The 144,179-nt window shown below is 38.9% G+C and overlaps 1 protein-coding gene across 4 annotated transcripts; it reads left to right on the forward strand.

Annotated features, from left to right (window-relative positions):
• Positions 1–13,711: 13,711 nt before the first annotated feature.
• PTPRC (protein tyrosine phosphatase receptor type C) lies at positions 13,712–70,760 on the forward strand. Of its 4 annotated transcripts, XM_058808325.1 has the most exons (31): positions 13,737–13,751; positions 13,837–13,952; positions 45,709–45,741; positions 46,188–46,313; positions 47,089–47,187; positions 48,529–48,561; positions 48,797–49,021; positions 49,556–49,684; positions 50,505–50,648; positions 51,283–51,417; positions 51,955–52,113; positions 54,148–54,344; positions 56,034–56,094; positions 56,758–56,866; positions 57,691–57,722; positions 58,883–58,998; positions 59,533–59,623; positions 59,721–59,797; positions 60,027–60,063; positions 60,462–60,559; positions 61,497–61,622; positions 63,054–63,211; positions 63,592–63,727; positions 64,273–64,422; positions 64,864–64,954; positions 65,299–65,432; positions 66,272–66,406; positions 66,720–66,842; positions 67,264–67,442; positions 68,104–68,239; positions 68,996–70,760. In XM_058808325.1, the coding sequence occupies exons 2-31, from the start codon at positions 13,886–13,888 to the stop codon at positions 69,266–69,268; spliced, it is 3,609 nt and encodes a 1,202-aa protein (XP_058664308.1). In that variant the 5' UTR covers positions 13,737–13,751; positions 13,837–13,885; the 3' UTR covers positions 69,269–70,760. The 4 variants fall into 4 exon arrangements, with proteins under 4 accessions (XP_058664310.1, XP_058664308.1, XP_058664309.1 ...); XM_058808327.1 differs by lacking the exons at positions 46,188–46,313; positions 47,089–47,187 and having other exon boundaries at positions 13,712–13,751; positions 68,996–70,758; XM_058808326.1 differs by lacking the exons at positions 13,737–13,751; positions 46,188–46,313 and having other exon boundaries at positions 13,774–13,952.
• The last annotated feature ends 73,419 nt before the right edge of the window (positions 70,761–144,179 follow it).

Below are 144,179 nucleotides of genomic sequence, written 5' to 3' on the forward strand. Positions count from 1 at the left end.
GCATTAATATCCATGTTGGGAAATGGAGAGGCCTTAGAGGCTCTATTTCTTCCTCTGTAATCACCCAGAGCTCAGTTAAATGTTTTCAGGCTCGTGGTTTTCAGTCATGTTACTGAATCACAGGCTCTGCACAGCAACCATACAGCAGCAGGCTTTAAAAGTCCAGCAGAGGAAAGTCCAAGTACTGGGGAATGGCTTGAAGATTTCATTGCATTTACTGCAGTGATTACACAGACTCTCAAAGTTCAGTTTTAGTAGTAGGTGAGGTGGCAGTAGGCTCTGTGTTCGGAGGAAACCCTCATATTAAAGAGAATGTTTCACAGCAGAAGTGTTTCAGACTCCCATATAAATAGGAAATAGGATCCAGAGTGGCATAAATGAAAATAGATTCCCTGTTACTAAAGGAGGTGAATGGAAATGAATTTAGATATTGTGTAGTCTTATCTAACGTCTTGGGTGTTCTTACCCAGGATGTTAGATAAGACTAAACAATATCTAAAATGTTATTACATGGGCAAGCATTGCCAGATTAAAATATATTATTGTGTGTAGGTTGAATGATACTGCAGTGTTTAGTGGGAAGAGATTTCTTTGATGAAGTCTAGAGAGCTCCCATACAAAAACATGGGACCCTCATTCTGCCATGTTTTGCAGTGTGGAATCTTTTTTCAGTGTGTACTGGGCAGTTATGGATCAGGGAATAATCCTCATTGGATGTGTGGTGGTGGGGTGTGCATGTGCTCATGCATCATGTCCACAGCAATGTTGATGAAAAGCTACCAGTGCTACTCTGTTGCAAAAATAATTTTCAATCTCTAGCCCTCTCTCTGAAACATCTTCAGGATGATTCCACAGATAAGGAGAAACACAAAGGTAGGATTCAGAAGGCAAAAGTTGTTCATAAACTAGAAGGGGAAAAATCTTTTTAAAATAAATAAAAATCCCCCAACAAAATAAATGCATTGATCACTTTGAACTACCCAGCTAGACCTGCTGCTTCTGTCTTCTGGCTGTTCTACTCCTCTCTTCCTGAAATATCATTTTAGTAAGTTCACAAACTGATTTAAAACATAAGACACCACGGAGTCCTATTACAGGGAAGCATTAGCTGATGATAGCAAAGAGTGTGTTTGTTTCAAATGTATTCTAACTAAAACTAAGAAGGATGGGACATGCTTTTCATCTGGATAGCTCTGTGTGGAATGGTGCATGAATATACAAGCATATATATGTGTCTAAATAGACATAGGAATAGTCATATAAATGTCAGAAAAAGCTGCTCAAATACATGGCAATTGGTCTTTAGTGTTTATTTGGTGCATTATAAATACAATTTTTCTTTCATATAGACTGTATTTTCAAGTTCCTTTTCTTTCTGTCCTTCACCTCACTGGAGTATTTCCACCTAAGACCAGCAGGAAGTCTGTAAAATTGCTTTTTTTTTAGTAAGAACTATAGAATTTGTTCTATAGTTTTGGTGTAGATGAAAGAAATAATGGATTTCTTTGAAAAAAAACCAAGGAAAATCATTTTGTTCAATACTACACCACTGTTTTCAGTAATTGCCTTGTACAGTTTGCAAGTCTTTCCACTTTATGTAAATACATTTACTTCTGAAAATCCCTTCTAGCTGTGAGGTGGGGCCTTTTGAAGGAGGTGTTCTTTTGAAGGTTTGAGGGTCTCTTAAACACACATTTTCTTTCTTCAAAGGAAATCTTGTAGACTCCCTGTCACAAATCCTTCTTGTTAGGAATTCTGCTTGAAGAACTGTTTGAATTTCAATATCAAATATTTCAAACAAATACATCTAATGCCTCAATACATTTTTCTTAGGGTCAGTAAGTGGCCCTAAATAAGAAAGGGAACCTCTGATAATTTGAATTCTACTCCCAGAAACTCTTTGAAGAAAAGAATAAAATAAAATCTGAGCTTTTTTTTATAGTTAATCCTGGAAACCAGGAAAGGGGAAGTGACTGTAAACTTCCAATTTTTGAAGCTGCTTTCTCTGCTTCTTTATTTTGTGCTCCCATTCCCTTTATTTTTGTAAGATGAGTGAGTGGTGAAAAACTGTAACAGAAAAGAATGCAATAACTTAAAGGTAGGTTTTGGTCTTGACTCCTAAACAGAAGGAATAATTAAGTATAAGATTAAGGGTTATTATCCGTGTAAGCTGTCAAGTGAATAACAGTTATATTTGAGTTTTCTGTAGTGAAATCCTGTTCTAGAAAATTTTAATGATAGCAGGACAAATAGTTTGTTTACACATCATGGAAAAAGTGAGTCCATAACACTGTAAGCATTTACCTCTGAATTTTTATTGAAACTAAGAATGGATATTTTTCTTGATATAAATTTGAAAATTTACAAATGTTATGATGCAAAGATTGTGTAGGCTACAAATCAAGAAAGAGAAAAGGTACTTTTAAAATTTGGATATGGAGAAAAAGAATATAATACTCTCAAGAAATGTGCATAATAAAAGCTAGAATTGTGCTCAGTGTCCCTGCATCTGTGGATGTGAGGAACTACATAGCTCATCTTGGTTTTAAAGCCTTTAGCTATGAGACAATTAAGGAAGAACATAGATTTCTTAAAAGATTGTCTGGTTTTTGTTACAAGATATACAGCTCAAGGACACCTTGTTAAGAAAACCAGAAGCATACTTTCTTCTTTAAGTCCAGCCTCATTTTTATAGTCAGGGTCTCCAGGAAATAAAATCATAAATCTGGAATGTTATAAAACGCTTTCCCATAATTCAAGGTCAGGTTATAAATCTAAGTTGCCATGTCTCCTGCTAGATATGTATTTGCTCTGGTTCTTAGAGCTAAAAGGTTGCAAGAAGAGACCCTTTAAATGCTATTGACATTAATTTTAGCAGCAAATTTGAACATGACCCTTGCTGAGCTGGGCAGTATGAGCTGCTTAAAACAAGTATATGCTCAGAGGTTCTTGTGCAGCATGGAACACAAAACATTTAAAGGATCATCTTTACCTGATAACGCTTCCATTGAGAAATGGCAACTAGTCTGCAACTTCATGCATCTTTACATAGTCATATACATGTTCCTATATGTACCTACAGATACACTGAGAATCCTGTGGATCATTGCTCTTTTGAACACTTCTTGGGACTTCACAAATGCATGTAGAGCTGAGGGTAGGGCCCAGCAGCGTGACGTCTGGGTGGAGCTGGGTGTAGTAAAAGCACATTGCATTGTACTGGTGTCCTGTGCTTTCTCTGCTGAGATTTTTACAGCATCCTGCCTGCATATGTACAGCTCTCAGTGACCACTACTTCTTGGTCCATGATCTGCTTTTCTCCTCTGCTCTCCTCTTCCCTCTCCTCTCCTTCCCTCCCACTCACAATTGCATTGCTTGACCAGAACACGAGTGTGCTGCACAGAGCTGGCGGCCGAAGGGTGCCTTTCCCTGAGCACTGCTCTGTCCAGGCACAGCTGGGGAGAAAAGAAAGCCTCTGTCAGTGCTTGTCCCCAGCTTAGGAGAGGGACAGCACAAATCTCTGCACTAGCAGTGTATGTCATCCAATGATGAAAGCGTTCAAATTATTCCACATAATCCTGCAGAAACAGCCATAAAGTGACAGCGATATCTTTTTAAACATAGAAAACTTGACCTCACACTTCAGCAGGAAAGGGGAGGAAGAGATACTGGTAACTGTGTATACCACAGGTAGATTAAAATATGTGATTGAAGTACAAGCCAAGACACGCTGAGAGATAAAATGCACCCCCATCAAAGGTGCTGCCCCAAAGTGGTTTTGGGAGAGCTGTGTAATGGATCATTTTGCTCCATACAAAAGTCCTGTCCTGTCAAAAGGGAGGTATTGACAAGCTGAAAGAGCAGCCAGGGGCCAGGAAGAGCGAGAGATGTGCTCTCAGCACTTGGACTGGACAGAACTTCAAATGTCTGCACACTTCTGCAACATCTCCCCTACCCCAGAGCAGGGTTTGTAGGTCCTGCAGCACCTGGGATTCAGTGTCAGGTGTGCTTTAGTTCAGTGCAAGCTTCAAATCACCCAATGTATTGTGGCAAGGGCTAAGAAAGCAGCTTATCATTTGAGGAAAACCTGAGGCATCTGTCTTTAAAAGTTTTGCCAAATCTGTAATATAGTCTTTAGATGAGAATATGCATGGTATTTATCTGTCTCTGTACTTTTCTGCTTTCAGTAAGAAAGTGCTGGCACCTGTGGCAGGGAGATTGGTGAAAAGGAACTTGGTACCTCTGATGTACAGAATGAAAGCTGAGATATCAGATAGGTTGTTCCCAAAGGATCAATCTTTAAATCCAAACAATCCAAAGGTAAGAAGGCATGGACTCACCTCAAGTGTTTCAGTGTGTTAAATTGAGGTTGGGGATTGAGGGCCAGGATATCAACACTGCTGTTTTCAGCTCCCAGAGTATTCCTTACTTCAGGGACCCACAGAGGGCTGCATCAAAATGCCTTAGCTGATCTCCAGAAAGTCCATCTGCAAAGAGAGCTACCAGAGACAACATAAATGAAATTGTGGCTTCACTGATGTAGCTGGAATTTCACTTAGCTGGAAAAGAAGGTTATATTCAGTTCCTCAGTTATGACTTTTGCAGCTCCGCACCATTTCTGGGCCTTGGTAATTATCATACAGGAACCACAGAGTGAAACCAGCTTGGAAAGCTGAGAGCAGCAGCGATTTATGGGCCAAGCTGAGGCAAGAGCAAGAAGCAGCAGTCAGAAATTTTTATTGTTTTTCAGTTATAGCTTTATTTGGTCTAATAGTCTTAATCTGGCAATCTTGAAAAACGCTGCTGGTGACCTTTCACAACAGTAAAGGTATTAAATATATCTGATGTTGCAGTTAAACAAAACTTGCTTCAGCTACATACATTTTTTACAAGTACAGCATAAGAAGTACTGTCAGTAGTTTAAGTGCGTATCTGCTGGGATTCAAGATAAATCATCTATTTGACAGGATTTTGGGGTTTTGTTTTTCCTTTTGAGCCCTTACTTGTTCAATAAATGGTTGTAGGTGGTTTGGATTATTGGTAGATAATTTATAAAACTGGTTTCACATAATTTAACTATTGTAGATCATGAAAACCAAACTATTTTGCTCCTTAATTAGTCTGAATGTTAATGAAAGGATAGAACTATTTAAAATAGGTAAATAAGAATAGATGCATGATCTTCAGAGAGATCCCATGGTTGTATGGTTATACAAAGAATATGTACATTTTCAGCTGCTCAACTTTCTGACATGAGCTAGGCCATGTATACAACCCAGTCTTTCTCAAAACTACTTTTTCTACTTCCTGTTACCTCTTGGAGTAGAGCAGAGGCCATTGTGGAAGCAGCAGAGAAAAGCTCTTCCCACCTTGTTTTTGAACTTCTCTTTTCTCACCCTGCTTGTGTTCCTCATGCAGAAATATGCACGGAGCTTATTTTCCTCAGGACTGGTGTTTTGGTGCCCAAAAATTGTAGCAGTATGTGAAAGGTATTTCCAGCTACAATACAGTGTCTGTAAGTCTGACCTTACAGATTCATGATTCAAGGTGAACTGTCCGTGAAGAGTAGTGAGATAGTTTAGGATTTTTTTCAGACTGATGTGGGAAGTTTGGAAAAGGGAAGGTTCTGAGAGCAAGGAGTAGCACCAAGGATTCTTTGATCAGGGGCAGTGGGTGGCAGGCAGGTCATGTTTTGTTTGCTATCATCTGTCTTTAATTTGTTCCTGTTTACAGTAGAAGAAGGAAAGGAAAATGAACAGGTTATTTGCTTTTCCTAGACAAATTTATTTGTGAATCTGTATTTTTCCATGGTCTCCTCCACCTAAAATGACAATGTGCTGATGGAGTGGGTAAAGTCTCTCAGAAAATTCACCCCTCCAGAAAGTGTCTCTATTGATCAGTGTGGAGCAACTTTCTGAGCCTCAGCAAACTGAAAATTAGGCTGGGCTATGAAACTAAAATGAGGTTCAGATTGCTCAGCATAGCTTTGTCTGAAAGAGAAGCCTTACATTTTGTTTACCAGGTTGTAGGTTTGACAGACTGACTTTGTTCTAGGAACTGGCTCTTTATTTTTGGTTTGCATCAAAATAATTTTTAAATAATGCCTCTGTATTTTTAACAGAGAATCTCATAAACTCTAAAGAGGATCTTCTTATGAGAAGAAGACAAAAACAGACAGAGACTCTTGCTAAATAATTGTTGCATGAAGTTTCATCTTCTGTGATATTTCCTAACCTACTAAGTGTGGGAAGTAACACTTGCTGTAAGGCAGAAAGAGGATGTGCAAATATTTTATGGTGATCTGGGAAGTGAAGCACATTACCAAATTAGTATATCAGCCTGAGCTTGGTATGGGAAAAATGAGCTATTCTTGATAATAATTTATATTGCCAGCATTTTATCACTTTTTAGAATAAAACTTAAGAAACAATAGTGATACTATGTTTTTTGCCTTTTTTTTTTGATAGAGACTAGAATTTTGGCAGTGTACACATGAGCACATGTTATAAAACAGTTGTGAAATTGTGGTGTTTCTTAGGGTCCTGTTTTATGAGAAACTTGGAAAGGGTTTTTTTTCTTAAAACAAATGACTCTGATACTGTTTTGCTTCTCTTGTGATTCAGTGGTTTACACTGAGAATTCCAGGTGTTTGGGGAATATCACAGCATGGGATTACCAACCTCCCCTCCTCCCCTTCCACCATCCTTTTCTGGTTATTTTTGGCTCTTCCATTGCACTGTATGCACAGATTGCATGTATTTATAAGGCCTCAGGAATATGTTTCTTGAGCTTTGTGACCCAGTTAAAATAGCCAATTTGTGCAAAATGTCTTTGAGTGCTTATTTCACAATAATTAGCGAAATTAGTGAAATTAGCTATAAAATCCAAATATCAAAAAAAATCTATTTATTTCAGTGCTTGTCTTCCCAATGCACTCTTTTCTCTTACCTGTTGTAAGTCACTCAAATATTTGCTTGACTCTGCCAAAATTTGTCGTGCACATGTCTACTGTTTACATGATTGTTATTTTAAAAGTAAATATCCAATATTTTTGCACCTCTGCTGGCTGACTCTAATTATGCCCATTAACAGGAAGTGATTAAGAAATATTTTCAATTACATGAATGACTTTTGCATTACTCTTTTACTTTAAAGTTTAGAATTTATCGTCTTTGCTAAATATTCTGGGGTTTTTTAGTGTGAGAATAAACCAAGACATCCAGTGCATCTTTAGACAGACTTTTGTTTTTTCCAGAGTATCAGCACTATGAAGTTGTGACATTTTAAGGTGGCTTGTAGTGTGTGTGAAACAAATAAACTGAATGGCTTGAAGGCATGGAAACTGAGGGAGGGAGACACCGACCCTGATGTACCCTGATGCAGGTAAATAAATCAGTGGGATCATTTTGGGTTCCTAACTGTTTCAAATTCAAAGACGACTATTGTGAGTTTAGATTATAGAAATCTCCCAGACTCGTGTAGATTTATAGCAGTAGTTCCTTGACAAGCCACTGAGGGAGAAGTAATGCCTGCCACACGCTTGTTCTTGGAGACATCTCTCTAACCCTTTTGGACAGCCCCAGAGAGAAAATCATGTCCCAATGTGAAGAAGGGCAGGAGATGGGCTATCAGAAGATGACCGACAGCATCACTGTGAGCAGACCAGCCTGCTAGGTAAAGATTTGTGGTTTATGCTTATAAATACCTTGCTCAAAGGCATTTTGTGCTTCTATACAGTAATGACTACAATCAGCTGAGGGACTGCATGTCCATCCAAAACATAATCATAGCTGGGATGTTAGAAAAACATTTGCTATAGGGTAATCCTGTGTTTTATTGGAAAAATGCACACAAATACTCTTGGCTATAAGCACTGTCATCTGACAGATAGTGAAACACCAGGACAGCTTGTAGAGCGCAGCTAATAGGGTGTGACAATCAATCTGGCACCCCAGGTGAGGAGCAGTCTGGGTGGAAGCAGGACACAGTGGTAGAAGCAAAGAAAACAGAAGTTAAAATCACAGAAGATTCCTGCTTGGGAAAAACAGAAAAGGGGGCTGAGAACTCATAGAAAGCAAGGTGGTCTGCTCATTTACAACAAAGACTAGAGAGCAGTTAGCTCAGAAGTAGCATATTGTAGGAAGATAGTCTGAAACATGGGTTCAGTAGCCTACCCTGACCTTGGTCCTGGCTTGCTTCAGCTAAAGTTGTGCATTAAAAAAAGATGAAAAAAAAAGAGCCCACCCTGTGTATTACCTTCAGAATAAACAGACTGGTCATTGTATTTGGTGCAGAGCACACAGGAAGCAATATTCAAGAGATAAGGGAATACCCAATGATCTGCAATGAAACCAGAATGTAAAGACTTTGGAAAAGACTAAGCATTTTCTTCTTTTTCTGTGTGGGTTCTTTTGTGTTGTCAGGTGCTACTATTGCTTTACTCATGTTCTGTCAGGCCTTCTGCAAACATGGCCCAACTGTGACTTTATGGTGCAGGTAAGATAGCATTTACTGCAGAGTGTTATGTAATTAAGTATACTTCTGCATATAGTTTGGGAAAATGAACCAGCAGGTATAGATTAGCTAGTACCAAGCCATCAGCTGAAGGCAGGGTGGGTTTTGTGCACGTGACAGGGGAGACCCTGCACAGAGGGAGCTTGTTTAGTACCTCCAGCTAGGGGTTGGTATTCCTGAATTTCAGCCTGATTGTTCAGAGGACAATGCTCTGCCTAGAATTCAGCTCACTGCCCTTTAAAATTGTGGTTCTTCATTTGTTGAGACAGTCATATGAGTGCCTATAGAACCCAGAAGTTGGTACTAGGAAATGAAACTGGGGGGGGAAAAGCAGAATCGGACTAAGAGGAGGAAAAAATCTGCCACTGTTGAAGAGCTCTTCAGAATGAGAGTTCAAGAAGTGGTCCAGGGGAAGCAAATATTCAATTAATTGTCATCCCTTCTTTTCATTTTCCCTTTCAAAGTGAATCATGGAAGGATACAAAGAAAAGATGCTACAGATAAAAATGTTTATTTGATGTTTTATAATATAAAACTATCTCATTCACTGGGCAATAGTTGAACATATTATACAAAGCTAAATCCTGAGCTGTTCTCAGCATCCAGCACCCATTCATAACCAGGAGGCAGAGCAGATGGTCAACACAAATCTAACAAATCCCAGGATTTATGGATATGCTGACACTGTTTAAGGGTAGCAATTCTAAGTGAGCATGTTAAAAGAAGCTATTCAAGAACGTTCATTTCACAATAACTGAGCCCACTGTTATCTTGCATTGATTTTATGTGTAAGCAAGAAGTAGGTGCCTGGCACTTGCAAGAGCTTCTTGTAGGCTTATTGCTCATTTTGGGCCAGATTGTGCAGAGTGCCTCAGGGATACCAGAATACATTCTCTGTCCTGAGCAGGTACAGCACAGATCATGCAGGCAACATATGAAGTGAAGATGTCAAATCATCCTTGCCTGAGGGTTGATAGCAGCAGAGCAGTATGCTTGCTCAAAGAGCTCTATTGTTTACTCTTGACCTTAAAATAATTTGATCCAATATGACACATTAAGTAGAAATGTTTTCTTTCTTCAGGAAATAGTTCTTGGCAATTGAAAACAAGCCTGGAAAAGTATGTAAAAAATAGATTTCTTAGCAAATGTTCAGTGAAACATTAAGACTGTTATAAGATATGTTCTCTAGCATGAACAATGTTTTCACAGTAAGACTGTCAAATTAATTTTACTGGATAAAATGCGTAATGCAGGTACCCCCCTTGATTTAAACAGAGTTGCCCTTGGGGTAAATTTATCCTCTTTCCCTTAGTGTTTGCAAAAGCATGTGACTTCAGTTTCTGTGAACTGCTAAATTCTGATATGCAGTGTGCTGAACATCACTGTAAGTGAGCTGAGTCATATGAGATAACTTCAGTGCAAGGGAAATTATGCAAAAAGAAATCTGCATTACTTTAAATGCAAATGATGTATGGAGTATGTAGAGAATTTACTTTTTATTTAGTTACATGCTTTGTAATTTATTCTTTCAAGGCCTCTGAACAAAAGGAAAACACGAAAACTAATTCATATTACATTTTGTAAACACATTAACAGAAAACAGCATTAGGTTTAGGTACCAGTGAAGAACACCATTGCCTGAATTAATCTTCCCCCTCCATGCCATTATACCCTCCAAAAACCAAATAAATCCCAGTTAAAATTCTTGGTGATGGATGCCAAAGTGAAACCATAATAACTTCAATAATCTGGACTCAGAAGCTGTGTTGTGTGAGGAATGTGAATGCTGCAGTGTTATCTGGCTAAACTCTTAGGGAAATGAACACAGGGTGAAATTGAGCAGCATGAAACATATGAAGAGAGAACAAAAAGAGTGAGGTTTCACTGGCATCTTTCAGTCCTGCTTCCTGTGTTTATTGTGTGGCATTAAACACACTGAGCACTAATGGTCATTTGTGGGTGGCAGAGGCCCCGTAGGTGTCAGAGTGCAGGGGAAGTGTGGCTGTTGGTATCTGGTGGCAGATGCAGGGTGGGCCAATCTTTGGGGGCAACCTGTGACACAGATTTATTTGACTTGTGGCTGTATTAAGATGCTGTTTATACCCTGGTTACTGCTACTGTTGCCTTGCTTTAATATTTCCAGTCTATTTCCTCCTGGCTCAGTAGTACCAGGCAGAGATAGGGAATGGTTTGGAGAACACTCTTGGAGTAGAAAAAGGGACTCTCTGAATAATATCTCATGGTTGAAGAGTTCATGCTTTTCCTTCTTTTAGGGTAAATAGTGGTGAGCTTTATGGATGTTCTCTACTTTGCTCTACCATTCACTGGAATAGGAGGCAGCTCCTTGGCTTCTCCCCAAAGAATAATGAAGTATGTTTTAGCTGCATTAGCATATGGTGGAGTTGTTCTGGGGCAGAAGTGTCACGCATTCGTGCTTGTCCCCTTTCTCTCTGTCACACCCTGCAGTCTGATGCCTCTGGGCCACACCACTTACAAAACAGAGCTACAGAAACACTTCCTGGTAGAAGGCAAGTTAGCAGGGACTGTGGAGGCTATGAGAGACTTTAGTGTCTCTCAGCTAGCTCAAGACTGTTTGGAATCTGGGCAGAGCTTTTGCACAGTCTAGCATCAGTCACTGAGCACCTACAGCAGTTTTGTCTGCTGTCTGATGAGAGGCTGTGCACGTAGATGGGTGTGTGGAGTGTTTTGAGGATCACAGCTCCTGGCTCCAGTGCTGTGGTCTTATTAGCAGTGAGAGAACCAGACCCTCCCTCCCAGGTTACCCAGGGGGATGAGTACAAAAGAGAAAGACTTCCAAAGAAGTGGGTAACTTTAGCAGCTGCACATTTTTAATGTCATTTTAGAAATCCTTATTAATACAAGTGGGTGGTTCTGGCTTTGATTCTTTCCAGGACAGGGGAAGTATACTGCTGTAGTTACATACTGACATAATCATGTTGGCCAATTAAAAATTCAGGCTCTGTCCTGATAAAGGATTTATTTTAACAGTCCATTGTTTAATGTGCAAGTGGAGTAAATTAATTCTCTCCTTCCCTCAAAAGGAAAGTTCTGGATTTAACCTTGGGAAAGGAGACTGCAGTTTGTGTCTGGAAAAAGACTTCACGAGTTCTAACAGAATCATAGAATGTTAAAATTGGAAGGGCCCTTGAAGATCATCCAGTTTCAACCCTCCTTTAGTGGGCAGAGAGATCTCCACTAGACCAGGCTGCCCAAGGCCTTAGCCAACCTGGCCTTGAACACTACCAGTGTTTGGACATCCACAGCCTCCCTGGACAAACTGCTCCAGTAACGATCCTCACACTAAAGATTTTCTTCCTAATATCTAACCTAAATTTCCCTTCTTTCAACTTGTACCTGTTATTCCTTGTCCTGTCACTACACTTCTTGGTGAAGTGTCCTTTGGCTTCCCTCTAGGCCCCTTCAGACAAGGTCTTCACACGACTTTCTTCAGGCTAACAGCCACAACCTTCCCAGTCTGTTTTCATAGGGAAGGTGCTCCAATCCTCTTATCAGCTTTGTGACCCTCCTCTGGACTTGCTCCAACAGTTCTGTATCCTCCTTTTGTAAATTTGTAACTTTGGTCATTAATTTTAACAGCTGATAGTTTATGGTTAGCAGTATACCTAGAACAGTGGGATCACTGGAGAGTGTGATGTTTTCACTAAATAATATATAGGGCATAGTGCAATATTTCAGTGCTGTGGAAGCTCTGTAAATATCTCACAGCCAGAAAAGATCCATTCTGCAGGAATTTGTCTTGGGGTTGCAACTAGAGTTGAGTGGAGATTGTATAAAACTACTGGGGAAGGTCAGGTGGGAACAGAGCCTGGTTCTCTTTGAGAACCTTTATGAGAGATTCTTCACAGGCTGGCATGCACTCTGCCCATCAGATGGCACATGTCAGCTGTGCTGGTGTCCTGCTTTTGTCTAGGATAAAAGGGACTGAGATGTCAGGGCTGCAGGCAGTGTATGGCTGTAGTCCAAATTTAATTTGTGACAACTCCAGAATGATGAGGTTATTTTATATCAAAATTAGAGTATTTGGAGTGTCAATATCATTGGATCAGTTTTGTTCTGAACACATTTAAAATATAATTATTATTACAGCCACTTTGTATGAAGACATACTGCTTAATGAAAGCTAAGATTTTGGTCTGTGTTGTAAGACTTGACTCAAAATTGTAGAAGATGTATTTAATCTTCTGAGGAGTTTGATTCAGTCATGTCATTTGTGAATTAAGTGAATTTTTGCAACCTTTTCCTGTGTGTTGTTAGGAAGTCTCTGAAGGACTTAGGAATAGGCAGCACAAAGGTATTCTCTTCTTTATCTGTCTTATGACAGAGTTCTGCTGGTTCTTTTAGAACCTTGGAGATCTTCAATAAGAGAAGCAATCAAACATTTCTTCCCTTTGTAATCTACCAGGGACATTTGTTACCAAAAGGGACATTTCTTACCAATTTGTTGAGAACTGCCTCAGTGCATGCAGTGAGGGAAAATGCCTGTGCTGTACCTTGTATTAAGTCCATGAAAGCAACAACAATTCTCCTGCACTACCATGGTAAAGAATTGTATTGAGTTCTCCAATTCTAAACATTGCAGAAAACAGAACTGGACTGCCTCTATCCATTTGTTGTGTATGACTGTTATACCCAGAAGAACATCCTTGTAGAAAGATTCAGAAATACATCCCACCAAATCACAAAATAGTTAGGGGTTGGACTGGGCCTCTAGAGATCATCTAGTTCAACCCCATGTTTCGATGGTTTTCATTTAATCATCATTACTTCACCTGAGGATGCATTTTTATGAAGGCCTTGTTGTCAGAATAAGTGTTTTGGTGACTCATAGTTAGGGTTTCTCTTTCTCTCAAGAAACATACATAACATATATGGGAATCCGTGAATGTGAGAAGGAAAGTGCACATGATGGGAAAAAAGTGACTTTGCTAAATCCAGTCCTATGAAAAGTGAAGTCTTGTGTAGCTCCTAAGTACAAGGGGAGAAATAGCTGAAAATAATCTACTTTAGTTGAATTAAGGAAGCTAAGTATTACTGCAGGAACCTAAGAAAAACCCCTTTGACTTCCTGGAAACTGAAAGAAGTTTTTTTGAAGAAGTAATTTTCTCTGACATCACTACAGTGCATTGCGAGTTTGCGAGTGGTTAGTTAGGGTAACAGAGGAAGCAGCTCCTTCACAGATAAGCAGGCAGTGCAATGTATGTGCCTAGTTAGTCTCCTTCTGGGTTCAAGTTTTGTGAAGAAATTCTTTTGCAGACAGATAACATTTATTTTGCTTTCCAGAGAGACACATGCTGTTTCATAAGGATACGCCTGATTTCCAGAAATAACCATGTTTTTGTGGCTTAAACTCTTAGCATTTGGTGTTGCATTCCTGGGACAGGATGCTTTTCTCAAAGGTAGGTCGCAATCTGATCTTTCTTTCTCTCATTTTGATCCCTCAGTATCCTCTGTAGATGTAAAACCAGTGAAAAGCTTTGCAAAGTGCAGAAATACCATCTTGGTTCAGAAATTAGAATGCAATTGTATGCAGTGGTGTAAGAACCTAGGTCAGGAGGACTGGTGCATCATGTATGAGGCTAAAATGTCTCCCGCGTGGTCCCATGTGAGAGTTAGACAGACCATTTAAAACAACAACCACATTTGTAGCTGAATTTGAAAAAGAATACCTTTAGGTCTCTTCTATAAACCTGTTCCGTGTAGTTTTCATGTTCAGCTTCATCTCATGATGTAGTACTGGTTTTCTGTGTTTAAATCCTTCAAGAAAAAAGTCTTCCCATCAATGTTAGCTACTCCCTGATCACAGAATCTGCTTACAGTTCCTCAAGTTTTGATTCTTTTTACTGCAGGAGGGTTAGTAACATGTTCTAAAAGTTGTAAATTAATCTCTACTATTGGTAAATTACTTATTTTTTAAAACATTATTTATTTTCTTTGTAAAAACTGCTCCTTAAATAGTCTTTGGAATATTTAATTACCTTAGTGCTGGTGAATTTGTTGCTTGACTTTTTAAGAGAAAGATCGAGCTCAAGAGGATGATCTTGCAAAACATGTTCGATGTTACAGATAAAGAGTAGCAAGAAGAGCAATTAGTCTTGAGGTAATACTTAATGTAAAGAAAATAATTTTTTTTCCTGTTCAAGAAAATATTTTCTTCAGAAGAAAATGCAACATTTTATGTATATGTATCTTCCATCAGTTTAGCTAGTAATGTAATTTGAGATAGTTGATGGCAGACACAAAGTGGCTTGAAATATTTTTTCTGAAATGGCAGCCAGTTATATGTAGGGCTGAAATATCTTTTTGTTTACATTGAATTTATTCATGCTTCTACCCTCATGTTCACTATAGTAACTCCAGGTTTATACTGATGTAAGCAACAAAATGATCTGCCTTTAGTTGATAACCAGCTAAGAAGAGCATTTGAAGCCTGAGCATTAGCTCTCTTGTCCCTCAAAGTCTCTGAACAGACAGCACTGCATAAATCTGGTTGATAGCTGCTGGAGATTATAAGAAAACAAGTGAATGCTGCACTGTAGAGGAAGAGAACAAAAGCTCTTGCTTTTCCTATAGTTTTTTTTTTTTTTATCTGCTGTCCTACTTTCCATTTTATAAGTCCTTCTGAGACTTCCCACTGCTACCTTTTCTCCAGAAAAGGCAGGTTACTGTCTGCTCTCAGCCACCTCCACAGTCAGTCAACATGTTAGCTGACAGAGAGGGCTGGAAGACAGATAAATGGGTAGTAACTTTTTATTTCTAGTAATATTTATTTTTCTCTGTTCACAACAGTAGTCTGATGTGAGCCAGTTCATCCCTACATTTTCTAAACTGAAGAGCCTCAAGGAAATATTTTAACTCCTCTTTACTACACTTAATTAAATCTCATGCTGTAGTATCAAGTACAGGGTGACAGAGCCATTATACTTCATATTTGCTGTGCAGATTGCTGTGCCTTGTGGCCAAGGGACACTGGGCAGTCTCTTAGGGAGGGGTTTGTTAATGGAGGAGCCGCAATTAGAAAGGATGGCGTAGGCTTTGGTTTTATGGCAATCACTTATCAGGCACTTGACTGTAAGTGTTTGATGGGCATTTGGACTTTTGTTATTGCTAAAATTATTTTCCAGCAACCTATTTTACCTAGTGATTTTGAAAACTTAGCAGGAGAAATTTCAATGTTGTCTTACTTCCTCCACAAGCTCAGACATCCTATAGAATATCACTTAATTTCTGTAATCACCAATCCACATTTTAGAGCATCAAACTACATTAAACCAAACAAAATAGAAGTTAGAGCCTGCACAAAGGCCTTTTCATGGTGTAAATCCCTCAAATAAAGAGCATGTGTCCAATTAATTTTTCTGATAAGAAAGAGACATATAGTAGTAATCAAAAACCCTAAAAAAACGACTAATACCCCAAAGCCCTCCCCCAAAAACCCCTAACCCAAGCCAGAAAAATCAGAAAAACACTTTTGCTTCCCTTTAGAAAAAAAGAAATACTAGCAGAACAAGCACTGTTTCCATTAAATCATTATTTTAAATTTCCCCCCTTCTCCACAAATGTTTTAGCAATTTGACAGCTTTCAAAAGCTTTCGCCCAGTTTTGAGCCACTTCCTTTATTTCAGGAAACTAAATAATTGCTTGATAGTTTTGGGTGTGACTTTTTTTTCCCCCCAAGTTAAAAGTATCAAACTTCCGCAGGCACTCTGTGCTGGTTTTGTCTGGGAAAGTGTACTGGACACAGTAGCTAGTATGGGTTTGTGCTGAAAACCATGTTGATAATAGAGGTAGATAACCATCACCTGCCTTCCCATCCTTTGGTGTAATACACAGACACCACTGCCAAGTGTTCATGAGATGTCCACCACACCTCCATTGAGTCCATTTGGTCCATGACTTGGGCTCTGTGTTGTGGTGATACTCAGGACAGGAGAGGTGATTTGTTTTGTGGTTATTGGGCATCAAAGCCAGCTCAATTTGGGTTCCTGGTGCACTTGCTCTGTTCCTTGTAAGGTTTTTCCTCCATAGGTTTGGGTGGTTCTTGTTATAATAATTCCTATAACATGCAATTCAAATTACAACAATTTAAAGGTATTTCTACTACAATCTCTTACCCACTCCCTATTGGGTTTAACAATGCAATGAACTCTTCCCCTTGCCCTTATTCCAGCTTGGGTTTACCCACAGACTGCAGTCCCTTAGGGTTGTACGTACTCCAGGTGGAGCCTTGTCTATGAGGCAGTCTCTTCAGACACACGTGCTGGTGTATGGGGTTATCCACAGCCAAGGAGCTCTGAGGGGCAGCTGTTCCAGCACAGTCCTGTCCACAGCCCTGACCTCTGGAGATAGACCTCCCCCAGCACGGCCTCACCCACAGCCACTGTCCTCTCAGAAAGCAAACCCGTCCAGCCTGGCCTTGCTCCTGGCTGCAGTCCCTGCAGGCTGCTCCTGCCCTGCTGTGGGTTTGTCCATGGCCCCACCCTTCGAGGTGCTCCAGCAGGGCCCCATGAACAGCCGCTGGTGCTTCAAGGTGTCCCTGCTGCAGCACAGAGCTGGCCTTGGCCCCTGAGGCCTTCAGAGGTGCCCCTGCTGTCCATTGACACAGCCATGGCCCCAGCCACAGGCACTTCCAGAGGTACCTGCTCTGCTGTGGACTTATTAATGGCCAGAGAAGCTTCAGGACATCCTGCTCCCGCTTGGGCTCACCCACAGGTCACAGTCCCTTTGACTCAAGCTCACACTGGAGTTCCAGTATATCCAGCACTGCAGCACAGAAACAGCAGCGATGCCCTGGCCATGTGCCAGTCCCTGTGCAGCACCATGGCTGTCCTCAAAATGTCCTCAAGCACAGCAGAGTGAGGGGATCAGCAACACCACAGAGGGAAAGCAAAAAGCAGCCACAGATGAGCACTGCACTGATGTACTGTAAGGCATCAAGCCCAGGGCAAGCACAGGCGCAGCCAAAGAGCAACAACAGCTATAAATTCCATCTAACACATTCCAATCAAAGCTCTTATCTTGAACCTTCTGAGCTCTTTTGGGCATCAAAAGGAGCTGTTGTGGTTTAACCTGAGGTGGTAACTCAGCCCTACACAGCTGCAGGCTCACTGCCTCCCAGTGGGATTGGATGAAAAGGTGAGAAAAATCGTGGGTTGAGATAAAGACAGTTTAATAGGTAAAGAACAAAAAGTAAGGAATCAATTCACTGTTTCTTCTGGGCAGGCAGGTGTTCAGCCATCCTCAGGAAAGCAGGGCACCATTGCATGTTACTTGGGAACAAAAATGCTATCACTCTGAATGTCCCCACTTCCTCCTTCCTTCAGCTCCCAGTACTGAGCATGATGCCATATGTAATATCTCTTTGGGCAGTTGGGTCACTTGTCCCAGCTGTGTCCTCTCCCAGCTTGTTGTGCACCCACAATCTCCTTCCGTAGTGGGGTGGTAAGAGAAGCAGGAAAAGCATTGACTGTGTAAGCGCTGCTCAGCAGTAATGAAAACATCTCTGGATTATTAACCCCATTTCTCACCATAAATCCAAACATTGCCCCAAGATAGATAATGTGAAGAAAATTAACTCTACCCCAGTCAAAACCTGAAATTCTGGTCATGTTGTCTCCATGCTCGAGCTGTGCAAGTTTCCAGCTGGAAGTGTTACATTTTCTTTTCAGATAGCTTATCCTATGGCTCTGGTTTTCCATTAAAATGTTTTTCACAGGCAAGTCTATACCCTTGGCAAGAGTCTGGCCAACTGAATTTTTTAAGCAGTGGGACTTGGTAATATTGGTTCATTTTATGTGTGGGATAAAATATAAGGGGAATTGCTCTGGCAGGAGAATGTATATTAAGGTAGGAGAAAGTGAAGAGCATCACCACTGATGCTGTCCTCTTACAGATGCCCCACTGCAGGTTCTGTTTGGGACTGTTCTTTTTTGTTGTACTGGTACACTCGAGGGTTTCAGAAATGCATACCCCAGAGTCCTGTGCTTAGGGACCTCTTAACCCTTTACAACAAACTGCTTTACACACTGTGCACCACCCCAGTGCTTTATTCCCAGTGAATGGAGGCAGGGAGAGGTGTGCACACAGGTGCCTGGCAGCTCTGCTCGCTCCCTGGGCTGGCCAGACACAACTGCTGAGCTGGAAGGAGTTCAGTTTCCTCCTGGTGTCATACCTAAGCTACAGGCAGGACACAGGTTGGTTGGAGCTCAGCAGAACTCTGGCTGAACAACGTACTTTCTGGAATTAGATACAGATTTTGACTAAATATTTGATTTATTTTTACTCATTAACCTAGACCTGTTCAAACATAACAAGCAGATGGCTGGGTTGTGGATGTGCTATAGGTTTATCTGTTGATGCAGACAGCACAAGGGACATTGGTTTTGGACTAGCGAGTCTTTCTTACATAGTAGGGAAAAGACATATTTGGTTCATTTTTGTTCACTCACATCAGTATATTGATATACTAAGAATATTTTACCAGTGTATTCCTAAAGCCAAAAGAACTGTCATGCAGAGACCAGTTCTAAAGAGGGTCCAGCTCTTGGTGGTTTGGTATTTGGAACCATTTCCTTTAGTGTTAATTTGGTGAACTTTTATTTATATGTTAAGGTTCTGAAAAACAAATCAACAGCAAGCATGTTAGAAATACTGCATGTATAATGAAATAAGGCAGAAGAAATGGGTGGAGGAAACAGGATGAAGTGATTTTCCAAATGTGCTGAGTGTCAGGAATCAAGCTCTGTTTTTCTGACTCCCATGACCTCTCTTCAGAACTGCCTGCTAGTCCAGTAGCATGTGTATGCATTAAAGCAGCGGCAGTCTCCACGCTGAAGATAGGAATACATTGTATATATGTTGTTTTCCTTTGCTGTGCAGCTGCATTGTGGTATTTATTGAATCCTGCTGGGAGCTAGGAGAGAACAGCAAACCATGGAAATGTTTCTTCTCTGTTTACATTCTCTATCTACTTTAGGAGTTAATATTCAGAAGCATAAATCTGGTCTGCCAGGAAGGCAGAAGAAATTCACCCACGTTGAAGTCTGCTGACATGGCTTGACTCTCTGTACTCAGTCAACTACCTGGTGTAGTTAGCTCATGTATCTCTGAAGTGTCGGCATGTTAGAGAAGGGCAGACTTAGTCATTCTGCCTTCTTTGGGAGGCTGTTCCTCCTCTGCTGCCAGTCCTAGGGTGAGAACCAAAGTGGGGAGAGCACAGCACGGGGGTGGCTGCAGAGATGGAACCCAAAACAGCAGAGGAGTGAGAAGTGCTGCAGGAAGGTGTGAAGTGCTGGACAAGGCTTGCTAGCATTTCAGCTCAGTGGCTGTGAGCTCCTCTGAGCCCCAGCAGAGGCCGTGTGTTACAGGAGTGCATGGCTTAGGCAGGGCTGGGCGGGTGTTCGTGCCTGCTCAGAGCAGATGGGCTCCCCGAGCTGGCTGCTGGCGCTGTGACTGCCACTCTGCCCGTGAGACAGCGATTGTCCCCGAGCTCTGCTGCTTCCTGCATCCTCCTGAGACACCCATCGCTCACACTGATTTATCTTAAGTCCTATACAACAGAAATCAAGCAGGCTTTTTCTTTCAGACAAACTTATTAAGTGCATCCAGTATATTTTGGAGGAAGTAGTTGCCTCACAAAGCTCAGTTTAGGCCCTGAAACACTTCTGTGCAAAAAAAAAAAAAAAAGATGAGAAGTTTTAAGGAGTGGCAAAACTCTGACTTCCTCCTGTAAATATCAAGATTAAAATAACAGATACAGTTACAAAAGTTGTTTATTTCCCTGCAACTTGACTGTTCTTTTAGCCTGCATGTCCTGATGTATTTCCAGGCTATCCATGCACTTGCAAACAGGTCTTTTTCACTGGTGTTTCAGTAACTGTTACAGCATTTTATCTATTTCTAGGCTTTTTTCCCTTTCAAGTAAAGCAGTTTGGGGCCTTCAATGCCAGGATTTTAGAAACTAGCTGTGAGCACTTCAGTGCTAGCTTATATTATCCATAGTGTTGTATAGCTAACAGGATCCACTTCTTTTCTTTTATACCACTACTTTGCAGTACTGTTCTTGCAGTTATTCCCTCTGTGTCAGTGCCTTCTCGGCTGGCCTGCCTGCTTAGGTTTCTATTCTTTAGTTTCAAAGACTTCTCTCACAATCTGTCTGTTCTTCATTCATAATCCCACTGCCTTGCAAAGAGCTCTAGAGGTACCTTTTTTAGGGCATGAATGACTTTTTTGTTGTTTCAAAAATGTGGACTCCATGGAGGAATATTTTTAATTGCCTTTTGAAATAGAATCTTTTCCTGACAGTAAGAGAAATAATCAAAATAGCTGTCTAATAGAAAAATGAAGCCATACAATGAAGCTCTTTGTAAAATATATAAGGAAATAGTAGTTAGTTAACTGGAGCATATGTCCTGTATGAGTTCAAAGATTTTTACACTCAGAGAAGTATATAATACAGAACCTCAGCTGAGATGTAACAAAAATATCGGGCTAGCATTGCCTTTCCAGGTAATCATGCACACTGCAAAACTGAATTGAATATTTAAGATAGTATTAAACTCTGAACTGTTTCTGGAGGCTTGTAAGTTAAGATTTATGTAGAGAAAAATAGTGTAAGATAAACAAAAAAGCAGAGTCAGGCTTCTAGAATAAGATCTAAGAGGCAGAAGTAAATTAGGTGTTTTAGGAGTCTCAGTGGTAGCAGTTATAACCCTGAACAACTGTTCTAGAGAAGTGCAGGCCAAGTTGACTTTGTCAGCATATAATGTAAAATCGTACACTCACGTGACCAAAGGAAAGATGATCAGTGCTGCTACTGCAGCAGTTTGACTAACCTCTTAAGATAGACCTTTGATGTCTAAAATGAATGCAAAACCACATGTGTATGCATCTTAGAGAAATCTTCTGGTTTTAATGAGTTTTGGATAGAGTATCTGGAGCATTTCTTTATTCATATCATACTTTCTTGGAAGACTTTAAATGATGAAACGTGTATTTTTTAAATTACGTGGATTTTTTTTTTATTCGATCCCTGATGGCAGTAAGAGATGATTGCCCTAGATCTCTTGTATGCAGTACACAAGGTCCCTCCTCCCAAAATGCAGTGTGTGAATATGCATGCCTATGCAATGTGTGTGAGTGAAAGAGTGATATTTGGGATATCTCAGACTGCTTAACAAGTACAGAAAACAGCTTGACTTGGTTTGCAGCTTCATTAATGCTGCTGTGCTCAACTGTGCTGCCTCAACAGAAGTGAAAGATCTTTCTACATCCTGTACACACCTGCAGTCTGGTGTCTTAGTCTGAGGTAAGAAATGTGGTTAAAGTTTGAGGGAAAGATGTGAAAGAGTAGAAAGAATATGCTTTAGTAGACATTAGTAGCATTTTTGATTTTGCTGTTTGTCTGCTAATGAAATGACAGAAAGAAATGTTTCTGAGAGATATCCAGTATTCCTGCTCTTAGAAAAAAAAATATGAATAATAACAGTTTAACCCAGTGTCAGCTTCCTCTCTACAGTTTAGAAGGTTTACAGTGGAATGGTGCTGAATACAAGGGAGGTGGCTCAAGGAAGTGAATGTGTATTTTGTAAAGAGTTATATAACCTTGACAGTAACGGATCAAGGCTTTGTAATACTCAGACATGAAACTTTCATAAAACCCTGTGTTGTTTGGATGCCAAATTTAGCATTTTTTACTTTTCTGCAGACTGGTTGGTTCGGCCATGAGGATTTTGAAGTGATAAAATATTTAAGTTCTTTTCTATGTAGTAAGATATTATTTATGGAAGCATACAGTTCTGGAAGTCATCTACAGATGCCTTTTGAATCAACACATGATGCATTAAATTAATTAGAAATCACAGAACAGTTCAGGAGAAAAATGCCAAGATATGTGCATCAATTATTGCAAAAGATAATAAAAAAGAAACAGCTGCATTTGTCTTCCTCCTGTAATTAATGCTCAGTTCAGTGGCCTGCTAAGATGCAGTTTTGCACTGCCCTAAATAAATAGGCAAGTGTTTGGTGCAGTAGCTGGTCGAAGTTTTTGTGTTAATATTGGAAAGAAAACCATTTACAATGTGGATGTCATCAAGTGTGTTGTCATTGTGGGAGGGTGCCTTAAATGGCGAGGGAAGGACTGCTTGCAAACCATGGCTTCTAAAAACCACACTTTTCACCAAGCAAGGGAGACATTTTCATAACAAAATGCATGTCAGTAATGCCATTTTCAGTTGCTCTCACTGCAGGTGATGCTCTCTGTTTCTCTTCACAATTGAATTGCTGCTCACCTGAGTCTCACCTCAGTGGTGATGTCAGTGGAAACTCTGAAAAGGCTTTTCAGTGTCCTACAGAATTTATTTTAACTTTCTGGTTTTGCTGGTTTGGGTTTTGGGTTTTTTTTTGTTTGCCTTTTTTTTTTTTTTCCCTTTAAACCTACTGGGGGTCTTTGAACTTCAAGTGCCTGAGAAAGTTGTTTGGAAAAGATACCCCTGGCTTTGACTGTAAGCTCCAAAACACTTGGGAGCTGTTTTTATATAGAATAAAATGATCAGATTTTCAGAGGACCTCCATGTGTTGGTCACTGACACAATATGAAAAATTGTGGTGTTCAGCTGCAAGTTAATGTTTTCTGAGAGTTTTTCTGAATACTTGGAAATGAAAGAAAGAGCTACTTGGGAAGTCAGGAAGGAGCTGCTCCTCTGTGTGGTTGTGACTGTCTCACTTCTGTGTTTCTAGGAGGGCTCTTTTCCATAGCTGTGGTCTTGCTGGGCCAGGTGCTGGACAAATGTAGGATGAAGTCTGGCCTTGTCCTCGAAGAATTTCTGATCTGATTCTGGATAGCATGGATATTTCTTAAAAGGGAATGCTATAGAGGTGAAAGGAAAGACTGAGAATGGAAAAAGTGATAGCAGCATATGTGGCCAGCCAGAGAACTTGCACAATCCCCTGTGCTGTTTATTTCCTTTTCTGAGAAAGGGACATACAGCACCTCATTCAAAGCAGCATGCAATCAATTATTCCCAGAATTCAAGATAAACTGTCTTATACAGGCCCATGTATTGCACATATCATCACATTGTGCTCTTAAAACCTTTATACATGGCAATAACTGGTGTAAGTATTCCTGGGATAACACTTAATGATAAAACTACTGTGGGTAAAAAGGTAGCTTTTCTCTTGCTGTGTGGAAACAATAAAAAATCAGGTCACATACAAAAGCACTATATTTATTTGCAATGATTATTTTCTCCAGCTGTTGAATCCTTTCATTAACATATTGCATTCCCCCACCAGTGAGTGAAATACAGTAAACAAACAACAGAGTGTGTGGATGATGTGTTACAAACACACACACACATTCACTGTCTGGTATGGGAGAGCATGTAATCCCACCCTCCTGATTCTCAGTTCTTGTAGCTGTTGCTCTGCCTGCAGGAGATGGGCTAACATGAATAGCATCTGGATGGGCAAGAGAGGTTCCACATTCCACATTCAGTTCAAAAAAATTTCAGGTTGCATTCAGCACTTTCATATCTAAGTGCTCATAAATAGTAATAGCAATAATAAATTATTTTGACTTGTAATTGATCTAACTGATTTATTTAGACTGTAAAGAAAAAAAAATAAAAAAAATCATACTGCCTCATTATCACAGGGTGTATTCTGTAGATGCAAGATCTGTTGATGCAAGATCTGCAATTAATTCAAGTGTGACCTGGATCTGTAATACAGTACAGAATATCTTTTTACAGATATCTACTGGACACTACAGAGAGTTGGGGGGTTTTGGTTTGGTTTTTGTTTGTTTGGTTTTTGTGGAATTGGTTGTTTCTAATTGCAGTGTAAGATTTCAGGGTCATAAGGACTTTTGGGTCCTGGATGGCTGCAAGTTTGAGTGAAAAGGTTTTGTATAAAATGTTAAGCATTTGGAATGGCTCTGTTTGCAAATGCAGTAGCTGATGATAAGATACAGCTGTAAGCAGAGCCTTGAATGGAGTTGTGTTGTGTAAGATGTGTGTAATAACTGTTTATTAATATAATCTTTCTGTAAAATCTGATCTCTTCTGTTATGACAGCCTTTCCTCGAGATAATGAGTAACCATAAGGGGAAGGAAACAGGTACAGTAACCCTACACACTTTTTAAAAATTGCTTTAGATCTCTAAGGTAGTGTTTGAAGAGCACTGCAGTGACAGAGTGATAAAGCTGACATATGGCTGATACCAGATCTTTGCAGTGGTGGTGGATGCAATCAGTATTTTCACTGAAGGAAGTTCTTCAGTACTTCAGAAAGAAGTTTTTCCTTTACTGGATTCTCTTTTCTGTGAAGAGAATGAAAACCTGTTCAGTGTTTTATATCTCTGTTGCTCAATGTACAGTTCAGGCCATATTTACAGAATTGCTACTGAAAACTTTCTACAACTAGAAATACTTGTTTCTTTTTATGTTTTTTGAAGCTGCTGCTGCTGATCTTCTCTAGCTAAATGCAACACACATACAGATTTTGATACCTGTGATGATAAAATGGCCCAAAGAGAAGATCAGTCTAATAATCAGAAAAATTAACTGAAGTTAGGGGTGCTTTAAGGAGAGGGGTGCTTGTCTCAGATTGATTTTCAGTTTTGAAAGGTCACCACTTCTGTCAGTCAGACTGGTATAATTAGGAACCTGTGAAATACAGACCAATTATTAATGTTTGCTGCATGTGAAATTTAGTCTGAGTACATTATGTAACATCATGCAAGAATTCTTTGATGAGAGCTGGAATATTCATCCTGTTAGCTAAGCCACCATTTCCCTACTTAGCTGTGAGATCTCTGTGTTCTCAGGGCTCTTTGCCTCCCTCACTCCATGGCTCAAGCACAGGATCAGCTCTGCAGGTGAAAGGTATCTTCACCACCTGCTCTGGAGCTGTGTTCTAAGCTGGACAAAAGAGCAGTCTGTGATCATGGAATGAAACCTTTCTGTGAATGTTCAGCAGTGTTAGGAAAGGAAAAGGACTGGCAATACAAATGGATATTTGCCAGCTCTTGAGTATTCATCTTTGCTCCCTGGACAATGACTTTGGAACAGCTTATGTGTGTGTGATTTTGTTGTAAAAAACAGCCCTGATGCTGGTAAACATTATTTGTTAAAGGAAACGCAAAAGAAAAGAGCCTTGGGACACCTGTTCATCATAGCAAATTTTCACCTCATAGAGCTGATATAAAATATTTCTACTTCATAAATGGACTTCAGTGCACCTTTCTAAATATCTTACTGTTCCACAGAGCTCAGAACACTTTATCAAGTAAAGGTTATTTTACTTTATAAAAAGACATTTTTTTTCTTTCCCAGGAAAGAAAAAAATCAGTAAATCAGGAAGTTTCTCATGAAAGACTAAATTAGTACTGCAGGCACAATCATCTTTTGGCATTAGTCTAAAGAGGATGAAACCCTACTGGCTTGTCTCCAGCATTTCTTCAGTGATAGCATTTTTTTCGCCCTTTTCTCTTTTTGGGCTTTTTTCTTTTTTAAAACTAGTGCTCGGCCCATAGTCATAGCTGTCAGAAGTAGTGCAGAAGTCTAGTTAGCCCTCTAGTTAGCCCAGGAATCCTGACTGATTCCTGCTCAGCCCTTTGTCCCCTGCCCCCAGCTCCAAAGCCAGGGAAGAGCTGATTGGAGGGCCACAGTGACAGAAGCTGTGGAATCTGCTACCATTGTAATTCTGAGCATGCTTGGAAACAGTCGTGGAAATAGTGCACTTCATTTTCTTAGTGATTATATCTGATCTGTTTTTGAGGGAAAATCACTAACACTCTCTGATTCATTAGGATAGGTAGCATCTTTGTCTCCAGATGAGTATGAAAGTTACCTGACCTTTGATGGATATTTTGATAAAAGCAGACACGCAGGCCTAGGCACAGTTTCCAGGAAGTGTAGGCAGAACATTCTCATTCTTCCAGTCTAAGAAAGAGTATAGGCAATTCTTATAGGTGTAGGGGGAGGAATTCTGCTTAGAGAAAGGATTATAGTGCTCATGGAGCTGATATAAAATATTTCTACTTCATAAACAGACTTCAGTGCACCTTTCTAAATGTCTTACTGTTCCACAGAGCTCAGAACAATTTAGTAAGTAATAGTGATTATTTCTGTGTTAAATGGAGACATTCAGATAGCTGACTTCCAAAATGTCACTTGAAAAGCTGCTGAAAAAAAAAGAAAAGCTCTTACTTTTGCTGAGTAAGGAGCCAAAAAAAAAAAAAAGAGGGTCCAAAATGAAGAAAAAAGGAGTATTTTTAAATCCAAACATTGAAGTTGATTGTTTGTGACTGTAATTTCATAAAGGAAGTCACATAGTTTGCAGAAAACTGAAGCAAAAAGCCATATTGAACAGCCCAAATTGAGAGTATAACACTGATTAATGCATGAAATGAACCATTAATTTAATGAACCCTCTTGGTCAATCAGCAGCATGGTAGGAGGCCTGTTCCTGGGTCAACCTTCTGCATAAAGTACTTGTCATCCAAGTAAGGGTGGACACAAGAACTTAATGTGAAATTCAGCAAAGACTACTGCAGGAGGACTTGAGGGCATTAATCCTTTTTCCTGGGAGAGAATTTCTTCATCTTCAGAAGAAAATTTCTGCCTAATTCCACTCAGAGTTATTAAATTGAGCACAAATAAAAGGGTTGTTTGGACAGTTGGGTCACATCAGAGGGTGGCATTTTTTAATGAACATGAGCAAGAGTAAATCAAGACCAGAGTGATGTCAGTGATGTCTCAGTGATTTTATAGCAGGGCTCACTATGTTTAGCAGCTCCATTTATTTTCTGATCTGGAATTATTGTGGCATTGCAGGAGGCAAATGCAAATGAGAATTAACATGACAAGGATGATGGTAGGTCTTAGTGAGACAGTTTGTTATAGATGTTGCCATCTACCTTTCTTGTGAAATAAGTCCAACCCCCAAATCAAACAGCTGTGCTGGTGATGCAGAGTCTGATCCAGGGCTTAAGTCAGAGTGACACATTTCTTTGAGTCCTCTTTCAATCTAAGGGACTGTAAGAGCCTTTTCACTGGAGGTGGAAGGTGTTGCAGAGTGTGTGTTGTTGCAGTGTTGGTGCAGTCATAGAGGAAGATGAAAAGCCTCACTACAGGAAATGTGATCATTAGGGAAATGATCTGTCACAAAATTCATTGTGATGCCATGTTTCAGAACAAAAAGTGCTTCAAAGCTTTTGGCTCAAAAACAAGCTCAAATCCAAATCCCTATGACTTCTTGTCATATAGAGACAGGAGATTTCACTCATAATAATCCTGGGAATGGCTGACAGTGTGTGATGCTGAGTTTTTGAAATGTTAGATGTTTCTTGACCACAGATTCCGTCTAGATGCTTCACAATGCAGTTGCTGGAGGAGAAACCAGTTTGATTGCAAATACATCCTAGCTTGGTCTCTCTACTCATTATCTTTATAATTCCTGCTGTTGTTTTAATATTGAAAATTCTTTCTGAATTTCAGCTCTTTGATGATTCTTTATTAAAAAGAAGTAGATTTAATATTGTTTTATTGTCCAGTGCTTGCAGTCTTACTGGGAGTCTTTCTAATGTTGTTTTGATGGATTTATTAATATAATGATCAAGTTGGCAAGCATCAGCCCAGTTTGTGCCTTCTTCACAGGTGAAGCCTTGTTATGGGGAAAACAGAGGAAATAAAAGAGATTGCTTAGTTTCTCAATTTGGATAGGAATTGTCTGCATGCTACAGAAACAAAAAAGAAATTTAAACACCACAGTGGGCAGATTTTCCACATCTGGGAGGTTCAAAGGGTTTTGTGGAGATGCAGGGGTTGTTCATCTTCTGCAAAACAAATTCTGACCACTTTCCTGCTTACAATTTCAAGGACGCACCCAGGTCCATTGCACTACCTTTGTGCTGTCAGCAGATTAATAATTAAACAGAATGAATTTTCTGTATTTCTTTCCACTGGCATTTATGATCTGTTTGTCAGGGCAACTTTATTGAAATAACTGGTTTTTGCTGTTTTCTAATATTTGTAATTTTGTTATGCAGATATTTTTTTTCTTTAATAATAAGGGGTTTTAAAGTGTAAATTAGAGAAACTGATTAATAGGGATCTTTTCAAAAAGCTTAATTATGCAAACTATGAAATAAAAAGAAATCTATAAAAATGATAAGGTAGGAGAGGAGTATGGTGTGACATCCTTGCCTGGCTATCAGCCCTCTGGCTGTCCAGGAAGTCACCCTGACACACGTGGCTGCTTCCATCTCTTCTGCAGGTTTAGGCTTCCTTCATGTAGTGGGGCAGATGGAGGTGCTTCCCCTTTGGTGTCAGGTGCTTGATCTGGACCTGCAATCTTGGAAGCATTGTCAGGATTGTTGGTATAGTGATATTCATCCATTTCTACTGCTGCATGAAGGATGGAACTTGCGGCCATTTGGATGCCTTTCATCATACTCTTGGGCAGTGTGCAATTTTTCCAGTGACTGATTTGCTCTTGCTGTAGTAAGTCACCACTTTTTACCTAAAAAAACCTCATGGCTTGGTTTAATGTCGTGTTTTAACTGATACCTTTTCACAGAGGATATATTCTACTTTAAAAAAGCACAGGTAACAATGTGCAGATGCAGTGATTTGTCTTAATGGTCTGAATAATCCTCCATTCCCAGTGCTTGGGAGTGCACACTAATTGAGTTTGCATACTTCTTTATGAGGACAAGGCACACATTTGTAGAATCTCACTGCAAACACCATGAAGTTAGACTGGAAATTTGGCATACAAAGAAGAGTTAATTCACTGAGTTGTATCAAGCTCCCAGCATACCTAACCAAAGGACTGCTTGCACAGTTTAAGGCAGTGGCAGAGATACACCATGAAGAGCTTCTGTATTATGAGTAGTATTTGGAGTTAGTATTGTAAAAATATATGCACACTTAGAAAGTGAGAGATTTGAGCATGTTACATAAATGCAATGTATTGAAAGTATATATGCTATCTTCTGGGTGTAATTTAAACAGTAAAAGTTACATCTCCTTTGAAATCCCCAGTGCTATTTGTGCAGAACATGAGCTCTGGTCTTCTCTAGGACAAGAGTTTAAAAGTTAGCTCTAGGAGAAAGCATTTCAGAATGTATGGAAAGAAAGTATACAAATATAAACTGAAATCCTAGAACCTTTCAGGAAATTATGACAACACACTGTGCAAGTGTGTGCCTCAGGCTAAATGGAGAGGGAGCAGTAAAGCCAGAGAAAAAAATAAAGGCTGGGTTATGAGTGTTTGTGTAGGTAGTAGTGGTTTTCTGAAGATCAAAATCCATCTAAAGAGATACTAAATAAAGATATCTACTACTGTGGATAAAATTCAAAGTAATTATTACCAAAATGAAGAAATTAATTCAGGAAATCATATAAACCATAATTAATTAACATATTATTCCAATGGAATAGCTCAATGGATCTGCAAAAAGTACTAGGAGCAATAAAACTGAAGACTAAAGTGCCTTTTTACCAAGTTTTCATGCAGTCAACTCCAGAGAGATTCCTGTTCAGTGCTGGAAAGTCTAAGGCAACAGTAGAAGGCAGGGTTGGCTACAATCTGTTAGTGGTGTGAGGAGGGGGCCCAGCAGTTTAACAGCACAAGGTGTTTGCTTCTGGGAGCACTGGGGAAGAGCAGAAATGGGACCTATTGCCTTCTTTTTTAAATTTGTTTTTTAAACTAATGCTAGATTTTCTTTTAGGAAAGAAAAGCTTATGAATAAGCTTAAAAAAACCCAACTTGTGGGTGCTGTCTTTAGGAAGAGTTTCAGAGCTGAATGTTGTGGAATTCACCCAGCATTTCTTGCAGGACTTATGAATATGAAATTCCAATTAAAAAAAAACATACAGGTGCCTGAGCATCAGCTGCTGTGGTAGAGGTAGCCAGGCAATCATCATTTTAATAATGGTGGCTCTTTGGACTTTAGATAGATCAATGAAGTTTCAGTAGTTAAAAAATACTTGAAATAGTAATAGCTGAAGGATAAAAGAAAAAAGTACTTAGGATGTTTGTACTGGGCAGCTCTGCTCATCCTGGCCCAAGATAGTCTCTGGATATTCTGTGCAGTGCACACAGAAGGGAAATGACAGTCTGTTCTTAGATATTTGCCATCCCATAGTGTACCACAAAGTTTGTGTCATTGTGATGGTTGTCTGTGTCGTTGTAGCTAAAAAACACTCTAAAAATGAAGAAAAAATGAATCATTAGGGCAACTACACTTTCTGGTTCTTTTGTTTTGCAAAATTCTGTGTCTTCAAACAATGTAGGCTGAAGTGTTCATGCTTCTGTCCATTGCCACCATTCCCCTTAGCTTAGTGAGGAAGTTTACTCATTTGTGGGTTGACAGGCAGCCTTGCCTGGGAATAGGAAGGTGCTTGCTGGCAATGCAAGCTGAGAGCTGCTTTGCTAAGTGCAGACCAGTGCTTTGCTAAATGGAGATAAAATTCAGGCACCCACATCCTGTCACACCATTTAGTTCTTGCTGACTGCCATATACCAGGAAATTGAAATTGAAATAAGTCCATTAGTTCCAAACGCTGTTAAAAAAACAGCAAAGACTAAAAAGTTATACTTGATATGCCTTATACTGTGCACGGTTGAAAGTGTGCCTTGGTAGCTTAACCCTCTGCTCATGCAACTCTTCCTGGTGACGGCAGAGGAAGAGCAAAACCAGCTCTGGCTGCTTCTCTGCCATATTAGGTTTGCAGGTGAACAGGAATAAATTCACAAAACTGACAGCTAATGCAACTCTTCTTGTACATCTGTAATCATTATTTGCTGCCAGTTCCTGTATCTGTTACCCTTGTACCAAAGATGTTGAATATGCAGCTTAAAATTATTGAAAAATTCAACTGTGTTTGATTTTTTAAATACATATATGTTTCAGATTAAGTTATTAACCAGGGAAGTAGGTATTCTCCTTTTATTACTCTATAATGTTAGCAACTTTAATTGAACTTTAGCAATAAGTTATTAAATAGGGCTGAGTGGTCTATTTTGGAAATTCTTCTGAAATCAGTAGGTCATTTGAAAAGAAGTACAAATTTTAATTGAGCTTCTTAGTTTACTGAAGTCAAACCTTATTATCCCCGTGAAAACTGGTCAAGACCAGGAAGATAAACATAGTAATATGGTTATGCATCACAGGCTTGCTGGGCAAGCAAATCTGAACTACTGTCTCTGTATGAGATTGAATTAATCCTTGTGATCTTATCACCTCTGAATTTCAGAATTTCTGATCCAGTTGGAAGAGAGATAGCAAACTCTCAAGGTTCCTAAATGGCAGTTTAGGTGGCAGGTCTGAAGCAGCTGTAAGTTCCTAGTGAAACTGGTGCAAGAGCATGTCAGTTTTTGACTAGTGTTAGACTGAACACATCTTTCAGATTGTGCTGTGGAGGCATCATCAGAGTTGTGTTTCCTGAGTGTGTTGTAATCAGATGCACAAAGATAAGATAATGAGGAGCCAGGCAGGTAGGGACCAGCCCCCTGAACGTGGGGCCATTGCAGTTTAGAGGTCACCTGCTGAAGGAGCATCGAGTCAGGAGCTCCTACATTGGCTGGCAGGGGGGGCAGGAGGCAAAAAAGAGGGCAAAAAGCAGCCAATCCCATACGGCTTTTGCAATTTTAAGCTGCACAATGGAGAGTAGCATTGTTGGGTGGCTGTGCAGAAGGCACTGGCGCCCTGCAGCTCCTGCCCAAGCCCCCTCTCTGAGCCCATTCACATGTTAGCTGTGCTCCATAAGCTGTTGTCAGTGTCAGCATTAACACAGAGCCTGGGAAGGAACAGAACCAGACATTTTGTCAAACTTATGCTACAGACCAAACACATGTAGCAAGAGTTTTATCTGCTTTTAAGTGTTAAAATAGTTCCCCTGCCCCTTCCTGCTGATGTGGTGGACTGCAGTGGGTTTTATCTGCTTTATGTGGTGTCTCTATATCTCTGCCAAAGCAAAACTTGGAACTGACTAATGGATAAATACCAGCATTGACTCTCAGCTTTGTCCCCTAAGGTCTGAAGGCAGAAACAAGACAATGGGAGCCCTCCCATAGTTAAGCCACTCAAATCTAACCTGAAGCTGATCAAAACTGAAAAGGGAGTTAGATTGTGTGGCTGACTGACTGTGATGAGTCATAGCCAAAAAGGACAGGATTCCACAGTACAGCAATGCCAGGAGAGAGGCCCCTGAACAAGCAGTAACAGCTCCTGGCGGAAGCAGGACTTTTACAGCCGCATTCAGGAGTGCAGTGCCAAAGCTCATTAACTTTGATGAGGTAAAAGATGACTTTCATTAGCAGCTGCCAGTAACTTAAAACCGAAAGACAAAACAAGCTTGGCAGTTAAGCTATTTTAGCACTGTGCACCTTTGCACAAGTAAAAGCACTTGCACTCCTGGCTGGAGGGCCGATGCTCTGGCAAGAGGCTGCTATTCCTCATGTAATGTAGACCAAAGCCATGGTCAAGTAGATTGCAGTGGTTCTAATGTGAGAAGTTCCTCATGATACCAAGTGCTGTGGCATCCCACTGAGCCATCAGCCACTCATCTCTGCAGAGCCAGCTCCTCTATCTGCCAGTTTCCAGTCACTCATGATGTGGGATTGAGCAAGGGGATCTCAGCTCAGTGTAGGAGATGTTGGGGACCATTAGTGGCACTTCTTGCATTCATTGGACAATTCTGTTAATAAGTTCCATTTCCATTCATCAGAGAATCCTGTTCCTTTGGGGTGGCTGTTGGCCTCATACATGTGCCAAAAATGAATTAATAGCCTTTAATTCAATTTTCTGTTACACCATCTGCTGTGGCCCTGGAGGGTTGGCTATTTGTACCCTAACAAAAACACATTATATCCTTGGTACAGGGTTCCATTCCCTGATCATTGTGTTCCTTATTTTCTTCAAAGTTCAAAAGTCTTTGTAAAGCTTTCTTTTGACCCTGTCAACCTTAAAAACAGTTGGACATATCTTTCATTGCATTATTTCAGACTGCTTTGTGCTCTTGTCACTGCAGATAAGGTTCATTTGTCCTTAATTTCTTTGGGTCTTGCTTATGTAAATGTATATAAAGAACATATTTTATATCCAAAAGGAAAGAAGGATTACATTGTGTTAACAAGGCAGAATTTATTATTTGTCAGCAGATGAGCAGAGCATCTTGACCATGGAATTTCTTGACCATCATCCTTCACCATGGAATATCCTACAGAAGGATCTTATGTGGTAAAATGGAAATCCAGAAGCTAGAGTTTTACTTTTTTGTAGATTTTTCAAAGCTTATGCTCATTAGGGTATTCTTGATAATCCTGACTAAAATGCTACAATCTCCTTTTTTTCTTGGTTGCCTTGCTAATGTTGGGCACCATTAAAAATGGTCTTTCATATTTTTAATATTAATTAAACTACCATGAAAGTTTCTGTTTCAGCATCAAGTATAATGAAAACTGAAAAATTTGATAAAGAATTTGAGTGAGGGTGCTGTAGGTTGTGCAGGGCTTTGCTCATAGTTGTTTATCCAAGTACTCCTAACAGTTTACACGCTGGTGCAGAGCAGCCCATGGAATTCCAGGTGAGACCACACTTGAGTTGGTCTCTGTGCACCAAATGGAGGTACAGAGAAGGCTCATGTGCTTTCCTGAGCCAACAGAGCTGAGTGCTGAATTAAGCACTGCCAGTGCCTACTTCCTGCTTCTGTGTGCTGCTGGGGGGTTATGAAGAGATCTGTTACATGCCAGACTCTATAGAAGTCTTGATTCACATTATCTTTCTTCAGACTATGATCTTTTTTCAAGTTGTACTTAATTCCTACTGAAGTAAATGACAAGTAACAAATTTCTGTGCTTCCTTGAACACCTACCAGAAGGTTTTGTCTTTTTTAGTTTGTATTATCAGTTTGTGGGGCATACATATGAAATGTAAAATAATAGGTGCTGAATAATATCTTCAAGTGCCTTAGTCTACACAACTGAAAAAAACTTATATATTTCCATATTAAAAATTAAAGAGCAGTAAATGTTACCAGTTCATGTGGCCATACATTCACCACTATTTCAACCAAATACGGTAAAAGTATAGACTTAGAAAAGCCTTACCCACATTTGCACATACTTGTGTCTTTCTGCTTCAGCTTTTTCATCTGTCATCACAGCAGACTGTACACACACTAATTCCAAATTGCTCCATCTGGGGATGTGTGTGTACAAACTGATGCTTGTGTCACAAATCCAATTGGGTTTCTGACCTCCCACCTCCAAGTGGGATTTGTTATTGTCAGATATGTAATGCTGCCATATACACATTTCTTATTATTAGACATAAGAAATGTTTACAGGTCTGTGGTATTTCCCAGCTTGTGAATAGCTGTGCCTGTATAAAGAGTGTAAAATTATTTGGAGCATGAAATTGGACATTCTCTTAACTTTGGCCTGAGGGCTTTCTGTGGGCCCCTATACATTGAAAGGTCCATACAATTCTTTTCCTAAATAAATTCCTGTCTAGCATCCTTATTCTTTGATTTTTCTTTTATTTCCCAGACCATTCATTTAAGACTTTTAAAATAAAAAATTATAATAAAAAAGGAAACTTGAAATCCTAATGAAAATTGCCTTCCACAGGCAAAAGATGGAAGCATAGACTATTTTTGTTCTTTTTGCCTTGAATTATTTAAAGAGATACTGAAATCAGTCTTGTTCAAATCTTGAGGAACACGAGCTTTAGATTTTTGCTGGAATATGGGACGCCACAATCCCTGTGAGCAGAGTGGAGTCCTTCCGTTCTGTGCCTTTATTTCTATTTCCTGAAACACTCAGCATACAGTCTTTTAAAAAAGGATGATCAGCACAGGATTTAAAGAAAAATTAGATTAACTGTTTTCACCTCTCTTTGCTTGTGATTATCAGGTGGTTTGTTAAACTTGGATCTCACGTCTCCTGTTTGTTACAATGAAAATAGCAAATGGAGAAAGAGGAAAAAAAAAAGACACATTTAAAATGGAGTGAAACGCCCAGTGCTGGGTACCAAAATTACTTATCTGGTTCCAAAAGAAAAATAAAGAAGGAGAGGAGACCAAGAAATCACTTTCACTTAACGTTTTTATTGAATTCCAGAGGAGTTGTGTGGACTGTGCTCTCTTCTGAAATCTGTTCATCATTGCTTTTGATGTGACATGAAGTAAGGGCCCCTTCTTGACCTGCTCAGCTGCTCAGCTTCCCTGAAGGGACAGAGCCCAGGTTTTGCAATCCAGATTTTGAGATAGTGAGAAGCTTTTGTAAGTGTGTGCAGGGCATTCTGGGGAGGTCAAGTTCAAGGAGTTTCTCTCTTTGCAGCCTGTTCCTGTTTATGCAATCAGACGGATGTGGGCATATTTTTTTTGTCACTTTCAGATCCCTTGTCTGCAAACTTCATAATTTTAAATTATTTTCTAATTGCAATATGCCATTATCTCCACTTTGCATGAGATGTTAGAGAGACATAGACATGGAGGGTACATAGAGCCACTCATTCAGTTAAGTGAGTAGAAAGTGGAATTCCTGGGTAGGACTTGGTCACAGTTCCAATTTGTTTCACCAGCTGAAGACAAGATGGATTTCAGGCCACACATCAAATATAGGACATTTTGATTAATTTAAATAGTGTAATTTCTGCTTTTCACAGAATCCCAGAATTAACTAGGTTGGATAAGACTTTTGAGATCATTGAGTCTAACCTATGACATAACACCATCTTGTCAGCTGGACCATGGAATTAAGTACCATATCCAGCCTTTTCTTAAACACTTCCAGGGAAATAATAAAAAAATGAATGATAAATTTTAACAGGTAGTGTTCTGGAAGATAATGATATGCATCACTGAATGTATTACTTTTAAAATGATTTTTGCATGAATAATGCTGGTAGAATCTGACCCTTACATGATGATTCCTATCAACATTTTCTGTGTATAGATTACTGTGTTTTAAATTGCACCCTAACAAAAATGCAGTTGATTTAGCTGTTGGTCAGTGAATCCTGGCTGTCAGAGTATTTTATGAGAAATAAAAATGTTTTTCAGTAGCATATTTGATGAAGGATATACAATTCTGATAAATTTTGGCCTGAATGTCTGGAGGAAAAAGAAAAAGTGAAGATAGTAGCCAAGTAAAATCAGTGTCCCTTGAAACAAAGAGAGTTTGCTGGCTGCAGCTGGCAGCCCCGGGAGGGCGAGGAAGCTGCCCAGCAGGCAGAGTTGGTATGGGAACTGTTCTCCACTGAGCTGCATGATTTTTTTCCCTCTGTACTCTCTATCCTTTCTAGAAACAGAAGCTAGTTGTCTATCAGCCAGTGCTGGTTAGGATCTTCTCTTCATGCTGGAAGAAATCTGGGTCATAGGCGATGACTGAGACTAGCAGGATAGTTTAGAGCATTGCTGCTTGGAGATGTGAGGCTGGGACTTCACCTCATGGGGCACAGGGACTGCTGAGGGTCCTGTTAAGCTTGGAGCAAGAAGTCACAGAAATACAAATGACAGATCATTGGAAAAGGAAATTTTTGTACCACGTCTTTATTCTGATTTGTGAATCTTTCAAAGGCTGAGGCTTTGCAGGCAGAGTAACTAAGCACAATAAAACCCTCCAGTGACTGGAGGTACTGAGCAATGGCTCATGCATTCTCTACTGTGGAATGCAGCAACTAGTTTTCTTTAGGCCTGAACTGTACAATCATCAGATAATTCAATTAAAATGGAGTGTTTAATTCTGTGAGTAGATAAAGGCAGATTCTCACTCAGATCTTCACTCTGACTCCAATGTGCCTATTTGAACCACGAGACCTGTTCTCATCCAAGACAGCAGCTGAATCCCCCAGCCCCAGCATTTGACTCTGTGATAGGGTTGTTTCAGAAGCACCAAACATCACTGTATCACTCAGAGCAGCACTCCTTTGAGCCAGTTGCCATCTCCTAGAAGTATCAGAAATGTTTTCACAGGACTGTCTGAAAAGTGTGATTTTTGCAGCAGTACTGAATTACCTTGGTGAAGGGAAAAGCTCTGGGAACGGTGTAACTGCAGCTGTACATTCACCTGTGTCACTAGGCCAGAGGAGCTCTGTGACTGCAGCCTTGGGAGCTCTGGATTCTTTCTGTCCCCAGCTGCCTCTGCTGAGGGGCATGACACTCAGGTGCTGTCAGTGCTGCTACACCTTTGCAGCAGTTATTCAGTGTTGCTCTCTGGTGAGCTGTTGCTCTGTCATTTGTCACACTCTGGTCCTGCTGGCTTGAGTCTGTGTGCCACCACTGCTTACCTTGCCCTCAGCCCTTGGCCAAGGTGAAACCATGGAGCTCCTGTGGTACATTTATATATCTTTTATCAGTAAAAAATCTGCAGTGCAACAAAGATTTTTTGCAAAGGTTTGGTAGGGTGTTTAACATAGCAGTGGATCAGAGACAAATATTATTATGAAAGGGAATAACTCACAGGCAGATGTCAGTTCTTGAAAAAAATGTTCTTTTTAAAAAGCTGAATCTTTTTGAAAATCACTGATTAGAGTCCTCACTGGCATAATGCTCCCAGTAAGTACAGAGCTGTTGATCCAAGGATTTCATGCTAATAGAACTCTGAGAAACAGAAGGTATTTCTGATTTCAACAGGCTTTATGTTATCAGTGGCTAAAATGCTGATTTTAGAATCCCAGACTCACAGAAAGACTTAGGTAAAACTAGACCTTCAACATCATTTACTTGCATCCTCCCCTACTCTACAAATGGTACTAAACTGTTTATGGTTTGAATTTGAGCTAATGAAAGACAGTTCAGAGAAGTATTTCCAAGTTGATTTTGTTTTTTAGAGCAAAAGACCCATTTTCTATTGCTGGCAAAATTACATAAAAGTTATAATCAATCAGGAAGATGTACAAAACCAGATAATGCTTTAATCTTGAAGAAACTCGAAGATATCTGTCTCTGAGAAGCAGAGAAGTGAGTCAGATATTCAAATAAGCCATGGTCCAATGAAGGGATTGAAATTAAGTTTGCCCCTGCCTCACACTCTTCACCAAGTCAGTCAGTCAGGCTGCTCAGCTGTAGCCTTTTTTTTCTGATCAAAACTCTTGAGAACTGAGCTGTCTTCTGCTGTTCTCCACAGCTTCCTGTGACCAATAGAGTCAGCAATTGCAAAAATCGTGGGAGTACAACTTGAGAGGATGATAAAATAGGTGTAAGTTCTTTCCTCCTCCTGCTTGCCATAAACAGTATACATCCAGCAAATCCAGAACCATTCTGTCAGTGCCATTAAGCAGAGCAATATGGAGCAAGTGTTTAAGTTCAAGGTAGATGGGGGAAAGGAAGATCAAGGAAGGATCCAGCAGGGCTGGAAAAGTCATGACTGAAGTTAGAGGCACTGGCCCTGGGGAGCAGAGAAGTTTAGCATGAGAACAACATGAATCTGGCTCAAGACTTTCTGTGCACAAATACTGAAAATATATAAAGGGTAAAGTAATATGAACACAGATTTTTTTGCATGTTGCACAAAATTGACAAACAAATATCACAGCCAGTCTTTCATTCCTCATGCAAAGGTGTTTCTTAATGACTGTGGAGAGTACCCAGCATTTCACAGCTGAAGGAACTGTTACATCAGGGTTTGATATTCTCCTTTCTTGCAGACAATTCACATGGTGACAAGGACTCCCTGCAAAGCAGTTTGGACTTCATCCCAAAGATTGCCACCCCTCACTGTATCATATTAATGAACCTGTGCAACTGAAAGTAATTACAAATGCAAATGTGATGAAAAGGAGTTTAATAGGGACGTTTCATGACTGCACTAGAGAAGTGGTTTAGCACTAAGATAAGTCTGATTGCTTGGGCATGTGGGTGCTATGGTAACTCCGTTTGCATTTGGAAGCACTTAAGCTCAAAACCACAGTATGCTGCACCCTCTTCCTTTTGAGCAGGGTTCTGTGGAAGAAAGGCAGAAGTAAACAGCATGAGAGAAACCACAGGGCAGCAAAGGCATCGTTAGCTGTAGCTGTGTGAGTGGGTTACTGCAAAGCCGTCCTGTGAAGGCTGAAAATGTCATTTAAAGTCTGGTGCAAGTGATAGAAAACCCCTCCTTCTGACTGCTAAACACACAATAGTCCTGGGTATTTATTTTAGGTTTGCAGGAACTGTGTTGGCAAAAAGAATTTGATTTGCTGCTTTTGGTTTTTGATCTACTTCAGGTTTATGGTTTTGAGAAATTCTACATATCACTGGTAACAAGTATTACTTCCATTAAATTAATGTTTCTTCCGGGAAATTTCTCTTTTGCTCTGTGTTTTTATTTTCCTTTGGAAAAAATATACTTCTGTGTTTCTTTTGCATAATCAGAACCAGAAAAATACTTTTTTTTAAAATGGTCAGAAATATTCAACATGTATTGTAACATTGTGTTCCTCCTTGTATCAGTCAGTTGTGAATTTTTAATTCCCTCCCTTTCTTCTGGTTGTTCCCTTTGTAATTGATTGTTGGCTAATTTGAATTTTTCGCCTTCTCCATAGCTGTAAATGCTGATTAATGCTCACAGTTGACTCTGAACTTGAGAAGGATAGGGGTAACTACAGTCCTGGAAGGTGGACAGCAAGGAGAGGGATCTAGAACAAGCATTAATTTCAGAGGTCAATTTTCACAGATTGCCTAACACCACATCCTATCACTGGCTGTAGTCAGAGCAGCTCTCACTCCTGAGCTGGGCTCTGCAGGCAGACCACGCCTTCCCACTGCAAGTCAGCCCTCAGCACTGGCAGGTGCTTGGGAACAAAAAGGCCTTTGACTCTCAGATAATGCCTTAACCAAAGGTTACAGGGGCAGGAAAGAGTGCCAGGATCAGGCTCTTGGGAATGATGCACTGTGTGAAGGAGTTGCTCTGGGAGGCAATTAGTAATGAACTTGTGCAAAAAGAAATATTTTGAGAAATCAGATGGAAACTATTTTAATTTTCATTTTGACAAGTCAGAATGGACATTAAACCCAGATATCAAAAGCAAAAAATTGGCATTTCTTAATTAGAACACTTTATAATTTCTGTTAAATGAAAATTTACAGTTTCAACATTTTATCCCTAATTTCTGGTGAAAATAAATGTTGTCAATATTGCCTGTGGAAAAGAAATTGTAATGTTTATTTAGTTCTAACTTCTATGATTGCTATAGGGCTATGAAGACTTTTACCAATTAGACAATGAATAAGTTAGAAGTGAAGTGATCACTTCATCTTCAATTTACCACAAGAATATATTTTTATTTTGCGACCCTCAGAAATGTCTCTGTCACCTGAGAAAATTCTATACTGTAAATCAAATGATTAGTTATTTTTTGACTCAGAGCATGAAAAATTTCACATATTTTTAATATGAAGTCTATATGGCATTCTTTTACTCGATTTTCAAAAAGCAGCAGTTCATCCAGAAACTGGGAATATTATCAGTTTTTTCTTCCCCAGAATTAGAGATAAAGAATAAAGTGTAATTCTGTAGTCTCTGGTTATGAAAGCATTTCAGCACATGTGATCCCACCTATAAAATTTGAGGGCTCCTCTGTGGTCTAGAATTACTCAGATGTTTAAGTGTTTGTTAGTTTATTCTTAGGTCTGCCCAGATTTGGTTATAAAGTAGCAATGGATCCCAGTTTTGTGTTTTCAGCAAAAATAACAGTAGCATCTCTGGCCTGATGCTCACTTACTTTAAGGTCTCGTTAGCTGGTTCTGGCAGCACAAGGGAGCTTTAAAGCAGGTGTGAATTACATCCTATCCCACTTGAAGTTTAAAAATAAATCAAAGGGCGGCTGGCAGCATTTTGTAAGGCTCCTTGCCTTACTCACCCTTCACCTCCCACCAGGAACTGTTCTTTTTTTTGCAATTTAGAGTTGGCTGGCAGGGGAGCTGCAATGTCTGTGCTGTTTGCTAGGAGACCCCCTCAAAGAGCTTTACTCCATCTGAACAAGTAGACCACATCCTGTTGCTTTCTGTGCAGATGTGAAGAGCCCTGACCCTGCTGAAGCAGTGCCGTTCAGCTGTGAAAAGAGGGAAGGCAGAATCTGGACTTACATTGGTTGCTTGGTGTAAAATGCTGCCTGCTGGGGGTTGCTGGGGTCTGTCCAATGTACTAAAGGCTGGAGAGATCCTGGGAAAAGGGCAGCAGCTCTGCAGAATCAGTAAGCATTTTTCCTGGCTGCAAAACGCGGCTGCCAACTGTTTTACAGACACGAGGCTGAGAGGAAGGATTACTTCCTCTGCCCCCTCCCAGCTCTGGCAAAGACATGAGGAGTGCAGCTGGATGTGAAGAGCCAGCTGGTGTGGCACCAGGCTAGATAAAACACCAAACGCACTATTAGCAGAAGAGCATCCTCCTTCCCACATTGCTCTGTGCTGTGTGTGTGGAGGAATGCAGTCCTGCAGCAATCCTGTGCTCAGAGCAGACAGCCTGAGCTGCTGCCATGCAGGTGTAGCCTCCTGGCCAGTCCAGCAGGAAATACAAAGCCAGGTCCATTTTACTCACTGTGCAAATTAAGCAGCGGAATAGAATTAAAAGACGTGTTCCATGTCATCGGCTAATGGATTTCTGCCCCTATAAACATGATAGCATTTTTAGGCTCTTACTGCTGATTCAACAGGATCTCCATCTTATCAGCTGGAGTTTGTGTTATTAATAGCACATGCACACTGGAAATGTGTGCTGGTTCTTCCTACTGCTCAAGAAGATCACACCCTGGACTTCCTTGAAACATATTTTTATTTTTTAGCATATTGTAGGTCCTAGTTGTCTTCTGTTGAGTTGCTTGGTCCTGCCAAGTGAAAACATTTTTTTAAGACAGCAAAAAGCTGTCTCCTAATACAAGTGGACTTCTTATACAGGTGCAACCACAGCACTGCAGTGAGTGCAGTCAGTACTGCAGAGGTGATGCAGCAGCTCCTGTACCTCCACATGTAACCCAGAGAGCCTCCTGTCCTAGGGGTTTGAGAGATTGGCTTTTTTTTTTTTTTTTTGGTGACCTGGATTCTTTCATGATTTTTCCATTTGCTCTTCTTTTTGAACATCAAAAGTACTTAATAACACAGTATTCCCATGTTTCACTCACAGGGCCAGTACCTGTTTGGGCTTTCAGGAGAAAGGGTGATGAACTCATTTGTTATAGGTGTATTTTGTTGTCATCTCAAGCCTTTCTTTGAAGCAGCAGCTGCATTCTGTCCATTGACTGGTAGGAAGGAGAATGAAAGTGATTAGCCAGGCTCCCAGCTGCCCGAGGGATGAGCTGCTGGTTATACCTTTTTCCAGGGCATGTGATTAAGGCCAGATCTGCTCAAACATTACTGATGAATCATTTGAAATCTTTTAGGTATGTCTGCAGGAACCAACTGGTGGCCAAATCAAGAGAAGGGAGAGGGAAGCTTAAAAACTTACTACAGTAGTAGGAACTTTTTCTATGCTCTAATTCTTCCATATGGGTTATCTGATATTATCCTTGTTATCCTACACATATCATCTTAAGAATGTCTTATGGTTGGATGCAGTTTAAGCTCTGAGAAAAGTTTTGGGGTAGTTCCCATTTAAACTCAGACCAACTTGCTTAGTTTGGCAATCATCAAGCTTTTGTACTGCACAGCATGTGTTTGGGGGATTGGACATCCTCATTACACTTTAAAGATATTTTTGGATTTCAGCTTTCAAGTTTCTAGAGTTATGTTTTAGAATATAAACATGAGCAGACAGTTTTGTCTTGGTTACTCTGAGGTTAGCTCAGACATTGTTAGTGCTGGGACATGTTTTTGAAAATTAAGAGTAGCAATATACCTATTAATCTCAGAGTAACAGTCTGGAGTGTTGAGATTCTTCTTGATTTTCCTGCATTTTACCCAGTACCTCTCAAAAAGGTTTCATGGGGAAATGCATTTGCTTTTCTTTCTGAGAGGATTTTTTAGTGTTCTGGTGCCACCTATTGAATTCTTTTCAACTGCATCTTCTTCCATTGCTATAATAAAGCATATCAGGGAAGGGAATCACAGGAGAGCAGGAGACCCTTGAAATGCTTACAAGGGCATAAAACTGCCATGAAGTTCTGTTAAAGTGATAGTTCTTAGTTATAGGCAGGATAAAAGGGCAATCTCAGACTATTATTTCCCATGTTGTTTTAAGCCACTGCTCTGAGCAAGGCAGTGGGACCAGGTGATCTTGTGATGTCTCTCATAACCTGGAGTTCTATGACTATGTGTAATGTTTAGCTTCTCTCAATGGAAGTGAGCAATAAACCTGACACTCCATTTAAGCTGTTAGCATTATTCTAACTTTACAAGGGGAAGGATGGGGAAAATGATTTTCACAGGAATCTTGAGGAAGTGAATGAGGCAACACAACACTGACAAGCTTATGATCCCCCTTATATTATCTCACTTTACTTGGAAGAGGCAATCTTGCTGTGTATCATTTTGTTTCTATTATGTTTGCATCAGAGATCAGTAAATAGCTTGAAAAGTATTTCTGAATGTTTCACTAATCTGGGCAGAGTTTAATTTAGAGTTTAATTTTTCTGCAGCTTCTTTTATTCTGTTCAAGGAAAAGTTTTTAAGTGAAAGTTAATCTGTGACAATGCTCATGGAAAGTTAATATTTGGCTTTAGGTATATTTGATGTGCTAAACCAAAGTAAGATCTGGAAAAGGAGGGGGAATAATTGATGATTAACTGCCAGCTTTCAAACACAGAATTGAAAACCGTGAAAATACATTGAAAATTTATGGTTTATGGAAAATACAGATGGATATGAATGTTAGCTTTTACAGGGTTCCTTGGCATTTTAATGCATATAGTTAGAGATCATGAAGTTGTTGTAAAGAAATGTTGCAGGCAGGAGGTTTCAGATGCTGAAGGTACATTGAAAGTTCAAAAGATCACTTTTCAGTCTGCTATATTTTAGAGCTTACATTCTTACAATTAAGACCAATGTTATTTTAAAAGTTTCATAAATGTTATTTTAAAAGTTTCATAGGATTTTATGCAAACCTCATAGACCCATATCCTCATCTCATGGACCAGATTTTAGGCAACACTCTTCCCTACTTCTGTAAAGACATAAATGCTGCATTACTGTTTTTAGCCAAACTTCATTTGACTTCTATTGATGCTCTTTCTGTAAGGTATCAGGCTACTGGCTTTTTCCAAATTGTCAGCTGTAGTAAAAGATCTTGCACAACAACAAATTCAGTTGCTGACTAAAAAAGCATTTGCAAGACTAGCTTTTGTGTACATTCATATTCATATCATGGCTTAGACACACTTCATGACAGTTCTGAGCACCAAGAAATTCTCACTCCCTGCAGGTGACATTGCCATCACTGGTTGAGTGTTTTTAATGTCTGTTGCCAGCCTTCTGAACTGTCCATGAGAGGTGGAGAATCCATGGTGGCCACTGAGCAGCCAACACTGCTGCTGTTTGTCGGGTCAATAAGGAGAAAATCTCTGGAGTCCCAGGGTATCTGCTTATGTTGATCTTCTGTGTCAGAGATGAGGGACATGATTTTGATGCTGATACATGAAGAGGATACTTATGTATCCCTCACAAGTATGACAGTTTCTCACATAAACCTGGCTTTTTGCTTTAAATGTTGAAGGAATTTATTTTCAAAAGAGTAAAGGTACAGCAGTTGTGAAGTGTCATGAAGTGAAGCTGAAGTAACAGAGAAATGATTAACAGGGAAGTTCTATCTGAAAAAATATGTGACACAAGAAAGAGATCAATAAATTCCAAGAAACAAACATAGTAGGAAAGATCTGATAGAAAAAGAGGAAAAGAGGAGGAAGGAAGAGCCAAACAGGTGGCTGGAAGTTTTTTGGATGGGGCCCTGAGCAGCCTGATCTGCTGGGTGGCATCCCAGCTCATGGCAGGGGTGTTTCAACTAGGTGATCTTTAAGATTCTCTCTAACCCAGACCATTCTGTGATTCTGTGACTGTATACTTGGTATTTTGGTCATCTGGTTGTTGCTATATCCACTAAATGTATCTTAAGAATGTGTAATTTCTTGGGGAAAGCTTAGCTGATATTTGGGAGGAAGGAATGTGTCTTTGTATTTTTTGGCAAATTCCTTGAAAGTTTAAGTTACACTTTCTCTCTTTTTCTCTTTTTCAGGGGAGGAGACAGCAACGACCACACCTAGTACTGGTAAGAAACGATTTACATGGCAGAATTGCATTGATTTTTTTTTCTTCCTTGGCATTTTCTTCTTTCATTTTCTCACACAAAATTACCTCACAGAGTGTTTAATGCCTTTTCATTCACCCAACAAAATGAAATATGCTGTCTTAATAGGCAGGAATATCAGACAAGTCTGGTTTTGAGTAACGTATTTAGGTATATTTTAAAACATAGCATGAAAGGCACAATCATAACAAAAACAGAATACACTCACTGGTTGTTCTTCTGACCTGTTGAATCCCCTGCACTTTGAATGTTTGATGTTTCTTTGTTTCGTTAAATTTTCCCAGTGTGTCAGTATGGGAGTGCTGCAGCCCTGCACCCTGGTGGTGTGGGCAGCTCTGTCCCTCTGTCCTGCGCGGCCGGGCGCACCGGCTGGAGCATGTCCGACCCCGCTGTCCCTCTCACCGCAGGTGCCAGCCTCGCACACAGCACGCACCTCTCCCCGCACGGCACGGCCCCGAGCAGCCCGGCTCGCAGCAGCGCCCCCGCTGCCCCCACCGCACGCACTCCCTCTGCCTTCGGGGATGCTCCTGCAGGTTTGCTCTCTCCCCGTGCAGCCACGCGCTGCTCTCAGAACTCTAGGGGAAACGAGGTCGTTCAGCACCGGGGTAGCCTTTTCCAGCTCATTTTCATCAAATGGAAAAGGTGTCTGTGCTTTGGCATGGCGGCAGTGCCAGGGTAATGTGCAGGACCTGGTATCGGAGGGCCGAGTCTTGCAATCACCATATTAGCATCAAAATGCCAGCTGCTGCCAACAAGGCTGTAGGCAGAACAGTAGGAATGAGCCTAAAAGAGAATATACAGACTGGTCAGAGATTTATAAACAGGGAGATAAATAATGAAGTATAGTAAAAAATACAGTGAGTGAGAAAGGTACATGACCCAGCAAAGGAGCACGACCTAGAGTTGCTGTTTGTGAAACAGCACAAGCACTGTTTGTAATTGTGTTTTATTGTAAGGCTATAGAAAAATGTTCTAGTTTTCCCCAGTTCACAGATTGTAGTACTGTTTTTATTTTGACTTCATCTGGAATTATGGCTAAGTGTTGACCAAAAAAGTTATTGTACATAGCAGAATTCATTTGTAAGTGGTATAGTCCTAAAAATTTGCTTTCTATTTAAATACTCTTTTAAAATAATTAATATATTAACATCACTTTTCTTTCAGCAGTTTTCTCTAAAATACAGAAATCCCCCAAGAAACAAAACAAAAACAGAGAAGTGCTGTAGTGTAAGACATTTCTGATGACAAAGCCATATGGAAGAATGAATTTCACTTTTTAATGCTGATATGTTGTTTATTTTCTTACAGATGATTACAATTCAACATCCTTGCACAGCACCACCTCATCAGTCAACATGTCAGCAGGCACTGGGATGAGCCCCACTCCCAGCTCCACTTACACAATAGGTGACAAACTTGCACACAGTTACCACAGTTCTGATACATCAGGCACAGAAAATGGATTTGAATGAGGCTATTCATTTGGAGTGTTTTTAACCTAAGCATACAAATTAGACATACAACTGCATTAAACTTAAGGATGTTTTTAGGAACCCTACTAACTGTTTATGAAAATATTAAAGATACCAGATTTGTTACTTGTCAAGCAAGTGCAAAATAGAAATTATTTCCACACAGTGGCATATAATAGGAGGGTAAATTTGTCAGTTACTGTGTCAGTACTTCTCTTGTTATTCACAGAAATTTGCCCAAGCAGCAAGAAAGTGTGAATACATCTGAGATCTGTGTGCCTTTCTGTCTTCCAATGTCTTCCCTATGGTTTCACACAGCAGTAATACTTTCTTGGGATCTAGTAGTTCAAGCACTTACAGTGATTTTAGTTGCCATTGGGCAGTAAGGAATTAGTCAGGTCAGCAAAATATATGTATGTGATTGTGCAAAGTACCTCCAGGAGCTGGACACCTTCCATTTTGAACTGTCCTTCGAGTAGCTGTAGGCTGCTGTCTGCTCTTTGACAAATTGAACTTAGCTTTTACTTGTGGCTGTTCACCCTTACAGTCTTGGTGACTCCCCAGCGGTCCCTCTGTTTGCCCTCTCCTTAAGGCCACCATCCACCTGGTGACTCCCAGCCTGGAGGCAGGAAATCTAGGGCCTGACTTCTATGAAAAAATTAGATTTTGGTGTGTTTTAGTGACACCTTTACCTTGGGATATATTAAGTAACTCTTTTCAGGATGGAGTCTTTTGCTAAAGCTTCTCTACAGAAAATACAGTAAAAATTTCTTTTGGGTATCCTGGTGTAAAAGTAGTCACTAAACAACCTGTACTGTTGTATGAATCTCTTTCCAAAGGTAAGATGGCAGTGCAAAAAGCAGGTAAATTTTGTTTCTTTGGTGACATTTTATACAGTTACCCATTCTACAGCATAGATATCCTGGAAAACTGCTGTAGTTTATCATACTGCTATGAGAGTATGTGATTTTGAAATATTCTTGTGTAATTTTGTACTCAGAAATGTTGCTAATAACCAGTTTGATTTCTAGTTCATTGATGTCATTGGAAAATTGTGAAAGGCACATGATCCCTAAAATAACTAGTTAAAGAATGATGTTATGTATAGCTGATGTTTTCTTCCCTATTTCAAATGTGAGAAGAGTGCTAAACACATTTACTTGAATTGAATATATTGAAAAAAGAGTTTGGGACAGTACTGGTCACCCTTCTCCAATGCTGGAAAAAGTACCCAATCTGTTAAGACAGACCTTCATATTGTTTTCTTTTTTTATAGAACGTACCACAGCAATACGTGAAGCAACTTGTGGTAAGAACCATACCCCTTATTCTCCTTCAGTGTTGAAATGTGACCAAATAGTAAACTCAGATACAGAAAATTGGCAAAGCTGATAAAGCAGCAAAAAAATAAAACTGATCAATTAGCATGTATAACTGGTAATTAGTTATTTTATAAAATGTCTTCCAGTTCTGGAAGAAGTAAGATTAAAGTTATTTAACAATTCTGGTATTTCCAACTCCATTTACAGTAGCTTTTGTTTTAGCTATTATTGAAGACATAAAAGACTCTAAGAACGACTCTAACATGGCTGAAGTTTTCCTGAAAATTGACAAAGACACAGAATACATTATTCGGTGGGGTGATGGAGACGAAAATATGAGTTTGAGCAACCATCCAGTAGAGCTTCCGAAATGCCGGAATTACACTGTCGAAGTTAAAAATGGCAAGTGTTCAGATGGTACTTCTACTTCTTTTCTTGTTCCAGAAGGTACGTGTACAAGGCTTTTAGTAGTTTCTTTTCTTCTTTTTTTAAAAATTCATTTTTACATGCAGTAATTCAGCTTCCCTAGATTTCTTTGTCTATTCTTGTTGCTTTTCAGAGAATCAGACAGGAAGTTTTCATATTTTGTCCATGGTTTGCAAGCTATTCTGAAGTTGTATATTAAAACTTCACAGTATTTTCTCAAAGAACAATGAAAGCAGACAATAGTTTTTTCATTCTAAAGAAAAAAGGGAACTTAACTTCATTGGTAAACAATAGCAAGACCAGCCAACACTTCAAAGCTGGTGTTTATGCTGAATGTCTGCACTAAAACATTAGTTTATTATTTGAATACCTGTGTGTCTTTATCTCATGAAGGCTTTTTAAAATTTTGCTTTCCATTTCTTATTAAATTTTTGTATATCATTCTATGCTGATTGTATCTTCATATTGCAGAACAAGTCAAAAAACATAAATGAGCTGTTATTTAGACTCGATATAGCCAATGTCACAATGATGTATAATATTCTTCCATTGCAGTCACCAAGGAATTTCTTAAAGTCGAGGACTCAACCGCCACATCTGCCACGTTATGCTGGAGTAGCTCACTTGCCTGTGCTAGGGTGACTGTCACCTGCAACGGGGCATTGCTTCCAATGCATTCTGAATGTGGGTTATTTATTTATTTCTCTTTAAAAGCATTGTTGATGTTGTCTTTTGGTGAAAGACTGGCAGATTTAAATTAATTGTGCCAGTCTGAGGAAAGGGTAGCTCAGAATTCCTGGGATTGCCAGTTGAAGGACTATCATCCCCACAAGTGCAGATCTGGGAGAGTTCAAACCCAGAGACCTCTTTTGCTGAGTTCAGCAGTTTCAAAAGTTGCATGAATTCTGGAGATTTTGAGGTCCTGTTTGATTTTCTGAAAGGGTGCTGAGCAGTTTGGAAGTGCCGCAGTCTGTGCTCGTGCTGTGAGCTGATCCCCTGCAGGCTGCCTTGGCCAGTGGCTGTGCAGGCTCCTGGATGGTCTGAGGCCAGGCTCTCTGCTCTTGGAGTCAGCCAGCCTGAGGACATGCTGGCTCAGAGGCACCTTGTGTGACAGGGCAGATATGGATGCTGAATGGCCTCATGTGTCCCAGAAAAATGGGTGATGAATGTCTGGGGCTGGAGATTTCCTGCTTCAGGGAGCTGAAGATCTAGGAAGCCATTCCAGGGTTCTGCCAGACTCCCCATGACATTTCTGATTTCTGTAGGAAAGCTGTTTCCTTGGAAAGTCAAATTTTGACCTTTACTGATGAGAAGTAAAGGTCTATGCAAACAAAGTTAGTATGTAAGAACCTAAAATCTAGTCATTGGATCAGGTTGTCCATTTTTCTGTTTGGAATATCATGATAGTTTATGACAAATTATATCAAATAAATACGATAGGGAATGGTGCCGCATACTTTAGGAGCTGTGAAAAATATTGATAAAGCTCTTCTTTTGTCTACAGATTCAAATTCTAGAGATAAAAATCAAACTTGTGAAGTGCTGAAAAATTTATTGCCAAACCATCCGTATGCCTGCGTTGGATCCATAGATTTTGAGAAAAACAATGTTGCCAACCAAAGCTTCAACATAAGTACAGACTATGATGGTAAGTGTAATGCTTACTTCTGGTTTACATTCCACATATTTCTGGGAACTCCTACTATGAAACCCATTCTCTGGGTTTCCTGGGGTTAAAGATACGCTTTGAGCAGCATTCTCTGCCACACTCGGCTTCTCCTTCAGCTCCTCCTTCCTGGTCTCTTGCCCTAGTTGTTGTTCTTTCATTGCAGTCACCCTCTCAGTCTTCCAGCCTGAGCCTTTCTTTCCTTCTATCAGAGACTGTGATTATTTTTTGTTGTTGTTTTGGAGACTGAAAACATGGTCAAGTATATGAAATTTTGAATGAAGATGCACATACAAAAAAAGTGCAGACCTAATCTGAGACAAGTCTTAAATTCTTGATTTGAAGACAGGACAGTTTTAGTAAAGTGTGATGTTGCTGTATTCACCTTGTCCTGAATTAATTAAATGTATGAAATTACTGTAATATGATGCTTTTACATATACTCAGTTTATACTTATGTATACCTTCTTGAAATAGAGTACAAAAAAAATTACATATTGTTGGTATCTTGCTTTAGTGTCAGATGAAATTTCATCTAATTAATCAAAATAGGTTAAAAGAGGAATACTTTTATTTTCATTCATTGCAAATTATTGTTATCTTTCTTTTACAACAGTCCCAGAAGCACCACAAAACCTTCAAGTAGTATATAAAAATATGACAGGTGTAGCAGTTAATTGGACAGCACCTGCGAACACTTCCAACGGTCCCATACATGGCTACTTCGTGCGTATCTGCAGGGAAGGCAACAGTAAGTAATTAAAAAATTTATTGCATGTACATAATTACAGAGCACCAGGCAAAATGCACTGGTCAAGTCCTATTGGACTCTCTTTACACTGCAATTTATTCTAGACAAATGTTAGAATTTCCTTCATTTAAGGTTGTTCCAGTTGAATTTTCAGTTGAGATTATTCAGTTTACCATGTCAGGACATGACCCTGTTACCCTTCAGTTGGCACAAATGCATGGCAGTTAGGCATAAACAAGTTTAGATGGTTATAGCCAGGGGATTGTCTTCTGCTAAATGGTCACTCCTTCCAGATATGCTGGTCTAGGCCATCTTACATTTCAAGGAATCTTTATATGTAAATACTCTCTATGTATTTATGTATTTCCTCTTCTTCCTGAGCCTTCACTTAGCATTGGTAAGCAAAGCAAAGCAACCAGAATAAGGTAGTTAAATTAGAAGTACACATGACAGTGGTTTCAGGTAGCTCTGATAAAGTGTAAGAGTTCCTGTGCTCCTAACACAGATTTAATTAATTTAATTAATTTCATTTTTCAGATTCTGATCCCAGAGAAATCACCACAACTCACTATTCTTCCAATGAATTTGACGCTTATACTAGAGTTTCTTTATCTGTGTCTGCATATACAATCAACAAACGCAATCAAAAACTTGAAGGTAGAAGAGAAACCCTTGAATTTACAACAGATGCAGGAGGTAAATCTGCTTGCTAACTCTTATGACCTAGGCTGATACTAACACAAAGAATTTGTACTTTCCTAGTGTAGTTCATTGTATTTCATACATAGTATTACTATTAGCCAAGAAACTGATTAAAATTAAAATAATGGTACTGACATTCATATAATTAGTGTCCCTTTAAAAATTACTTAGTTGATCTATTTTTTAATTATGCACTTCATAGGATTATTTTTCTTTTATATATATAATTTTTAAAAGAATATTTCATTATTTGAAAATCTTGTGAAGTCTTTAGGAAGCATTATATCCCAATATAAATAAAAAAATTGAATTAAACAAAAAGATAATAAAAAAGTTTAATTTTTTCTTTGTGACATGAAGACTTCTGTTGTGTAGTTACTTTTGTAGTTTGCTTGAAGTAGACCCAGGCTACACCAACACTGTCCATCTGTAATGGATATCAGTTAGTTTAGATGTACCTGTACACAGCTTCCAGCATTAGGTTAGGGATGAAAAAATGTGTGTCATCCCTTCTGCTGACAGAAAGGTCTGTGCATCTTTTTTGGGGCTATCCTTTCAAATGTATAGTTTGAAGTATACAGGGATCAGAATTGTCACCTGAAGCCCCACAAAAAAAAAAAAAAGGTGATAAATTAATTTACTGATAAATATAAACAGGTTGATCTGAGACTTCACTGTAATACAAATTTAAATATGGCTTTCATTTTTAGGCAGCCCTAATATGTGAGCATGACTGTGGTTCTTTTCTCTGCAAAAATCTAGTTTGAGCACATTATCTTTTGAACCCCCCACTTTCTGCATTCCACTCATTTTAATAACTCATGTGAAGTCTTCAAACAAGTTTATGGATGTGCCAACAACCTCATTTCCCTTATTTTTTGCAAAAATAATGAGTTGCATCATGAATTAATGGTATTGATTAGACCTTCTCAACTGTCACAACAGCTAATAACAAGTCAGGCAGGATGTGGAAGAGTTTTATGGCTTCTTGAACTGAAGAATATAACAGTGGAACACAACTCCTTGAAAGCAGGAAAACCCCTACATTTTATAAAGGATGTTTTCATTTTCAACAAACATGGCCTCCAGAAATGTTAACTTTCTCCTTGTCACATCTCTCTCAGCAGCATGTGGAATAGGAATCTAACAGATCTGCTCTGTGGATAAAAATTATCAGCTATGATGTAACCTCACATTCAGACAAGTCAAATATCCTGACACTCCTCTGGATATTTGATCTGCTTTTAGAGCCTTATAGGTCTTAGCTCTTCACATGAAGCTGCAGTTTTTTTGTTTTATTTTTTCTCAACATGCTGTTTTGCAAGTTGACATGATTTTGTAGAAAATTTCCATGGTGGTGTTCTCCTGAAATGTGACTACTGAGATATGGCTTCTGAAATGTGGCTGCCTTACAAAGGCTGCCTCATTTACTTTCTGAAAGGTTTTACCAGCTTATAGTGAAAGGTCCCTTGGCTGTGCCCCTCAGTCTGAAGCCTGCAACATTTGCAGCAACAGAAGAAACTAGAGTTTGAAACCACAGATTAGACTTAACAGATTCTGTATCATTAACAAGTTCTTGTGGCTTTAAGCCAGACTTAAGTGTAAGGACACTGTTCTAAATATTAGAATATACTAGTGACTTCTGGGAGAAATTTCATTTAAAATAGTTTTGAAACAAATATTCACATGGAGAACTCTTTTTTTCTCCTGTCTTGTCTGTTGCCCCATGTTCCTCAAATGCGAAAGTGATGTCAGATGTAAGAGAGAGTTGCCATCTCACTATTTTTGCAGTCTGTCAGTAGAGCATTTCATTTCCATGTCACATCTGTTTCAGCTTAGATAAGCTCACGATTAAGTCAAAGTTGATTATTTATCTTGTTACTTATTAAATTGGGACTGAAATTTTTAAGGAAGAAAATATATGAAGTTATTGAGAGAAGACAGGAAACAGACATGAGCACATACAGCTTGAAATGTTGAGCTTGAAATTATGAGAATAGAGCAAGTAAGCCTTTTTTTTGTCTACAGTACCAGGAGAAGTGAAGCACATTAAAACAATATTGACAGCTGATAATGCTGTCCAGATTACATGCAAAAAAACAAATGTGTCTGGACCATATGCAAAATTTATATTGATTTGGGAGAACGAAGAAAAACCTGATAATGAAAGCAAATGTGAATTTAAAAAAGAAAATCTCCTTTACCTCAAAAAATATACATTTAAGGTAAGTTAGCTTATTGCATTAAAATATATAAAATATTGCTGCATTTTCAGTGTTTAAGTATATTATGCTTGATTTTAGGGGAAAAAGGCAAATTTGGTGGCAGAGAAGAAAATTTTTAATCTATAGGCCTCAGGTATAAAAAAAGTAATAATTATTTTGGAACTAAAATGCATATGTGCCTAACCTATCAAGCAATCTCTGGTGTGCTATTCCACATAGGTTCTAACAGCAAGAAAAATTCAAGCAGAATAGACTGTACTTGGCTCATAAGATTTAAACAGTTTCTTGAGTATGACAGATATTTTAGTTTTTAAAACATATTCCATTTAAAGAATGAAGATTTTTGGTTCTTCAGGGCCTAATTAGTGTAAAGCAGTTCAGATCCTTTTGCATGCCGTTACATCAGCTTCTTACAAGCCAGTCCTTGTGTCCATACAAAATATAGCATCCTCTGTTTATGCCTTCACTTTCCTGCAATTTTCTCTTCTGTCAGGCATTTCACCCTTTTGAGGTTGCCTGCAAAACCAATGGTCTTGTGTGATTCCCTTAATACGGCCAGTAGGAATATTTCTTATGTCCTGATAGCTCCTCTCAGTTAAGTTTAGACAAGAAAGAAACCAGTTTATTACTTTTAGGAAGCAGTTTCACTTATTCCCCACAGTCTTTTCCTCCTTCTCTGACTTTACCTGCACAAATGCAGTATCAGGGAACTTGAGTAATCTCAGTTTCATGTCAATATTTTGTCAGGCTTTTCCCAACAGATGCTGCTCAGAGAGCTTTATATTTGAAAAATTAAGATGTGGTCCTGTAGGAGCAAAAGATCCTTGCATTGTCCCAGTAGCACAGAACCACTGTGCCATTTAAAGGTTTTTGTTCACCACTTTCTGTGAGTGGTTTTTCTTACAGGAGGAATTTGTTTCTGCACCTCTAAATCCTGGCTTCTGCTTTGCAGATATTTTGCTTAATTTTTTCCCAAAAACTGGAGAAAGCCTTATGGGCTTAGCTGGTAATGAAAAGACTCTGGTCAAGTTATAGAAAATTCACAAGGGAAAAAAACCCCAGTGTGAAATATTTGACTGCAAGCTGTCTTTTAGACCTGATAGGAATTTCCATTAAGGAAATATAAAAGATCAAATAAATATTAAATATATGACAAAACAAACACAGTTGAACAATGTGTTTTAACACCATTTAAAGTACCCAAAAGTTAAAGATGCAAGAAAACACCCTATTTAATTAAACTTCTATGAATTACCTACCCATACATAAATTTGTACTAAAACCATCAAATTCAGTGGACTATTTGTATATTTACTACTGCAGCAAATGAGGTTTTTATATATTGCACAGTTATTTTTCAGATTTAAGAGGCTTAATAAAAGATAAAATTGATTTTACTTTGAGATGCATCTGTTTTTTATTTTTTAAAGTGTGTTTCCTATTTTTCTAAATTCTTTTTCCTGTCAGCTCCATATTTTTGAATCCAGGTCTTGCTGTAACTTGGGTAGAAACCTGATCTGCACCATAAATGTCCATACAGAGATTGACAGCAGACACTGCTGTCAATGATGTTGTCAATAGAGGGATGAATTTGAAAAATCCATTGTAATTTGTTTTTTAATAATTGTATGCAGAAACTTTTACTTGTTATGTCTGAACATCTCTGTTATTGTCACCCATTACATGCAGATCTTTGTCTTTAATGGAAAACACAATGGGCCAGCATTAGAGGGGAGTATAAAAACCAGATGTAAGTAAATATGTACAGTATTTTTCCCTTTTGATTTTAGCATAATATAAATAATATAAATTGTCAATTCAGTTAAATTACTCCTAATTAAAAATCCAAACTTCCTGTTTTATAGTTAATATTTGATCTGCATTTGAAAAATATCCCCATTCAGCATTAATATAGCAGATCATGTTGACAAGTCATTAATCATAACGCAGAATTATTCCACAGCTGTGGTTTCTTCAGGAAGCATTCAAATGCAACTAGAAAGTAATTTCTCTGACTGACATGATTCACTTTTGGATGATTTTCCTGTGTTCGGATCCTGCATTTCAGGAGCTGAACATCTGTGACTTGGCAGAGGTTCCCAATTCCCAGATCAGGAACAGCTGAGAGCTGAACTGTACAGGTCACACAGAGCAGGAGACAAGCACAGTAATGCTGAACCACTGAGTTGTAGCATTTTGGCAGGTGGACATGGAGAATTTAAGGGAAAGTTTTCTTAATGAAAACATAAAATTCCTTCCTCTCCTTTGGCATAGCAAACTCAAACCTGTTTAGTTTTTTTCTCAAAAAGGACCCCAAACCAAAAATTGATGAGCACTGGTTCTAGGGAGTATAAAGGTTTCTTTGTTTAAAAGTTATTTTAAAATAATAAATGTATTCTTTTTCTGTTGGTAGATAATTCTAAAGCCTTGATTATATTCTTGGTATTCTTGATCATTGTGACTGTAATTGCTTTACTGGTGGTTCTGTACAAAATCTATGATCTTCACCAAAAAAAGCTTAGGTAAGCTTCATGTTTGTCTCCCTCTCTTACATAAATGGAAGGGGCATGGGTGTGGCTTTGGTTTTTCCACAAGATTACACAGTGGGTAATGACAAAATGGTACAAATTTGATGTTTCATTAATCCTGGGAAAAGGTATCCTTTTACCTTTAAATCATTTTAAAAGAAACTAATTTTTTGGTGTTTGTCAGCAGAACAAATATAGCGAAATAGATTTAAAATCTCACTGCTCTACCCTTGTTTGGGGTGCAGAACAAAATGACTTGTCCCTAGTTTTGTGAAAAAAAATTCAGAAATATCTGGAAAACATTTCCTTCATGATTTAAATCAAAAGTAATGAAAATAATCCACACTTTATTGGAACTCTTTTAAATGCTTGTTCACCCTGAACAATAGCTCAGGGAGGTTGTTATTACAGTGCCCTCTCGATGGCTCAGCAGCTCTGTAGCACAGAGGATGGCAATAGAAGGAGGGCCATTGCATTCCCTGATGCCTGTGGCTACTTAGCATTTCAACTTACTGTACTTTGTGTATGTGTTAGTTTTCTGTCACTAGCAAGAGAAGAGAAGATGGTGTGAGTAGTCACTTCAGCGAAGAAATTAAACACAGGTTTGTTGTAGGTGAGATAGGCAAAGTCATGCAGGCACTACAGGTTTTTGATGTGGCCACCTTGTTTCTCGGCCTTGGGGCAGGAGGGCAGGAGGAGGATCCCAAGCACCTCTGCATAATCCCAGGTGTAGAACTCTTGTTTCACTGATTTTATTAACTTATTATTATATATATCTTACTAGTCAAAGCATTTACAGGTGCTTTTGCTTCTTACAGCAATTCTTCAGAAGGCGTGAACCTTGTTGCAGGTGAGTATCTTCATATATTTAGCAATTCATATTTATTTCCATTTAGCAAATGGAAATAAAATTAGGCTCATGTCTTGCTACCGACTTTGGGTTTTTTGCATTCTAGGTTGCCTACACAGATTACAGGTATCAAAATGATAACACCTTATGTGGTGGACAAAAATACTTCAGTAAATACATAAAAGAAGTATTTATACTTGAGTGAATTGAAAGTTCATCAGTGTTTGAAAAATTCTTATTTATTAGTCAATTAAAAACCCAGTTAGTTATCCCAGACAATGTCTGATATGTTTAACAGTGAGAATAAGTCCAGAATAAAATCCAGTTAAAAACATGATTTCCCTTTTCTGTGCACCTTTTTCCAAAACAAGAGACTCAACATTAGCCATTAGTTATTTTTTACTGAAAAATTTTGAAGACTGTCAAATCCCAAATAATGGAATTTTTTTGCACCTTTTTGCACAAGATTTCAAAACCTGTGAAGAAGGACACGATCAGTCAATACCAGAAAGTTTCAAGAAAAAAATAATTTAGAACACTAAAATTTGCAGAAAATAAAGAAAGCATTAAATGGAAAGTAGGACTTAGTTGAAATTCAAATCCATATGCTTAGACACAACTTTTCAATGTAAATTAAAAATTAATGTATGTCTAATAAGAGGTGTTAAAAGTTGTTCAATTGGTTTTTTTTTTTTCATTCAAGATGATATTGCAAATTATTACAACTCAGAACACAAACTGGAGAAAATGTGGAAAGTTAGGTGATGCATGTTGTTCTATTTTAATCACTGACAAAGACTGAGCAGAACTGAGGCAGAAGGCAAGGCTGTGGAACTGTTGTGGCTGTTGAGGCAGTTGCTGTGCCCTGAATATGGCAGTCACCATTTTGTGCAAAAGTATTGATGTGCTGTCCCTGCATGTGACCTCCTCCAGAGGTGTCTCCAGTCAGGCAGCAGAGCTGGAAAAGTTCTCTTATTCCCACAGCCTGTTTGCTCACAGCTGCCTCAGGCAACACCAGTTTTATAAAAATAAATACACCAAGTTAAAGAAAGAGTTTAATTCTTTTCTTAATTTGTCTAGCAGTTTTAGAATCATGTTTACTGAAGTGTAATGAACATTTTCAACATCAGCAAAAATAAACATTTGACTTATTTACACAGTTAAAGATGATGACAAGCAACTTCTCAACATAGAGCCAATACCCTCAGAGCTATTGCTGGACACATACAAGAGGAAGATTGCAGATGAAGGAAGGCTCTTCTTGGAAGAATTTCAGGTTCGTCCTTCACTCAAAATATACCACAGGTTTTTATCCAAGTGGTTGGAAGAATTCCGTCCAGGAGCATGTTTGAAGTACATGTACTGTTGTATTTATACTAGTTAGAAAGAAATGATGTAGAAAGGTCAAATAGTCTAAGCTAAGGTCAAATAGTCCTCAATTAATTTTGCTACCAGTCTCTCCCCATTGTAAGATGAAAATACTCTTTTTTTTCCTGAAGGTGTTCTTCAGCAAAAGTATAAAGTATGCAGTCTAAGTACCTCTCATCCTAAAGTGCCTTTTAATACATATTTTTAAAGTTTTGTCTTAGTGCATAGCCATGGGGATATAAATAATATTTAATTGTGGAGATATATACCAACTATATTAAGGAGAAGATTTTTTTAAACTTTAGATAGAAGAAATGTATGAATTAATATCTTATGAAGTATAATGTTACCTTCCAGATTCAGTAATTCCAAATTATTTCCATATTCATTTGACTATTTTAAATCTAGGCTTAACTAATAAAATAAATTTTGTATTTTACAGAGTATTCCTAGAGTCTTCAGTAAATTTTCTATAAAGGAGGCCAAAAAGAGCCATAATCAGAACAAAAACCGTTACATTGATATTCTTCCATGTGAGTATTTGTAATAATTTTAACATGGGTTTATATATGTTTGATTTGTCACTGCCTTGAGATAATGTAATTGTTTTGGTTTAAATGATTTAAACAGATGACCATAACCGTGTTGAGCTCTCAGAGATGCCAGGAGATCCAGGATCAGACTATATCAATGCAAGTTATATTGATGTGAGTGACTTTTACTTTAAAAAAGTCTTAGACACTATGAAAGAAATCCTGTTGTCTGTGCATTTGAAGCATCAGTACCTTGGAGGATTTCCATTGGGGTTGCTTTCACCTTTGTAATGTATTTGGTATTATTGAATTGTTGCATATTGAATTTTTTTTTTAAAGTTGCAAACCTTTGAGATTGTTCATGCTTTCTTTCTAAAAGTTGAAAACAATGTACTTTTCACAGGGCTTCAAAGAACCAAGAAAATATATTGCTGCACAAGGTAATTTAAAATCTTAAAAGAATATGCTTTCTTTATTCACCCATTTTTTTGAGTAGTAAAATCCTATTAGTAATGAAATGAAAAAATGAAAATCTGACATTTTGAAATTTAATATGACAAAGTTGTCAATGAGTTTTTGCTTAGGAAATTTTGTGACAATTACTTCAAAGGCAGTATGATTTTACACCAGAAGTTTTCAAATTTCATAGCTATGCACTAAAGATTCAGATGAGAGTTTTTAAATGCTGTAGCCTAATGGTTGCAGCCATAATGAAATTAAGTCTGTGACTGTTTTTTGTATGATCTCTGGTTAGCTCTTCAGATTGCCTGGCTAAGCATGCAGGTGTTTTTCCATTTGGTTGCACTCTGAAAAAGGCCCCTAAATTATCTCCTTCTAGGCCCCAAGGATGAAACCACAGATGATTTCTGGAGAATGATCTGGGAACAGAAGGCAACCATTATTGTCATGGTGACTCGCTGTGAGGAAGGAAAGAGGGTGAGAAACATCTGTCCTTCCCTCCTTCTATCTTTCCCTCCTTCTTTTTCCTGAAAACTAAGTGGATTGCTGTGCTGTGCTGAATTTCATACTCTTCTTAAGTGCTTTTTTTTTTTTCTCTCATTGTGGCAGAACCTGTGTTGGAAAGCATGCCAAAACAGTGTTGCCTTATGAATTATGAGTCTTACCAGAAAATATTACTTTAGTCACAGCAGTATGTAGCAGAGGGTGAGCTTCCAAATTATAGCTAATTAATCCAGAAAAGGGCTCAAGGTAGAACTGTAGCTCCTCATAGATCTGTCAGAAAAGGTATGGTTTCTATTTTTCTCCTGTCTATTCTGATAACCTGGCAGTGCTCTCAGGAGATCCTAGAAAGAATATTTTAGCTCTGTTGCCTTTTTTAAAGTGGAAGGCTGGGTGCTTCTGGCCTGCTTTTTTCCTTATTCCAGGTACAGCAGGAAGAAGGGGAACTGCTGTTTTAACTGCAGTTAAAGATGTTGACAGCCTGCAGATCTGCAGCACACCCAAGCTGATGTTATAGGCAGGCAGGAGCAGCAGCCCTCATTGAAGACTGAAAAACAAGGCATGGAAGTAGCTGCAAACATTTCTTCAGCCATCAGGCAACAGTAGCAGTCACTCTTCATTGTTTCACTGGTGTACAGGATTTTTTTTTCTCCACTATACATCTGAAGTTAAATACCATGGCCATAAACTCTTAATTGTTTCACTAGTGTACAGGATTTTTTTTTCTTCACTATACATCTGAAGTTAAATACCATGGCCATAAATTTCAGGTCAGAGACCTGAGTTGTTGGATATTTGGAACTGAAAAGTTGGAAAACTGAGTTGCCATTTATTTTAAATTAGGTTTTTTTTCTAGCTTTCAGTTCTCTGCCACATCACCACATCACTTACTTTACTTTATCTCTCTTCACAGAACAAATGTGCCCAGTACTGGCCATCAATGGAGAACGGGACTGCAACGTATGGGGACATCATTGTGAAGATCTATGAAAGTAAAACATGTCCAGACTATGTCATTCAGAAACTGCACATCACAAATGTAAGTTGAGTCAAAAGTGTGAGACTGACTGGAACTGGAGTGTTGATTTGGAGTCTGTATTTTAAGAGAGAAGAGTCAGCGCTCAGTGGAAGATGCTCTGCTGACTTTCCTAAGCATCATGTAGCTTAAGGGAAAACTTAGACATAGATGTAATTTTTTGCAAGAAATATGAGTTAGATATATATTTCCCAACTTCAAAAGATATTTTTCCTTAATCCTCTGGAACCTATATTTAGGATTATACTATTATATATATTATACTATTATGCTGCCAAGTGGTAAAAAATAAATATATACACTGTGGAGTATTTATATATTTAGTTTGTTCTCTAACACAAAAAAATTGCTGCTTTGTGTGTATTTCAGCATAACCCTCTGCAACTAAAATCAGTGCAACTCATTGGTAACCATCATTTCCCCTTCTGATAATTGTACAGTGGGACAATCACAAATTCTGGTGATCTCAAGTGTGTTTATAAATATAAGTGTTTTAAAATCGCCATTTAGAAATGTGTAAAGTCATTAAGGGTGGTTAATTGCTCTCTTTCACACATCTGAAGTCACATTAGTTGCCCTATGTGTAATTGAGAACAAAATTTGCCATCCAAGGCTAAATGCTCAGTTCAGGCCCTTTGCAAAAAAATTTCAATGATAATAAATGGAGCCTAAATTATAGCTAAAAGCATTCAGTCTCAAAGAGTAAATCTGCTGGCAGATCTTCAGCAAAGCAACAGAATCCACCCATCTTGATTCATGATTACAGCTGGAAATACCTATTCTGCTGTCTCATATTGCATTAAAATTCACTAAGGAAGTGGTCTGATTAAAAGAAAGCTGTAACTTTGTGTGGTCAGTGAGCAGATCAGGATGTTAAAAATTACCTATTTACAAAGACATTACTCTGTCCCTTAAGAAATGAAGGATAGCAGCAGGTTGAGGGCTGATATTTTTAGAACTGTCCGCTCTTTGTTCAGCTGACATCATATCAATAAAGATAAAATGGATATTGGTTGGGGAATTCAAGAGTAGTTCATGGCAAGAAAGTGGAGACTTCTGTAGTTCTGGTAGAATAGTGATGTGTAATTACTGAAACCATGGCAAACAACTGCATGAATAGCCACAACTGGATAACTCAACTATGAGTAAGAATTTTGAGGTTAATTAATGGAAAAATGCCTGTACAGGCGTATGAAATCTTGGCCAGTAAACAAATGTCATTGAGGGTTTTTTCTAATTTAGTTTTATAATCATGGTTATCAAAATTTATGTCCTTTCTTTTAGTCTAGCAGTAACATACCAAAGTCCACTCAATAGTCTCACGCTTTGGGCTTTAGTCTAGTCATTTAGACTTATGTATACATCTGTATACACATACTAATGTATATATAGGTTGATATATATAAAAAAAAAAACACACTTGACTTTTTCTAGGGAAGAGAAAGGACAGCTGGAAGAGATGTCACTCATATCCAGTTCACAAGCTGGCCAGACCATGGAGTCCCTGAGGATCCACATCTCCTTCTCAAACTCCGACGCAGAGTTAACGCCCTCAGCAATTTTTTTAGTGGTCCAATCGTGGTTCATTGCAGGTAAATATACATTATTCTTTTAAAAATTTGGTAATGTTAAATTACTGTAATGAAGCTATTCAGAGCAGGGATCTGGCAAAAGTCTTTGTCTGATCCCAGATTTTGTGGGATTGCTTTAAATACTTGAAAATGAGGCAGTAAAAGATACACCAGGCCTGTTTTTGAAGGATATGAAAGAAATTCAGGTTGATAAAACCTGAGTATACACAGACTTTTGAAAACAGCCAGATCAATGTTGAGCTGCTCTGGCTATAAGCACCATATTTGGCCATGTTGGCCTTGCTTTCACTAAAAGATACTAAAAATGCAAGCTGATGAGTGTTCGTGTTGCCAATCAATGGCGTTGCCTGTGGATAACCAAGTCCCTCTGTGCACGGCAGTGCCGGCGTTGGGCGCACGGGGACGTACATCGGGATCGATGCCATGCTGGAGGGGCTGGACGCAGAGGGCAGAGTGGATGTTTATGGATACATCGTGAAACTGCGCCGGCAGAGATGCCTCATGGTCCAAGTAGAGGTATCTCCCTGCAACTCCTGTCACCACTCTCCTGGTCTAGGGCTTCAGCAGTATTTCTCACAAGTGCATTGCTCAGTTCAGTTGAAGCTGTTCATAGAAAATACAGCTCTGAAAAGTATGAAGAGGGAAAAAAACTTCCAACATAATTTTTGGATTTTAGGAACTGCAACTTTTTAAGTTCATACTTTAGAAGAGGAAGCCAAGGAGAACAGCTTTTTGGCATACAATTCATAAATGCAAAACTGAGCTTACAGAGTCAAACTGGATTTTAAAAATTCTAAATTACCTCTGCCCAAGTGCAATTTTCATATGAGTTGAGTACAACAAAAGTTATGGACTGATGCATTGCATGTTTTTAACTTATTTCAGCATTTTAAAGTTTTAACACTTGAATTTGATATCTGTTTAATATTAATGCTTAATATTAATAACACTTACCACAGGAGTAATAGCTTTTAATAATGATTTTAAAAAAGTGTTATGATTTTTTTTTTTTTTACTCTTTAATAACTTCATGTGTAAACTCTTCAAATGGGAAACACCAGTCACAGTACATCCTTATTCATCAAGCACTGGTGGAATACAATCAGTATGGAGAAACAGAGATCAGTCTCTCAGAACTGCATTCCTCCCTTAACAATCTGAAAAGAAAAGACCACCCGAGTGAGCCTTCTCTGCTAGAGGCAGAGTTCCAGGTAAATAAGCTTTGCATTCCAGTAGCCCTTCCTTCCCACTTATGTTAAAAATGGCCTTGCACAATAGTCATGACCTAGAGAGATAACACAGGTTAATAGATCATTTAGGTGCTATTTTATTTCTCTGGCACAGAAAGTTTCTTTACCTTCATGAAAAAAAGCTGTATGTTAATGAAGCTTTATTTCTGCTTTGGTGTTAATATATTTAAGATGGATGGAGCTCACAGAATGATTACTTGTGTGTGTGTTCATGATTTCCTGTGCCATTGTACATCATGTAGCAGGCATTTTTAAATGGTAGTTCAGATGTTACCAGAGTTTAAAGAACTAAAGTAAGGAGAGAGGCACTGCGAGATGAAGGCTGCGTGTGAGAGTCCTGAGGGGAGACGATGTCAAGAACCATTTCAATTGAGTATAATATCAAATATCCTCTTTCTTCAGCGATTGCCTTCCTATAAGGGGTGGCGGACACAGAACATTGGGAATCGGGATGAAAATAAAAGCAAAAATAGGAATGCCAACTCAATTCCTTGTAAGTATTTTCCATTGCCTTATTTTATCTATTTTCTTCTATTAGAAAAATTTTGAAAAAATGAGCAAATCACCTTATAGAGTAGTATTTGATTAGTTTTCTGAACACTGTGAAATTCCAAACTTCTTATAGTGATTAAAAAAGAAGAGATGATTTTTTACTAATGTGAATTATTGGGAATGTTTATTTCAACCCAGGTGGCCTTGGTTCTGCAGTTTATTGTGAAAGGACTGGCCTTTTCTATTCCCTTGCCCCCACAAATGCCATCCCCAGGGCGTGTGCTGTGACAGTGACCCTTTGTTTCACACAGATGACTTTAACCAGTGACACCTTGTCTCACACAGATGACTTTAACCGAGTGCCCATCAGGCACGAAGAAGATTGCAGTAAGGAGGCTGAGCATGATTCAGATGAGTCCTCGGATGAGGACAGTGACTGTGAGGAATCCAGCAAATACATCAATGCTTCCTTCATAACTGTATGTATTGAGAGGATTCACTATAGGCATTTCACAAGCTTTCCGCTCAAACTCTTATTCTCTTGTTGGCATCACAATAGAAAAGAATTTAGTCGAATAAGGGAGATGGAACTGATGGCTGATTGGCAAATCCATCTATGTTTAAAACCATTAGCCTTCACCTGGCCTCATGATAACATATATTTCCATCAGTGGGCAACTGTCTACAGGTGGAACCAGATTAATATTGTCCCTTTTAGTGAAATATGACTATAGTTATTCACATAGACCAAACCCTACCAGTGAAAATTGGAGCCAACAATTTTTTGGTATCATTATATATCCAAAGAAGAACAATTATTGGTCATAAATGAAGTCACTGATTTTAATGGAATCACTCACTAAGTTCCATTTATCTGAATCCTTTGAAATGCTGCACAGTTAAGATACCTATTCAGGGTAAATGTATCTTTATTTTTAGGAAGCTCAGTGTGAATTGACTGGTGTACCAACTTTGTGTGGTGTAAACACAATTTCTTAGTGGTAAAATCAAATGGCTGTGTAAAACAGAATGTTTTACCCCTTGAAATTATGCTTTTCAAAAAATGACAGGGTGAGATCTCAGCCACTGCAGCATCAATATATCTTGTTGTCAGTCTGAAGTGATATTCTTAGGAGGACTGAGGTTAGTGTCATTTGGGTAGTAGAATTCCTGTAAGACCGATTCCTACTGTGAAAGGCATGTTTTCCCTATAAACAGACAGCATTAATTTATTACAGGGTATTCCTTAAATGATGAGTTGTATTGTTTGACAATCATATTTCAAATGAATTGAAGAAAAAAATTATTTCTTTTATAGGGTTACTGGGGTCCAAAAGCCATGATTGCAACACAGGGACCACTGCAGGAAACTATCTCTGACTTCTGGCAAATGGTGTTCCAAAGAAAAGTCAAAGTCATTGTTATGCTGACAGAGCTGAAGGAGGGAGATCAGGTGGGGGCTTTGTCTGCACACTGACACACTGAATATATTCTACATGCAAACAAAACACTGCACTGCACTCTCTCGTTCCCTTGCTCAAATGTTTTCCATAGGGTGAGGAATTTGCATTTCCAATATATTTTGCCCTATCATTTACCTACTTAATTTACTTTCTAATGAATTTTTCAGGGAAAAGTGTATGATGCCATATTTTAAAATACCATGGAACTCCTTTAAAGTCAGTACAGTCTCTAAGTGCATGTGGAAGGCAAAGTAAAAAAGGATTTAAGTGCTAATCACTGACTTGTACTTTTATCCATTTTAGGAACTCTGTGCACAGTACTGGGGAGAAGGAAAGAAAACGTATGGTGGCATAGAAGTTCAAATGGCAGATGTCAACTCTGGTCCTAGCTATACCATACGTGCATTTGATGTTGCACATCTGAAGGTGAAAGTTTCTTTGCAAATTCTGAAACGCTGTTTTCATGGAGTTTTTAAATTTAAAACTAAATTTATAAACTTAGTCTCAAGAAAGAGAAGAAACAGTTCCCTCTGCAGTTCTAGGAGCTCCTGCTCTAAGAAATGGAAATATTTTTCTCTTCCAGACCAACAGTCAATCATGAGAAATGCTATAAATTATCTCAAGTTTTCTATTTAGTGAGTTGCTGAGATGGTGGTAGGGGAGTCTCAGGAGATCAGCTGTCTTTTGTACTTGGATGTCTACCTACCTCATATTCATGAGGCAGAACCATCACCCTGCAGTTCCTCAGGAATGCAGTTCTTCCCTTGTTAATCCACAGCAATAGAGTTACTGTGTGAATCTGTATTTTATCCTGAACATTAACCACATCTCCACTGCTGTTTTGCAGACAAAAGAAACTCAGAAAGTGTATCAGTATCAGTACCATCAATGGAGTGGCTGTGATGTTCCAGAAACCCCCAAAGATTTAGTCAGCATGATTCTCAATATTAAACAAAAACTTCCAGCCAGACCAGTCACTGAGGACAGCAGGAGAACCCGCAGTGTCCCACTGCTTGTCCACTGCTGGTGGGTTTGAATTCAGCACACACATTCACCTAGCTCTAAGTTCTGGGTATACATAGCAACCATCATTTTGGGATGCCTACCTTTTCTCACAAGCCTTTCTGTGTGTCTGGAGACTCAGCTTTCCCAAGAAGATTCCTTGAATTGCTCAAGCTTGGCCTTTTGGATTGTAGTGATGAAAAGAAAGCACACTTTTCTTGGGCAAGTGTGGGCACACAGCAGGTGCTATGAGCAGCTCCTCTTGGCTGGTGCACCTATTTTGTGGGGAAATGCTAGGTCATAGTGCACTTGCAGGGCGTACTAATGAATATCCAGTAGAGTTTTTAGGATCATCTCTCGCTCCAGGATAGAAGTGCACTTTTCTAGGACCATTTCCAGGAATAGCCTTGCATCCCATCTAAACCAGAAGATAATCCTGCTAACAATAGTTGAGACTGTAAGTCTCAAATTTTGAATTTCCCTCTTCCCTTAAGTGGTACTTCAGGGATAAACTATGTTCTGTGTGAATCCTACACGTATACTTAATTGTGACAATTTCAGTCCAGTAAAAAATACTTTGGAAATATAATTCAGTAGAAAGTTTTAAAAATATATCTAACATTTAGTCAGAAGACTTCTGATTTTACTTTGTAAATTTACATGTGTATTTTGCATCATCTTCTAGTGATGGATCACAGCAGACTGGTGTATTTTGTGCTTTAATGACGCTTTTGGAAAGTGCAGAAACAGAAGAAGTAATAGATGTTTTCCAAGTAGTAAAATCACTTCGTCGCGCCAGGCTGGGAATGGTCTCCACCTTTGTAAGTAAATCTTATGAATTAATAGAAAAAAAAAGACATTACTTACCATGATCACTAATATCCCCATAGCCTTGGGCATAGTTTCTGTATAGGGAGTACTGATTCTAATCAGAACATTCACACTCCACCATTTGGGCAGCGGCGCTGGCTGATAAGAATGGAGTCTGAGATATGCAGAGCTGCAGTTCTGTACTGCCTTTGGCAAAGGGTGTACAGTATCAAATTACAAATGGCATAAATTGCTGCTCCTGCAGGTGGTTCATGATGTACAAGCAGTGTCCTTTCTGCAGCTGGGAGATGAACTCCATGTGCAGGCTGGCAGCCACTGACTGTTTTGTTTAGTCACTCCAGAGGAACTGTGGCACACACTGTGCAATTACCACAAACCAGACCTGGGTGTCATCAATATGGACAGGTTATTACATGGCCTTCCTGACTCAGTATCATACATGTTATTTGCAACTGAGGTACTCTAAAAAACGTATTTTTGGTACTTTATGAACGAAAAGAGCACTGAGTGACAACCTGGAATATCTGATGCAGACAGTGTCAGAGATGTTATGTACACATGAAGTCAGAATAAACCATAGGAACGACACTCTCTATGTCAAAAACTGTGGAAGTGCTTCATATGCAGTCTTGCTTGTCCAACTACATGCTACATTTCTAAAATGTAAGAGAAAAAAGAAAGAAAGGATTAATTCTTGGACTCAGAGCATTCCATTAACTAACTAACTTCTTCTCTTTATTTTCAAGGAACAATACCAATTTCTGTATGACACCATTGCCAGTACCTACCCTGCACAGAATGGACAAATAAAGAAGAATAGCCAGCAGGAAGATAAAGTTGAATTTTGCAGTGAAGTAGGAAAATCAGATCAGGAAAGTGATTTGATCACAACTGATCTTGCCCCACCACGGCCAGAGGAAATTGAGGCACCTGAAATATGTGATGGTTCTAAGGCTGCAGATAGCACTAAGGGAAGAGAAAGCTCTACAAATGGCCCCACAACTGCAGTTCTAACTTAGAGCTAGATTAAAAAAAAAGTGCTTTTTTGTCTGCAAAAAACTTAAGCAAAATGGGAGGTATAAGATTTCTTCTTCTTCCCACTTTTTTTTTTTAATTTTAGTTATTTTTGGTTTTTGAAAGGTACAAATTTAAAGGAATACTTGAAACTTGTAGAGAGTGACAAAGAACTGTGGAATTTTAATTTTTGTGTAGATTTGCATTTAATACTTCTTCAGAAATCTTCACTGTTTTTTACTTTTCCTTTAAAAAACATGTACAGTTTAATACTATGCTGAGGAGCGCAAAGCAAAATTTTTTATTTCTGTAACAAGGAGAAAAGCAACTCAGACCAAGATTATTAAGTTGCAAGAACAGGTCTATCCTCCAAACTACTAGCAAGTAAGTGAACCTATAGGTAAGCATATATTCTAGTATTTCAGGACTAATGAGAGCATTAATAATACTCATGGGACTTGTGGGAGTTTGCCAGTTTTAAGAGTTTATAATTTACATCATGTGGTAATTCAAAGGAATTTTGACTTACAAAGGATGTGTAAGTCCTCCCATATCAATGCAGAATAGAAATTTTTGCATTTTTCTAAGTGTCCTCAAGGTGTCCTTATTGCTCCACATATATTAATCTGATACTCCTATAGGAGTTTGGAGATTGGCATTTGATCATTGAAATGGTTCTGGTGGAAAACACATCCTGTTTACTCGTAGAGCTTAAAATACTGAGTGCTTTCATATCTATTTCTTATGCTTAGATTTATTTAAAGGACTATTCTATGAATGCCTCCAACCTCTTTTCAGAATTGGAAAATACTTTGATAATTTTACTTGTAGATTTTAATTGGTACAGGATATTTTTTTTCATAACGATGTTTTGTATGTTACAATTTTGATATTTTTACTATTTCTTGCTGGATTTTAGCCAACTGTTTTTAGAACAAATAAAAAAGTTAATTAATAGTTGACAAAATTAAAATTATTTTGCTTTTTAGTACTATGCAAACTGATAATTTACTTCTAAATGTATAAAATTTCATGCTGTCCTATACATGGATAAAATTCACAAATGTCAGTAGGAAAACACATCATTTAATTCTTCTAAAACTGTGTGTGTACCCAGGTAAGTGTCATGACTTTCTCAGAGCAGAGGAAAGAGGCTTCATTTTATTTTGCTTGAAGCCATCAACAAAACAGTCACGCAACAGATTCATTGCCCCAAGTTTCTCACTGTTCATTCCTAATTTCTCATTACAAAACATAATTGAAATCACTTAGAGAGCTGTCTAAACAACATGTACAGTCACACTTGGTTAAAGCCCTGATTTAATTGTGCTGTTAGCCTAGATCAAATATATCATTCACAATTATCAGCTCAGCCAAGTGCTTGCTGGCAGCCTTGCTTCAGAAAGTGGCAGCAAGCAGACACAGAGCAGGGGGATTCCCCTTGGCTGTCAGCTGAACTCCCTTTTCAGCAAGGGGTTGTGTTAGGTGATAAACTAACAAAGCTGAAGGGGTCATGTGTGGAGGGACTACATGGGATGATAATCTAAAATATACTGTAGGCCCAAAATCTGTTAGCTGGTTTTAGAGGACCTAAAAATAAAATTGTAAATTTAGCATACCTTGAAGATCAAAAGTATAAAGACCCTTTGGTGCAGATTGGTTCACTAGTGTTCATTGCATGTCAGAGAACAATAAATTTCTTTCCCTTTGTTTAAGATTTGGCAACTGTAAAACCTCTCACTTAGAAAAGCTAAAAAGCGAGTGCTGCTGTCTAATGTAAGGCTGTGGAGACAGAGACTAGTCACACTTTTAAAAATAACTGAAAGTGTTTCCCAAATCAAAAATTACACCACACATTTCTTGTTTTAAATCTGAGGGCAATCATATACTTCAATTCCTTGAGAAATGATTCGTATGTTTTTTAGGCTCCTGCAGCACTTAGGCTGTAAAAACCTTGTGTAATTATAATTTATTTAATTTTTTTCTAGAATTATTTCAATGTTCTTTTGCTGGTATTTTTTAAAAGAGAAGACTGCCAAGTTAACTCTTGACTTCTGCATGTACTTTGAAAGAAAAATCCTTAACTCTGTTAAATTTTCCTTCATGTATGTCTTCATTATTAGAAGAATGGAGCTTTACACTGAAACTGCCCTCATGTCCTTATGTGAACCACTTTTGCAGTAAAGTTCCTTACAGTCACTAGGAGGTAAACTGAGCTCTTGGCTTTTAATTATTTTCAAATTAAAGAACCTATTGTAGAATTAAACCTCATTAAATCCCAGTTCAATGACTGAAGGAGCCTGTCTTAACACAGTTTAGAAGTTCTGATTGCTTGCAGGAACTCTCCATGTGTGTGCCAGGGATGCTTTTTTGCCTTCTGTATTGTCCTTTGTTTCCTGAACATCCATGAGGGGGTGACACAGAGCTTGCAGAAGGTGGTCCTTATGCTGGATGCTGCACAGTCACTTGGCTGATTTACTTGTAGGATTAATCTCACATTCCCCAGGAACATGGTACAACATTTTACAGGTGAGACATAAACCCTGAGCTAGAAAGCTTTGCTAGGAACTGCTTTGGCTCTATCAGGGCAAGAACAATAGTGTAGCTCACTGGCTTTGCATAGCCTGAAAGTTGAGAAACAGTCTCAAAGTAAGATGAAAAAAGTTTATCTCATGAAGTGCAGCTAAACCACAGAAAATATGCTAACCACTGCCGCAAGCTGAGCAAACCCCTCTTGGAGAATGGTTTAGAATCTGAAGTCCAGGATAAAAACAACTAAGCAACTGATGAGCTGAGAGGACTTTGAGCAACAAATAAAGGTAATCAAGTGCTAATGTGACCAGAGGGACTAAATTTCTCCCACGATTTTCTGGGTCGATGCTGACATAAAGGTGGGCATGTAAAAATTACAGTGCTGTGATAGTGGAATCCAGTGTGGGAAGATGGGGAAGAAGGACCTTAGAGTCTACACAAGATTCTGCTCTCAGGTAACTGCAGTGAGGAGTGAAGTGTGAGTGTGTGCTTTTGTTTATCTTTTTCCTGTTTCTCATGCTCTGGAATGAACAAGGCAGTTACATTAAGACTTTTCAGAGGCTGTACATTATGATGCAGCACAAAACAGGGCCAGCACACAGAGCCCTGGCAGTCAGGGTTCTGGGAGATGGCAGAAACCATGCTGCTCTCCCACAGCCCAGCAGCCAGTGCTGGATTTGTGCTCCTGAGGGAATGTCTGTGCCTGCTCCTTTCCCCCACACTGATGCAGACATTGTCCACAAACCCGCTCTCTCCACTTCGAGCCGGCTGGTGCTGCTGCAGCACACGCTCCGGTGGCACTGAGCTCACTGCCACTGGGAAAGGGAGGGCGTTGTGCCCCTTGCCCCCAGCGGATGGGCTGGGCACAGCTGGTGGCCACAGCAGGAGCCGAGGGTCGGGCCAGGCCTGGAGGGTCGCCACCCGTCCCAGCCCTGTGCTTCGGGTTACCCCGAGGACACCCCCTGTGCAGGAGGGCTGCTGGGGGAGTGAGGCAGGGAGTGTGTTCTGGGCTTTGCTGCAGGCCAGGAGAGCTGGGTGGAATAATCTGGTGTGAGAGGCACAAACTGTGCTGGGTAGTGGGTAGAAAAGGGAAGAAAAATCCTGCCATCCCATTGTGAGGTGTTTGTTTGTGTGAGATAGCAAAGAAAGTAAAGTGAGTGCTGCCTTCAGACAGGTGTTTCATTAAGCAAGAAGTTGTATATTTAACAGAAATTCCACAGAAAAACTATCCAGCACCAATGCTTATCACTTTGACAAGGAATCTTACTTCTGTAAAGGCCCAGGGTTTTTTCTGACATGGTACATTCTACAGATTGCCTCTAAAAGAAAATCAGAAATTCCCTGAGGGCTCTACACAGCTGTACCACAGCTATTTTTCCATATGTAAAGCAACTGTTTGCCAAGGACCAATGTGCTGGTTTTGGACTAGGGAGAACTACAAGAGAAGAAAAGGGAGTTTCAGTTACAGAATACAGAACATTTCTGGGTACATCAGATCTGCTTCAGAAAAACCTCAAGTCTTTGGATAAATATAGTCCAATTTTTTGGAAGGTACGGCAGCAGAGAATATTTTATACAAAAGCCTAAGTCAATCTGTTTTTTCAGTGTAAAAGGAAGGAACATGATTCCAAAAGTAATGTGCAAGTAGATGCTCAAAGATCTTCTTTATAGTGATAAAAAATTTATTTAGGAAGGATACTTACTACAAATTATAGTAAAATATAGCTTTAAATATTTTTAGCTTTGAATAGTTATGTCCTGAGACTCAGAATTGCCAGCATCAGCAATGCGTACTGTTACTAAACTTTCTAAAATTAAGATAATAAATCATTTTCAGAGGAATAGGCATAGATCTACTTACAGCTGGGTGTCTCTTCAATCCCACATCTGTGTAGTGCCCTGGCAGGCAGTACTAACATAGCCATAAGTGTGACTGTCTGACACACAGAGGGAAAAATAAAAGGAAGTTTATTTTGGATCAGTTTCAGCACTCAGACTCAAATTTTTGCTTTTGGAGATGAACCCCCCGATAGCCTGACCTTGCCTGGCAGTCAGCTGGGAGTCAGAGCTTGCAATGTCAGTGCTGCACAGAGTCCTTGGGGCGACCCTTGTGTATTTTCAGAGCTTCCCGGCAGGCTGTGCTGAAACTCTTCAAACGCCTTCTGCTCACTTCCAAGCCTCCTGCAGTGCATCCAGCTTGCTCCATTTCAGTAGCATGGAGCCATTTGAGGTAATGAAGATGGCATTTGTTTATGCAGCACTGCAGAGCTTGTCTCCCCAGGACCAAGCTCCAGTTCAGACACAGAGGGTGTGCATGTGGTGTGTGTGTGTGTGCATCGCTCATTGCCTCAAGGGTGAGATTCCCACCCCAGCCAGAAATCCATGAGCTGCTGATTTGGCAGCTGCTTGGCTTAAAGGAAGGAAAATTGGAGAAACAGGAATGATATGGTCATCCTGTACTAACTTTTTTTGTGGGGCCGTGCAGCTGGTGGTCTTTATAAGCTGCTTTTCACAGATGAATTTGCAAAGTAAATTAAAGGTAAGGTGCAGGAGACTGCATGGTTACAGAGCACTCCTGTTGTCACAGACTAAATCAGCACTGGCATCAGGGGCTAACAAATACATATTTGTTAGTTCTCCTGATATTGCAATAGAAGTCAGTGTGCATGTTCTTCAACTGCAGTGAAAAATGGTAAAAAAATGACAACAAAAAATTACCACTGGAAGATGGTGTTCTTGCCAAATGCGGACATTTGGTAAGAAATGTCAATTTTGAATATTTTTTCTTGAAGAATTATAAATAATTTTAATCCTATTTTTGTAATGTTAATATGTTATTTTGAGAAAACCAATATCTTGTTCTGTGTTTAGCACTATAGTTCCTTTTACTCCTGCTATTTTCTGAAATACTTAAATATATTATTTTTAATACATCATTATGTCACTGATACCCCTTCAAGACTAAAACAGTTCAGTATCATTAAGTGTTTCCTTTTTCTAGGCTGCTTTCTTAATATAATTTCTATTCAGCAATAAAATGAAACTCTGACTTCATATATTGATTTAGCATAAATAAAATTCTCACAGAACAGGAATTCAATTTCTTAAATGGCATTAGTAAATTATTCCATAAAGAGTTATGTCTTGTTTCAAAGAGAGCAAGGTATTTCCACTCTCAAATAACACCTTGCTGATCTCCACTTGCAATGGAAAGACTTTTTGTGGCAGTGCAGGGCAGACAAGGCTCACAGCTCCCTCACAGAAAGCTCTGCTCTCATCTTCACAGTCCAATTTGTTGAAGACTCTGACTCTTCCTTCTGTAGCTTTTTCTCAGTTACTGAATTGTGGTCTCTTCCCATCTGAATAATTTTGTCAGCTTTTTAGGTTTTCTTCTATTTGGAAGCTCCAGCATTTCACTGACCTGAAGAGCTATCTGTTTACCACAGCAGCTTTCTGTTTCCACCTCCCAGCCCAGCCCTGTGCCCGTGCTCCATGGCCCTTTCCCCCCATCCTGGGTGCCAGGGAGCAGCAAGAGCTGCCTGCCCTGCCAGGGAAGCAGAGCCCAGCTCCAGGCCAAGCAGGAGAGGGCCAGCCCCACATGGACACAGTCTCACTGTGCTGAGCAGGGTGAGCAGAGCAGGGCTGGGACAGTGACCAGCCTCACTTGTGGCACGGTGCACAACTCCATGGGCCCTGCTTTACTACTTCTGAAGAGTGCAGATATTTTAGGTCTTGATATTTTAGGTGTAGATGACAGAAAAAACTACTGATTCCTGTAAAATCAATGCCACAGATACCAGCTTAATATTTGGACTTAAACTCCAAATTTTATTGAGAAAAAATATTAGTTTGGGATTACCTGTGCAGGTAGAGGTGAGAAAGAAGCAAGTCAGCTAAATTTATTGCCTTACAGATATGATGCTCGTCATATTTTCATTCAAGGCCCATTTCCACACAGAGCTACATCTGCATCTTCTGCCTCTCTATCATATGGTCAGCTGAGGTTTTATTCTGAAAGTTTGTTTCATACAAGATAGGAAAGAAATAGCCACAAAGTAGATATCATGCAGGAACAGCTTTCTGATGGGGTTTTGGCTTCAGACTTGCTAATTTTGAATTCCTAATTCAAAATTCTAAAGTCATGAATGGTGAACTGCTGCACAGAAATGCATTAGAAAGGATCTTATCTCATTTTCTGGTCTTTTGTTGAAGCACAAAGATATATAATGTGCATTATAAATGCTGCTGTTTTCCAAGACAGCTGTTTCCCCCTTTTTGGTTTTAACAAATGGGAGAGTGGGGATATGAGTTACTTGTCCTTTTTTCCTCATTAGACCCAGACAGGGAGGAGAAGGTTCCTTGTCCCAACAGATGTATGTACCCAGACAACATCACAACTCATGACAGGCTACACTACAAGTAGGTGGTTAAGTCTGGGCTACAGTAAATTTTGGTCTTAATCTGATTTGAGTTTTAAAGGCCTTGAAGCCTAGGCTGCTGTTCTAATCTAATACAGAGTTGAGAGGCACAGCTATGAACTGACAACATGTGTGAAATCGTGGTCTCTGCCCTGTTCATACAGGAAAAGTCTGTTCTGCTGTCATGGCAATAGCTCTGAAAATCAAACTGCTTGTCAGCAGCTGAGCACCATGAATGTAGATTGGTTTTGAGGACATCAGGACTCATTTACAAGGTTGTTTGTACTTGTAAATGTCATTTTTGGTGCATACATTCCACAGCCTTCCTGTAGGCACCTCCTCCTAGTGAGCAGCTTCCTCAAAGTGAAGCAGAGCCTTCCTGAGGCCAGCAGTGGTGCCAGCTGCATGGCAGGATGCTCCTGGCAGGAGGCACTGTGGGAGAAGGAGAAAGGCAGCTTGAACTGAGGTGGCCCCACGCTCACAAAGAACTGCTCTGGAGGCATCAGATGAATGCCATTAGCAGCCAGTTCAATCTCTTCTCCCTTTTCTCCTCCAGAGTGTTTGATGGAACAGGTCGGTATGGTCTTCTGTCTGTTTGTGGATTTTTTGTTTTGCTTTAGTTCTTTTCTGCATTGCATTTTTAAAAAATTGCATCTAGCACTCTATTTAAGCTTTTGCTAGTAGCTAAAAATATAAATAAATCAGGAGTTTGTTTAGTTTAATTCCTGCTGCAAGTTTTTGCATCCAAGTGTCATTATGAATCAGTTATTTCTTTGCTCAAAACCATCAAGTATAACAGCATCCAAGGTAAATAAATAAATCAAGTTTGATAAATTAAGTAGTTAAAACTTCAGAAATCTAAGATAAATAGGAAGGAGAGAATATTTTTATAAGGTTTATTCAGGTTTCCTTGGCAAGACCTTGATCTACAGTAGACATCCCAGCCAGTACTTTCCCCTGCAACCTGACACTTTTGGCTGGGAGACATCACAAACACAACCGAGTGACCATGTGATGGTAACTGCTCTGAACAGCTACAACTGTGTGCTGATGGCTCCTCTGAAGTGGTTCACAAGCTGAGATCACATGTAAAGGCCAGTTAGAAGGTAGCCTGGATAACCCAGCTCTGGAATGAGAACAGGATATGTCTCTGTGGCAGGGTAGCAGGCTGTATGCAACAAATAAATGCAGGTGTCCAGCTATTCTGTTGGACTTCTAGACTGGAAAAAAGACACACCATATTTAGATAGGAAGAGTTCTCTCCTTTTAGCCAATTGCATAATTTTATAGCAGCATTTAAGGGAAAAATGCAGTGTGCACTAATTATTTTTATGGCAAATTAATAAAATAATCTGATAGGAAGGAACACATTCTCTCCCTTTGCTCCCTCAAACTGGCTCCCTACTTGCTCTCCTGTAAAACTCCAGCATAAATACTCTGTAAGGCTGCCCCTGATCCTCAAAAGATCAAAGCATCCTCTTCATAGAGGGCTGAACTGTGCAGGGCCAGCAGTACATGCTACAATAAATATCTGAGCATCCATTGTTTATCAAGGACTAAGGAGAGCAGAAGGTTATATTAAAGAAGAAAAGAGCAAATTTTCCTGCTGTGAATACTTTGAGGTAAAGGACAAACCCAGTATGTCAGAGTTCAGCGCTGGAAAGGAGAGCTCTGGAAAGAGAAGATGTTTCTTTCTGTCCAAAGAGGGGATGCTGTGACAGTAAGTGTGTCATCCTAGTCCTCTGTTAAAGAGCATTTTTGATGACGTTAACCAGACTTCGAAGGGCAGCTGTTATGAAGCACAGCTCAAGAAACTGTGCTGCCTCAAGGCCTTGGAGCAGCCTTTTTACTTTTATATCTTGGCTAATGAATAGGCTGCCCTTTGGCAACTGTTATATAAGTGAGAGCTTTTTAAACCCAATGCATTTCACATTCTCTTGAAAAACAAAATTTTTGACCCAACGGATAATGCGTAAGCAATTCCCTGAGTTATAGCCTTCTCTGCGTTTTCCCAGTGTGGGTTTTTGCTCCATAAAGCACATTGTGAGCATGGGGAAAGCAGTTCCATGGGCAAACTGCTTTTGCAATATTGCTTAGAAGTGTCCGGTGATGTCAATATGATCACAGCATTCTTCTGAGCCAGGACTCTGTCCTGCATCAACTGAAATTAGTGGGATCATTTCCAATGATTTTGCTGTGCAGTAAGTTGGGATTTGAATAAGAGAAGCAAGTATGAATAGATTATATTCAACATATTTTTCTTCTCAGTACCAGAGAAACTGATACTCACAAATACTTCCTCTATGCTGAAAGTTTTCCTTCTTTAATAAGCTCTTTCTTCTCCCCAAAACTAAGGGGAAAACAGGTCATCCACATAAAAATGTGCATTTGGCACACTACTTGTCTTGAAACAATTCAGTTCTTGGATTCTGCTGCCCTGCAAGTGGAGAGCAGATTTGGCTACACTTGTAGTGGACTCTTAACATTCATGTTGTGCTTAAAAAAAAGGTAAAAATAATAATCTGTTTCAAGTTTTACCTGGAGCCCAGTGTTAAATTGGTCCTTGGCCAATGGCAATCTCAGAATATGCTTTCCTGCTAATTTGGTTCAGTGATAAGATTGCTTGCCAGCAGTACACAGGGGGAAACTCAATGTGGTTAGCCCTGGTTACCTGGCAAACAGGCATGCCATTTGAACAGCCAGTGGGAAATTCCTATTGACCTGCTTATGCTGCTTTTTGGAGTCATACACTTGTCTCTTTTTCAGTGCTCTCTTCCTCTGCATTAGTTGTTCCTAGGGATTATTTTTTTTGACTGTAAAAGATCAAAGCAAGAAGCAAGCTGAATTTGCTCTTAGAAGTGGCTTCTGTTACATCAGGATTGAGACCAGTAGACTAAAAATTCACACACAATTTAAAAAATTCCAAACCCCATCATCACAGCTACAAACAGCTACAACTTCTGGTGCCTCATGGTTTATTTTTGGAGAGAGACAATTACATGAGTGTAGTTGGAGGACACACAAGTACCTGTTACAGTGTCAAAACCAGGCGAGCGTAATTAAATGTGCTGTTCTGGTGGGCTTGAAACCCATTTGAAATCAAGCGAACCAGCGAGCTTTTCAGCAGATTTGGCTTTCTCCCCTCGGGAGAGGTTGAGCACTGGGACAGTAGCCACGTTTCACTGCTGCTCCTGGCTAAGGCACGTTGACAGAGACGTGTGGGAGTTTACACAGGGTCCACTTGCACCAAGCCTTGTTCTGGCCAGGATTAATCTCCCATTTTTATGAGCACAAAACCTCACTAACATTTACCCCTAAATTTAAAAAATATCAAGAATGTACTACTAAAGCAAATATTTTACATAAATAAATATTTATTTAATCTTTGTTGGCATGGATGAAGAGAACGCAGTGTTGGAGCCAAACCCTTCATGGCCTCCTGGATGTACCTGGTATTAACTCTTTCAGAGGAAAGGGGAAGCGATGAGTCACCCACTGATTTGCAGTTTCTTTTTATTTCCCATCTAGCTCGAGCAAAAATGCCAAAATCTTGAATGCTGTTAAGAGTCTGAGTACATTGTATGTGAAATGTGAGATGCAGGCTCTGACAGTCCTGCAGCAGAGCACAGCACAGGGGCTCCCCAGCCAATGCAGAGCCAGTGCACTTGGAGCTCAGCAATCAGATGCAGCGTGGCAATGCTATTCCAGCAGTCTCATCAGAATTAATTAGCCTGGCTGAGAGGCAGGACAGATTTTGCCTGAGCAGACTGCACAGACAGAGCAGCTATAGAGCCTGGTACCTGAGCCAGTTTATTTGGAGCAATACGGAAGTGCTGTCAGTGCTGAGAAAATTGTACTGACTTAAATGGTGCCAGATCACACTGTTTATTAGATCAGTTGTCTCAATGACATATGCAGAAGGCTGTATCTAAAACAGGTTTGCTCCTATGCTTTTCCTTTTTGGTGAAGATTCAAGCGAGGGAAGAGTCTGAGTATCCTGCTTGAAAAATCATTCCCTGTGAATTCAACAAAAAAGGTTAAGTTGTAGTAAAGCAGTTCCTCATATGCAAGCACATTTATTAAGAATGGAAGAGAAGTAGGAACATATAGATATGCATTAAAGTATCAGAGATCTCCAAGATTAATCCATACACTCACTAATCTATAATAATTCTATTTTACTTAGTAGAACCCTTTAAATGAATGTTTGGCAAACAGGATGCCTATATTTTATTCCTGAAATCTACACAGCTAAGTAATAGTTAAGGATATAGAGTCACATTAATTAGCTTCCAGGAGAAAGGAATTTGGGAACCTAATCTGATGTTAAGACCTTTCCAGGTAACGTGAGCCTTTCATCTAATGGGGTTCTTGTGTATATGAGCTGTTATTGCCAGGCACAGTAACCCCAGCTATGAGCAAGGGCTGACCTGGAGAGTTATCTGCTCCTCAGGGAACATTGGCGGAGGACTCAGCTCCTTCCTCTGCCCTTGTCTTTGCTGTGATTCTGGACAAGTCACTGGGAAAAAAGACACAAAGGCTATTTGGAAAGTGAGGAATATAATACTTTGAACTAGGGGTAAGTGTTAAGATAAAAAACATTGAAAGACTGTGAAGTTATCTTCAGTAACTGGGGAACAAGCAAGCATTTTAGAAAAAAACTCCACACTGTTATGTGGCTTGTTTTTGTGACAAGCAAAGAGGAAGCAGGACAAAAATGTGAGTACAAAAAAGTATTTTATATACACATGAATACCTATAACTGATGGGATCGGGAGAGAGGCACTGCTCTGGCAGGCTAATCCCTGATTGCATCCTTCACTCTGTACAGTTACTGCTTGATCCTACAACAAAGTCTGTGTTCACAGGTGAGATTTCTGTATAGCTATATACCACACACAGCTGCTGCTGCTGCATTACAAAGTGCTCAGGGCCAGATGCTGCTGTAGTTTGGCAGAGTGGGTACAGAATAGGAATTAGGGCTTTCAGAGCTATCCATTAAATTTACATGTCTGTTTCAATTCAGTTAATGGAATAAAAATCCAAGACTGAAGATCTCAACTATGAATCCCTGGAGAAATACAAGGTAAGATTTAGGTAGCTCAGAAAGGAGCAGATACTGTCTGCAGTTTTCTGTGCAAAAATGTGCTGTAAAAATTCAGTGTTACCTAAAGGGGAAAAAAAAAAAAAAAAAAAAAAAGAACAACCCAGAAAAAGAACAACCCAAACATTTTTTGAGAAGCAGCACTAATGGGGGGACATGTTAACAGGAGTGCTGATTCATATCATTAATGTGGGCAGGCAGTAACTGTGGAGAGGGAAAGATCTGTTGGAACATGCTTCTCTTGAGAACACGCCTAAATTAAGAGGCTGTCAGAGACATGTGTTTCACAGTGTTGGCAACCCAGGTGTAACAAATTTCCAAGATGACTATTAGTGAGTACTAACAGCTATAAAAGCACTTCTAATTTCTTGCTGAATATGGAGGCTTAGCTGGAAGTGGTAACTGCAGGTAGAAGTGAAGAACATTTAGGACACCTGCAGAGTAAGGGCCATTGGCAGGGAACACATAAATGGCATGATGGGGTCCAAATCAAGTGATTTGATTTAAGGAAAAGAACCAGGAATTATGAGAGTGGAAAGACCACCTCACACTATCCTACTGCAAAACTTTTAGCTTTCTGTGTCAAGCATTTGTTTTTGACACCAGATCTTGGTTTGTTATGGCAATTCCTATTGTCCTTTCTTTGTTTTTCTTTTGATATGTTTTAGAATAATTATAATTTCCCTGAGGAAAAAAATAAATACACATGCTCTCTTACCATTTTTATTTTCTGAGTGCTACATTTCTTTTAATTTATGGACCCGTTTTTGTACTGCAAAGGAACCAAAGACTTGACAGGATTTTATTTCCTGAATATGACTGATGCCTGAGAAAACTATGTTTCTATTTCAGTAGGGCTGCTTTGAGGAGCAGAAATGGGAATTAAGCATGACTTTAAAGGTCTTCAACTTCACTAATCTCTTCTTATAGTTAGTAGCCAATGATCTGCAGTGGTAGAATATTTAAGAACATGACATGAAGGAAAACAGCTATTTGTGTATTTTTAATAACTTGTAGGTATCTTGCTAGTAAAGGACATTCAGTCCTTTCACCTTGCTGAACTTTTAGTAAAGGTGGAAGAGAAAAGGTAAAAAGTTTGATGCTAAACATGGAGACAGGGTTCAAGGATGTTTATTTTACCAATTGGCTTATAATTGGCAATATTTATCATGAAAAGCTTGAACTGACACTTTGGCTACTTTCTTTTCAACAAACAACCCCACTCCTAGCTGTATTTATGGCATCCAAAGATCTGAGACTGCTTCATAATACTGAATAGTGAAAAACATTTTCTGGTACCTGAAAGAAGTGTTTTCATGGTAATTATAAAGAGCTGACCTATTCACAAAGTGGGGCATCAGGGCAGGTGAAAATGGTGCAACACAGACTTTGAACATGGAAGTCTCCAGACCACGTCTGAAACGCATGAAGTGTGTTTTCCAGAAAGCACTCTGTCAGTCACTGGTGCTGGTAGCAGAACTCTGCCAGCCAAGGAGATCAGGTAATGTCAGCTCCATGGTAATCAGGCTTGAACAAATGCTGGTGGGCTTTTTTGTTATTGCTTTTTTTAAACAATCATTCTGAACTCCACACTTATGTAATTATACAGGTTTTATTAATTTACGATTTCATTGACTTTATATGATTTATAGTGTTAATTAACATTGTGTCTGGGAACTGTTTGGAAATGCACCTTATTTAGGAAAAATCTCTGAAGGACACAGGAACATTAATTCCCATGAGTTTTCCATCTCTCTTTCACATGATTGTTTGCAATATGAAGGAATCTATAGCACCTATATCTGTGGTTTTTTCTGGGGAAAAGACAGTATCAGAAATTAAATTACAATCCACTGTGTTGCATTGGTCGGTAGGGGAGCATTGGGCAGTGTTTTGGGGGTATATTACCTGAGAAGGTGCTGGAAGCTTCTCTGGAGTCAATGCCAGCCACCTCCAAGATGGATCGGCTGCTGGCTGAGGCCAAGCCCATCAGCAACAGCAGCAGTGCCTCTGGGATAATATATTTGGAAATGGGAGGGAAACACTGCCTATGGAGAGAGGAAAAAGGAGTGAGAATATGGGAGAGAAGCAGCTCTGCAGACACTGAGGTCAGTGAGGAAGGAGGGGCAGGACGTGCCCCAGGCACAGGAGCAGAGATTCCCCTGCAGCCCCTGGTGAGGCAGCTGTGCCCTGCAGCCCAGGGAGATCCATGGGGAGCAGAGATCCACCTGCAGCCCAGGGAGGAGCCCACACAGAGCAGGTGGATGCCCAAAAGAGGCTGTGCTCTCATAGAAAGCCCACACTGGAGCAGGCTCCTGGCAGGACCTGTGGCCCCATGGGGAGAGGAGGCTGCACTGAAGCAGGTTTGCTGACAGGAATTTTGCCCACTCTGGATCAGCCTGTTCCCAAGGGACTGCACCCCATGGAAGGGACCCACACTGGCACAGGGGAAGAGTGTGAGGAGTCCTCCCCTGAGGAGCATGTACTAGCCAAGACAATGTGTGATGAACTGAAAGCAGCCTCGGTTCCCCATCACCCTGCACTGCTGGCAGGGAGGAGGTAGAGAAATCAGGAGTGAAGGGAATAAGGAAGGGCTGGGGGAAAGCCATTTAAGATTTCTCCTTCTCCTACTCCAGTTTGATTACTAAGAATTTAATTTCTCCAGGTCAAGTCTGTTCTGCCTGTCACAGTGCTCACTGCTGTGTGGTTCTCTGTCCTATCTCAGCCCAGGAGACTTTCATTACACTTTCTCTGCCCTGCCCAGCTGAGAAGAGTGATTGAGTGACACTGGTGGACACTTGGTGCTCAGACAGAGTCAACCCACTGCACATATGTCTCTGACCACTTAAAAAGAATTCGCTAATGTTGACTCAGGAAGATAGACAGTAGAGGACTTCTGGGTCCCACTCTTTCCTCTCATATACTTTCTAGATAACTTTTGTCATGGGTGACTGTTTCTGGTTTCAATGTCAGGCTTGCAGAACCTCATGATCCCATGGCTATTCTTTTAGATGGATCCACAAATCATGGTGTGACAGAATAAGCTTTTTTTTTGCTGCAGGATACAATTTTGTGCTGGGTCTGCACTGCCCATCTCACAGAAGCTTTTGTCAAAAAAAAAAAAATGCTGTTCAGGGTGTTTTGACCCTGAACTGTTTTGGGCACAGCAAGAATGAGCAGCTGGAGTAGGAGGCAAAAGGCAGGCAAAGAAATGTCTGCTGTGAGCTCCCTCAAGCAGCCTGGGCTGCCCAAAATGAAGGAAAGCCCTCACCTGCCTTTGAGGAAGGAAGGCGAAAATACAGGTCTTTGACAGAAGTTGAAGGTCTTGACTATTGCCAGGAATTTTGCATCATTTGCTGATTGACATGATGTCCGCTGAGTGTTTGCCCATAGACCTTAGCTCCAGGATTTCTCCCTCACTCAGAGACAACAGCTCCCAAGCAGCTGCACCAGCCTTTGCAACATTCACCTCTGTGCAGGCACAGGCAGTCCAGGAGAGGGATGCCAGGACACCCAGCGCCTGTTTTGGACAAAAAAGGGACCAGCAGGCAACATCTAAGTCAGGCAGGGGTCAGGACGTGAGGCAGGATCAGGTCAGACTAGGAAAGCCTATGCAGGATGCCTGTGGAGCAAATACTATGCCTGATGTTCCCAGTGTGGATGTGTTTAGAATGCCTTACGGCTCTGAACTTAAAAGTATTTTAAAGGGATTGCATTATATATCCTTTCTAGTACTTTATGAAACTATTTATAGTAGTTGAATGCCAGGAGTTTGGGATTAAAAAACCAAAACACCCAAACAAAAACCCCTAAGCAATTCTAGATGTAGCCTTTATTTTCTTCAGTCTTGTGGTTCTGTGTCAGATGGACAACACAGAGTTAACAATTTCACTCTTTCAAACTGGCATATTCTATTGAAAATGAGTCAGGAGCTACCCTATAATACTTATTGAATCCAGCAGAGCTAATGCAGACTTACACTAACATTACTGAGAGGAGAATTTAGCCATTTTTGGACATCAGTGATTTCTAAGCAATGAGATACAACATATCTCCAACATGGCTTCAGAACCCCTCATTAATGAGATTTATGAAACTTGAAAACAGACTGCTGAGCAACAACTTTATTCTTTGCAATTTTTGCAAGCTGGTGATACATACCTTTTACATTTAATAACAAAACTCCTGCCTGGAGTACCTTTTACACTTCAGCTTGTACGGGCGTTGTGTCATAGTATTTTATTCCAATTTCTATCAGATAACTCTACTGTCTGTATACAGGAAGAGCTTTTACAATGCTTAGTAAAGCTCTGAGTCCCCGAGACTGGATTTTTAGTTCCCAAGTAGGGCATTCTCAGCAATAACTTTCCACCACTGCATCCAACATTCTTTGTCTCCTTTGAAAATCATGGCGGATTAAAAGTCTAATGCAACAGCTGTTTGTGATCATATGATTGATTGATATGTTTCCTAGACAGATGCTGAGTATTAGATACAGAAACATTTTTACAGTGCTCAAGAAATTTGGAATTGATAATTTTTTTAAAGTCACAGTAGAACAGAGCTGCTAGACAATGCAGATTCTTTACAGACATAACTAAGAATTGCTGTAACTCAAAAGATTGATCACACCACTCAAAAAACCCACCCCCATAGGTGGTTTTTCAGGAGGCAAAATTATAAAATTATTTTCACTAATCAGAAAGTACTTTGAAAACTTCAAAGATTGCACTATGCCCATAGATTACTACACAATGTAATTTCTTTTTGCTCTTTAATATCAGAAGTGAACTCCCATTGTGAAAAAGCTTACTGGTTAGCTCCCATTAGCTGGTCACTATGAGAAGAGCTGCTCCTGGCAAGACTAGGTGGAGCACAAGTAGGGATGTGGCAGCTAAACAGTTTGCACTATAGGAGACTTTAGGTTTTGTAATTGTCTTTAAGATATATATATATATATATAAAAAATCTTTGTGGTCAATCAAAGGCTGCATGATAGCTCCAGCCTGGGGAGGCATCTCAGGGCACAGATCCTCATCCACAGCCCTGCCATGAGCCTGGCACTGAGGGTGATGCCTGAGAGAGCCTCACCAGCACCCACTGGGAACACCTCTGTAACTCAGGGCCCTGAGGCCCTGTGCCTGTGCAGAGAGCCTGGAGGAACAGCAGCAGGGGTGTGCAAAGAGCCTGGAGGAACAGCAGCAGGGGTGTGCAAAGAGCCTGGAGGAACAGCAGCAGGGGTGTGCGATGTGTCACGGCCTGCGGTGAGGCTGCCTGGGCTGAGGGGGGGCACGGGGACCTGAGGGGTGGCACCTGGGCCTCAGGGGATGCACATGGGAATTGAGGGGCGGTACAGGAATCTGAGGGAATGCACCTGGGAACTGAGGGGTGGCACTGGGAATTGAGGGAATATCTGGGACCTGAGGGGTGGCACCTGGGACCTGAGGGGTGGCACTGGGAATTGAGGGAATGTCTGGGACCTGAGGGGTGGCACAGGGATCTGAGGGACTGCACCTGGGAATTGAGGGAATGTCTGGGACCTGATGGGCGGCACCGGGACGTGAGGGGATGTGCCTGGGTCCTGCTGAGATGCACCGGGACCTGATGGGATGCACCTGGGGACTGAGGAGCGGCACCGGGACCTGATGGGATGCACCTGGGGACTGATGGGATGCACCTGGGGACTGAGGGGCGGCACCGGGACCTGAGGGAATGCACCGGCGCTCAGCCCACCCTTAGGCTCCGGCAGGAGCTGTTCCAGACCAGTTTCCAGCCAGCAGCAAACTCTTTGTGAAGGGTATCCAGGACTGTCCCGTGAAGAGCTGGAGCACTCAAGTAGGCTGTTGCTGTTAGTTTCCCTCAAAGCTCTGCCTTGCTGCCGGATTATCTGCGTGGGTGGTGGGAGAAGGGGAGGGGAAGGTTCCTTTTCTTCTTGGAGAGAGTTGGAGTTTGAGGTTTTAAAGGTTCTGGCTTCACACTTGGATAAGGCTGCTGCTGTGTGTGTTTGGGAGAACCTCCCTGGGTAAGCCCAGGCTCTGCTGTCTTGCCCTAGGCTCTTCACATTTTGGGGAATCAACACGGAGAGGAGGCTTGGGCTTTTAAAGGATGTGGACAGGGAAACTAGGGAAAGGTTTTTCGAAGGAAATTGTATGCTGAAGTGATTCCTAACAAGTGTTCGTGAGGGAAGTTTGAATGTGCCCTCACCTCCTGTATGTGCTCTTGGTATCCCTGGTTGTCTCACAAGGATTTCTTTTTCTGGTGCTGTCACAGATCCTGAGCTCACGTAAGATATTTTTATGCCAAACTGGGCTCATAAAAGTAGGTGAAAGTGTTTAAAGCTTTTTAAGGAGGAGAAATCTTTAGTGGAATGCCTTTCTTTCTGGAAGGTGTGTACTTTTGACAATCCAATTATACATGCAGTTTTTCTTGGTACTAGTAAGACTTTCTGGTTTTGTTTTTGGGTTTTTTTCCTTACCAATTCTACCTGAAATCAAAATTTTTTATCACTTCCCTCTGTGTCATGGACAAAGAAAGAGAATGTAAATGTGCAATTACTTTACATCAGTGCTGCACCTGAAACTAGTTAGTGGCAGTTCCTTGGATTGAGGGTGGGGTGGGGGGGCAGGGGGAAGCAAGTTTATTCCAATTTGTGATGTTAAAGTCTGTCTATGGAATTTTTATACACTGAGACTAAGGTCAAAATAAAGTTAAGTTTAAGAACATAGTCTTGAAATAATCAAAAGCTTGAATAGGTGGTGTCTATCCACATATTACTCTTTTCCCAGGAAGATCATTTTCTCTTGATAGAGGAATTTGGTTCCAGAGTGAATTAGTGAAGCAAAAGTAATATGGCAGTTACTGGCCTAGGGAGGGAATTCTGAGTCTCAGAAAACTACAATAATTTCTGCTCTTGGCCATCAGTGTGTGTATACCATGGGAACAAATAAAAACCAGCATATGAAATTAACATTCAAAGAAGGCCTTGCTCTGTGTAACATGCAAGACAAACAACCTTTGTGTGTTAAATCTGTGGGTCTTTAATGTAAAACTGAAAGAAAATATATGTTCTTGGTAATCAACTCTTCTTCAGTGTTCAGCTCATTTTAAAAGTCTTTTTAAAGCCATCACTGCCAAAGACCCAAATGCAGAACCAAATAAATTCTTTTCCCACTTAGCAGAATCCAGCTTCTAAAAAAATGATAGAAAAGGGTTCTGAAAATATAGGGGACATGAATAAAAACATCCAAATAGGCAAATGGAATATTTCTGTATTTGTGAAACCATGTTTTTGGGAAAGAAAAGGCTCTGTTTCCTCCAAAATTTTTGTTAGTTTCCCTCTAAGAAGAAACTGATTACAAACATACAAAATAAGTGCAGAGGACATGATATGCATTCAGTTTGTGTCAGCATGCAAGCCCCTTCTAGTAAATGAAGGTCAAAAAGCTTTAGCCAGGAAGTTCAACCAATCTATCAACACATACAAAAATAACGCAAGCCAAATACCAATTAAACATCACATATTGTTGTTTGCTATAAAGGAAAGCAATATATTTAGTTCATTTTAGATTCTCTTTTGAACTAGAAAATGTCTATGATCTACAAGTATCCATACATTAATTAGCTCTTGTTATAACTGTTTTTAAGTTGCCTATTTCATTATATGAGTTGGAAATATTTGTACAGATTCCTAAACTGCAAAATATTCTCAAGCTTTTGCCTAAGTGGTACTTTAATTGAACTATGTATAGTAAGCCTAATATTTGTTTAGCTGATCTATGGTGTATTTTCTTTAGGTATTTCTGCTTACATTAGTAATGTAAGGCAAGGTTATTACTCCATTAGATCACACTTATGTTGCTTTTAATACCAGGAACTAAGAAAATGGGCAGCTATGTAACCTGAACAATGTCACAGAGTTTGGGCTGTGTGACTGCAATAGTGTCATTGTAGTCCCTGTAAAGCCAACAGAGCAGTGCTTGTCTTGGGGTTGAGAAACCCCTTTGGAAAAAAGGGGGTCAAGCTGTACAATAACTTACAGGGAACATAACTTCCCTGAAAAATTTCAACAACTTCATTTTAGATTCTTCCGTGCTTCATCAGGATTATTTCCTTTAAGCATGGATGCAACTGTAATTTTTATAACTTGATGGGATTACTGTGGCTAGATGAAATACAATAAGTTTGGGTGTTGTTTTCTATGTGGAGTGTCCACTAATTGTAAAATTCTCATAACACAATCAGGGCTGATTGGCTGGTTGCTGATTTTTCTGTGAAAGAAGCGTGTAAGCATCTGGGCGAACAGGTGGTGCCTGTCCTACATGCATCTGCAAGGAGTGGCAAGCTGCAATGCATGTCTGCACTGCTGAGTCCAGGTATTTTGGCTGCCCATTAGCATCTTCCTGTAGCTGGTCCCAGCTTCTGACTCAGGACTGTGTCCATATTGTAACTCTTTAAATGCCACCTATGAGAGCTGCAGCAGGTAAAGCTTGAAAGGCTCTTCCTAAGAGCTTTCCTAACCTCTAGTAGATTCAATACAGCATGATTTAAAGCAGGTGTTGGATTTAGAACGTGGATGGAAAAACTCCAGAGAAACAAGAGATCCACAGCCATGTCCCTGTGGGGTAGATGGCTAAACTGAAATGAAGCACTGTCTCACAGGGCTTGTGAACATGCATTTACAGTCTCCAATTTATAGATGTATATTCTGGTATGGGTGCAGATGTACTCTGCACACAGCTTTCTTTATTAAGCAGATGTGGGTTTTGAGGGAGACCTAACATTGTGTTCATAAGGACAGCTTTGCTGTAAAGCTGACTCTGGGAATTTAGGGCATATGTTTGTTTATTAATAGTGTACTTTGTTCTATGTATATAAAGAGAGGTCATCAAAAAGTGCATTTCTGATTTGTAGCTTGAAATGCAGATCTCTGCTAAAGCTTTTTTCTGTTCCAAATATCTGCTCATAAAGAAATATGGGTATGTGTGCAGTTTAGATATTGTGAGATTAAACTCTCAGAGGCAAACTTTGCTGCTCTGTTTATTAAGGGACAAAAGCACTGTCTGAAAATTTTACAATAGAGGAGTAGTTGTAGACAGACAGCAAGGCACCACTGTGGGGGCTGATTGCTCATTATATTTATAGATAAGTAAGGAAGCAATGTGTGAAAGATTGCTTTAAGGGCTAAAGTTTTCTAGTATAGGATACAAAGTACCAGTGGCTGTTTCTGAGAGCTGAGAACACAGATTTAGAAATGGGACCCCGTTTTTAACAGCTGCCTAAAGATACCAAGTGAGAATTCTCTCTTCTTAAAGACCTTTTTTTAAAGTTGTAACACTTCTTGTTTTGTTAGTGAGTACTTACTTCATTAGCACCTAACTTAGAATGCCTGATGAGGAACTAGTGAGCCCTTAAATAAAGATTTCTCAGTATGTTGCATAACCTAATATCTGGGGTTGCTAATAATCAGCAGCCCTTTGACTTAACCTAATTATTTTTTGATTTACTTTAAGTAATGCTCATTTGAATCCTGGTGGGCAATTTGATAAAGAGCTGCCTTCCCACTTGACCAGTGCAACCTACCGTGTATTTAGATAATACTTGAAAGCTGGGTGATCAGTATTATAACTCTGTTTTAACAGGGTCATTTTCTTGCTTGGAAAGTTCTTAGACTTATCAAAGAGTAGTAATTTCTTTTTTAAGAGGAAGCCTTATGTATCATTAAGTATGGTTTGAGACTTCAGACTTTAATTTCCATACCCTATTGAACCTGACTAATTCAACTCGGAAATTGAACTTTTTTTCCTTAAACCTTGCATAGCATTAAAATTGCTGTAGCTGATACTTTTAAAAAGCCCCAATTTAATTTTTTCTTTTCAACTTTGCTTTCCATGTGTATTTTTCAGCCCCTTCTGTAGAGAAAGACTATTTGGGACTATATTTCTCTTCCAATAACATGTCAAAATATAGGCTTAAGAATAGTGTATGCCACAGGCACTCTGTTTCCAGAATTAGCATTCAGAATTTGCTATTTGCTCTGATTTCAATAGGTCTATGACTTATTTGAGGTTCACAATAACATCATCTGTGTTACACAATTGTGTGACTTCTGCTTAAAGATCTTTGGAGAGTCTCCAGTCTGGAGTGCAAGCTGGCAGCTTTCTCACCCTCACCTCTTGTGGTTTGGGAGCTGGCTGGAAGCTCAGCAACCCCAAGGTGCTGAGGCACTCCTGATGGACTGAGTGAGGCTCTGCACAAGCCTTTCCTGTTTCATGTGGGAGCAGTGATAGAGCTAAATCTGCCTGTTTGTGACATCCTGCATCAGGGTCTTTCAGGCCCTCTTTCATAATAAGGTCACTGCTTGCTGTGATCCCAGAGTGATGCATTTTTATTTTCCTTTGCCAATTCATTAAAGTGGCCTAAACTGCAAACTTACACCCTTAATTTCCCTGGATGCCCAGAGTATTTGGGTGCTGACTTGCTCAGTCGGGGTGAGCTTAGGCAGGGTGTGAAATGATGCAGCTGCCTCAGGTAAAGCCAGTGCAGGCACTCTCACTCATTCCTGGGGCTGCTCTTAGTCTCAGCCATCCATAAAATCAATGTTTTAAAGATGTTGTCCTGTGTCAGTTTGGAGAACCTCACAGCTAATTTAATGGCATATCGTGCATGATAAAATCTTCATTGCCACCCAGGTTCATGTCTGACTTCTGCCAGGTTATGCACATCTTATATGTAAGGATGTGTTAAGAAACTAAGAGTTCTTATTCTCTTCTGAACCATTGTGTGTTTACATTTGCCAAAGAATCTCTACCTACAGTCTCATGTTCATTCATTCCTTAATCTTAAAACCCTCAAACCCCTAAAACCACACCAACTTCTTACCCTCTTTCCCTGACAACTTCACACCCCTGAAAAGTGAACTGCAAGCTACATTAACCAAGATGTTCATTCCAGTCTGGGCTTCTGATGCCAGTCCATGCTCTCTTCTGTCTTCTGCTGTGCAGGTTTTGTTGTTCTGTGCTTGTATGTGCTATCATTTGGCAATTTTGTATCAAATGTATTCAGATAGAATATTGAATTTGATATTACACATAAGGAAAAACCCTTTTCCAGAAACAATGATGAAAAGTATTACTGATCTCATTTCAGTTTCCAAATTTGGGGTAAAAGGTAACAGCTTTGGAATGTGACTGAATAAGATGGGTTTTTTCCTTTGTAGTGGAGAGCAAGCATCTCATGTCACCAGGTTTCTAGTGCCTGAGCAGGTACCTGGAAGAAAACAAATACTGGATCCTTGGAGCTAAAACAATGGATTTAATTTATCTAGTTTTCCTTGATTGTTTTATTGCTACTTGGAATGTTCAAAGGTGACTAAGTCATGTATTCAGTTTTCCCTCCTAAAATACTGGAAATCAAAGCTCAGACAGTAACTGAACAAACCGATAGCAAGTTTCCTGTGTTTCACACAGACAGTTGAAATTGCACTCCAAAATATTTTTTAATTTGCCACAACATTTTGTTTCATTCTGTATCTAACACAGCAACCCAGGTTGCCTGCAGATATCATTGTGAGGCATGTTTCTATATTGCTTCTTGTGCAAGATAAAAGCTTAGCTCACTCTCATAAGGACCAACTTTTTAAAATTAGAAAACATAGGAAACAAATTAATTTTGAGCAAGGCGCAAGTGAATAAAAATGCTTCTCTATATCACTTAGTGCCATGCAGCCTCCCCTTAACCTTGAAATATACAGTATAGTTACAAGATGCTATGTTTTTTGATCAAGCTACTCAGATTTTATGTAGATTCCCTCAGGAAGGAAGAGACTTGCTCCTCAAAATGCCTGGAAATTTTCAGGAATGAGAGTTGTAATTAGTGAGGAGTGTGATTGAGTGCCATCATTTATAGTGATATCTTCACCTTTCCTGCACATTTTACTTGGACTCTATTATGATTAAATACTATTTTTGTGTGTAGAACAAAACCCCATAGATTCTGGCAATGCCTCAGTCTGAAGGAAAGTTGAAGCAGTGCAGGAAATGCTTTCTGTGTGGACACTGTCTCTTTTTGCTTGTGTTCCTGTGCTTGTATGTAATGTTTACAAATCAGACAGACACCTATTTCCCTTTCCTCAGTTGTAGTCCTTGGGTCCAGTGAAACAGCTTGTAGAATATAATATTTGTTTTTTCTAAATGGGGAAAGCAGCAGTTGAGCTTACAGGAGTGCAAGGTGTGTAGAGGAAGCAAGAAAGCACCTCGGGTCTGTCTGAATTCTGCAGCAGGTCCCTGATGTGTTGCTTTCCCCATCAAACTTTCTCTGCAGTGGTGTGCACAGAAAAGATGAGCATGGATTCCGTCCCCAGCCTATCAGTTTGGTGTGTGACCTCTGACAACAGCTAATAAAGTCCTAACAAATTTAAAGATGGTCTTTGCAATATAAACACTGCTTAGCAAAAACTTTACAATCCTCCAGTTATATACATGCATCAGAGCACAGATGTTAAATAAAGCCAGACCTTTACAGTTCAGTGATTGAATTAATGCATTTGAAAGTAGGAGAGGGGAAATGGTTTTGGGACAAACCAAACCAGATGGAAGAAGGTGAGGCTTAGCTTTCCTATCAGTTTTTTTTGGGTGAACTCAAATACATAGTCTGAAGTTAATGTATTAATTTAAGAATCATTTTATGTTTTTTAATCTATATTAAACGAGAGATTTTTAGATTAACATGTTAATGTATTTCTTGAAAATACTGAATGAAATTAATCTGAAATCTCAATTTCCCCCCCATTTTGATTCATTGATGATGCAGTTAAGAAATCACAAAAGACTTGTTCTACTATTTTATGGTTAACCCATTATTTTATTGAGGGGGAACAGGACATGGAAGTCCAGTTACACAAAATGTTTGGACTTTATTGCATGTTTAAGTGCTGTTAAAGTTTCTTCAAGATAGAGGATCTGAGGGAAGAATGATTTCCAAACCAGAGTTGCATTGAATGTCAGGTCTGTCCATATAAAACAATACAAAAAATGAACCTGTCACACGGCCTTTTAAAATTTTTCTCCAATGTCTCATTTGTGGGTATTGAGTTTTTTGGCTCAATGTTCTTTTAAAAAATTCATTGAGATACCAAATTACTGTCTCTTTCCTACTTTGTGTACAGTAGTACTAGATTTGGAAGCATTAATTTTTTATTTCAAATAGAATTTTTTATGAGAAAAGAGCTGCTAAATCTTTCAGATCAGCAGAAATACCCACTGTAATTCTAATTTTGGAGTCTTGGTTATATGATAAAGGCAATATTCACACATACAAGTTGAGGGAGCTATTTTGATCCCAGTCATAAAAAACCCCTGCACAGACTGCTGCTATATATGAGTGTTTACCCAGAGCATGACGTGTGTGGACAGTTGGAAAGGTTAGTGCTGTGGTTATGTACTGAGTTTTGTACATGGCACTGCAAACAGAGATGTAAAAAACCTACACAGATTGTTTCTAATAGTGGTGAATACTGTGGTTTTGGCTCAACACATTTATGCCTTTCTAGATGAAAGTAGAACATAAGTTTGCTAGAAGCCAGAAGATTTTTTTATGAACTCTAACAGTCTGGGAAAAAAAGAAGTTGGCTCAAAGAAAAGAGAACTGAGATGAAAAAAATTAACTCCCAGAAAACAGTTTTTGCTGCTTTTAAGAAAATCAAAAATGCCTTTATTGTTCTTTTGTTTCTATGTTTTTGCTAAGTTTTGAGGCAGAAAGCAAAAGCAGTCTGACTATGGCTTGTCTTAGGACAAAGCAACTTCAAAGCAGTATTTCAAGAGGATGAAAGAATTTAGCCAGGTACTGCTGTGAGTAGTTGTCTAAGGCCTCCTGGATGAGGCCCATTCTGTTGTGCATATAAAAGCATCACACAGTGAAGAGTTCCTGCAGCATAAGTATAGCTTGAGAACGTTTCTTAAAACAGAAGAAATGAGAAATCTTGATTAACCAATGTGGAGAACAAAAATTGACTATTTGTTTTGATATGGCTGTGCAGACAACTGCCTGGTGTGACATGGGATCAGCAGCTCTACGTGGACATGGCTGTCTGAGCATGTTGGCAGCAATGGGATATTCATCCTCAAAAACTCCACCCAGAGACAAAACATTTCAATAAATAAATAGAGCAATGAAAACTTTAAGGCTTTTTATCCTGGTCTGGCTACAAAAGAACTAATACTGATTTGCCAGAATTCACAATGCATTTCTCAGACATTATTTTCCTCCAAAACAGCCAACTCCTTCAAATTTGAAAAGCTCTCACAAGGAGGGGAAGAAAACCTGGTAGCTGTAAAAGCAAAATGTATTGCCATTTTTGATCCTTCTAACTCTCAGTTCCTATTGCAATGCTAGAAGTAGGAAAGCTTATTTTGAGAGTAAGCTATCAAAGATTCTTTGTGCTACATCACTAATATCTTATCCAGGGGGCAGGACAGGTGCCTTTGGCTGTGTGGAAGGGAATAAGGCCAGTGACATGCCAGCTACTGCCAGTCTCTGGTCCATATAAGCCCACCTTTGAGTGGACTCCAGCCAGAGTCACAGCAAGGCAATGGGCCCAGATTGCTACCTTAAAACATGAGGGTCTGGAAAAGATGGGTGCCTGTGTTGGTAGGGCTGTTGCTGCACAGGTAAGCCCAGCTGGCTCTCATTCTGCCATCTTTGTCTAAACCAAGGGCACTAATGATTGCAAAGGTTTGTTAGCAAACATGGATGTGAGCAGGAAGAGTTCCAACAGCTGCATGCCAGTCATTGGTGTCCCTCCATGATCCTTTTTCTGAGACATGTATTGGCCTGTTTTCCCCATTCCTGCAAAATATCTCACCTCCTTTTGTTGAATTATATTTTAATCTATGCTGAGACACCATCTGATGCTTCTGTAGTCTTTTTTTTTTTTTAAGTTTTGGTTTCACACAACCATTCTAAACCTTTTCTCACTGGAATCTGTCTATGAAGTGCTCTTTTCTCATCTATCTGTGCTACAATTCCTTAATCCTCCTCCCATTTCTGCCTGACCTAATCCATGCACACCATCCACCTGTGCCATCGGTGTCCCAGTGCCTGAGCCACTTGAGCACTTCCCTGCTGTCCCAAAGCACAGCTGCCTAGGGACCAGCAACGATGCCTGCAGGCTTCACCGTGGGACGTGTCACTTGTTCCATTCCACTGTTGGTCTGCACTGAGAACATGGGACATGTGCTGTTGTCTACAAGTCTTTCTTCAGTTCTGATATACTTCTCCTCAAGGAGGTTTTCTTTTCTACTGCCAAGTGTCCTGGTGCTGACAGTGTCAAATATGTGAAACTTTCTAATCTCTCTGCAAACTTTTTCCTGAAAAAATGCCTGAAAGATGTGGTTCCAAGGAAAGATTGAAAAGCTTAGTAGGAGGACTGATGATGCCTGGAAAGAGGAACGATCCTTTACATCTTTAAGAAGTGGGACCAGGATAAGGGGAGTCACATCATTGTTTGTCTCTTGGCTGAAGTTAAATTCCTTGGATTAATATTGGAATAAATGGTCCAACTTTTAAAAAATCTCAGGGGATGTGAGGAGAATGACTTGTGTTGAGGATTTCTAAGGAGTAGACTGTAAAATTTCCAGTACAATGGGATAATAGGCCTTGAGAAAAGAGAGAACCAATAATGTAGCCTTGCACTAGTAAGGTTCAAGGCAGTTGTCAGTTATTTGCCCTCCAAATAAAAAGCCGTTGAGTGGGGTGGGAAAGCTTCTGTTCCAAGTCAGGACTATTCAACAAGTACTCTGAGAACCTGATGTTGTATTTGAGTATCTTGGCCAGCTTTAGAATTAAGGATAAAATTGGGAAAAGGGAGCTTGCAAGTATGTTGGGGAACCATAGGTCCCTTCCTCCATCTTTCATGGACTAATCTTTGGGACAGTCCTATGCAATTAAACATCAGAAATTTGGTATTGCTCACTTGTGTCATTTTACATTATCAAAATGCTTATATCTTTATATGGGCTCATGAGGATCTAGTAAATTTAATTGTTCCAAACTAATATTATTTTCATGGTACTTTTTTCTCTCCCTTTAAGAAAAATCCTAAGAAATAGTGAGGTGATGTAATGGTTAAAGAGATAGCATAAGAATTGATACTAGTGCTTGTCCCAATAGGAGAACATTTCACATCTGTTATTTATGATGTGAAGCACCACTGGGGACAGCTTCAGTAACTATGTACATAGTAATACCTTTAATTAGACTAACAGAATAAATATTGCGCACAGGCTTTAGGGATTTCGTAAAAGCTCTACCCCTGGAGAGGAAATTGGTGCAACTGGATAATGATAACTGTAACCTGGGAAGATCACTATCTCCTAACTTCTTGTGCAGCAAGATTCTTGCAGCACTTGTGGGTAAACTTAAGGTTCCTCTATGACCTTTCAGACAAAACCTTCCTGTGAACCTGGAAAGCTTCAGAGTAAAATTTACTTGTCAGTCAAACAACAAATGTCAGATGACCTTCTGCTATTACTATGCTTATATTTAAGATTTAAAAAAAAACTCTCCAAATCTCTTAGAAGTACTACAGAGATTAGATTATTAGAGCAGAAAAATATCTTTACCTGAGACTGTGCTGCCTCTCTTCTGGGCTGCACTGCCTGAGGTATAGAGCTGAAGCTTGGGGCATGAGGCTTTGAAGTTAAAGCATAACAGGCTCTTTGTTTTCTCTGTTTTCCTTGCCACACAGAGCACATAACTGCAGTGACAGAGTTCAGTGAATAGGGGCTTTACATGGCTGCCCAGTGCAACACCTGCTGGCAGCTGAGTGTGACACCCCTGCAAACCTCTACCTGTGGCACAGGAAGGGACACAGAAACCCCTTGTTCATCCTCATGTTTTGTAATAGTCAGAAATATACATGTGCTGGGTTGCATTTTCCTCCTTGAAGCCAGTTTTTCCATGTGTTTCAGCCAACACAAGGCCTGCAAACAGAAAGAATAGTTTTCCAGTTCAGGACTTTGGAAGTAACTATAGCAATGCTACAATGGAATAGTGACATCTTTAGCTTGTGGGGCTGCTTTCAGTGTTTGTAGTGGTCTGCAGGCATAAGTGAACAGGGTATTTTAATAATCTGTGGCTGTGGATTGTGTCTTGTAGCTTGTGTCTATCTTGAAATAAAAAGCCAATGGTTCAGTCTCCAGATTAAAGAAAAACTGATTGTAAATTTAGAACTTTTTGCATGGTTGTCATAAATGAATACTTTCATATGAATGTCTATTAGGGGCAAGGGAACTGAGGTAACAAAAAGTGAATTGCACCTTGTGGATGCAGAATGTCTGCTCAAATAATGGAATAGCAATAGCTTCTGCTATTGTTGAGAAATAAGTGAAAACACATGAATTATCAGACTGGCTTCAACTTGTGTTCTTATCATTTACATGCCTTGGTCCATTAACATTACTGCTTATCTTCTTACAGTACCTTTCTAAATTACTCTGTTTGCGGGTTTGGTTGTTTTAGTTTGGTGTGTTGTTGGTTTTTTGGGTTTATTTTTTTTTAAAGGTCTATTTGTCCCTTGAAGATTATAGGATCTGCTCTTACAAAGAACATGGCTTATAGCCCCTGCCAGATCTTTTTCTGACTTATTAAATGTTAATTTCCAAATGCAAGGTTTGAAAAAACAGCAAAGCGATGTATTTTTTACAAATAGATGCCTCTGAGCTATGTTTGATATGAAGTAGCTTTTTAACATTCCAATTTTATGTCAAGAGTTAATAATTTATCCAGAAAAATTCCACATAAAGTGAAAATTAGTGCCCATATTTTGCTGTTTAAAGTTTTATCTGAAACAGCACTTGTGGCTATTGCCTGAGAGGCAGGCTAAAACCTTATTAAAAGCTGAGCATCTACTGCAATATTTCATTCTCTATTTAGCTTTATTAGTAGTTGAGAGCTTTCTTGGTGGGAAATGTTTTGTTAACCATAAGAAAAAATTCTATACACGTATAAATAAAACTTGGTGGTGAAAAGTAGGTCAGTCCTTCAATATGGCTTTTAGCTACATCTTAAAGATTTTTCTCTGCAGTGATTTGCTGATCCAGTTATTCTTAATATCATAATCCTCAAATTTATAATCCTCAGTGATAGTTAATGATTGCTAACATGCAGAATTTTCCACATCCAGTGTCATCAGTGGCAGTGATACATTTGGTCACGTGTTTATAAGTGGCTGTCTGTTTCAGAATCTGGTTTTTTAAAGTGTATCTAATTTAATTACCAAACAGTGAATACACTGCCTGCAAAAGTCACTGACCTAGAATATTGCCTCTAAGCTTTTGAGCATGGCTGATAGTGGAATGATGTAAAATGACATGAAAGCTGAAGACATAATTGCTCATTGTGAATCTTTTTTTTTCAGTAGCTAACATTATTCCAAAGATGAAAAGTGACAGTTATATATTTTTGGCAATGTTTCCCTGTAGGAAAGGAACAGGCAACCTACTTATTTTTTCTACTGTTAGGGCTGACTCAAAATTATATTCATAAGAAGTTTATTTACTGACATTTTAGACTGAATTTTTGAGCAGTCTGTACCCAAGTACTAATTTAGGGCTCTTATAGTCTAGGTATGTAGTCATGAAAAATGAGCTGTTGGAGGTTTAGCCACAGAATATCACAAGATTACTTCAAGGAGCAAATGCTGTGTTTGGGAGCTTTTAAGAAAATAAAACCTGAAAAACAATGAAGCATTCAAAATTCAGATGTTCTTTCTGAATATCTGGCTCTACAAAACTTAAAAATGCCATCTGGTGACAGCTTTACCTTCTCTCAGATTCCATCAGACTGAGTGTGTGTTGTTCCCATTGCTTGCAAATTTACACTTGTAGCTGATGGGAATTGTACATATGTGAGAGCTTGGAAAGCAGTTACTGAGCAGCCTTATTTCCAAAAGAGCTGATAAAATGTAGCAGCCAACAGTCTTAAAGTGAGCCCAGAGCCTGAGCTCACATTGCAGCGTTGTGTGCAGGCTCTGTGCTCACTTTAGCAGTGGCTCTTACAGCTTCTGATGATGATCAAGGTACATCAGCTGTAGGCAGCTCAGGACCCCACCCATGTCTGGGTGCCGTGTAGAGATACTGAGTTCTTTCTCAGCAAGTGAGAGCTCTTTTCTCTGCCTTTCAGCTGTGAGTCCTCCTCTGAGAGCAGGATAGTGGTGCCAGCACCTGGGACCTCAACTACAGGAAGCTGCTAATGTGATCTTACTGATTTGGTATCCAAGTCCAAATTTATTTGTAGACCTTACAGATATATATAAACACTTGTTATATATAACACTTTATTTGTGGTAGAAAGAAGGCAAAATAATCTGTTTTGAGAACTACAAATAGTCGTTAAAACATGGTCTATTATTTGTAGGCACTTTGATTAAATCAGTTTTTAGTTTCAGTTCATCAAAGGATAGTATATCCTCCTGGCAAATCTGTCACGAGTATACTGAGCTAATCTGACCTCCTCACAGAAAATGAATGAGGTAGAAAGATTTCTGTTTTGGGAAAATATAACTCTGGTGCTCACCTAAGTAGAGAGGAGCCTCTAGTGCTAGATGCTAAGATGGGAAAGGCGCACTCCTAAGTTCAAGCAACAATCCCTTCTGCACAGGCATGCATGTCTCAGACTTGGATTACTCCTCAGCAATGCTCCTGACTAATTAGCAATAGACACAGCAATGCCTTAGGATCTCAATACAAGGTTTAAAGCTGAAATCCTGTTCCCATATAGATAGGCATCTCTGTAAGGAGGAAGGAAACGTAATGTTTTGTTTGGGTTTGGTTTGGTTTATTTTTCTCCTGCGAGGATGAAGTGTCTTAAGTGCTTGTCTGCTTCCACAAAAGGCAGTGATGGGATGGGTGATGTAGCAATGGAGAGATGAAAGAAGGGGAGGTTTTTTGTTTGGTTGGTTTTGTTTTTAGAATTCACCCTTAACAGTCAGTTTGTAGTATTCAATTTGAGCAGACCTGTGGTTTGATTATCTCACTCTTGATACATGTCAGCTAGTTCCAGAAGGCACTTGCAGTCAGCACTTAGCAGCATTTGTACATGTACCTGCATTGTCTAATTGTGCAGAACATAAATCATGTCTGGTGAAGGCAGATACATATTTGAAGTCCATATGTAGCTCTAGGCCAGAGAGGGATGCCAAAAAGCTCCCAAAATAAAGAAGCCCCTGGGTATTGTGACAGGAGATATTTTAAAAGATGTGATAATGTTTTGCTTTGATTTTTTTTTTCTCAGATGCAACCAATAAGTGGCTTACTTGGCTAGCTCTGTGTCAAAATAATGGGAAATGATGGAAGTGCACAATGTGAAGGGAGGGAGAGGAAACAGGCTGCCATTGCTTCAAATATATACACTTGTGCTGGGGGAGACATCGCCAGCCAAAAATAAGCTGTGAGCTCTTTCCCACCCACATAGCTCGAGCTTTGTGAAGCTGAGGAGACTGTCATGTGGTGGTAAAGGCCAGATTATCATAATGTGGGTGACATGTTTCTGCCCAAAAATACTCTCCTGCCTGTTGTGTTCTGAAGCTCCTTATTTGTACCAGCCAAGCAGTAATCTGCACCTATGCAGAGTCAAGTGCTGTTTGTGTGGGGCACCCACAGTTTGTCTGTGGGCAGAAATGCTCTCTCTGTAGGTGGAAACTGGTGTTTTTTCAAGTACGTGTTATTTTGTTTCTCCTCTTCCTCCTCCCCCAAGAGTGACATCTACCTCTGCATTTTTTCCCTTAGTGTAGGATGTGTGGGACCATACTTCTTTTACAGTTCTCTTGTATGTTGGCTTACCAAATCCTCAGCTTGCACAAACTGGCATAATTTTACTGAAACGGTTGACTCCAAAACCAGCAGGGAATCTGAATTCATTAGGTAGCAGACCATGATCCACATGAACTTCTGGAACAATCTCCTGCTATTGTTTTGGGGATGTACAGAGACATTCCTGGAGAGTCTGCAAAGATTTCTTTTAAGATTTGCTAGGCCACAGCTGGCTGTTGTCTATAAAGTAATGTCTTTTTTTTTTTTTTTTTTTTTTTTTCTCCTGCTGTCTCCTACAGTTATATCCTGAATATCTCTCAAAGTTCTTTAGTTTTGCTGTCCCTCTAGCAGTTTGTGGCCTCCCTGAAGCGTGTTCATGGTCCTTGTCTGTGGGAGAGCCTAATTTCCTCATGTCTCTCAGTCTGGTAACCAGCAGCATATTGATACTGAGTGAACTGGATGGCATTTAAATGTAAATCTATTGTCATGAACTCGAGGCTTACTATGGCTCATTATTTTGAGGCAAGCAGAGTAATTAGCACAGGGTGTGCTCTATGATAATTAGAAATGTTTTACACATCAGATGGTGATGTTGACTTTTGAGGGCAACCACCTGGGCTCAACTCTCACTAGCTAAAACAAATATTTTTGTATTTCTTTTTGTTTCAATGTTTCAAAGTGCCTGTGGTAAAATACTTTAACTGTTTAATCACTAAATAATAGATCCATGCAATCAATTAGCTGAACAGTATGATTAGTTGGACAAATTGCTGGTACCCAGAGGTGACACCATAGCTGAGATATGCAGTTTATGTGTATTGTCATTTCTCTTGAATGCAAGGTGGAACTTCCACTATCTTGAAAGCCAGGCACTTGTTGCTTTCCAGCTCTCCCTCCTCTTTACCTGACCTGGTATTTGAACCTTCTGAACACTGGTATCGTAGATTTGTGCTATCTGGTCCATTTTTGACATTTTTTTCATTATGAAGAGTAGTGTGACATTCCTAGTGAAAAAAAAAAAGATTATTAAAAAAACACTCACAAAAAACCCCACCAAACAAAACACAACCCAGACATTTATATTATCAGGTCTCATTATAATCTCTTTGTGAACTTGTTAGATTAAAGCAGATTTGTTAAAACATCAAAAATTTTAGGGCTGAGTTGGAAGCAGCTCTATTTCATGAAGTAGAATCAGGAAAGATAAAAATATGTACTGTGGCCCTATATTCTGTCTGCAGAACTGGGGGGCTTATTTCTGATTTATGTTGAAATTCAGGCAGTTTCTGTTCTGTCCCTCATGGCTGTATGGTTTAGTTTCTGTACCTGAAGCTTTCCCTAAATTTCTGGAGTTAGTTCATATCCAAATCGAGGAGGAGGAGGGTGTTCTCATTTCTAGTGGCAATACAAAGGCAGGCTCATCACAAGAGGTAGAAGCTGGGCATTTCTGTCAGTTTCCATCAGAATTGTATTTGAAAGCTGTGCAATTTGAAGACTTAGCATGTTTCCTCCTCAGGTCAATAATTGCTAAACTCAAACATAAACTTTGTATATTTGTGATAACTGGTATATTTGTGATAACTGGTATATTTGTGATAACTGGTTGTTATAAAGTGAAGGCTCTACCACAGCCATGGAAATACTGAGCTTGTAAATACCCTTTAGGTACAGACATCAGGAGAAGTTAATCATTATGCTTCTGCTGCCTCTTTTTCGGTTTGTACTCTTAAAATAATGTGGGAGAAATGCAGCGCAATGGAAAGTTTAATTTTTTAAAATTAAATCTTGATAGGCTTCCGCTTGTATTCTAAGTTCATCCCTGCTTCTATGTGTTACCATGTAATTTATGACTAATTTCCAAAATATTAGTGATTTGGGGAGGGTGAGGGAGGAGGAAGAGGAGCTATATTGTGAAAAAGAACCTCTTAATTTAAAAAAATTTGCAAGTAGTGCATTTCAAGGGGATGAAATAATCTATTTTAAACTAGGAAAGAACTTGTGGACTCTGTATCTATGGAATAATGTTAGATAAATTTAAATGTGTTAACTGTGTGGTGCCATTACAAATGCTTTTTTTGGCTGAAAAGGATCAGTGATTTCTTGTAAAATAAAGAGACACCAGATTATTTCAGCTAGCCCTGGCTGGGCTCTTTGGAATGTGGTCTAAGTTTCTGGCACTTGCACTTAAGGAGGATGTATGAGAAGAAAAAAAAACAACTAAAGTTCAAACAAAATTACACAAACCTAAATAAAAGAGAAGGCAAGATGTAAAAATTATTCTGTAATGGGTGTGACCATTCAAATGCTTGGAAAAATAATTGGTTACCATTGTAACTGTGGCAAGGAACAAAGATATACGTTAATAGGGAAAAAAAGGTGGTTGGCAAGAAAAACAGGTATTTACATGAGGTACAAGTCAGGATTGCAGGAGCATTCTTTTTTTTTATTTTCCCAGAAGACATGGTTGGAGTCTAAAATTGTCTCTATACTGCTTCTATTTCAACTATAAATGACTTCTATATTTAACTCTTTAACTGACTGTGTGACTTCACCATCTGTAAAGCAAGAGATGTTAATGCTGTGGTGTCAGCTGTGCCAAAAAGCAAGTCTATCATATTCATGCTGCCATGGTCCTGAATATCACAGACTATTTCTATCATAGAAATTCTTTGACTTGTGGTTTTAGAGGTACAATCAAGCGTGTTTCTGTACTTGCTAAGCAGAAGTTATAGAATTGATACAGAAGCTGTTGGGTTGGATGTTTTAAATCATCTTATGCCAGAAGCCAGGGAGAAAAAAAGAGCTTAGAGGTAATTAAAAATCCCAACAACTCCAAACCTCATAACAAGCCCTTACTTCCACCTCTGCTGTACTCAAGCACGGTGATGGGCACACTGGCGAGCAGCAGCTGATCTCTCATGGATGGGAAGTGCATTCCCTCTCCTCTTCCTCCACTGCGGTAAAAGCAGTGCTCCTATTATGTCAAGGTCCATTGCATTTACTGCAACTTTGATATGCTTGACCTAAAAATATTGCTGTGAGTGAATTATTTACAATGACAATGAGGAGCAATTTTCTGGAATGTTTCTGTGGCCTGCAGGCATTGTACTGAGTACATATGTATGTTATTAACAAAACCCATGAAAATTACCATGAAACCTTTCCACAGTATATCACAGTTATCGTCGCCAAATTGGGATTGTTCTGTGGCTTTAGAGCATAAGGAAACATATGTGCAAGCCAGCATTTCTTGTGGGGAGTGGAATAATGGAATTGTTTTCCAGTGAATATTAACTAGTCTGTAGAGGTTGATTTCAAGTTGTATGAAGTACTACATGTCTGTGCACTAAGGAGACATTTTTCCATTTCTATACGAAAACACGGTGTAACTAAAATCACTGATAAATGCCCATGCTAGGCACCATTAAAAAGTCATTCTTCTCTTCAGAAACCAGTAAAAACCTGCAGTCAAGGTGGAAATATTTCATATTTGCAATCTGTGCTATCTCTGCCTAGGTCAATGCTGGCTGAGGTTTCTGCACCCTGACTTAGTGGGGTATGAATAGTTCTTCTTCCATTAGTAAGTATATGGAACAAAATTATGACCGAAATCAGGAGAGATGTGTGTTTTAAGGGAAAGTAGTGCCTTAAAAAAGGATGTAACATTATCTTTTTCTTGCAGTGGAGTCTGTCCCTCCTCAATGCTAATCATTCAGGCATTATCAGTTAGCAGAGAAAATATATATACAGAAACCACTCATGTTCCAGGACATTAGCTCTTCCCAGTGTTGAGAAATTCCAGATTCTTCTGTTTCAATAAGTATTTTCTCTGTTAAAGTCACATAACGCATCTACAACAAGCATTAATAAGTGTTTCGCAAAATGAAGAGCTGGTTTTTAAGTTTCAGTAAAGAACTTTGTTTTGTAGCAAAAACATACTAGCTACAACCTAATTTGAAATTTTCTCTTTCTAGACAGAATGTATACCTCTGATTCTTTTAATATGATCTTTATCTCCCTGCAATATATAAGTCTGTAGTAATTCAAATTCCCATTTTTATAGAAATGGGTAAACATAAAGATACAGGCTTATCTGCGAACAGCATTGCTGAGAAATCATTTATCCATAGCAACTCCTCCTTTTAGTACTTTACTCCTCTGTCTCTGACCAGGATAGTATTCAGTGAGCAACAGAGCATGTGGGTTCTTCTCCAGTAAATATTGGAATGAAAAAAGATAATCTTCCCAAACACCACCTTTAAATAATGTCCAAATAATTTCAGGATTTATATTGCTAGTGTGGTTATGTTTTCTGAGTCTATAAATGTTAGTTTCACATGTAACAGAGGACTGATCTCTTTCATGATTGAACTGCTGAAATGCATTCCTACCATTTAATTAGACTGATAACAGTTCTAGAAGTGGCTATAGATGTATTGTCCCATGATAGCTTTGACACTTTTCTGTTCAGTTCCTACACAGAGAAGCATGGATAGACCAAGCAAGCTTAGTACACAAGAGTACTGGTGTGACTAATGTGCTGAGTAAACTTTGTAAATAGTCCCACTAAAGTGCTGTTTATAAACATTCCCATAATGAGAAGAATGATATGATGATATGCTGTGAGTTTTCCTGATTTTGTAAGCAATTTCTGCTGCAGAGTATTTGAGTCTAAAGGTAGAACTTACCTTGGATGATTGTGTGAAGTGAGAAATATAGACTGGTTCTTTTGTGTGTCTGACCAGGTTAAAGAAGGTTGCAAAGAAAGAAGGACACAGTTGTGAGCTTATTTACACTTTATTTTCTTATTGCAAAACTCAGAGCATGACATAGGTACTCAGTTTACAGTAACTTTAAAATTTAACCACTTTTCCATTATTATTTCTAGATCTACATTTCTTTGTCATCTTTCAGATCCCTAAAAATAGCAAATGCAATAGAATTTTTTAAAATCAGTTTAATGTAAAATTAATTCATATTTTTTGATGTAAAATTTTTATCCATAACTGTTAAATCCCATTTGTTCCCAGTTGTATTGTCATAAGTATAGACTGAACTTTTGAACTCTTCAACATTGCCTAGTTAAATGGCAATTAAATATTCTTTCCTCTTATGTCAGAATCCTTAGGAGTGGATATACAGAGCTTCCTATCCTGTCATTTTTTCTGCATACATACTAAATAAGAATTTTCACATTTTCAATGGTACTGAACCCTGTGAGAACAATACTCCAGAAAAAGGCAGCAAGTTTTTTTTCCTAGTCAGCTAAGTTAAACACTCAAAACCAAGCAAGCAAAAAGTGGGTACCCCCAACTATTTTTCTGACCAGAGAACTGTAGCTCATAAGTGTTTGCTTCTCACTATTGCCTTCAGAGCTGCTGCTCCTCTTAACAGCAACTGTACAATGTGGGGCCACAGTTGCATTCATTGTTCAGTGAGCTTGTCCACATAGTTAAACCCACCGACAGCAATGAATGTTGATTGTGACCTTTTTGTAAAGCTTGGCAGGGTGAGGGAGAAACATCATAAGATGGTTAGGTTGCTATCTTCGGTGTTAAGGCCTGAAAGCATGAAGTAAGGAGGAGGATGGTTAGCTGGAGGGTACAATCAACGGTCGATGGTTTTCACTTTAATTCCAAACTCACCGACAGCGTTGAATGTTCACTGAAGCAACCACTACAACAGAACTCCATTGACTTGACTGCATCCTCAAATCTCTGAAAGTAGGGGGGGAAAATCAAAATTCACGCAGTGATTTTAATTATACAGATGATGCAACTTGAATCATTTTTCTCTTACCGACACCAACACCCTTCTCTGCTGATCATGTTTCAGCTTTCTGCAAGGAGCTGGCAGTTTCCCAGACTTCTTTCTATGAAAAGAAAATATGTTTCTCTTACTCAGGCTTTAAAAATAAAGGTTAGAGATCCAGGCACGAGTGGATTAATGTTGTCTGTTATTTCACAAGACTGAACTTCACAGAAAAGCAAAACATAAGATCCCATAAATGAACAGAGCTGGATAAGAGATTTAAAAATTAGTGTTGCCAATTAGAGATTTCTCAATTGAGAAAAATTTCTTCTATTGACATGGTTCAATTGGATAAAAACTTGTTTAGGATTGATAAAAATAAATTTTCTTTAAAGAAGGCTTAATTTTTCAAAAAATATCTCAGAGACAGAGGGCCTTTTTTTCCTTACAAATTTTCACACATGCAGAACCTGTTGTGATAGTTTTTAGGAGGAAAAAAGGCAACTGTCAAGGCTTGACCTGTATTTATTGTAATTTTTTTGTGTCAGCATGTTGTGCACATCCAGCTGATCATCACACAGTGAAGTCCTTATTCTTAAAAATTTCCACAGTAACACAGCACTTTTTCCTAATCTTCTGAGCTTTCCAACTCAATTGTCCTAATTATTATTAAAAATAAATAATACTTAAAAATTAAGGTTGTAGGTTTTGTGTTGCAGAAGAATTTTAGAAGCCGTATAAGAAGAAAAAACATGGTAATCCAGAAATTTTACCTTATTTTCATTTGTGAGCAGAGTTCTTATGCAGGTGTTCTTGAAGCTCAGCTTGTCAGAATGCTTTTCTGCTAGGGCTAGGTCCACTCTTAACTGTGCTGAAATTCCATGACTGATTCATTGACTTACATGAATTGCTGTTTGTTTGTTTACCTTATCCTTTGGATAAAGATGCTCTCTACTCTCTGTGTCTCCCATCCGTTGTTATTTATAAGGCTTTATAAATGTTTGGGTTTTGTCTGTACTTGTGTTAAGGGAACCCACACGCAAGAACTGGAGTTGATCAGTGTGCTGCCCCAGCCTATTTTGCAAACAAAGACTATGACAAGGACTTGGTCCTAACTGTTTCTTTCAACGAATTGCTCTGCGTGTAGAGGTATTTACTGCATTATTTGACTCAACTGTGTTTTCCATCGAATACAGTTAAAAGAAAAAGTCATTAATATAGCCTACTGGAGAACTAGACCAGAACAGAATCAACTATTATGGTGGCTTAGATGTGTTTTGTTTATGAAGGCCTCTTTGATTATGAATATAGCTAAATCAAATACATTTTAATTAAATGTGGCAGCCCACCTTCCTTTCCCAATACAGCAGCACAGGATATTTTCTGCCAATACTTTAGCTGTGATTATTTTTAGTTCTCCATTTATTTGTACTGAAATTTCCAAGGTTTAATTCCATGGATGTTAGGAGAAGACCTCTGCACACTGGCATGAGTGATGAGAGAATAAGGCTCTCCAACTCAGTCTTACATGCATCTGTTCAACTTTGTTCTAGCCAAATGAATTAACTTTATGATTAAGGGTTGCTCATGTTTAAGATCTACCCTATTATAAGCTTGTTTTCTGTTCTCCATTTCTTTCAGTACTCATTCCTATGCCCTTATTCCCTGCTTCCATCTGTCACTTCACATTTCAGTTGGGGGCTTGCCTGGTTGATATCTGGCAATTGGGATGGGGTGCAGGGGAAGGAGAGGAGCTGTGTAGAGCTTGTGGCTGGGTGGATTGCATCTTGGAATGAATTACTTTCGCAGGTTGTTATTAATGCCTCCCCACCCCCCATAATGGAAATCCTCAGTATTTCCTTGGTCACCTAGCCTGTGAAATGGGCTGAAACTTCTAAGTAAAAAAGGTATTTCTGGATTCCAGCCCTGATTCCTGATGTGTGCAGGTTATGCAGGGTAAATATGCTTTCATCTTCTTTCATCTGGCTTTCATTTTTTAAAAATCCCTTATTGGGCTTAGCTAGCTGTTACAAATGCCAGCTTTATTTTAAATTTTATTTCAGATCTGCAGGCTTATGTGAACATTCAGATTGGATGTATTTTTTTTTTATTTAAGGTTAGTAGGTCATAAATAAACCAAAGCACTTTCCTTGCTTTGAGCAATAGGGTCATGATGTACATGAAATATCGCTTTAAAAAAGCTGCAACCTAACGTGAATTGACAGAGGTACATGAGGAAGTAGTTCATCGTGTCGCTGCAAAGGCCATGGGGATTTGGACTGCTAGAGCTGCCTGTCTTAGGAATAGATTAGATATCTTGTCTGATGACCTGTACTTAATTTAAGTGACTGCCTTTGCAAGTCCTTCCAGAGGGCAACTGTGTGAAGTAGAGCATCTCATCTTCAGTCTTCTGTCCTTTTCCTCCTCTTGATGGCCTGACCTAAATTGAAGATATGGTTGTCGTGCTTGCACAAATAGACAATTATTTCAATACTATGTGAGCTGCATCTTCAGTTCTAATTAATTACCTTTTCCATTTTGACCTTGCTATGTTGAATCAAAAGACCAACATTCCAACTTCATTGTAGTGGTTAATGCTGGGAAGCTGTTATACAATATACTCATGTTAACAACTGCCTTATGCAAAATAGAGGCAAAAGCTCCCTCTCCCTGTTTAGAAAAGCTGTCAAGTACTACTCTGCCCTGCTTATTGCCCCACCTTTTCCTTTCTTCCTCTTCTCTCACCCACACAGATGAGATGAGATATGGAAGATGTCAGCCAGATCACAGTCTGGCTTGCAGGCCACTTCAAACAGCTGCCTTAGAACTGTTACCACCTTTACTGCTGGTACAGCAGGGAGATTGCTTAGGAACAAATGCTTAGGTGAATACACAGAACTCAGCCTTGAGGCTCTTGTAGCTTTAGGTGCTTTTTCTAATTGTGCATTAAAACAATCTATGTGTACTGCTTAAAATACTATGTTAGCAAATTTATGAGGTAGATACTTCACGTGGTTTACAGCATCATTTTTCTTTCGCTGACATGGAATTGTTTGTTAGTGGAAGGTGGAGTTAAAACTTTCTGAAGCCAAATATTCTTTTGTATAAAAGGAAGACAACGGAACAGTGTTCATACTGATACTGCAAAGTTATCTCATGGATGCAGTTGTTGGCTACTTCCACCTCCCACTTGCCCTCTCCCACAGTCTGTCAACAGACTTCCAGTTAAACACTTGGGGACAGGAAGAAATGCAGTGTGTGGATGTGTTTTTTTAATTGTCTTGCAAAAGTGAATTCCAGGGGCAATGTCTAAAAATGGCAGAGGCACACTTGGGATCAGATTCTCAGCTAGAGTAAACTGACACTGCTCCATTGACGTCAGTGGCATCTGGGTTTACACCAGCTGACACCTGGATGCTCATCTGGAAGAAAGTGAATTAGAATGATCAGTTATTGGTTCTTATATTTTCAATTTTTATGTTGTGTTCATCATTTTTATTAAACCTTTCTAAAATGACAAACTTTCATGTTGTATTGATGTTTTACTTTCAATAAATCAGCAGTAATACTAAATCCCAGTAAGTATTGACACTGCTGTGCTTCCACTGAAAGGAATTAAATCCAGTTGACTGTAGTTATTAGAAATTCAGTTTGTTCGTAGATGACTTTGAGTTGTATGCTGAAAGTGAAGAATCCGTGCAGCTATCAACAGTACAAAATGAAAAGTATTTGTTTCTTCTGTGATCTAAAAATCTGCAAGAACAGAAGCAAATAACAATCACTGTAACCTAAGACTGACTGTGTTCTACAGACACTAACTGCAGTTGTTTCTGCCGTGTGCTGGAGTGTAGCATCAGCTCCTAATGCAGTATATCTAAGGCGAATGTTTTTCAAGAAATCCAAACGCACACTCACCATGTTTTCATGTTGCCTTAGACCTATGGAAACATCTCTGTTAACCTCTGTTGGAAAAAAAATTTTGAGGGAGTATTTCACCATTTACTGGAGTACAGCCATCTCTGGGGATGAGGAGCAGCTGTGTAACATCTTGAAGCGCTAGTGCATGCCAGCCTGAGACAGGAGCAAAAAGTTGTGATTGCCATGTTTAAATTCTGCATTCTACAAGGCTGCTTTTTTGTACATTCCTGGTTCTTGCTCATAGAATAAGAGGGTGGAAAAACAGAAAACACTTTCAGGTGAAATATTGTCCACAAAACTGGTTTTTAAACAAAATCAAACTTGTTTGGCATGCACAGCCATCACAGAGTGATCTGAAATTCACTGTCTTATCAGTGTTCTGATGGCCTAGAAACTGTGACATCTCCAAACATGCTGCTTTGTGTGTTTGTAGGCTTTGACGAAGTTTTTGAGTAAGTTTGCTGTCCAAAAATTGACTTTGCTCTTGAAATGAAACCCATCAGTTAATATTACATGTTTACAACACATGCTATGAGGTGGGATACTGATTAGCCAAGCTAATTTAGGAACAGAACAAATGTGAGAAGCAGCAGTGATATTAGTTCAATCAGATATTTGATTGCGCTTCCAGAAATAATTTAATTGCAGAGCTCAAAACTATGCTTTGCCCATTAGAGTTCTACCTGATTGGTATTTTGTTAAATCTTGATACTAAAGAAACTTCCAAGCCCATATTTAATGTGAAAGCACACACAGTAATATTGGCTTTTTGCTTACTATTTAGATTTATTACATCTCAATCAATATAAATTGTTACTCTTACTTAACAAATCATAGTTGCACTCATGTTCTAAACAGACTTTTGTGTCTGCCCGTTTGAGTCCAACTGCAATTTATTACTGCATGTTGTTAGTCCTGTTTGACATTGTAAGCACTTTTCCAGCATACAGGATTCAGGCCCTGGCTCTATGAGATTTCCTTTTTATTTAAAGCCAAGAAATTGGTAAATAAATTCTAATACTGCCTGCAACTTCCCAATCTTATGGATCACAATTCTCTACTCTTGGTTACTGGAACACATTACTATTTATGGAAGATATGCACATATTTCAATGTCCATAAATCATATGCAAACATCTGTTCTTTAGATCAGTAGATGGAGTATGGTAACTGGTTCTTACATTAATAGCCATGAAGTAATGCTCACCTATTGATGTTATACTTTAATATTTTAGCAAATATTTCAGTAATTTAACTTTTCAGGCAATATTAATTAAAGCAGTAGAAATTGCAAGCATAGTCTGGCATAGAGTTCTGTGTAGCCTGTACCTGAAAAATGCCAAGTGAAAGTTGTAAGATAGCGGGTAAATATTCACAGCAACATGATCAACCTGGCTAAAGCACAAAAGGTTCTGTTAGTAATTCTCCCTGCACTCATTGCTGCCTTTGAAGAGAATTTCTTTCCCTCCCCCTTCCTGTGATAGCTTTAAGCAGGCACCCTTTTTTCATTTGATGAATCTGGACTGTGTGTAGTGGTCTACACTGTTGCCTTAGTAGTATGATCTATTTCCCACGTGACCCTGCAGGCAAGGTTCTAAGGCCAATAACTGTGAAGCTGTGCTCTGAAAACATATGGTGTGTGTGGAAACCAGGGCTGTGTATGAGGCAAAATGTAAGAGGTGGGAAAGACAATATTGTAGGATAGGATAGGCACAGGATGGAAAGGCAGAGGATAAGAGTTTTCTTATTCTGTCTTCAATCTCAGTGTTTGGATTTTTGGATCAAGTGATTTCAGTTGTAAAGAGAAGAATCTTCAGCAACTATAGCATTTATGTCAAGCCTTTATTTGGTTGTCATATATACTGTGGATACATTGGTTGTTTTTCAGCATCTCCTTTGTGTTTGTGTTCTTTTTCAGGAGCAGAGACTTGATACTTTGAGACTAGCGATATAAATGTCAGCATAGTTGAATTTTCATAGGAAGAACATATGTGTAAAAATGGAGAGTAAAACATTCTATATTTTTAAAAGTTGAGTCCTACTGTAGTCAGCCATAGGACAGGAGACTGTAGTTCTTTTTCTGCAGAAAATGAACTTGCTTTTAAGTTACCTACTAATCTTGGTATAAAACCTCCCAAACTGCTTCAGAATTAATTCAGAACCCCCTTTTAGGATTTCTGGAGTACTTCAGTACCATTTACATGTTGTCTTTTATGTTCTTCACAGTGAATGTGTTAAATAGATACATATAGAAAAACATGCTTGTGGGCTCTCAAAACCTTTTGTTTAACTTTTGCTCCTGATTTTTTAAATAATTTTCTATAAAAGGTGCTGTGAGTGTAGGTTTGCCCAAGAGATCCTCCATGTGTCCATCTCGCTGCCAGCGCAGAGTGCGATAGCAATTGGCTTTAATATCCCATCCCCCTCTTCATTCTGTGTTGCCATAGGAATGGTCTGTGAGAATTACCAAATTCAAATAATTATAGTCCTGCTGCACAAAGTTTCTTTTGATCAAGAGCAAGTCATTTGAACCCTGATGTTTAGTGGGGAATACTTACAGCCTCATAAAAGTGTAGTGATGGCTGATATCTCATAGTGCTTTGAACATGTGAAGTGCTATATAAACAATATAGGGCTATTGCACACAACTCAAGCTATTAGCATTTGAGGCACAGTGCCCCAGGCCCTCGGAGGGGAAGTCAAGTCTTCACTGGAAAAGAGGCACCTTTTTGAGTTTTGTCTGCTTTCAGATTAGGTATCAGGAGCTCTCGAGGTAGTGTAGGGATATGAAAGGCTTGTTTTTTCAAATACTGTGTCTACTACTCTGCACTGGATTCTAACAATTAGAACTGTTATTCTAAAAATGTGTGGATGGTAAATCATTGCCTGGTTGCATTATTTCCTTTGCTGTAATTGTATTTTGGCATTTCTGCATTTTTTTTCCTTTGTGAAAATTCTGTATGCTAATCTATTTCTTACTAACAGCCTTGGTATTCTTCATGTGTAATTTGAAACAGATGAGAAATTATGCTTCATCTTTGTTCCTAAAAACATCACCTTACTTGCAGAATTTAGAGCACAAATGCAATTTGAGAATGTGTAGAACACCCCATGAGTGTTGGTGTGTACATATTGGTGAAGCCTTGTTCTTAAGGTAGCAATTCAAGTTAAAATAGGCCAGGGGTATTTGCCACACAGCTGATGTTAGAGCCTGTTAGAGCTGAAGGTACTGCTCAGATGGGAACAGTTTTCCCAGGATTGATGGAATTGCCTGATTTGCTTTGTTTTGACTCTTTTCCACATTTTGCACACTCTGATAAACAAGGGCTCCTGCTTAGGACCCACAAGAGGCACCTCTCCTTGCAATCACTACAACACAGACTCTGGGGCAGTAGAAAGGCTCATGACTATCTTCAGGGAGAAGAGGAAATTCCTTGAAGTCTTTTTATGCCACTCATTGCTCCAGTTTAAAAACAAAGCAATTCTTGGTCCAGAGTTGGCAAAACATTCTTTTTGCTTTTTGATGGCGTAACTTCTTTTCACCAGTAGAGACTATTCTAAAGGATTGCATTTTTCTGCTTGCTTGTTGTGTGGCTTTTTTAATGTCTCAGGCTAAGCTCTTAGGCATGTTAAATGATGTAAACAAGTTTTGGATTTTTGTTACTGTTATCTAGGAGCAGCCATTCAAAACAAATATGCTATTGACTCAACTCTAAAAAGCTCTGAACACAGAATAAGCTCAGACTTTGAAGGACTGGGCACACAATTTAAATATTTAGCATAGCAAAACCCATTGCAGTACAATTGCTTGTACAGGATCCAATGATTTACAGCACAAATGTGAAGCATAATCCCATGTATTCAGGGAGCAAATGCCTGGTTAGTTTACTGTTTTCTGGTGGATTTTTTTTTATCAAGACTGACACACACAAACACAAAATACCTTTTACTGCTCTGACAGAGGCTTTTTAAAGTAATACATATTCTTCTAAAGAAATAAATAGATACAAATTACCAGAACTGTTCTAAGGCCTTATCTTTATTATTGAAAATGGCCTAGCCTTTAATGGTTTGTAATCTGCCTGTGTTTTTGTGGCTTTCTCAACATCCTCCTCCTTGTCCTTGTTGAGCTCAGCTACCCTTTGAAAGGCTTTTTGCTCCAGTGACCACTTTAAACTTTCTATTGACAAAATAAAGCTGGACTCCTAATTTGTTTTTCCAACAGAAGGTGTGAGTTGAAAGTGGTCATTGGCCCAAAAACCTATCGTGAAGACAAAGTTGATTTTAGTGGGAAAGGGGGAGTGATGTCTGGTTTCCTTTTCTCTGTCCTTCAATTCCCACCTCCCAGAGTCCCAACCTCACAGCAGCAAGGTTTCCCTTTTTTGCAGACTTTTGCTACAGCAAGGAAAGGTAGGCCAGGAAATTGTATTTGAGTCCTCAACTCAAATTGGTTTGTGAATCCAAATTCAGTCTTTTAAAACTGTGGGAAGACTGACTGGGAGATTGGCAATGAAGTAAATGAGTAAATGGGTTGAGGAAAAGCATGTACAGCCAAATAAGTTAATAAATTAAACAATTCTCTTTGCTTCATGTGCACTTGTGTAGTTTAAAAATACATGCAAGCATACCTGCAGACATTTTAATGTGACAAAAGAAAGGGAAATATCTCTTTGTTTTGGAGATCTAAAAAGATCAGTACAATTGTAGCACCCAGAAACCTCGAACATTATCAAAATGGGTTTTTCAACCGCAGGGTCTTGCTTTTCTGCAGTACCCAACACATTTAAATAAAAATTCTGAAATGAATTAGTAGGTTCAGGAGTAAGTGGATGGCATTTTACACAGTCAGGACTTTCTGTGAAAGTCTCAAGAGATCCCCTATCACCATTGTGGTAACCACTCCTAATCACAAATCATTACCTGCACAATCATAGGTGGTACTGGCTATTCTGAGAAGTTTTGTTTCTGCATTTTGTTTCTGGATTTATAAACCATTCTTGTGTCAGTGCCTGCCTCTTTTCTTGCTGAAGGTAATCAGGGAGCTTGAGGCTCACAGATTACATTTTCTGTGCTGTTCAAAGGTGTTCTATTTGTATTTTTATTTAGAAATATCTGGATGAAATTCCATGTGGAGGGAAGTTCCATCCCTTAAGCCCTATACTCTGAACACCTAAAGCAGAGACATTGTGCTGGCTCTTAGCAGATAGGGTGAATTTCATTCTTACTGAATACGACCCAGGTGCTAAAAAGCTGTAGCTGAGAGTGCTGTGTTAAAAGCACGAGGCAGCTAGGTGCATAAATATTACATGGCTGTATCTTTAATGGGTTCCTGTCATAGACTTGCTATTGTTTAAAGACTTCCATAACCCTGCTGATTTATTGCATCTTTTCTAGAAGTATGCTGTTAGCAGGAAACTCAGTTGAAGCACTTTCAATCATGTTGGAGGATCATTATACTTTCACTTGAATAACTAATTAGTTGCAAGAAATTAACCACTGCTGTTTAGCACAAAAACACTTTCAAGAAGGGCTTTCATTTTTGTTGTGGAAAATGACCTCAGGCACTTCAGGAGGTGGGGCAGAAAGGAGAAATAATGATCCTGCTGTCTTTTAATATAACTTTTGTTTTCAATTCCACCCAATAACTAGCAGGCAGCATAGCTGTCTGAATAAGGAATTGCACTTGGACTTTGGATAAATGTGCTCTGATCTTTCTGATCCCATGGATCTGGCAGCTGACCTGAACCTATTGATTGACACTGGTTTAAGGTTCTAAAAGCTGTCACTGAAGGCTTGGGAGATGGAGTACAAGACTGAGGAAGCAATAAATTAGTGAATAGGATGGAAGGAAGAATAGAATATGGGCAAAGAAAGGTACAAGCAGTCTCATGTTTCTGAAACTTAATTTTCATATTGAGAAATGTAGATTTAAAAATTTTTTTCTTGGCACATAAAGATCCCTGTCAGTATTATTGTCACATGGTGTTCACAGCACTACTAATCTAATGTCAAACACAATGAGGTGATGAAGGAGAACCAACAGCTCAAATACTTAGTGATTCACCCTACTTCTGTGGTAAAAACTGGGAGGAATTTGAAGACATGATTTCTGAGATCTAGTTTCCTCTCTAATGTAAAATTCATTTAAGCCAATATAAGTAGCAGGTCTTAGACACTTTTTTGTCTAGAACTGCAATTTTTCCTGTTATTGGAGAAATATATATATAAAATTGATCTTAGTTTATCAAATAAAAGCATAATAGGATGCACTTTACAAATCAGTTACCTTCTTTTGGTCTTCTCCTCTGTCTAGGAGGAGAATTCTTCAGATATTTGATAAAAACAAGAAATATTGGCCAGTAAGGTGAGGACAAGTGTGAAAGGGGGAGTTTATTGGTATTTTTTGCTCTCCTTCCTTTTCTCTAAACACACTTACAAGATTAGAAAGTTGTCTTTGATATGTGTATCTGAGATGTGATATGAAAATGCTGGGAATTATTCAGTGCCAAAAGGGAGGGGGCTGCTCATGACAAACTCCACCTGAATATAAAATATAAAGGTTCCTATAATGCTTTTAGCACTTTAACTGTCTCCTCTGTTCTTTGCATTCTTTTCCATCTTGAAGCAGCTATTTTGGGTATTTTATTGTCAGGATTAGAACCTCATTCAGCTCTTTATGATTGTATTGGATTACCTGCATAATGTGTCTTCTGTAAATATTTACATAAATGTAGTACATTCTGGTGGCTATGGTTTTTGTTTTGCTTTGGGGTTTTTTGTGTGGTGGGGTTTTTTTGGTTTGGGTTTTTTTTTTTGTTTTGACTAAATTTGCAACCTTTTGGTATATGAGAATGCAGGAGTCAGAGGTTTGCATATGTGCATATCAGGAAATCTAACTTTTTGCTTTCTAGAGAATTCCTTACCAGGCTTTTTAAAACAATACATTACTCTGAAATGGCATGCAGAGAATTTCAAAAGGACCAAGGGATTTAAAAATTCTCCTTCCCCGACGCTCAGGGGAATTGCTTCTGATAATCCCAGTGCTTTTCTTTTGTGCATCACTGAAGATTGAAATCTGAGTGTAGGAATATCACAGAAATCTGTTCAATGCCTTGCAGCTTGTCTCTCAGGTGAACAGTGTGCAATAGCCTAAGATACTTTAGTTCTACACATGGTGAGAGTGTGGTGCAAACACCAAAGCTGTGGGTTCAATCCCCTATGGGTTTGTTCACTCAGGTGGGACTTGCTGATCCTTGCGAGTCCCTTCCCATCCAGAATATTCTGAGATATAAAAACTCCTTCTTTGTAGTAATCACAGTTGAGTAGCATAGAACTCAATATAAGCCCATTAAGAGACATCCAAGTCAGATGTTAATGACAGATGTCTCAATTTCCCTTTCCCCTCTCTGAGCATGTTCTCTGCTTTGCTCTCATTATCTCATTTTGCTTTGCTTGCTCTTTCATTTTGATCTGTTACTGTTCAATGAGTATAAAATGTCTTCAAATAATGGGTGCTGACTTTGAGGGTAGTTTCAAATTTTGGTTCAGACTTCTGCCTGTGGTTCTCATTGGGTGCATTTGAGTTCTTAGATCTAAATCTTAAAATTCCTTTTCACTTGGATACTCTTATTCATGCCATACCAAATACTTTTTAATCTTCAGTCATCCCATGTCCCCATTTCATGAAAAATATATGGTCCTTCTTAGTCTTGTATAACCAAAAGTATTGGAAAATGTGGAATCTAAAAACCCAGCATATCTAGGGAGAAGAGAGCATAAGACTCTTCTTTAAATAAAAAAACCTTTGAAATACATTAAAACACATAGACAGCTATGCCTGTCCTGCATTTACACTTCAGTTATTCAATGACATCACAAAATCAGAGCTGATCATGAATAAATCGACAGCAGAATAGCCCTCGACCTCTTTACTGAGAAACTGCCTTGAATACATTACAACCCTGAGGGAGAGAAATATTACTTTAAGTGGATTATAGGAAAAAACATGTAACTGTGTTCCATTTTTTCCATCTAGGAGGCTCCTATGTATTACTTGTGTGTAAATGGAGCTAATTTTCTATTTTCAGTAGCTGTGGTCACATGCAGTTGAAAAGACGAAGTGAGAAAGTGGGTTGGGCTTGTAATGCATTTGAGAATCCTTGCTTTTACTGGGCTTATGCCAAGTAAACCAAATGTGTAGGGATTAGCTCCTAAAGCACATTGCAGGTGATTTCAGGCAAATGGAAAGAAAGTTACACTGTGGGAATTGGAGAGACTGTGCTTGCTGGTCTGGTATAGTCCAGAAAGATTTTTTTTTTTCTTTTTCCTCCTTTTTCTCTGCATTTCCTCCTCTACTGAGGATATAAACCAAAGTGTGAGTCTGTAAACATGTCCTCATGATGACAAGTAAATGTTTTTCTGCAAAATTTTACAGAGCACAAGCTGTAAAAGCTGTATATCTCATCAGTTAATGAATGATGACGTTCAGCACAAAACACGTCTGCTTTTCTCAAATGGTCAGCAGTTCTCCATACAGAGCTGGCGGTGGGCGATTGAAGTTTTCAGTGTTCAAAACCCCTTTAGTGCAGTGAATGAATATAAATCCACTGTCTTATAGTTAGAAATAATCATTGGAATTTTGCAGTTCCTGAGTGGAAGTAGGAATAGTTCCACTGGTCAAAACCAATCTGATCTTTTCAGATTATACCATATCTCATGAAAATGAACAATTAATAGTCTTGCTTGCATTATGGCTTCTTTTTGTCTAATACTTTTATATATATTATAGATATTTGGCAGAGTTGCATAGTCAGAAGCTGAATGATGAACAGAGTCTGCATTCTCTTGGCTTTGGTATTCTGCCCAGGATTTTTGCCTCACAATCCTTATTTGAAGAAAAAAAAAAGAGTAGGTCTTAAGCCCCAAAACTACTTTATTTCTTATTCTTTCTTGTGCTGTCTTGAGCATTTGTATAGCACTAGTATCAATTATTCAATCAGTGTCTTTGAAAAGCACCTACCAGGCTGCCAGATTCCTGTTGCAGAGAGAAGCTAGATGGTGCCAGAAATCAGTCACTCTGCTAAATATTGCTGCTGGCTCCACTCCCCGTCTCTCAGAGTCGGTAGAAGTCTAATCTGCTGTTCTCCTGTGAAAAGATGGCAGGATGTAAAAATGCCATGTGAAGTTGCTGTTATGTAACAAATGTTTTGCCATCCTGCATGGTTAAGGAGTTAAACTGGTCTCCGGTCTTAAAGTGTGGGTATCTTCTGTTACATGGAATGCTTTTATGTTCAGCTGATGTGGTATTTGTCATTTAGTTCTTCACTTGCCAGACCTTTAGCTCTGTGATTTTAGAAATTCCTCTGTTTTAAAGAACTGGTTTGCTTGCAGTCAAGTCTAAGTAAGGCAGATATCACACTGCCTTGCACATGCACAGAAAACCACCCAGCAGAGTTCCCATAAAGCAGTTCATCTACCCCAGCATTCACCACCCAGATGATGCATGTGCACAGTTGCCATGCTGAAAATTAAAATGGTGTAATATTAAAATTATCTCGGAAAAAGTAATGCTGATGGCAAATGTGCAAACAAATTTGTTCATAATTGCGAATGTATCTTCATGGCATTTCCAGTTTTTATAGAATCCAGGGACCTTTCTAAAAATGCTAAGAGCCATTTGTTTGTATAAGAAGAAATAGAATTAATTTTTCAATCTCACTTAAATTATGCAGATAGTTTTTAGTAGGCATTTAAAACAATCACAACAAAATTAGCCTACTGTAAGACTGATCAAGCTGCTGTATTTCTGTTAAATGTGCTCTACAGCTGGGTTAGGTGCTTAATTGGCACGCAGTACCAAAATAAAAAATCTGAATGCTTAAAACAGCCCATTCAGGGCTTGTCTCACCATGGAGGAGCCCAAAGCCACTGGGCACAAAGATATCTGCCAGACAACTTCTCTGTTGGGTGGGCCAGGCTGGAGCTGAGCGCCCCTCTGCAGAGGTGCCCTGCAGCTCCCTTCCCCTCTGCTTTCTGCTCCTCTCAGCAGGCATCAGAGCAATCCTAAACATGAGGGAAAATGGTGTCTCCATTACCAGGTGTATTCTCTATTGCCAAATCAGTGTTTGAATTGCTCTTTGCTTCTTGAGGAAACATTTGGGAGCACCCCTCAGTCACAATATCTTGTTGTAGCTGGGGGTGTGTTTAGGTTTGGAATCCAAGGTCTGTGCCCTGGGTGGGTATGTGATTTCTTCAGAGAAAGGCAGTACAAGTGCCTGCTCCTTTGTCAATTGGCAGAGAAGTGTTTTCAGGGCCAAATTCCAGGAGAGAATTTCTGGCCATATTGTTATAAGGCCAGCAAAAGTTTAAAGGCTGCAGTTCTAGGTCTCTGGCTCTCATTAGTCCCCCAAATAGTTTAGGAGGATTACCTTCAACCTGCTGGCTTCTGAGAGTATTTTTCTGTGTGCAGTTTTTTAGGCAGCTCTACGTATTGCCTAGATATAAATCTCTGTGGATATTTTGGGTATGGATGCTTGGAAGATAACTGCAGTGTTTAGCTGATCTTTGAGTTCAGAACTTTGGTTGCTCTATTTCCAGGACTCTTCTAATTAGGAAATGGCTGCAATGACTGTGGGTTGACTCCTCTTGTCCTTAACGAGGAAGCTAATGTATTCTTTGCTGGGTGTTGTGCTTTCCTCCTAGGTCTAAGTTGATATTGCTCCTTCTGCTGAAATGACAGCTCCTGGGTGAGGTGTGACACTGCACAACCGAGAAATCTGCATGCAGGATGTGTTTTCTCCAGCTCCACAGTTTTCCAGGAAGAGGTTTAGCAGGTAAACCAGAACCCCAAAATCTGTTTCCATTATCAAAAAGCTTAGCTTCAACTGCTAATTCTGGAAATATAAAGGCATGAGCCCAGTATTTATGCATATGACTTTGATAGCTGAAAATGTTAGCACGTGAATTTGAGGGTCTGAAAAGGATTTTTAGAATGCAAATTAACTTTTTGCTAAATCTTACACTGAAAGTTAAACCTGAGAATATAAACAAAAATAATATTTATATGTAGCAAACTGTAGGGTTTATTAATCTTATTAATCTGTCAACAAGACAGACAAAACCAGAAGGCTTGTTGCATCTTACAAGTTTTTTTTTGGAGATAAAATGTTGGAAAACAGCTCCGAGATAAATTTCTTGTTTAAAGATTATTAATATGGAGAATTACTAGTGGGAGCAATCTATGACATTTAAGGCAGTTTTTCTTCTTTGATAACCTTAATTTCAGATGCTATAATTTACCTTTAATGTAAGAGAGTTTTAGCCTTTCCTATCTGCAAAGCTGAACCTTAAAAAGTGCAATTTTCTTCTATTCTGTGTATGTCAACTTGAGTTGGCCTAATTAAAGGAGTACTTTGCTTTTCAGGTGGGGATTTCCTAAGGTATGTTCCTTTTAAATTGACTTTGAAAGAAGTGAACTGAGTTTTGAGCTTCCTTTCTCATGTTTGACTGCTTTATTACTGAAACTTTATGCTGATTTTTGTTTATAGTTCAGAAGATCATGTAATTGAAATTAATTTAGTTACTCTTCTCTAGATGCCTTTTGGGCATAGTTGGAAAAACTACTTGTACAAATGCAATAGTATGAATCTTGCTGACTTTCATTTGATTTTGCATTCATTACTTTGAGACAAGGAGAACAAAGGTTGCTTATGTAAAATGAGAGCACAGAAACATGGCAAACATGCCTATTCTTGTGAGAGGTGTGGTGTGTAATAGCTTATGATGAGGTGCATTTGAAGAGTTATTATGACTAAAAAGATGCTGCCTAATACACAGGTCTGGAAGAACTACTGCTTCTGATTGTGTTTCCCCCCTTTACTTTCCTGCTTCTCCTCCCACTGCACCACCATTCTGCATTTTCCCTTCATGGGGGAGGGAGTTTGTAGGGGAAAACTGGCTGCCAACAGAAGCATGCTTCCAGCTGGACTCTAAAGATAAAACTCAAAAATATGTTGCAGAAATACACTGGAAAAAGGGAAATAATAGCCTTGGGAGCACTCTCTGTTGTGAACTGTGGCAGCTGGGCAATTGCATTGCAAGGGGTTATGTGTCTGTGGCTTATGACTAGCTGGTAATTAGAAACTGAAGATAATTCAGTGCACTATTTATATAATTTCTTGTTGAAATTTTCATGGATGTTCACTTGTGATTCTGTTTAGGTTTGGCATTTTCATCATATTGCATTTACAAATTTTCCTGCTTTTCTCAGCAGGAAATTTTCATAATTTGGGAAAATTATGATCAGAAAGCTTTTCCTATATTAGGTATTTTCTCAGGACCAGAATGCAAGTATAGATTTTTCTGTGAGTTGAGAAAATTTTTTTTCTTTTGGAGTTGGTTTAGGTTTCTTTGCTCTTCAGGTATTCTCTCCATATTTCTTCAACTCAAACATAGGCTCTTAATAGTGAAAACTGATCATGTTTCATGTGCCAGATATTTGATTGAAAATGTTTGTCCAAACCTGCAGCTTAAAAAGAGGTGTCTGGATGAACAGCAAAACAGAATTGTGCTAATTCATGTTCCCTCCAGAAGATATCTAATCATCTGATTTAAAAAGTAATTAATTATTGAACTGATATGCAAACTCTTTCTACTGTAGTATCTTAATTTTTACTCAAATTTACTTAAATTTATTTGCTTTTCATATCATTAAATCTATAACAGTATTTAAAAATCATAGATGTGGTAGGCCTGCTGCAAGTTTCTCTACAACCCTATGGATCTGAGTGACGGTGAGCAGTGAAAAGTGGGGACAGGAGGAATAGTTTCTACCTCCTTGTGTCCCCATCAGTCCCATCATATGTCCCTGAACATAGGTGGCTGCTTCTGGACTGTGCAAGGAAATGATTAAACATGTGCAGCTGGATTTTGGTCTGTAGAAATTAAGCATTCCAGACAGTCAGGCTATCATGGTATGCAAGTTGGAATTAGAAGATGTGGTTGAAAGAGTTTATCTGGAGGAACCAGGGAAATGGCTGAAAAATTTCTAACTCATGAATACACAGAAATATTTTATCAGGAAATTGAAAATTTGGTTACCAAGAACATGACTGAGTGTTAACTGGTCTGAATAAAAGAGGGTCTTTGAGACACAATATAATAGATTTCTCTGATGGTCACGAGTGGAAAAGGAGTTTTACTGTGTCAAATATTTCTGTTTGCTGGACTTCACAGAGCAAAAACTTTCTATGTAGTTGAGGGGAAAAGAAAAATATTTTTGTATTGCTTTTTGTAAAGGCTTATTTGTATCAGCACTCCACCAATAATATCTGCTAAACATTTAATTTTGTGTTTTTCTATACAAGTATTTAAGAACACATGGTTTGGAAATGTAATACACCCATTTTTTTGTGATACATCCTGAATTGTGTAAGAAAATGGTGTTTTCCTTCCATTTAAAAGGAAAAAGATATAAAAAAAATTACAACAAGGTGTAAAATGGAATGCATGCAATCATTAATATCCCTGAAATGCTTGGAAATCCATAGTCTAATGTGGGACTTGTGACTTGTAAGAGGGAATGCAGAGGGTACTGATCATTTTCAATTTGGTTTTTGTTCAAATGGAGTCCACTTCCTCTTGTCAGTGAATTTCCTGTTGCCTCATCAATAGCACATATCAGTAAGTTTAAAAATGGGCCTGATATCCCAGTTTGGAGCACAGGGTAGAGTAAAAGGTATTCTAATTTTTCCAAGTTCTTTCATTCTACACCTGAAACACAGGTTACAGCCAGCTGATTTTGAGTAAGAATGAAATGCTTGCCAGGCAATACCACATCTTTTGAAAAGATGTGTGAAGAGAATATTTGGTATTTAACCCTTATTTAAAGGTCAGAGATCAAGTTTACTGAATCAACTAAAGGAGGCAAACTCTATGCAGAAGATCTCCTGTTTCTGAGAATTCAAACTGCGTATCTCTTAATAGATTCTTTTGGGGGGATTGTCACATTCAAAAGCTTACAAACACTGAGTTGTTCCAGGGCTATCTCTGGGCTAAACAGTATATCTTCAAAGCAGGTTTTGAAAAGGGCCTGATGTTCCTTCACTGTCCTCTTAGTGAAGTTAAATGGAAATTTCGGTGCTGAGTTTAGGAAAGGATGTGCAAGGAGGACTTTCTGTGTGAATTGTCAGAACAAACCGTCAGTACTTGGAATGAATCTAGTCTAGGCTGGCTCCATCAACTCCTTAAGAGCTTTTGAGGTAGTTGTGAATGACATGAATTGAAAAGAAATTAAATATTAGTGGGGCATTGATAAAAATATGGTCAGATTCAAAAACTGAGAGTATCTGCAAAGGATCATCCATATCAAGATTTGGTGATCGTGCCAAGTCACCTAACACACAATTATCTAATGGTCTAGTGTAAATTGAGTGCATTTAGCAGTAGTTACCATGGGTAGTATCTGACATACCACATCTATTTCTTTTCACAAAGGAGAACACATGTCACGAAGAATAGTTAAATGTTACAGCTAAAATGTGCATTTCTTCCAATTCAGTCATTGGCTAATATAAGGTCCTATGTACATTTTTTATCACATAAGTATATAAAATTTTGCCTTGTATTACTACTGACATGTGAGGAGAGGCTGCTATCTTCCATCTTGATGATACTTCAGATTTGGACAAGTCACCCAGCACAGGGTAAGGCCAGGTTTTGCTTGGGTTTGAGTAGCACACTGGGCTAGGTGAGGGACTGAGGTCCCTTCCAACCTCACTTATGTCCAGTGTCTCGGTATCTGAGTGATACTGAGCTTTCTGTTCTGAAGGTCAGGAATAGCAAATGTATCCTTTTGATTATTGACACATGAAAAAAAACCCTAACATTTGTGAACTTCCTATGTATGCGTGAATTTCTCCAATGCCTACAGTGGGGCGGCCTTTTGCTGTGGTTTGACTGTGAGAAAGGATGAGTGAAAAGCTGGGTGGAATTTTGTTATGCTTCCATAGTCCTCTGTCCAATGCCAAATCATTGTAACTTGGGATGATATTGAAAATGGAGTGGAGGAGGAGATAAATCACATCACATTGAGGGGGAAAACAAAGAAATAAAGAAGCGACATTGCTGAGATATTAAAAGTTTTTTCATTTAGAAAAAAGTGAGCTAATTTCAAGATTTTGTAAGAAAATTGTAGGCTGCTTTGTCTTCCCTTGCTCAGAAGAAGCAATTGTAAAAGTTTAGTTGAACTGTTAAATATATTCAGTTGCCTTAGATGTTCTTGGCAAGTTTAGAACACACACGAAAGTTTTCATGAATTCCTGATATTTAGCTTTTCTGAATTGAGACTATGCCTTTAATAAGGAAAAATCAATGCTGGTTTGCATATGGCATTAAAAATGGGCCAATACAGAATAAAATTAGCTGACTAACTTAATATTGTGCATTTTTTTCTTAATGTGAATACTTTGAGAATCTGAGTGCTTGAAATGATGAATTACACATGCAGAAAGTAGGAAATAATGGAATCTTGAATATTGTTCCATATATAAATATTTCATCTCAAATGAAGATTGTCCATTTGAGGGCTACAAGCAGCAGACCAGCTTATGGGAGCAGATGTCTCCCCACACACCCCTCAGGAGTTTTTTGACCTTGAAATAGCTTGCTTGAAGCTTTTGAGATTGAAAAAAGTTTTAAATGCTGGCTAAAATTCTGAATTTAGTACCCAGCTCTTCAGTAACTTGCTATGACCAGTTTAGCTTTTTATTAGTATAATTTAGAAAAAGAAGTGTTTCTGATTTAGTTATGAAATTATTCAGTAATGTCAATGTATTTTCTTTTAAGGTTCTGTCAAAGAATAAGTTGTTTAATCAATATTTGTCATTGTGAATAACTGTATGTAAAGGTCAATACATACAATATCATGGTTCTGGGAAGCAGTATTTCAGTAAATATGAAATACTTCACTGGAAGTAAATACAAAAAATACCTAATACTCAAAATAACCCAAAAGAAATAAGAAATCCCACCTGTTATATTTTAGAAATTAATTTGAAGCATATTATTTTTGACTCCCTAGCCATATTCTGTATTTTCATTTGAAGTTCTCAATGACTTTTTTTATCTGCCTCTGTACTGTTTGTACGTCTAAAAATTGCATTGCTGTAAACAGGAGACTTGGATATGTGATGAATGAAGTTTTGCAGCTGCCTGAGTAAGAAATTTTTGTGGAGCTAAAGATAGACTTGTCTCTTGTATCTGTCCTTTGGCAGAGAAAAAGGGTGATTGAAGAGAAGTAGAGTATATGAAAGCACAGCTAAAACACAGACACACTGACATTATAATACAGTGTCTCATCGGGTGATGTGGTGTTTTGACTACATGGCTGCAGCAGGTCTATAATTTAAATGCCATTAATGGCACACAAAACAATAGTGTGGAGACAGGAATACTGTAAAATCTCTGGGTCTGTACTTAAAATGCAGATGAAATAACCCTTTGAACTTGTAATGCCAAGTGTGTCCAAACTTACCATTCTTCCATGAGGAAAGCAGTTTGTTTTTGTGGTGCTTTATGTCTTCTTCTCCTAGCACAGACATTTTCTGTTTAGATTGCTTGGCTTGTGTCACTGCAAAAATCCCAGGCCAAGGGGGGCTGGTTCTATTTTGCCTCACTCATGTCCAGTTCACACATTCGGTACAGAATTCACTATTGTCAATAGTCATGACTGTGTTTTCTTTGTGCTCGTTGTCTTTTGAATATGCTTCTTTATCCTTTTCCTAGAGTCGCACACAGCACTAGTTTCACCAGAATCTCTTGGTGCTCAGCTGTAACAGAGTTACACATAGTCCTGTGACTGAACCCCAGCTATAATATCTCATTTGTTTCCACTTGGCTGTTGTAATGTTTTCTACCGCTTAAACTTCTTGTCCTTTCCCTTGCTCCCTTTTTTCCTTTTTCTTTCATGACCCCATTTAAAATTGTATCTGACTTAGTTTTTCTTATTCAATTTAACTGTGTGTAAGCACATGTTTCTGTACCCTCACAGATTTAATGCACCTTGGTGTAATGTTTGCTCTAATTATTTGCCAAATTGGAGTGAGTCTTTCCAGAAAGAGTTCCTGATCTTTCAAAACCTTGAAAAATGTATACAATATGTTAATTGTGAAGCTTTTTTCAGAGCATATTTCAAAGGAGGAGAAGAAATGCTATGTAAGTAAAACTCGTTTAAAGTGCTCCCTCCACCACTTCTAACAGGAGACTCTTACAATAGTTGCATTATTTCTTTATCCTGATCAAATGCCTTTGTAAATCTCACTTAGGCTTCCCCCCCCGCTTTAAACTGGTTCACTGTGTAGGTCTGGTACTATACCATGTAAATACTTAGCTGTTCCTAATTTTGGCTAAGTGGATGAACTCCTTCAAAATATTCATGCAGTGTTAACAAAACTTAATGCCAATTTATACTCCATGAACTATAACAAAATATTAAAAGTTGTTAAAGGCATAGGTATGGCGTTTCAGCAAAGTGGTTTCTCTTTATAGTACAAGTCTCAAATTTGAATGTGGGTAGTTAGGTATGCCTTTCTTTTCTCACTTAAAAACAAATAATACATAATATTCAAAGCATATGGAGTAGACATGGATCTACTTAATACTGAAAGTAAATAGAATTGAAGAAGAATAATTCATTTATTCTTATTAATTTTGTATTAATTTAGCAACTTTGCATCTTAGCAGAAGTAATTTATTGGGCATTTTCTTTATCTAGTGTGTCTCAAGTGTATAGAAACAGGGTCTTTCAAGTCTGTGATCACCAAAATGGCTTTCTACTAAACCTGTGCATTCATAGAACAACTCAGGTTCTTCCAAAATAGCGATGTTAATATGTACAAAGATGGAATCTTATGAATGTTTTGATCTTGGAAGGAATCTTGATCAGAACAGTCAATAAAATACAAAATGGTACAATTGGCTAACAGAAAGCAATTGTCTTTGTTTATTTCTTTCTCAGTGTAGTGGGTTCAGTGCTGGCTCAGCCTACTTGGTTTTTCCCTTAACCAAAACCCAACCACTTCAAACCACCACATTCAATAATATTAATAAAGAAACATTTTATGTAGGCCACTATTCCTGGCTACTGCAATCAGTACTTTTCAGTTTTGTCTGAAGTGAAGCTAATAATTTGTCTTGCACTTGTTGCCACAAACTCTGAAGAGCAACATGAAACCAAAGCAGAATTTCAGAGAAGTAATAGATAGCATTTACCCAAACTTGTTTGTAGTTAGATAAGAGTATGAGTTAGTGAAATAACTCTACTTAGTGATAGGTTTGGTAAAATCAGTCTTAATTATCACACTGTTTTCCTACCTAGGAAATAATTTCTGGATTGCGATTTAAATATAGAGTGAATCTGCACAATTTCTCTGTGTCAGAAAAATACACTATGCACTTTGACAAATTTTCCCTTATACCTTGTACACAAGTAATTTCTTCAGTACCAGGATGGTTGTTAGTTTTCTGTGATCAGCCCCAAGTATATTTTATAACCTGAGCACAGTTCATTTCCTGATGTAGCAGTGCAGTCCCAGCTGCCCTCACAAGAACAGAATTCCAGATGTTCCTGTTTTGCTCTATGGAGCAGTGCTGTAATTGTTGGACAGTGAGGATACAATTTGGCTCTCTGACAATGCTGTATCTGTAGAAATAATTTCACTGTGGCTGTAGGAATGTGTGTATACATTAGGAAGGAAACTCTATTATGGATTTCAGTCTTTAAATGCATTCATATGGCCCAGGTGATTGCAAGAACCACTTGGATGTAAGAATATCATTATGACATTTTAAGTGTCATGTAAGGAAAGAATTAGCCATTATCTAAAGCAGTGTACATGGTAACACAGCCAGTGATTTGAACCTGTCATTCATTTAATAATGCACATTGGAAAAGGCATGTGAGATCATTGTGTCCAACAGCAAACCTAACACTGCCAGGTCTACTACTTAAATCTTGTCCCAGAGCACCATGTGTGCATGTCTTTTAAGTACCTCTAGGGATGGTGACTTCATCACTTCTCTGGGAACCCTTTTCCAATGCTTGACAGGCTTTTTGGTGGAGAATTTTTTCCTAATATCAAATCTAAATGGCCCCTGGTGCAACTTGAGGCCATTTTCTCTTATCCTATCACTTGTTATTTGGGAAAAAAGGACACTTGATACTCAGATATGCTCTGCTTCAGCCTCCTGTAAGGTACTTATAGAGAGTGATAAATTCTCCCCTGGGTCTCCAGACTTCATAATCCCAGTTCCCTCAGTTTCTCCTGGATGGACTTGGGCTCTAGACCGTCCAATTTAATCATGCAACTGCTTGCTTCAGTCACGATTACAGTTTTTATCTATGTAAGAGTTTCTGGATATTCAGCTTCGGTGTTTCTCCTGCTGTTTCATGGAGCTGTTTTTATAGGAGACTAAAAGCTTAATAAAGCTTGGAGTCAGTAAAAACAAAGCATGTGAGATCACCTTTAGTTGTGGTTGTTCCCATATTTTTGGTATTATTTCAGAATATGTCCTACTATGGTCAAATGTGCATCTGTTCAAATTTCTTGAATGTATTCATGACTGGGTTGGAGGCTGGTCCTGGGTTCCTTTCACATTTAATAGCTCCATTAAATACTGTGAGTATTCTGGTTGTGAGTTATCCCATTTTAAATCATCTCTACAGAATATTTAAATGCCTTGGTGATCAATTGGTTAGGGCAGAAATCTTCTCATGTACCAATTATAGTTGCCACTTGTGGCAGAAAAGATCAAATGGAAATTATTTGTATTCTGAAACACTCTGTGGCCATTTCTATTTTCCAAATTGGCTTAGGCTGAAAATTACTTTTTTTAGCAAAATTTAGCAAGACAGATTCTTGATTTCATGTGATGATACTGATGTTTTATTGTAATAGGAATTTGTAATCAAGATTATAGAAACTGTTAACAGTATGCAGTTGTACCTTCAGGATAAGAAAAATGATGATGATTCCTGGAATCCTACTTTGTGGGAGAAAGATTGGAGGGGCTAACAACATGAACTTAGGAGTGTGGAGAAAAGGATCTTCTCTCCCTTCTGGGTATGTAGAGTTGAACATTCAGTTTGCTTTGTGGTCTAGGTTTATTACTAAACTCTTGAGCAGGCCTAGAGGCATTTCCTAAATGAGACTGCAGCTACACAGCTTTTAAACTCAATTAGCCCTCTCTCCTGTGCTCTGCATGCCCTGTCAGTTCTAATGGACTTGGCTTGGCTCTGTGAGAAAGGGAAGGTGTGGGGGTCTGCACAACCAGCCCCCTTCTTCCCCCAGACTGGGTGCAATTCCCACATCTTATTGTGGCCCTTGGACAGCAGCAATTTAAAGGTTCTCCAGAATGTTAAAATGTTAATTTTGCCTAAGGAGGAAGGCTGGGGAAAAAATGGGTAGTCATTCAGCAGCAAAGAAACAAGTTAGCTTCTACTACCTGATGTGAGACTCCTTCAGGGTGGAAGGAATGCCACACTGGGCTGGACTTTGTGTCATATCAACAGAATGGGCTGGCCCAGTGTCTTTGTTCCACAGTGATCTTCCGAGTCTTGTGGTCTGCAAAATGCAAACATGAGAGAAAGCAAGCCTATCACAACTAATGGCAAAAGAAGTGTCTTAAGAAAATTGCTATTCCCAGGAATACAGATTAGAGTGCATTAAATAGAGGGGTAGAAATTATCTATTACCATTTTAAAAAGTAACAAAAATAAAGACAAAACACCTAATGACTACCTTATGGAAAATCCCATTTGTTAGTCTTCAGCACAAGAAAATATTTGACCTGTTTTGAGCAGCAGTGTTTTTATAACATGCTTCTGTTGGATAGAAATATTTTTTCCCTTCTCTGTTTGATCTAAAAGTCCAACTGTGTTAATTTAAAAAATTAATGTAATGCATTAAGCTTGTAATATGATTAAAGGTATTACCAGAACTTTATAGAAGTTTTTTTGTTTTTCTCATTCTGTTGGTTGCAGTTCTATGCAAAACTGTAACTACAACTGGTTGGAAACTTAATATTTTTTTTTCCTCTCTGGGGAAAATGCAGGAGGTTTTGAAGAAATTCGTATTTTAATGGAAATTTTTCTGGGAAGGCCTTTTGTGTGAGGAAAGGAAAAAAAGCCCCCTTGCTGCCCTAGAAGGGTTGATGGCCTGGTATTTTGGTGTGCATCCAAAATGTCAGAGCTCTGTTGTCTTTGGAGAAGGGCTTGGAAACCTGGGTTTCTGATATTTTCTGTAGAAGTCTTGATGATCAGATTATCTATCTGGCAAGTGATCGTGCTGCCTATGTTTTCTCCTCCTCTTTCTTTTATAAGCTCCTTTTCCCAAAAGAAAATTAAAATAACTTGGACATACTTCCCTTTAGTCTAATAATAAAATTTCAAAAATCTTTTTATCGCTCTGAGAAAGGAATATTATTTTCTGATCTGTCTTAACAGTAATGCATAGATCCATTGTTCGTGTTGTCCAGTAATGAGAAAAGTATGATAAGGATACAGTTTGCTCTTAGTAATGAAATTGAAGCAACTGTATGTAAGGAGGATGCTGTGGCTGGAGAGCTCTGGAGCCATGGAAAATTCTTGTGTTTATTCTACTGAGTATTGCAAAGAAGCACCTTGCTGTCTGTGCACTTGTAGGTGTACTTATTTTACTTTATTTATGCATAGTGGAAAACTAGAGCTAATGTTGAAAATGTGAGAGCTTCTTTAAAAAATTCAAAACCAAACAGAAGTAAACAAGTTTGAGGGGGAAAAAAACCTCTTCATAAAGCTACAGTGACTCTCTATGGAAGATGTGTGTGATGTGTCTGTGTCACAGTCTGATGTGTCTAGATCTCTTTTCCATTCATATAGAAACATGAAAAAAATCTTAGCTGCTCTGATTTACATCATCTCTTTTGAAGTGCAAATGCTAATTGAAATCAGTCAAATATCTGTCTAAAAGTATGCGTGCTAAGATACTGCCAGATCATTTTTTAATGTACTTGAATACAGATATATCTGATTTTCCCTAAAGCTTCTATCAGTGGGGGAAGAAAAGTGATCCTTGGATGATGCTCCCTTGATCTTCACTTTTATTACTTCATGTTTTAATGTTTACCACTTAAATGTGGTTTTGAATGTGCTTCTGAATCACTATTTTGCAAAAAGAAACAGACACTGCAGTCCATCTCCAGCTGATTTCCCACCTTGCCTAAAGATTGGTGCTTTTCTCCTTTATTCTTTAGAAAAGATATTTTAAAATTAGGTTCTGCTTTCCAGATAAGCTGCTCTTCACTTTTAATTCAAGGGAACAAGAGGTAGCCATTGGTGTATGTTTGATCTCTTTGAAATATTTCAGTCTGCTATGTCATTCATTCAGATGTTTGTTGGATGGACTTGAAAGTATGCTTTGGTTGCTGTTTAGAAAAATCTAGTGCCCTGTAGGTGCAATACATGATAAAAAGAAGTAATGCCCAAGACCTATTGTGTGTGGATTGCTGCAAACTGCTTTTTCCCTTGCTGCTTTTAGCTTGCTGACCTGCAGAAAAGGTTGTCTCCATGTTTTCTTCCTGTTATCAATGTGAAATTCTTCATTTCAAGTACTTTTTCATTTTGCTTTGACATGTTTTTATAGTTTTTAGTGCTGCCTGTTTAACACGTGTGCAGCAAACTGCTGCACTACAGAGTTCCTGCAGATGTTGGGAGCCAGTATGGCTTTTATAACTGCCTCTATAATGTTCAGTCATGGAAGCCTTGATTTAGGAAGAAGAAACCCAGTTCAATCATAGATATCTTCAAATGTCCTGACCTACACCTGGAAAAAACAGTATGGCATTTTCTTGCACTGTCTGCGTGCTGAGCTGTCTGGGGTAGTTTACTTTTGTGGCTTTAAACACATTAGGTAAAGTTTGGAGCCATCCAGTAAGTGCATGTTCCAAGTTCCTTTTTGCATCTACAGCAATCCTGTTAATGTTACCTCTTTAAAATTCTTTGTTAGTAAATATTATCAGATAAAAGGTTTTTGTACTCTGTATTTCTGCTCTGAAAAAGTCCATGAAATCAACACAGTCTTACCAGCTGACTTCTGAGTTTAGGTTTTCTGCGGCTTTTAGCAGGTTGTTAACAACTACAAGTATGGCATTTTTAACCTTCTGATTTGAGGGGAATTTTGCTTATCAGATCACCTCTGTTTTCCTGATTCCTCTGCCTATAAACTTGCCCTAAAGGAGAGCCATCTCTGGCCACATTTTGTTTATTATGAGTTCAAAAACCTGGAAATCTGAAAATTATTTTAGCAAGAGCCTTCCACTGTTGAAACAGTGGCCAGGACAGTACTATTTTTCATCTGTATTTTGCTATATTAATTTCATATATTTAACAAATGATAATTTTCATTATTTTCAAGACAAATGTCAGAAAGAAAAACCTTAAAGCCATATCAGTGCATTTTTCTGGGAGTGAGGTTAGACATCAGGACTGTGTCACAGCCTGTGTGCTTGTGCCTGGAAGGGGGAGTTAAACTGTGGGGGGTAACCTTTCACAAGAGTGTGCTAGGCAGTGTTTGCAGGACATAACATCTTTCTGTATATGTTTGAGCTGGGTTTTTTTTTCCTGCTCTGGAAAATAGCGTTTTCTGTGATTTATCATAGACCTTTCTCATTACTCCCATTTCTACCATCATATCCTAGGTATAAATACAAGATTTTTCTCTCTTTTTATGGCAGTTTCTAAATAATGCTGACAAATTTGTCAAGTCATATATTGTTTGTCAAGTAACCAAACCTGTACATAGTTTTTTAGGAAGTGGGATAGAAAGGGAAATTAAATCAGCACGACTGGTCAAGAGTTGCATGGAGGTGTTTTCCAGGGGAAAGAATTTTAACAGTAAAGCCAGGACCCATTGGTCCTACTCTCTGTGCTGGTTCACAGATTGTTTTTGCCCCTTCCTTTAGGCCCACCAAAAATCTTGGCTGCAGGCACCTCCTGTTTGTGGTGGGGAGGGGATTAGAAATATAAAGATTTAGTATTCACTCTTTAAAGCTGATATTCTAGCTCTTTTTTTGCTAATGTAGAATGAAAACCATAAACTATTGGTAAATGTCAACTAACCGCTAGACTTGAAAGAACCAGCAGCTGCTTTCTGCTTATGAAGCAGAGAAACTGTGTGGGAGGAGATGTAAAGAACCTCCTCAAATCCCCACTATAACAGAGGGGTGGGGAGAGACTGTGCTGAATATGGGGTTTAACCTTTAGAATTCTTCTTCTGTTCTCTCATGCTCTTAGACTTGTATGAAAATGCAAAATGGCAATTGATTTTTTTCAGGTAAAAACATCAGACAAAGGCCCCATGCCACCTAAAACTAATTTCTGATAAAAAATTGAGTACTTAGCTTGCCTGTATCAATTTTGTGTCTGTTAAAGATTTATGGTATGAATCTCATAAACAGTTTTCAAATGTATTTAATGAATAATTGTTTGCAAAGGGCTTGAGTATGCCTCAAATCAGATGCAATGTTTCAATGCAACAATATTATTAACAGCATCGTTAGTGTAGTATTGAAATGGCAACACTTAAAAATTCATCTACCACACATCTGAAATGATGAGTTTGTCTTGAATACAAATAAGCATAGAGGAAATAGATTGGGAGGTAGTCATTCATGATGTATAAAATGAGATCAAAAATAGGCCACAGGTTTATGTTAATATAAATTGAGAAATTCTAGCTTTGCAACACTGACCTAAAAGCTGTCTAAACAAAGCAACTAATGTTTATTCTGCTTCTAAAAGGAAGTCTGTATCTGCTGTTGAGAAAAGAAAAAGGGTTGTTCTGGGATGGTTTTTGGGGTCTTTAAGTAACTTATTTATAGATCCTTCATCACTTTCTGATATGGAAAAAATATGCATAGCCTCATTAGCTCATGGCAAAAACTATTTTTAGCCCTTTTAAGACTATTTGTGAAAACAGACCAGAAAATGTAGAAAGAAAAAGGGTTGGATTGTTAGGGGGTTTTTTTCCCCTGAAAATAGTAAATTACAAGACACTTAATAAATGTATCTGGAAAATATGGTGGCAATCTGGCAAATGGAGACCTTTCTGTAGCTAGATGCTGACTGTACTGGGCAGATGAAACAGCTCTCAAGGAATGATCAATATTGTTCAGTATGAGAAGACTGTTTTTACATGAACAACTCTCATATAAAAAAAAATACTAGAACTTCAACTCTGTTATTTCACCTGCTCTTCTTTTAAACATGTCCTTTTCTGTTTGCTGACTACTCCCGCTATGAAGCACTTGCCACAGTCCTGGGAATTACTACTAACTCCCTAAGATGGGGGTGGGAAACTAGAACTCATGAACAAGGGCTGGAAGGGTACCAGCTGGAGGATATTTGTGACAGAATAACAGGAAGAGAGTAAAAAAGAAATGGTCAGCACTTTTGGCTTTTTAAAAGTGGGGTGCAGATGACTTGCTGTTATGTTTTTGCAATGTCTTGTTTCCAGACTGCTGGCTTAGTCAGCCACGTCTTTAATTTGCCCAGTTTATAACAGCTGCTTTGGCTGCTACCACAGAAAGAGAAATTATAATTTCCAAGCCTTCATTTCATCCCTCTTACCTATAATCCTCAAGTTCCAATCTGTCTGACCACTTGACTAGGCTTTTTAATTAACGGATCTTCTTGGGGGCCCTTAAATGTGTTTTGCATATACAGGAGCACTAAACAGCCTTGGAAACTCTTGATGAGATGAAAAACATCCTGCTGGGAATATAAAATGGCACATAATGCCTAGAATAATGATTTCCATAATTGAAATTTTCATGTGCTGTATTAAAAGGCATCATTTACCTGGGGTCCTGTTCTTTTAAAAAGAAAAATGATTTAGTTTCAAGAACTTCTCTGTTTAACTCTGTCTCTACAAGGTTCTGTTGATTCCTCAGAAGAAGGTTTATGGGCTGGGCAAAAAAGGCACAAAGCTGAGGATAAAAAGTAGCATTTGAATATTTTTGTGCAGTCAGTGATTCAGAGGTACTTACTTGATTTGCTCAAATGAAGCAGGCGGTGGAGTTCTGTAATGATCTTTACTTTGTACCTGGGACCACATTTGGCTGAGGTGGCACATTGTTAATGATGTGTTAATAAACAACAGAATTTGGGAAGGCAGGCTCCTCGATGGAAGGTAATAGTCCTTCCTGCTGCCAGTATCTTAATGTAATTGAAGAAAACATCTTGTATTAAAAATTTACTAATAGAATGGCACAGCAACTTGGGTCTGGGATGTACCTTGGCAACCTGATCACATGTTTCATCGACTTCTGGGGAACTGACACAGATGATGTTGGTCATATTGCCCTCAGCTCTCTTCATTGCTGGTCTGTGGTGATTTGTCTAGAAGGTAAAGAAATAAAGAATTTTGTTTGGTACCTCAGGATATGTCCAATCAATAATTGATCTTGACATTCCCCTAGGAAAAATCGCTAGTGTCACTGTAAAGGTCTTAGTGGTTTTGTAGAATCTATACTAACTTTTTCTTCAGATAAAATAAGTTTTCCTTCAAGCCAGCTCTAAGTGCAATTAGATTATTCAGAATATTGAGACGTGACACAATACTGTCAGTAATCCTTATATTTTCAATAGTTTAAACGTCATAAAAAGTTACATCAGTGGTGTTTTTTCCGAGCTGTTAGGGTTTGTTGTTCATGTAGGATCATTCAGACATATGATACAATAAAAAATTGGCAGAAAATGAGCTCCAAGATTATTTTGCAGTACTACAGATAAGTGTTGGCGAAATGAATTTCTGAAAAATCAAATACCAGACCTGTGTATGTTGGTTTTTATCGCTTAGAGAAAATTAATCCTGCTTAACTACTGAAATGCAGGTCTAGGTAACAGTCTGACCTTTACTGCTGGCATGCATCAATCCTAATGAAACCTGCACCACTCCTGCAGTTTTTTAGTAGCTCTGACTATTATTCCAATCTCAGCCTGTGATATTCAAAAGCATATGAGGAACTACATAAATGCTTCCCCCTGTCACTGAAGTGTAGCAGGTTAGGTGATGGGATTCTCAAAGCCTTCTAAATTCTTGGCATTCAGGAAAGAAAATGCCAGGGCTCAAGTAACAAATATTTGAGTTGCTTTTCAAAGCCACTTTATTAAATTAGACTCCTTTAAACAGGTTTAGTACTACGTACAGTATATTAGATCTGGAAATATTTTTTTTCAAATCTATACTTTTTAGTGGTCTAATGGTTACTTTTTGAAGAACTTGTGGCCTTGCAAAATACTGTAATTACATAGCATGTTCTCAAAAAACCTGGTGTCTAGTATTAACCATCTTGTGGTTTCATGGAAGACATTTTGAGAATTTCGGATCCATCTTGTTCAGCTACGCCTCCTCTATTATGGTTAATGGGGGAACATGCACATTTGAATTCTTTGAATAGCTTTAAAAAGTCTCACATTTTATATTTGTCTATTTTATAGGACATGAAAAAAGCTCCATCACCCCTCAGGGCATTAAAGCACAGTGCTTTAATTACACAATGCCCATTAATGCTAATAAATTTCATGCTAAGGACCTATGCTGTACCAGTGCCAAGGAAAACATAAGTCTCCTTCCTTTTCAAGCCCAGTGCCACACACTGCCTGGATGTGAGGCCATTAAAATGAGCTCTGTGGCAATGACAGACAGTAGACATAGATGCAAGATTTCATGTTGACTTTCAACAGCTTCTATGGATTGAAATAATGTTACCATTTGTTTTTCAAGTAATCTTTAAAAGTATTTAGATAGGAATAGTGTTAGGTGAGTGACAGAACATGTGTGAAATCAAGTGATAATATTTTTCACTGCTGCACTATAATCTGATTATAACCTGAGTTTTCTCTGTGAAGATTACTTTGTAATGATACTCTGAAGAATGAGTTTACCTGCTGTATAAGATAAAGCATGTTTGTAACTGTTCATAAATCTTATTTCATTTTCTGCTCTTTCTCTTACCTAGGTCATTAACTGCGGCCCTTTTTTTTCTATATAGCTCTTCTCTTAGCATTTCTAGAATCTGACCTCAGAAATAAATCTCTTTTTATCTTGGAATATTCCTGGAAATCAGGCAGTCATATTATTCTTGCTTCATGTGTACAAGTACAGCAGTTCTACTTTCAGGGTGGTGGGGTAGGGGAAGAGTTTGGGATTTAGTTGGTGAGAATTTGAAGCGAGGGAAAAGTGGTAGTAGGTGTATCTGACTGGGAGATGCAGACTTTTTTACATCTCTGCAGTAAGATAACATCTATGATCTCTCTGTAGTAACAAAATGAAAATGGTGGTTTGGTCTGGTTGAGAATGGAGACCAAATGGACACAACTATGCATTTAGTAGGGGCTGAGTGATGGTTGGATGGTAAAATGCATAAAAACGCTCAAAATAATTTAGATACTGACTGGCTATGAACTGTTAGAATATGCCTAGACTTACCAAGTGAGAGGATAGTGGGATCAGCTAAAGGAATATAAAGAAATTTCATTAAAGATAAATGTGGATTTGTAACTAAATGGGCAGTGTTCAAGTTTTCTGGTGTTCCTGGTACTTCACCTCAGATGTAATGTGGAGAATAGGGTTGGGTTTTGGTTTAGGGTGTTTTTTAATAAATAGTTCTCGACTATCCCCAGTCCTTGTGTAACAATCAGTGTTGATATCCTGAAGGGGACTCATTAGTTAGTCAAAGGATGACCAGCCCTTTCTTAAGTCTTTTGGCAGAGCAGTCTTCATGAGCAGACAGAAGGGAAGAGAGGCAGCACTAGGGTTCAGAGTCAGAAATGTGCCACATCCTCATGGGCTGAAGGAAGGGGAGCATAAGGGTGAACCCAGCAGAGAGCTGAGCTCTCTGCCCATGGCTCTTCCTGCAAGGCAGAGGGCCCTTGAGGGTCTTTAGAGAGTGTTCTCAGCAGTTGTTTATCCTCAGTCACAAACCTGTCGATTCTGGGTGTTATTCACATTTTCAGAATGTTTATTATATAACATTTTCTATGTTCTGTTTATACTGCATTAGTGTTCTACTGCAAGACTGGAAGACTTTGGCTGAATTTGAGTGCCTCTGTAGAAGCAGCCTCCCATAAGGCAAAGTATATTACAAGTGGAGAGTTTGTAAGAATGCTAGATGTTGATGAGCACTAATTATCAGAGCTGGAAGCATTCTGAAAATCTTTCTGATGCCTAAAAACTCCATTTTACACCTCTACTTCCTAAACTGCCCATCTGGTGGGAGGTTATGTTATTTTTAACATAAGTAGTTTCTTTTGCCACTGAGTCCTAAAGGACTGGAATCACATTAAAAACAATAGTTTCTAATCTTATATGCAGTTGTGAATACCCTTTTTTATTTTTAAATTAGTGAGAATCTTGAATTGTCCCAAATCTTCCCCACCATAAATTGGACTTTCCCCTAGCTTTGACTAGTTTCAAGAAGAAATCCTATTGTTGCTTTTTCTCCTGCTCTGCTTGCCTGCATTCACCTCACTGCTGCTCTCCCTGCTCAGAGGCCAACCTGTTCCAGCTCAGTGAGGAGCACTATGAAAGTAGTAAACTTGTTATGAAAAGCTTGAAAACATGGATGTGCCTATGTGCCAGGCTTTTAAACTCATTGCAGCTTTATTAACACTCTGGGTGAAGCATCTTTTAGTAGTAAACATAGTTGAACAGATTTGAGCTAAAAAGCTGGATTGACTTTGTATTGGTTGTGTACTACAGCATTATCAGGAGATGATTTAGAGGAACAGCCGTGAGCTCTTAGTTTGAATCGTGTTAAACTGAGGGTTCTCCATGACTGAAAATGTTTTTCTGTCTTTATGGGAGCTTTCCCTCTCCTACCCCCTGTAGCACTTAGCAGTTTAAAGACAGCTGTGTATCAAATAGCATTTGTTGAGCTTACTCAATAAGCATATGTAATTTCACCTTTTCTTGAAACATTCATTCCTGCTCTGCTTTTGAGATTACACGTGTGCCCGTGTGCTATTCTTCTCCCTAGTAGTTTCTACATGAAATATAATTTCCCTGAAAAAATGGAATCTTTGTGTCTTTGTCTCCTCACTAGCTTTCAGGCATGTTTTGGCAGAGGCTCTGACTATCGAGGCACTGGAGAGGAGGGGCCTTGCACTCATTTGTCAGCTTTTCTTGCATCTGTAATTTTTGCCCACTCAGCAGTACTGGAGGGGCTTAAAAAGGGGGAGAACTTGCAGTTGTTGAAAGTCAAACTCCTGAAATAATTGCCGGACTGTAACAGTTTGGGGAAGAGGTGTGTGTGAGAGAACAACAAATGCTTTGGCTAAAACCAGCTTTAGCTTTAAGGTTTTAGCAGCTCTCCATTTCATGTAATTACATGCCTTTTCCCCATAGATCTTTACAGGCAATGGTACTGTGTTTTTATAGATTTGCTCATTATCAGTTGATAAACTGGCTTTTCTTAATGATGATGAAAATAATTTCACTGGTGTTCGAGACTTGGTTGTTTCCGACCAACAGTTTAATTTAAAATGCTTAAGTCTTCTCCAACTTCTGTCCTAATCCTTTCCTGCAATCTCCCTTCGGAAGCTGGGTGCTTTCATCTCCTCATGTAATGTAACTGAACAGAAATTAGTTAATTTTTTTATTATTAGAAGACAGATCCCTTCATAGTAAGGAAAGCATTTTTCCTCTTCAGCTTTTTATGGAATATTAAAGTTGATCTCTCCTCCTCGTTTCAGTAGGCTATTTAAGCTCAGGGCTCATACTGTGAGCAGTTAATTAATCAGTGTGACAGATGAAGAAAGTATCCAACTATGAAAGGAAACCTTACTTCAGTGACTAACAATAAGGATGTGAGCCCGAGTGATTTAAAGGATTTTTTTTTGTGAACGTGTGATAAGGAGCCTTAAGCTGTTTGAGGTAACGATGGGGGTTTTTTTGCTCAGATTGTGTCACTGCACAAACATTAAAGGGCTCATCAATATTTTGTCTTGAAAAGTCTAGACAGGAGTTGAAAGAGCCTCTCCTACAGTTTGAAGAGATCCTGTTTCCCATAATTAATAACAGGAAGCAAGTAAATAAGGCTTTACTGACAAATGAAACAGCAACAGTAACATGTACCCAGAAACATTAGCTCCTGGCTGAGAAATGTAGCTGGGGTCTGTTGGTTTTAGTGTACAGGAAAAGATTGCTCTGGAGGCACAGTAGAGCTTTGCTCATGTCTAATTCAGTTATGTGATAGCAGACTAAAGTCAAAAAGTAATGATAATGCATTGTAATTATTGAGAGTGATTCGTGACCTTTGTTTACATCCGTGTTACAGTCCAAGAACTCTTCCCCTGTCATTATTTGAAATTCTTTGAACTCAAAAGGAGATTTTCATGTTTATGTAAAAGCTACCAGAAGGCATTTCAGACATTTCCTGGAACAAACTGTATATATGTATTTTAGGAAGATAAGAAATGAAAGGAAACTGAGGAAAAGCTTTCCATTTTCTTCCTTTTTGAAGACTGCATTTTCCCTTCAAAGATACCTTTTCAGAAAGTAGTTGGAAACCCTTCTCTCCCCCTCCCAATTCCTCTCGTTAAAATCAGTTAAACAACAAAAAAGGCAGTTAGACCCTCATCTCTTCTGTACCAGTGTAAAACCAGAGCAGTGCAGTTTATCTCTCTGAGCTGTTAAGTACATTTCAGTAACTCCAAATTGCACAGACAAAAATTCAGCCTTGCCCTTGCCTGCCATACTTCTGATTTCTTTGGTTTTTTGGGTTACCCTGGTGCAGGAAAAGGAGGAGGTTTCTGTCTGTGTGGCTGGGGGATTGGTTGTTTTCCTAGGGAGCAGCAGTGACTGAATGCAATATTCAGAAGTACTGGGAAGCACATTTAACTCTGTGTTTGTGCTGGACCTTAAGTCTGGGCTTGTTGAATTATGGGTTCATCGTCTGGCATGCTGACTACATGATACAACTGTGTAATACAGACTGTTTGTCATCTTGTCTGACCTTGAAAAGAGAAGAAAAGTGAATTTGTTTCACTGATTCTTAGATACACTGGACAGTAAATTCCTGCTTTAGCTATTTTATCTCCCCCTGTAGGTGAGCTGTTGGGCTTTCAGCTAAAAATGACAAGATAGGACAAAATCAGCTTGTTTGTAGAGCTGATGTTTTTTCCTTTTCTGTGTATTTTAGAAGATTAACAGCCGTTGCTCCACAGAAGCATGGTGATGAATACTAAATAGTCCACCATAAGGCATTTTGGAAGGAATTCAGTAAATTCAAAGACACCCCAACATTGTTTTCTCTAACTTTTTCCACTGACTGTAGCTTGTACTATGACAGCAAC

Source organism: Ammospiza caudacuta, chromosome 7 (genome assembly GCF_027887145.1).
Source record: "Ammospiza caudacuta isolate bAmmCau1 chromosome 7, bAmmCau1.pri, whole genome shotgun sequence".
NCBI classification, from domain to species: domain Eukaryota; kingdom Metazoa; phylum Chordata; class Aves; order Passeriformes; family Passerellidae; genus Ammospiza; species Ammospiza caudacuta.

Excerpts from the sequence above, each read along its gene's own strand:
- PTPRC (XM_058808325.1), top strand. The coding sequence starts at position 13,886 with ATGTTTTTGTGGCTTAAACTCTTAGCATTTGGTGTTGCATTCCTGGGA. Across the intron at positions 52,114-54,147 it reads ATTTACAACAGATGCAGGAG|TACCAGGAGAAGTGAAGCAC; the intron begins GTAAATCTGCTT and ends TTTTGTCTACAG. Across the intron at positions 58,999-59,532 it reads TCTTCTTGGAAGAATTTCAG|AGTATTCCTAGAGTCTTCAG; the intron begins GTTCGTCCTTCA and ends TGTATTTTACAG.